The sequence below is a fragment of the Amia ocellicauda genome, chromosome 12 (assembly GCF_036373705.1).
Source record: "Amia ocellicauda isolate fAmiCal2 chromosome 12, fAmiCal2.hap1, whole genome shotgun sequence".
NCBI lineage: Eukaryota > Metazoa > Chordata > Actinopteri > Amiiformes > Amiidae > Amia > Amia ocellicauda.
In genome coordinates, this window is record NC_089861.1 from 6,969,964 (window position 1) to 7,095,975 (window position 126,012).

At 39.5% G+C, this 126,012-nt stretch overlaps 7 protein-coding genes across 17 annotated transcripts; 2 read left to right on the forward strand and 5 right to left on the reverse strand.

Annotated features, from left to right (window-relative positions):
• Positions 1 to 3,887: 3,887 nt before the first annotated feature.
• Positions 3,888 to 9,352, reverse strand: LOC136764285 (caspase-7). Its single transcript, XM_066718183.1, has 6 exons — positions 8,467 to 9,352; positions 7,491 to 7,573; positions 6,509 to 6,637; positions 6,190 to 6,365; positions 4,787 to 4,904; positions 3,888 to 4,377 (listed from the first exon to the last, which is right to left on the reverse strand). The coding sequence occupies exons 1-6, from the start codon at positions 8,499 to 8,501 to the stop codon at positions 4,145 to 4,147; spliced, it is 774 nt and encodes a 257-aa protein (XP_066574280.1). The 5' UTR covers positions 8,502 to 9,352; the 3' UTR covers positions 3,888 to 4,144.
• A 1,360-nt stretch (positions 9,353 to 10,712) lies between these two features.
• Positions 10,713 to 21,767, reverse strand: LOC136764289 (caspase-3). Its single transcript, XM_066718189.1, has 7 exons — positions 21,624 to 21,767; positions 19,149 to 19,233; positions 18,440 to 18,579; positions 17,537 to 17,665; positions 15,062 to 15,237; positions 12,726 to 12,840; positions 10,713 to 11,784 (listed from the first exon to the last, which is right to left on the reverse strand). The coding sequence occupies exons 2-7, from the start codon at positions 19,226 to 19,228 to the stop codon at positions 11,555 to 11,557; spliced, it is 870 nt and encodes a 289-aa protein (XP_066574286.1). The 5' UTR covers positions 19,229 to 19,233; positions 21,624 to 21,767; the 3' UTR covers positions 10,713 to 11,554.
• Positions 21,768 to 21,849: 82 nt separating this feature from the next.
• primpol (primase and polymerase (DNA-directed)) lies at positions 21,850 to 29,749 on the forward strand. 3 transcript variants are annotated; one of them, XM_066718184.1, is made up of 13 exons: positions 21,850 to 22,202; positions 23,328 to 23,548; positions 23,687 to 23,781; positions 23,936 to 24,074; positions 24,770 to 24,917; positions 25,420 to 25,716; positions 25,843 to 26,005; positions 26,655 to 26,749; positions 26,976 to 27,062; positions 27,165 to 27,273; positions 27,869 to 27,951; positions 28,056 to 28,102; positions 28,755 to 29,749. In XM_066718184.1, the coding sequence occupies exons 2-13, from the start codon at positions 23,366 to 23,368 to the stop codon at positions 29,052 to 29,054; spliced, it is 1,746 nt and encodes a 581-aa protein (XP_066574281.1). In that variant the 5' UTR covers positions 21,850 to 22,202; positions 23,328 to 23,365; the 3' UTR covers positions 29,055 to 29,749. The 3 variants fall into 3 exon arrangements, with proteins under 3 accessions (XP_066574281.1, XP_066574283.1, XP_066574282.1); XM_066718186.1 differs by having other exon boundaries at positions 28,056 to 28,137; positions 28,755 to 28,843; XM_066718185.1 differs by lacking the exon at positions 21,850 to 22,202 and adding an exon at positions 22,205 to 22,227.
• cenpu (centromere protein U) lies at positions 29,642 to 37,864 on the reverse strand. 2 transcript variants are annotated; one of them, XM_066718188.1, is made up of 15 exons: positions 37,586 to 37,864; positions 37,266 to 37,300; positions 37,120 to 37,174; positions 36,269 to 36,383; positions 35,624 to 35,945; positions 35,273 to 35,339; positions 34,937 to 35,143; positions 34,471 to 34,632; positions 34,174 to 34,237; positions 33,010 to 33,106; positions 32,545 to 32,620; positions 32,379 to 32,426; positions 31,646 to 31,707; positions 30,242 to 30,398; positions 29,642 to 30,098 (listed from the first exon to the last, which is right to left on the reverse strand). In XM_066718188.1, the coding sequence occupies exons 2-15, from the start codon at positions 37,268 to 37,270 to the stop codon at positions 29,976 to 29,978; spliced, it is 1,560 nt and encodes a 519-aa protein (XP_066574285.1). In that variant the 5' UTR covers positions 37,271 to 37,300; positions 37,586 to 37,864; the 3' UTR covers positions 29,642 to 29,975. The 2 variants fall into 2 exon arrangements, with proteins under 2 accessions (XP_066574285.1, XP_066574284.1); XM_066718187.1 differs by having other exon boundaries at positions 34,471 to 34,638.
• Positions 37,865 to 39,959: 2,095 nt separating this feature from the next.
• On the reverse strand, positions 39,960 to 77,239 carry acsl1a (acyl-CoA synthetase long chain family member 1a). Of its 8 annotated transcripts, XM_066718194.1 has the most exons (22): positions 66,143 to 66,158; positions 65,546 to 65,614; positions 61,762 to 61,978; positions 55,978 to 56,089; positions 54,831 to 54,895; positions 54,133 to 54,234; positions 53,662 to 53,761; positions 52,774 to 52,949; positions 52,317 to 52,349; positions 52,147 to 52,198; positions 51,683 to 51,756; positions 50,924 to 51,001; positions 49,488 to 49,622; positions 48,406 to 48,540; positions 47,367 to 47,462; positions 46,820 to 46,892; positions 43,934 to 44,022; positions 43,566 to 43,682; positions 42,850 to 42,993; positions 42,547 to 42,648; positions 42,275 to 42,346; positions 39,960 to 41,964 (listed from the first exon to the last, which is right to left on the reverse strand). In XM_066718194.1, the coding sequence occupies exons 3-22, from the start codon at positions 61,957 to 61,959 to the stop codon at positions 41,824 to 41,826; spliced, it is 2,094 nt and encodes a 697-aa protein (XP_066574291.1). In that variant the 5' UTR covers positions 61,960 to 61,978; positions 65,546 to 65,614; positions 66,143 to 66,158; the 3' UTR covers positions 39,960 to 41,823. The 8 variants fall into 8 exon arrangements, with proteins under 8 accessions (XP_066574291.1, XP_066574288.1, XP_066574295.1 ...); XM_066718191.1 differs by lacking the exons at positions 65,546 to 65,614; positions 66,143 to 66,158 and adding an exon at positions 77,151 to 77,239; XM_066718198.1 differs by lacking the exons at positions 50,924 to 51,001; positions 65,546 to 65,614; positions 66,143 to 66,158 and adding exons at positions 51,054 to 51,131; positions 77,151 to 77,239.
• An 8,683-nt stretch (positions 77,240 to 85,922) lies between these two features.
• helt (helt bHLH transcription factor) lies at positions 85,923 to 88,904 on the forward strand. Its single transcript, XM_066717818.1, has 4 exons — positions 85,923 to 86,064; positions 86,791 to 86,895; positions 87,889 to 87,985; positions 88,372 to 88,904. The coding sequence occupies exons 1-4, from the start codon at positions 86,038 to 86,040 to the stop codon at positions 88,815 to 88,817; spliced, it is 675 nt and encodes a 224-aa protein (XP_066573915.1). The 5' UTR covers positions 85,923 to 86,037; the 3' UTR covers positions 88,818 to 88,904.
• Positions 88,905 to 93,071: 4,167 nt separating this feature from the next.
• Positions 93,072 to 124,898, reverse strand: LOC136764291 (EF-hand calcium-binding domain-containing protein 6). The gene is made up of 18 exons (XM_066718199.1): positions 124,046 to 124,898; positions 121,711 to 121,820; positions 121,097 to 121,197; positions 120,719 to 120,796; positions 120,231 to 120,404; positions 118,327 to 118,464; positions 117,873 to 118,015; positions 116,525 to 116,667; positions 115,440 to 115,636; positions 114,404 to 114,511; positions 114,035 to 114,100; positions 112,146 to 112,256; positions 100,107 to 100,245; positions 99,127 to 99,251; positions 96,603 to 96,846; positions 94,910 to 95,082; positions 94,643 to 94,814; positions 93,072 to 93,875 (listed from the first exon to the last, which is right to left on the reverse strand). The coding sequence occupies exons 1-18, from the start codon at positions 124,362 to 124,364 to the stop codon at positions 93,636 to 93,638; spliced, it is 2,781 nt and encodes a 926-aa protein (XP_066574296.1). The 5' UTR covers positions 124,365 to 124,898; the 3' UTR covers positions 93,072 to 93,635.
• Between the last annotated feature and the right edge of the window lie 1,114 nt (positions 124,899 to 126,012).

Consider the following 126,012-nt stretch of genomic DNA (forward strand, 5'->3'; position numbering starts at 1 on the left):
TGTGTGTTCTGACACCTTTCTATCAGAACCAGCATTAACTTTTTCAGCAATTTGAGCTACAGTAGCTCGTCTGTTGAATCGGACCACACGGGTCAGCCTTCGCCAATACTTCTTTCCTGTGGCTGTGTATGTGAATAGATGCACTTTCATTCCATGGCCTCTTGATTTCATCTTGTTATCTTCCAGAAGGTCAGTGACACTCAGGCCTCCATGATTCAGGAGCCAAATGAGCAATTAGCATTACCAAATTGGACACATTGGTGTGAATTAATTGTCTCGTTTACTATAGTACAATATATTCATATTTTTGCCACTGATCAACACAGAAAATGCCTATAATATCAAAGTGAAAAATATAATAAAATATAATTGTTCTAAATGAAATACAAATACAAAACAGAAAATAATTGAATGCATAAGTAATCACCCCCTTTGCTAGGATACACCTGATTGAGCTGTGGTGAAACCACAACGAGGGTGAATACTTTTGAGAGCCACTGTACTTTAAAAACTAAATTGACATTTGACATCTAATTGAAGTGTAACACCACTCAGTCTTTTAATATCTTGTACAGCAAAGAGCAACAGCAAACATGTTAAAATACTACAATCAGACAGATGTTCGATGTGTGTAAAATGATATGTTCTAGTTGTGATCACATGATTTCAGGTCTCCAAAGTGTAACTTCAAATTTTCTCATCATGATAATAAAGCATGTTTCATTCCCCATGTTGCTTTGAATGGGTTGTGAATGGAGAGAGGGGAGTTTATTTATTTAAGGATTACTTCTTTGCATTATACGCTGCCAATTGTACTACATTTGGTGATTTATGATTGTGGTTACCTTTGCATATCAGTTTGCAAAATACAGGGGGTTTTCATGCATTTAAAAGGAATCCTAGTGCTATACAACTACTGTGTATAAGCCTCCCTCAATCAGAAAGAGCTGGTTTCAAAAACATCAGGATTTCCTAATTTCACAGCTGCTTGCATTTCTATTCAAAGCAGTTGCAAGATGCCTGTTAAAGGTATGACCCATAATGTTTATTGCAAACTTTCTGCAATGTCATTTTAATCTCATAACCCTGTAGATTCCATTAAAACGAAAGAAAAAACAAGAACTCAGTATTCTGCTGGTAGTTTTCAAAATGTTTTTGATATTGTCTTAGCTATACTGCTGCCCCAGTTTATACAATTATTGAAATACAAAATCCTAAACATTTATTTTACAGCACATGTAGACACATTGCTTTTTGTGCACATAGTTTTCAAATCTGTTGCACGTATTTACAAAGACTTTGAAATATTGTACGTTTTCATAAACAAGTACAAATATACTACATTTTAAGAGATTTCAAGAAAATGTTTACTCTCCGGACGAAAAATAAACATGGGCACTGCTAGTAAGTAATGCTAACATGCAAGCTCAGTCTTAAGTGTTGTTTACATTTAATCCAATCAAACAAAACAAGTGTAGAAAAAAGCTATCTGTTGCCATTGCTTAAACTTTAGTTACTTTAAGGTGTCAGCACAAGTCTACATGATTTGTTTACACTAGAGTGAGGAGTGAAAACAGTGCAGAAATGTTTTTACAGAAAATCAAACAGTCTTCAGCTTTATTGTCTGTTCTACGTGTTTATTGCTCGGCTGGTTTATTCTTCTCTTCTCAGTCAGATGGAAGGTGTCATTTCTGCCAGCACAGGATGTATTTCTGACACAGTGAAATGAGCTTATCAAAGTTCAAGCAGGAAAGAGGGCTATTGTAAAAACAGCACCTACAACAAAGTCAAAAGGGGGGGCTCATACAGTAGAGAAGTACAAGGATAAGAAAACAAATTTGTGGACAGCTCGGGAAATTTGAAAAATCCCCCTGTGATTAATTTTCTCCATTCGCATTTGACACACACATGGAATGTCAACCTTCCGTAAATGTCAACCTGCAGTCTCCAGGAATAAGACATTCATCTCCAGGAAACTGCTGGACATCACCCAGGAGAAGGGTACCCTGTATATCTGTGATAGCAACTGAGAAGTATCCTGTTATTAACGTCTATCTAGTTTCCCACTTAGGTGTTAGAAGTGTAGCATTTGCACCTCTTGTTCACATAAGAGTCATAATAATGGGGTAAGTGTTTTAGGTCAGTTTAGGCTTAAATTTAGCTTTTTTATTAAAGTGATGGATTTAGGCTCTGGTTTAAGTTTGTTTCTTTATTTACATTTAAAATACTTGTTGTACTATTTAGTTACGTTAAGGTTCTGACTAGGGTCACTTTTCCATGTGCCAGAACAATAAACATAACCCAATATTTCTTGAACTACGGCAAATAGTACACTACAACCCAAATGTAATGCTAAAAGCAAGCCCATTTTGTTTTGAAATCGACTCTGACATCATCCCTCGGCACAAATCCAAAGATGACTCAAACTGAGTTGTAGTATCAATTTGAGCATGCAAATGATTTGATAAATATATCAGATATCATAGTCTCAGAGTTTCAGATAACTAATGGTTAGATCATAAGGATATTGGCCATATTCCTAAAATTGCCATGTCCTGTAAAATGTACCACTCTTTTTAAAATATGAAAAAGAAGCCGAGCAAGAAATTTGCTTTTGTTAACTTTTTATCCCTCTCCCCCCCTTTTTTCCTCATTTGGAGAGACAGCAGTTAATTAAGCACCAATGATAGATGTTTTTGGAATATGGTCCATTATGTCATCCAATAAAACTTCCTGTATCCTGTACCAATCTCGCATCCTAATTGGAAACAACACATGACTAAGTGTCTGTCAACATTAAAAAATAAAAAAATAAATAAGAAAAACATCAAGCAGGAGGAAAAAGTAAAGCTTGTACATTCTACCATTCATTAAGAAGACATATCTGTCAATAGGATATGATAATTATCTACTAATATTCTAGAATTATGATAGAAATAAGAAACAAAATGTCCTGTTTCAGCCTTTCCAAACTAGATTTCTCCTAGCAGGGTTTCTGCTTCACTTGCCCTATGTTTAAAAATAATACATCTAAAACAAAAATGCTATTCTAATATCGGGCCATATTCTCTCAAATTTCATTCAGGACAATGAATGCGATGAAGTGATGTTTCTTCACAATACCTTACAATTATATTCGACAGTTGGGACTCTGGTCTTGCTCTTCAAGGGGGCCCTGTCAGACGGACATTTGCCAGCCGGACCAGCGGACAGGGAGTGGGGGAGGTGAATTCAAACACATGGCAGGGGACACAGTTTTGGATTAGTTTAAATAGCCTTGCCTTGCCAATTCACAAGTGTCCTGTTTCTGTTTCAGGCAACAGACTTAGTCTAGTGTAGTCGATGGGTTTATTCCACTAGCCGCTGTGTGTTTCCTGTCTGAACCAATAGCTTTGCTTCATTTCTGGTTGCTAGTCAAAGAAAACATATCATATTTCACTTATTTGTCCCCTAAAGCAATATAAATAATATTTTAATATTTTAATATTTACAGAGCAGTTTCTTTAACATATTGTGTAAACCTTACATGATTCCAGTGTTTTGGACCTTTTTCACTCTCTGTTCAGGGTTAGATACACCTCAAATATCAAGCAAATGTGTACTTTATACCTTCCAAAAAACAATGACCATTTTCTAACCACAGGCTGTCCAGGGTTTTGTGACTTTAGTATTCAAAACAGAAGAGCTGTTGTTAACAAGAGGAGGAGTGTTGAAACTCTCTGCACTTTTATGGGTTACAATGACATCTACTGCCACAAAACAGTATCTCTCCAGTGTCATCTAGTGTAAAGTACTAAACAAAAACCTAAGACAAAAGCACTCCTAGTATGATACTGTAATGCAAATACTGGTGTGTTTTTGGAAGACTGAATAAAATAAAACAAGAAAAATGTACACTTGTGCCTTTAGTTGATGTTACAACATGCTTGCAAAAAGGAAACCCTAAGAAAGAAGACAAGAAATAAGCGGGCTTCTATACAGGTACTTCCGCTAATCACAATTATTGTTGGTCTTTTGAAATGGTGTGCACACTTAATTCAACTTATATTACTTAAACAATAGTACTTAAACATATTACTTCCCAGGCAGTTTCGTTCTGCATGGTGCTGTTGTGAGTACTCAGTGGCAATGGTTTGGTAAAGGTTTATTTGTGGAGGTACAGTTCTTTCGTCAACTTAGAAATGAAACAGGGCATCTGTTTCTTTCTATGGGACGACGGGTCGCTCGGAGTGTTTGATTCAAACTTTAACGCCACCTGGTGGTTCACCCTTGTGAGGATGCTTGCAATCTCCAGGTCTCTCCCATTTTGGTTCAGCATTTCACAAAGCCTCGTGATAAAAACTGAACCGAAGACTGGGCTCCTCCATGCAAAATAACCTTGGAAGTAAAAGCAACTGTCAATCTCTACCAGGTACAGACACATTCAAATGAACAGTATAGTAGTAGTAGTAGTAGTTGTAATAGTAGGGGGCAGTAGTAAATGTTTTGTTAATTTGGCCAATATGCAGATATTTATATCACAGTAGTGAAAAGTAAAATGTGCTTTAAAAATATTAGCAAATTCTAATGCTATAGAATTCTTCAAATCCAATGCAAGTGCTGCTTTGAAGAGAGTTTATAAAACCTGCCCAATGTGAAGAACACGGCACTGTTTTGTGTCTATTTCAGTATCACAACAGGAGAAGACACATTTTATGAACCTGTTTATGATGACAGATGTGTATAGCTGTATATAGCTCTGTCTATTTTGTCCATGTCTGTGTAAAAGTGTAGGAGGCTGCCTCACCTTCAGATGTGGAGTGTGCGCACAGAAAGTCTTCCTCTGGGATCTCAGTGATTTCGAGGCATTCCTCTGTCACCGAGTCTGCTTCAATGCCAGAGTCCAATTCGTCTCCTCTGCAGGCCTAAGACGACCAGATAAAACTGAACAGAGATACCATGCTGCACTGAGAACTGTCTTAATACATTTCACCTTCTGTTGTTTTTGTGGAAATACCACATGGAGAAGGTAAAAGATTGTGCACGTACCCCAAATCAAGATCAATGCATTGTATTATTTTATTTGTGTGTGTATTCTGTACAATAACTTAAATAACCTGGTGTATGAGACAGTGTACTGTTGTAGGCCACAATAAATAAAGCTGGGTATATATGCAGTGCCCTCCAGATTTATTCATACAGCTGCATAAATAGGAATTAAGAAAAGAATATCAAAAGATAGCTTTATGGATTGGATAATGTGTCCTGCAGAAAAAAGTCTAGAAATGTTACACTGTAAACTTATTAGCATTGCACAGAGTAGAGACATATTTGTCATAATTTAAATTAAATTAAATTTCATAAAACAGAAGGGTCACATTTATTTACACTCAAGATGTAAGTATGCTTTGGCTCATTGTCACGCTGGAATGTCCATTTGCAGCCAAGCCTGAGGGAACCAGGTTTTTGGCCAAAGTGTCTGATATGTGTTGGAGTTCATGATTCCCTCCGTCCAGGACAACCCCAAACCATAACAGATCACTTTGGGCATGAGTGATTTCTCAACGTGAGCTTTGACACGAAATATTACGCTGTTGAGAATGTCCAAAAAGATCCAATCTGTCCATTAGACATGGCTCCAACTGTCATTCAAATATAGTTTGGCAAATTCGAGTCACTTCTTTTTCTGGTTTGCCCTCAAAAGAGTTTCTTCCATGCATTCCAGTCATGAAGCCACATTCTTGCAGGCTACGTCAAATGGTAGTTCCTGACTTTGTATCTTGCCTTTGGATTTACGTTTGCCTCCTGAACCACTTGTCTCACAGCCGGTGGTAGCAAAATATATATGCGTCCTCTTCCTGCCAGGGTTACCACTGAACCAGTAGCCTTAAATTTCTTAATAACGGATATTGGAAAGTGGTAGACTCAACTTTTTGTGGATTCTTTCATAGCAACCCCCCACCTTGTGGCGGTCAATGCCATTTTGTCTACAGCTGAATTAATTTGTTTACCCCACAGAACCAGGAAACCGTCCTCTTCCAGAAGCTTCCATTGAACTTCCAAAATAGCAGAATGTTGTTGTAGATTTGTTATGATATTATTTAGAGGTGTGAATAAATGTGACCCTCCTGATTTCTAGAATGAAATTACAAATTTATGACAAATAGAAGATAATTATACTCTTATTGTTATTCTTGACAAATATTTTACCTGAATAAAGAACAGTTTGGGCTTCCCACGTAGAGTTGGACAATTCATGGCTGATATGAGAGTAGTCAGTTCTCTAATCTTAACTTCCCTGTCGGTCCCATAGATCAGGCCCTGTTCACCGTGGCTAAGGATGACACAGACAAAGCTGGCCATCTCACTGTGGTCCTCTCTGGAAACTACAGACACAGACAGGGGGGAGTCCCAGATCTGGGTTAGTCCACTGTAGAGCGAAGTTGTTACTTGTTGTTGTTATTATTATTATTATTATTATTATTATTATTATTATTATTATTATTTGAACACACATGTGGATGGGTACCTGTTTGTAAGATCTGTCGCATGCCATCACTGGAGAGGTCATTTTCCACCTGCACCAAGAATCCCAGTGACCCGAAAGCCTCCTTCAGTTTTCTCTCATCCTTTTCTGTGCCGTACCGGGCGTTCATGTCTTCCGATCAAGAGAAAATCGAAAGCATTGTATGACTTCAGGTTGTTCCCTTTAAAAGCGCAAACTACATTGTAATTCTCGTGTTGCGTTCTGTGCTCTGACATGCCAGTGACCTTCAGGAGCAGGGTCAATTCAATGATCAAGGCTCAGCTGAGTCAACTTGGCACTGGTTGTATTGAATTGATGCAGTAACACGAACTGGAAAGCCAGAGTTGCTTATCTCAACTTCCAAAATAGTAATACAGGTATTCCGTCACACGCTCATTGTGACTTTTGTGGGTTTGGATATTAAAGAGTATTTTGCTGCACTTTAATGGAATTATGTTACATTAAATTAGTCATAGAAGTACAAAATAGGCCTGGCATTATATAATTGTGTTGCACAACTTGCAAATAGTTATCATGGTAACAGAAGTCTCTTTAATGTATCATGTCTGGTCATATTATGATGATTATGAATTGTATTATTATTATACTTATTTGGTTGATGTCCTTGTCTACAGTGACTCAAATTCAACAAGAAACTTGAAGTGAAGGTTGCATTGTGGTAAAAAGGGATGCAATACAATACAAAATTCAACCAGTTAGAAAGAGAATAAAAATACAGGACAAGATAAAACTCTATAGTGAATATAGAACTAATCCCGAACTAAAAATTGATGGAGGGTGCTTGTGATCCAATTATTCGATTTTTATGCAATAACCAAAATATTGACTTCTGGCTGTTTACCATAATGAAGTGGGTAATGATTGTCAGAGTGCTGTTCAACATACCTGTCATCTTGGTTTCAGATCAATATGTAGGTTGAACAAAAGCTGCAGAATTCCTAAGGAAAATGATTCATAAACTCACCTAGGAAATGTTTATTGTTAATGATGAGGCATTTGCCAATGTTCTTATAGCCCATGTTGTACTGGTAATTATCTTCTTGGAAGCTGCCAAGACAATTAATTTCATTATAAATAACATTACTTTTGATTAGCATATAATAACAACAACAAAAACAAACAGCAATGTAATGGTACAGTGATGCTATTATGGCAGTTACAGTATGCTTGATATTATTGTCCAGTCTGGCCTGCATGTAACCACAATTCCAGCCAACAGCAAATTACACATTACTAGATTACGGCCCTGTAATGCTATAGGGTTCGGATCTATCGCTAAAGACCAGAGATTGTCAATTCACATCTGAACCTGGGAGCTCAAAGATGTGTTAAGCATCTTCAGTGTCCATGCTTTCGCGTTGAGCCGAGCTGAGTTATAACTAACAATTCCAAACGATTTCAACATAAAGCCACTAAACCTTGTTGATATATTAATGAGAAGATATTTCTATTTCTATAAGACACACAATGACATTAAGATGATTAATGTATTAATCATTATTATTTGTATGCTCTGCACGCTGTTTGGTTTCAGTTTCAAATGGAAATTACTGTAATTCATGTCATCAATATGGGTAAATATATGTGAAGTGTTTTATGAAGCATCTCATGAGTTGTAAAACTTGATAATAACCCTCTGTGTACAGCTGTTATACTTGTATTGTTACCCCATGACTTCTATATTAACTGGAGAACACTAACTTTGGTCTAACCTTTTAATTCATGAAGAAAAAGTCCTTTGCAATGTAGTGCTGTAGACATAGCTATGACTAAACTTACAACAGTACAAATAATGTTATAATCCATCAGTTTAAAATAATATTAGTCCTGTTGTGCCTTTTAGTATATCTTTATAATATTTAATAATTACATTGTAGCCATTGAAACCAATCTTACTCCAGCTAAGACTTTGTAGAAAATAGCATTAAAGAGAAAATTACCATTGTCCTTCCGCAGATGTTTCTGTCGAAGCCATAATATCAGGAAGCCGAGGACTTTGCTTGAGGATTTTAAATTTGAAAAGGTGCTTCTCGTCTTGTGATGGCGACTCACAGTGTACACTGCTGCTGACGAATGACTGACTGCTTTTACTTTCAAAAGGATAGGTTGATTAATTATAACTTAAATCAATAGTAAGTTGCTGCGTTATATGATGTCTGGTTAATGATTACCAAAGAATGGGAAAAATGTAAAGGTGAAGAGATCCAAGTCCTTCTTTTGAGAGACTTAAAAGAGGTTTCTAATAATTCTAGACATATCCGGGAAATGGTATTGAACATGACTTCAATCAATGCCAAGAATATGATGGATTTAAAAATGATTCCTCCACAAGACGTGACCAAAAAACGATTAAAGCTCAAGCAATCTATGAGTGCCTTCTTTGATCATGTGCTTAAAAGACACAATGTATCAAAGTGGTTAATGTAAATAAGATGGAAATTACTAACAGCCATTATTGCTGCACTTGTAATTCCATTCCAAATGACACTGAATAATAGTATACTCCGTATTAGGATTTTACTCTGTTAAATTATTATAAATACCTACAATTATATCTTAAAGTAATTAGTTCTTAAACAGGAAGAATAAAAAATGTAACTGTAAGACAAAAGTCACTCATCAAAAACAATATTCTAAAAGGTCCATTGTGCATCCAGGAAAGACAAAGTTACGCCAAAATCATCATTCCACTTGGGATGACAGGTCTCTTTCTGAACAATGAGTAACTGACACTGCAATTTGGTCACAGGCAGCTCATATTAAGATCTCCATTCAGCAGGACTCGAGAGTGTGTCCGTCAGCAACCCACATCTAACTGTCAGATTGCTATGATTTGCCGATTCCTGCTTGGACATCAAAAAAGGAATAAAGCTTAAAGTCAAATAAGCTCTGGGTGTGTCCACAGCGCAATTCAGAAGGAGCTGTTATGATGTATGAAATTCAGACTCTCCTTGGTCACAGGTCAAAGTCAGCTTCGTACGACTGCAGTAATCAGTAACTGCTGTGCAAACCCAAACCAAATAAACTGAGTTAACGCCCACATTAGAATGGCAATTAGTATCTTAATTTTTTTAAATGCACAGTAGCGCTTATGAGGGACTTTTAGAAGTACAGTCTATTAAGAAAGGAAAACAGACTGACAATCCTGTTTACACTAACTTCTGGTAGTGTCCCATTACTGTATGACAAGTCATGTTTATTGACATGTTTATTTTAAATCCATTCTCGGTGGTTTCTATTTTGGGAAAATGAGAATTGTGCATTGTACCTCACAGACATCAAACTAAAGGATACACATCTATCTGTGTGTACAGTCTATTATTTAAGAACTCTAACATGTAACAAACACTAAGCTGAAGGAGAAGTTAACTGGGCAGAACCGGATGAGAATAATTAGCAGTGAAAACACTGTTCACTCGACAACTGTCATGACTTTCAAAATGAAAATGAATGGGGACAACACTGCCTACTGCACAAGCAAACTTCAGAAAAACAAACAATGGAATTTTGTTTTATGAGATAGTTTCATATGAAGTTTTTGCTGTTAAAAAGCAATAACTATAAAAGTCTACTTTAATTATGTTACTAATGCAATATCTTTGTGGTTGAAGGGAGGTTTTCAGTTCATTAAAATACAACATATAAGCCACAGACATGTTGCAATTGCATTTGTGGGAAGAGGAAACAGGAGCCTTGAAACAACTATTTAAATATCAGAATGTTATTCTGACTTGAGGCTGGTTGATGTGGAATAAAATGTTATTTAAGAGCAGGCCACTCCAACCATGAAAATGAAACTAATGAATGCAACTGTCCAAACCACAAAAGAACATTGTGATTTCCCTCTGACTGCACTTATAATAATAATAATATATGGTTGTAGATGTTGACTCACAGTATATTATAGCCATCCTGTACCCTGATTAACAATGTGCTTAGAATAGCTTTTCATTTACTTTATCCTGCTCAGATTAGTGTTGAAAAAATTAAAATAAAGGAATAACGCCCATGTAACAGGAATCTAATATAAAGTAAATTAGATTAATGTAAAGTAAGACATGCAATGCCATTTTGGTTGCATCTGCACTCTCTGTAAAAGGCTGAAAAAACAGCATGCACAGCTCTGCACAGGAATTCAGATCAACACATGCAGGGATTAGAGGGAAACTGAAGAACAGCAGGCAGATGAAAGTCAAAGTTCTTTTATTTAAAAAACAAAACACCTACGATTACATGCCATGTTTGGTGAACTGGCTTTTTCAAAACAGCTCGAGATTGTAAAGGTGTTTATTTGTGTACAGCTTTAATTCAGTTGAGAGTGGCACAAAATGATCCCTTGTTCATGACCCAAAGGATGGAATTTCCACAACTGCCTTTCCCTGAACACCTCTGTATGATCTGTACCATCACATTAGCTCATTATTATCCTTTCGCTGGTACAATATAAAAAGCACTTTGAATCAAGGCCATCGACAACAGGATTATTCCTCCCTGACCAGGTGTATATAACAGGAACTCGGCTGCCATCAAGACAGCTTTTTTCAAATGCATATCCTGCTAATGCATAAAATTGTGTCTATTGTCTTAGATTAAGAAATCGAATGACACACTTTTCAGTCACTTGAATGGAAGTTCTAGCTGCACTGTAGAAAGGAGATTAGCTACGCCCCTGTCCTGTACAAAATCGTTAGAAAGATGATGGGATATAAAACAGAGAACGTATAAGAATGATGTGCTACAAAATACATTCAGAAAAGGTTCTCAAATGTCTCCCAATACAAAGGCCAGTGGCACGACTGAAAAAGCAGAAAGATATAAACATCACAAACACGTCAATTATAAACGGAAACGCAGTCCTGCTGAAAACTGCATAACACTCCAGGTGTCAACAGACTCTTCGGTCTTATCTTCATTGCACCTTGACCATCACTATTAACCAGCTACAATTAAAAAAATGCTTAAAAACAGAACCCTAAAGCTTAATGGACCCAGTCAGCTTCCCTTTCTTAATCTTGTTTTAATTCATCATCAGTGGGAAAAGTACAGTTCCTTGGTCAACATGGAAACGATGGAAGGGATCTGCTTCTTCGCATCATAGCCGGGGATGTTGGAGGCCGACTCGAATTCCAGTGCCACCTTGTGGTTGACCCTCGTCAGGATGTGCATGAGCTCCAGCTCCTTGTGGTACTTCTCCAGCATCTCCACCAGGGACTGAATGAACCAGGAGCCGTTCATTGTGTTTCTCCAGGAGTAGTAACCTTTAATGACAAACAGGGCAGGCTGTAGGAGAGCACATTCCCAGACCATTCAAGAAATAAATTGATACATCTCTCTCTCAGTCTTTTCATGTCATTTAGCTGCCTTCGATTTCCCTGCAGCAGAACGGTTCAGTCCTGGCCCTGGTGTTTTCTACCATTTAGTCTGTTTAGGCTTGCTGAACCTTTTAATGAATGTGTTTGCTTGATTAAACCTGTCATGGATGGGGTTGGAAAATCAACATTACCGTGATTGGTGTATTAGTCCAATGCTCATTTATCTGGCACTAAACATGTCTATGCCAAGATTGTTTCACTGAGTCATTCATTGGAAACCCATAAGGATTAAGATAGCTAAGCTGCAACAATTTGGCAACCATACACCTAAAGCAAGGTCTTTCTGACTGAACTGAATGCAGAAAACCGTTAAAAGGATCCCATTATGAAAATTCATTCCCAAGGTTAGGTCTTCAAAGTATAATTTAAAACTATCAAGTCATGCATTCAGATAAGTTAGTTATGTAGTGTAACAGGTTACAAGTACAGGTTAGACAAGAACAAGTTTTACTGTGCAGAGTAAACAGCAACCAGCCACCGGATTGTTAAACAAACTAAAACAATTAAAGACCTGGAGGAGTGTAGAAGAGATGGATCCGACACTGAATGTGTAGACTGACTTGTGACAGATAATTCAGCCTGGTTTCCAGAACTCAAGTGGGAGAGCAATGCACTATAATTGTTACAGTGTAACACCAGCAACTTTAGACTCTCCATATCTGGATTTTTAACAGGTTTTAACTTACCTGCAATTTGTTTTCAAAACGGCTCAAATTGTGACTTCACTGCAGAAACTCTCAAGAACAAACCTTGGCAGAGGTATAATGAGCCCTCCCTCATGTAAACAGATTATCTTTGCTTTTCTGCTGTAGTAACGGATTGCTTACCTGGGGCTGTAGAGTACGCGTACAAGAAGTCCGCCTCCACTGGGATCCTCTCCGTTGAGCCAGCGTCTGAACTGTCGGCCTCAATCCCTGCATCCAGTCCAGTGCCTCTGCAGGCCTGGTCAGTGCACACAGTCATGAACAAAGCACAGTTACAGGGAGATCAGCAAGATTTGCTGCGTCATTTGCTGCATAAATATCACCTAGTCAGTCACTAGGGAATGGCTGCTAGCTACCTTGTTCCCCACATCACATGTAATACAAACACAGTATCAAACAGATGTGTTTAAACACATCTTAGAAATCGACAAGGTATCAAAACTGTTATGAAACAAAGAATAGTACTTCCAGGAGGCTGAAATAATACAGTCTGTCACTAATCTGGACAAAACTAATGTAACACAACTGACAATCATCCTTGCAAGCACCATACATACATTATTATTCAGGGAGGTCAAAGTAGTTTCTTATTCTTATCCAAACATCTGGATTGTTACTATAGAAAGAATAATTAGTTAGCAGTATGATTAACAAATAGCTAAATGTAGTGAGAAGGATCATCAATATGGGAAAGTACAAGGATATACAGTGAGGGGAAAAAAGTATTTGATCCCCTGCTGATTTTGTACGTTTGCCCACTGACAAAGAAATGATCAGTCTATAATTTTAATGGTAGGTGTATTTTAACAGTGAGAGACAGAATAACAACAAAAAAATCCAGAAAAACGCATTTCAAAAAAGTGATGAATTGATTTGCATGTTAATGAGGGAAATAAGTATTTGACCCCTTCGACTTAGTACTTGTTGGCAATCACAGAGGTCAGACGTTTCTTGTAGTTGGCCACCAGGTTTGCACACATCTCAGGAGGGATTTTGTCCCACTCCTCTTTGCAGATCCTCTCCAAGTCATTATGTTTTTGAGGGGGATTTTTGGCAACTCGAACCTTCAGCTCCCTCCACAGATTTTCTATGGGATTAAGGTCTGGAGACTGGCTAGGCCACTCCAGGACCTTAATGTGCTTCTTCTTGAGCCACTCCTTTGTTGCCTTGGCTGTATGTTTTGGGTCATTGTCATGCTGGAATACCCATCCACGACCCATTTTCAATGCCCTGGCTGAGGGAAGGAGGTTCTCACCCAAGATTTGACGGTACATGGCCCCGTCCATCGTCCCTTTGATGCGGTGCAGTTGTCCTGTCCCCTTAGCAGAAAAACACCCCCAAAGCATAATGTTTCCACCTCCATGTTTGACGGTGGGGATGGTGTTCTTGGGGTCATTCCTCCTCCTCCAAACACGGCGAGTTGAGTTGATGCCAAAGAGCTCGATTTTGGTGTCATCTGACCACAACACTTTCACCCAGTTCTCCTCTGAATCATTCAGATGTTCATTGGCAAACTTCAGACGGGCCTGTACATGTGCTTTCTTGAGCAGGGGGACCTTGCGGGCGCTGCAGGATTTCAGTCCTTCACGGCGTAGTGTGTTACCAATTGTTTTCTTGGTGACTATGGTCCCAGCTGCCTTGAGATCATTAACAAGATCCTCCCGTGTAGTTCTGGGCTGATTCCTCACCGTTCTCATGATCATTGAAACTCCACGAGGTGAGATCTTGCATGGAGCCCCAGACCGAGGGAGACTGACAGTTATTTTGTGTTTCTTCCATTTGCGAATAATCTCACCAACTGTTGTCACCTTCTCACCAAGCTGCTTGGCGATGGTCTTGTAGCCCATTCCAGCCTTGTGTAGGTCTACAATCTTGTCCCTGACATCCTTGGACAGCTCTTTGGTCTTGGCCATGGTGGAGAGTTTGGAATCTGATTGATTGATTGCTTCTGTGAACAGGTGTCTTTTATACAGGTAACGAGAGGAGATTAGGAGCACTCCCTTTAAGAGAGTGCTCCTAATCTCAGCTCGTTACCTGTATAAAAGACACCTGGGAGTCAGAAATCTTGCTGATTGATAGGGGATCAAATACTTATTTCCCTCATTAACATGCAAATCAATTTATAATTTTTTGAAATGCGTTTTTCTGGATTTTTTTGTTGTTATTCTGTCTCTCACTGTGAAAATACACCTAACATTAAAATGATAGACTGATCATTTCTTTGTCAGTGGGCAAACGTACAAAATCAGCAGGGGATCAAATACTTTTTTCCCCTCACTGTACTTTATTGACTCTTTAGTGACTCAACTGTTTTTCCTGCTGGATAACAGGTACAAACCAGGATGTCTACACAGACTACTGATTGTGCAGTTGTGATCAATCGTTATAAAATGGTCGGTAGTAATAATTCCTACAGTTAGAGCACACTCCTCCGGGTCTGACAGGAGGCCTTCCGGTACCTGGATGAAGAAGAGCTTGGGTTTGCCGACCAGCGTCTTGCAGTGGTCTCCCCTGAAGTAGCCGGTTAGCCCCTTTAAGGGCATGCTGCCGTCTGTGCCGAACAGCACCCCCTCATCCCCGTGGCTCAGCAGCACACACACGAAGGACGCTGCGTTGCTGTGGTCATCGCTGGCAACTGCAGGACACCACAATGGCAATGGATGGAAAGTGTAAGATGACCGTGCAGTAGGCCAGTGAATACCATTGTACTGGCATTCAACATGCGTTTGTGCACATAGACAAAATCCCCTCCGAGTGTTCCCATTCATTTATTTTTTTATGAAGAACTGTCCTCAACAATTGCAGTATCATTGCAGTCATTGTTTTGAATGTCAGAAACATGAGTCACTTTTCACATGAATTCCTCAAAATTATGTTTCCTTCAGATTTAAAAATGAACCTGAAGGTGGTCAGGAGCATAATAATGCATGTTCAAAGCTTATGATGATATCATAGGCAGTTCTTTAGCCATTGATAATTTTTTGTAATGTAAAAAAGTATGCATTTAAGTGACTCTTAGTTAAGCACTGTAGTCTGACATGACCACATGATCTCAAACCAAATACAGTCACATCAGATTAATTTCTTAGGCAGGCAGAACGATCACACAGGCACTCTTTATTCAAAACGGTTTAAGACATAAAACCAAGCCTTCAATGTAAACACATTAAGTCCTTAAGTAAGAAGAATGATCTAGTGTGAGAAGACTCCATTTCTGTTTGCCTTAATAGGAAATAAGAACCAGAGGGGGAGAAAAATGCTTGATGTTTGTTTCAGGCTTGCCAAAATGATGACTAGAGAAAAATTATTAAAGGGCAACTGCAGTGAAAAGTAATAAAAGACCAGAAAGTTGGAAAAACAGCGAGTAAATACATTTGGCATGTGTGCATTGCCATCAGGTCACACTTAAGGCTGTACTTTCAAATTATTTGATCCACAGTGAAGAATGCAGACTGGCATCTCTTGGCCTGTGCCGGAGACCAGTAGGGTTGCCGAGAAGATTTCTGTGCCCTGCTTCTACCTCGCCGCCATCATCGCTCACAGAGATACATAAATGTGGGTAATCGTCACAGAAGGGTTGCTACAAATGGAAGTCTACATAACCAGCTTCACTTTCTGACGTCGTTATATGTGTAATTTCTGTTAAAACACAAAATGTTTACCAAACAAAGCCCGTTTATAAACTTATCTAAATGGTAAACATGCTAGCAGTATGATAAACAATTAGCTAAAAGTAGTGAAAAGGATCATCAATATGGGAAAGATATACAACAATATGAAATCATGTCAGTCTCTATATGAGAACGTCCTTTTGGAGTTAATGGATAGCTGACTATTCACAATTCTACGAATGTGTAGATTCCTTTCAAATTACTCTGAACAGAATACAATAGACATTATATATAAAACAGTTCAGATCACTACAGTTTCCCTTTAATAGACTAGAAGTCATCTAAAAGAGCGATTCGAATTTAGAAATGAACGGTGGGCTGAAATACGTCTGGAAGATCTGAAATGTTTGTAATTTCAAAATACACCAGTATTTGTTTCGCCACCAGCGTTCCCAGAGAACAGTTTAACTGATGCACAGTCTGTCAGACTATTGAATACAATGGACACTTGATTAAAGTGTTATGGACATCACTTTGTTGACCTCTGTATCAGTGCACGTAACTAGTAGTTGTAGAATGACTCATTTAAATTATTACAGTACTGCAACAGGCTGTGAGGTGAGGCTATATTGGCGTGGCTTGGGGGACTGGAATATGGGCTACAAAGTCCAGTTGAACATAAATGCAACGCCCTGGCAATAAATGATCCTAGTTATTTATTTGCAGCGGTTCAGATTGTTATTCTTTTGCAAGCATACAGGCACTTACTGGACACAGTGTGCCAGAGGATCTAAACAATAGGGCTGCAGAACTATTCAGTTCCAAACAATGGAAGAAAAAAAATGTTGAAGTGAAGAGACTACCACAGTAGATGTTTTAATAGAGGCTGATTCAGTGTTTGTACATCACTTCAATGAAGAGAAAATGCAAGTACAGATGTAAACAAGACATATTCAAGCCGGATGCCATTGCCGTGTTATCCGTAGTGCATCAGTACTGTAATGACATTTTGACCTGCTGCACTATGTACTCATTTGTGGAGCTTCAAAATGTATAACCATTTACCAAGCACTGCAGCATTAGGACTAAATATTGCTACATTATCAAAATCGATAACTAACCCATCATTAGCAATACTACATGTAAGCCACAAACCTCTCTCTTGCCAAGTGATACTTGTGTCACCAAACATACAACTTAATTTAAGATAATAATGAAAAGCCTTTTTCAAATAAATGTGCAGCCTTTAAAGTCTGAAGCACTTTTGTCAGGTTAGGTGGGATGTTTAAATGCATATCTCAATGGCAAAAGGTGAACACTGACCTTTCTTCAAGGTCTTTGAAATCTGGTCACATGTCTGGTCATTGTAAACCGTTGTCTTATAGCCCAGCTTTTTAAACGCTTTCATCATATTCCCAGCATCCACATCAGTTCCATTGCGGATATTCATCCCTAAGAAGAATGCACAAAAAGAAAAACACCAGTCAAGCATTTTCCCTCTGACGCCCATTATAAACATTATAAAAAGTAAAGTAAATATAAAAAGTAATTTAGTAAGAAGACATCCTATTTTAGAAACTAAGCTAAGCAAGGAGCCTAACACTGCACACACACAAAATAAATATCCAAGGCCATACAGTGCTGTATCAGATATCAGACTCTGGGAATATACCATGTGTTGTTTGTGGTTCAGAATGGATATTTGGTAGATTAGTATTAAGAAAACATCACAAAGGACAGAAACTGGTTTAAACAACTGACAAAGCTTAAATGTAACATTTGATTAATTCGGTCATATTAATACATCAGAAAGAAATGTCAGTCATTCACTGGAAGCATTTGAGTCACTTTAAATTATTCTAATATGTTTTGATAGTGTTTTACATTATCTGATAAAAGTGAGAATCAGTTTTGTAAATCCATTAATTAATTAACTGGATCACAAATCAGAAAACCAGGCCCTAGCTGTTTTGTTGGGTTTTTAAGTATGCAAATATGAAACACCATTGACTATTAATGTACACTTGTTTATAGCATTGAACGTCAAGCCCTATTCGTCTGTCTTGAGTTTTTGTTGTTGTATGATAACACTTGAGTTTACAACCCAGCATGGAACAAGAACATTATTACACTTAAAAAGCTGTCAGTCAGTATGGTGTATACAATTTGTTATACAAATACCAAAAACTATGTAATTTTTCTAACTGAAACAGCACAGCACCATACCCGTCTTCTTGTCAAAGTTTTTGTTGTTAATGATGATGCACTGGCCGATGCTTGGATAGTTCATGCTGTATCTATAGGAATGTGACCCATGTGGTTTTGCATCCATTTGCAACGCTCCATCACTGGATTGTTGATTTGATCTAATGGGAGTAAGTGGAAAAACATCTACTATTAAAATGCATTCCTTCAGTATATTTGTTTTAGAGTATTGCTACACTTTTAAAGAAAAAATTATTGCTCACTACATTTTACTCCAAACGCAAGTTAATTAAAACAAAGGAAAAATAATCATTCATGATCTCTTGAGCTTCATACTGTAGGACTGCAGGTGTTGACCTGAGAGCCTCACACAGGTTTTTGCATGGAGTACATCCCCATCATATAGGCTATAGTGTTGACGTTTTCGCTTCCCTCTGGAAAAGTCGTCCAGCATTGAAAAAGTCACAATGATCCGATACCTTTAATGCCAATAGCACATTACTGATAAAACAAGTACCAAAGAGGACCAATATACATATTTATTTCCTGAAACAAATTTCAATTAAATACTCTTGCAGCCAAGAGAGCAGCATTGCAGAAGCTGATGTTTGTAAAATGGTTTCGATAGACTTTTTAATTACTTTGGGTCAGAACTCTTTTGAGGAGTATCAGTGTTTCAGCAGGCCAACAGCATTAACAATAATGAAGAAACAAAGCCAAATCACCTTACCCTTGGTTGTTAACAGGCTTAGCATCCGCAGCATCCCCACCTGAGCCAGCCACCTTTTTGGCGTCCGTAACGTCTGACATTATATCTATAACAAACAAAAGCAATTGATGTGAACCTCCTTTCAGCCAACACTAAGCCTGTGTTCGAGAGGCGGTGGAGACAGCCTGCACATGTCTCCGCATCTTTAGTTGCCAACGCATGGCACAGCCTATAGGAGCTGCACAGACTGGGTGATGTCACTGTCTGTCAGGAGCAGGCAGCAACATGACTCCCCGTGTAGACTGAGGGGTTATCACTTAACACACTGTGGCAGCTCCCTGCGTGACACAGAAATTAGGTCACAAGATTGGTTTCATATCCAAGTACAAAACAATATTGAAAGGTTATTGAAATATACAAAAGGAATTCACCACTACAGCTTATGACTTGACGAATCAACTTTATTCAGACCGTTTGCCAAATTCTCAAGATTAAATGGTTATAATCACGTGGTAAAATGCATCTGCTGACATATGAAACAGTTACAGACAGTCAACTCATCTCCTATTCCTTACTAATTTAATAGGGCTGTTTATTTTATTTATTTATTTTTGGGTGTTAAGGAGATTTAATTTTTCGTCTTTTGAATTCAGAGATTTTTCACATTAGGAAGATAATACAAACCTCTGAGTTTGAAATGCTGTATATGGAAAACCAATCCATTACAATGACTAAAAATGAAAAATTTATCAAAATGGAATTTAAGTACATAAGAGGGGGAATGCATACACAGTATTAAACACAAGACAAGCATTACAGAACTCTTGTATTAATAACTATTTTAATAATCACCAAGCCTCCCTTTTAGTAACTTAAGGAGACCATATTGATCAGTGGGACAATTTGAGACCAAACAGGGTTTTAGGTTTTCCATTAAATTGAAAGACATTAACATGTAGGGCCTCAGTTATTCCACATTTCCCAAGACAGATACTGATGTGTAATTACAGTACAAGACAAACAAGGTAATCAATTCACCTGATCAGCATTCCTCATGTAATCAGGCCAAATGATTTTCTGATTTTGATCTTTGAAATATCTGCAACTGGTCACACTAAATTAGGTGCATAGTGCTCACTGGGTTTGATATCCAAGTTTTTCAAAACAGGAGGTGAAAGCAATAAATAGTACATTTCGATTTTATAGGCTAATAAAGGAGTGAGCGCACTTTAAAACAAAGATACATGCTGCCCTGCATGGTTTCATCATTCTCCTCAATGCTGATTTAATATGCACTAAGGGTTTCTGACTAGCACACACAGGGTAACAGTCACATGACCCACCCACACTATAACTGCAATACAAATTATTCAAGCAGGACATGAATAATTTAACTCATTATGTGCTAACAACTGACAAATGATCGCAGGACTCAAATTTGAATTTAAAATCAATTAAAATAGGTATTTACTTAAATAGCTTAACATATTGTTTTTCCTCTGTATTGTTTCTCTTACATATTACATCAACTTATATGTTGTACTCTATGGTATGTGCTTAAGTGTACAGCTAGCTGCTCAACTACAAGAGCAGAAAATAAAAAGCATGTTGGTTCTGGTTGTTGTTTTGATAACTAGATGGTTCATTTCAAATATCCCAATTTTGCAAAGCACCAGGTTATTCACCTCATACTGATCTACAGATACATTACAATTATCAACAGAGCAACAGTCTTACCAGTTAGGACGAGTTGCATCATGGTGTCACCTGTACTAGTCTTATACAATTGTATTAAAAATTAAGAATAACCTACATGGGTATCAATAGAGAAAGGATTTGCACAACTTCAGATCACATAAGTTATACAGGAACAGACTGCTGGTCATTGGTTGTAGCTATCTGGGGAACCTGTCTGTGTATGTTGCAGCTTGCAAATAATGATTTGGCTTTCTAAGTCTCGTTTTCATACACTGATATGTATTTGAGCTATGGTTTCTCCTCTAGCAGAGCTCCTAATGTGTGTTTTTCAAGAATAGTAACGTAATGTGCGTGTTAGCAGAAGTGAAACACGTTCAAAGTGCTGTGCCACAGTGTACTTCCTGGAAGAAAGAGAAAGTACCTGAATCATCCGGCCGAGAGGTCAACCCAACACAAGGAAACTCGTCGTTAAATCAATAACCACACACATTTCTGATCTTGCTTTGTGAAATACTATCAAACGGTTGTGTCCATCACTGGAAATAACTGTGCACACCTTTCTAATAACGAAAGAAGACATGCCATATATTGGGTACACCACACTAACCACATCTAAACCGAAAATGGAAAACAAGATTAGTCTCCAACCTCAAATACATTATTTCTGACTATTTTCAGTAAGTTTAAACTAGGAACATCAAGTGACTCCACTCCATTTACACACCACACCACAGCAAGCGAGGAAAACACATGCGATATCCTGTGCCAGTAGTGCGTGAACAAAGACTGAGTACTTACTACGACGCTGCTCCGTTCAGACGTGTCGAGCTGCTGTGTTTTTCAGCTCACTTGTACAAGTCCAGCCTGTGAGTAAACTCCCCCTCATGTGAAACAAAAGACCGTCGTCCACACGATGCTCAAAGGCTTGTTTACGCCAGAGTCCTGCCCTGCGCCTTGACGTCACCACGCCAGATGACGCAAACCGAAACACAGCAGCTGCAACTCCTGCGCCATGGCTGAGCTGGGCTGTGAGTGCATCTGCGCATCTGTGCATCTTTCAGCATGGGTTTGGCTTGCTATTAATGTATACATGTCATTGAATATATTGCTTATACCACACAAACGTCTTTTCCCAGCTGTAGTGTCATGATTAATACCTAGTCTCTGCTAAAAGGGTAGTGTTTCATGCTCTACAGGTGGATGTTTGAATTTTTTCCACTGGCGTAGACAATTTCCCACAGCAACTTCTCTCTTGTTCTGCTGCTGTGAGTGTGCAGTCTGCATTTAGTGGGTGGAGCAAAGTCTGGAGAGCGTAGTTTTGAGTGTGGGATAAACTACAGTTCCCATGATGCTTTGGGGTGGCGTTTCCCTTTCGCGGTAAGTTTGAGAAGTTCGATGTCCGGTATGTTTTATATGTATTTGTTAAATAATACTAAATACATGTTTAGACTTAAAATTAGGCTTACATTTGTATTAATACGACGTTCACACACTCGACAGGCTTACAAATACATGCAGTAAAATGTGCTGTAATTAGCAGTGATCTGAGCTAGCAGCAGCGTCTGTCACTGCCATCAGCACAGTCAAGTGTGCACAGGAAAAACATAATGATCTTCCTCTGTATGATTTGTCAACAGTTACTGCCAAATGTATTTGTTACATTTTGTCTTGGGAAAAAGTTTAAAGTTAAGATATAAACTTAAAGTTAGAAAATAAATAACGTTAAATAATCTGGGAATAATAATAATAATAATAAAACCATTTGAATGTTCATGCTATTCTCAAAATGGATGAGTAGTTTACAGTTACACAACAAACAACACATACATACCTTGTCAAAAAGAGCAAAAAGGACTAGTGACCTACATATAAAGCTGACATCAGTTTGTATAGGATAATTAACCAACATAGCTTTCATGAAATAATTGAAGGGGTGATCACTGGCCTCCACTGGCTTTCATGACAGTTAATATGATGAAATCAGCTCTTTGCTCAGTTGAGACTGCAACACTAGCGTTTGCATTTCTATACATTTCTCTTTTTTAAATGCATAACTGGCAGAAACAAGCATTGACCGCGCTTACACTCCATTAACTGTGAAAAAGTTTAAGTGTGTGGATCATTACGTTAACTTGTAGGCAAGATTTGGTACAGTTTTGTGGCCACTATTAATTCACTGGCACACGAATATAAATACATAAATACTAATTGGTGCTTCCGGTTAACTAATTAATTAATCAGTGCCCACAAGTGTATCTTGTATTATTTTTTCATCTATGGCCTAACCTGAACTTACCCCAAACTACAAACTAGCCCAGTGCAAGTGTAAATACAAATGAAAAAAACAATGGTATAGGGTAAACGTTTGTTATTCGCAGTTTTAATTGGGACTAGGCCTGTGTCACCTGGGGCTCCATAGTTTTTTCACTGTAACAACAAAATGTTCCCAGTGACGCACTCTGAAGGAATTCACATGTGATTGCCTCCCTCCTTCTTTTCTAGGCTAAGTCAATGGCTTTTGGAGCCCCTGTCGATGAAAGATGATTAGGACCAAGTGGGCAGAGAAAGTGAAGCGGGTCGAGCACTTGGCACAGTGGTACCAGCAGTGGCCCCTGTCCTCGCTATATAAACCCAGGCTTTCAATGCCATGGCAGCCCTCCTCAGTGTGGAGAGTCTTTCCGCGTCAAACTTTGGCTTTCAGTTTCACCAAAAGCTGTAAGGAGGTAAGCTGCTAAGGATGGGCTTGATATATATATATATACACAAATACACAAACACACACATACTTTTATACATGTATTTTCTAAATGTTATTCTGTGAATAGAAAAATAAATTTTCTGTGTTCCTCTCCCCCCAAAAGGATGTTCGTGTGTTTGCTCTCGAGATCGACCCGGCTGAAATGGGGCAGAGAATCTATCTCGTGACAACTTACACTGAGCTCTGGCACTACTACAGGTGGGTACGCTGCACAGTCTTCAAACAAAACGGATGAGACAGGGCACCGGATATACCGTACTATTTGTGATTTGATTGTTTTATTGCATTGTTAGTGCCAACCTATACACTGAGATGTGTTTTTATGCATTGCACTTTTTTTGAATTGAAACAGGACTTACAGACAGTCTTTAATGCACTGCTATGAAGTAATCCCTGAAGGTGCAGTGTGTAAACTGTACTTTGATTTAGAGTTTCACAAGCCATCTAATAAAGGACTGGATGGAAAACAGATGGTAGCCTCCTTAACTCAGGTATGGGAACACTGATTATATTTGTGCAGAAACAGCAGAGCTTAGAAAGGAAAGCAGCATATTGAGTCAAGAAATTGTCACAGTAAGGGTTTTAAACCAGTGGTTCCCAACCCTGGGTCACCCCATTAAAAAGGGGGTCACAAATTCATATGATTTATGCTTATTATGGTTTTTTTTTGTTTTTATAAATAGAAAATGTGTTTGTTTTTCTACAAGTAGTAGACAGTGACCTGTGCCAATAATAAATTGCCATTGGGGCAACAATTTGTAATTTGCACTTTACTTGCACTTTAAATATCTTATCTTGACTATGGCCAGGATTATAGTTTGTTGATTTTACTTTCTTCCCATGATGCATCATTAAATGCTGTACAAGAGAGCACATCATTGGTCAGTCTCCTACCAATTAGCGAGAAGCTTCTCTTCTCTTTGTGGCTAAGGAAATAATACCTTCACCCAAAAATCAGATACTTTGCACATTTTTCTGCAACTACCTGCATCAGATGCAAATATTTGTGATACTTAATATGGTTAGATTATAATTTGAGAGTCTGTTAAGTGATCTTAATTATATAAACCATAAATGTGCTTTGCTATACAGGCTGTGTATATTGAAATACATAACTGGCAGAACATAATATCGTTTTTTAATTGACTTTCTGCTAAACTGTCTTTATTTTTTTTATACTTTATAGTATGTGCGTCAGAAACTGCAAGAGGATTATGGGATTCAGTGCTCGGATAAGGATGTTCTGAATTTGGATTCCAGTACTGATGAAAAGTTCAGTCGACATCTAATATTCCTGCTTCCGAATGCAGCTTTTAAAGACAACGTGCAGGCTGGTATGTGTGTGATTGGACGGTGTGCTTTCACTTCACTATAGCACCTATGAATTCATACCAAAGACACGTGGGAAATTACCTTGGATTTTTTGTAACAAAATAGAGAGCCCAAATAATGTTACTCTGCATATAAATTGACACAATCCAACCTTCAACATAGGGAACGTATTAATAATAGTTGTATTATAAATGACTGTCGAAAAAAGCAAGTTCTGTCCTTACTTTACTTGTAGATCTCGTACAGTGCTTTGAATTAATCTATGGCAAGCTTTAGTTAACACTTCCACTAATTTTCTTCACTGAAACCATAACTAAATTCCCCTTCTTTGTTGTCCATGCAACCGGTCTCAGCTGATGTCAGTCTGCCACACACAATCATGGGAAGTACCAGTAATAACGTCTTGATTGCAGATTTAATATGCCCCCTTAGAAATGATCACACTCCATTGTGGTGGCACTGGATCAAATATGTTGATGTGAACAGCTTTGCTTTCAATTGAAGGTCATTTTATCAACAAGATCTTACAACCTGCACTTGAGGAACTGCAGAGGAGAAGAAACCATGAGTTGACAGATGGCGCCCCAAAGCAGAAGGATTGTCCTATAAATTCTACAAATGACCGGCCTCCTCTTTCACCTGTTGAAAATGTGCAGAAACCTGACGCAGATATACAGAAGAGCCCTCAACCAAAAAGAAAGAGAAATGGCGATCTTCAGGCCACGTCGTCCAATCAAGCTGACTTGGCATTCCTGTTTGTGAAAGATAAAAATGGGAGGGATCAGCTGTTCATTGATCTTGGTATGTCCCCAAAGCCATGGAACCCATTTTCTCTGACTGTACTACATTCTAGTCAGATGTGACTGAATTTCAGAGACTTCACTTTGAAAAGTTTGTAATTTATTATCAGTCTTCTTTACCCAACAGGAGTCTACACAAAGAACCGAAATTTCCGGCTGTACAAGTCCTCCAAAGCTGGGAAGAATGTGGCGTTCACCGTGGCAGAAGACAACAGATTTGTCCCCAAGGCTCACCAGCGTGTCTCAGAAGAACAACAAGTATTTCTGTCCTCAATCGTCAGCAACGTTAGGTAGTTTTTGAAACCCCTCGCGACTATTGTGGTGGTGGTGTTAGATCTGCCAGAGCAAGCTACATTAGTCTTCCCAAAAATGAGCTCTAATGTTGGCCCTGTAGAATGTAGGAAAGATGCAGATGGGTTACCATTTCAAAAATAGTGTTACAAAACAAGGAAGGAAATGTGTCAATCACACCACAGGTCTGTGACTGAGTGTAAGAAAGTACACCAGTCATTTCAGTTGTGGTGGGAAACAGACAAACAGGAAACAGACACCTTGGGACATACAGTGGAATAGCTGTTCGTATAACTCAAGACTAGCATAAGCAGGTGCTTTCAAACCACATGGGTGCTTACACAAGCAGTCTGTGTATGACTCGACACTTTTAAACTTCTGTGGATTTAGCCAAAGTCATGCTAATGTTGTTTGTTTATTTTGTGACTAAATGTTTTTATTGAGTGAAATCAGCACAACCAACAACTGAATTGTTGAAAACTGGTATATCATATTTCCACATCAGATACTTAGGCATTAAAACTAAATCATTATCCTGTCTCCCTTGCCATTAGATTAAATATGAAAACAGGTAAAACAGGAACTGCACGGTACAGCCCTCTGTTTCACACGCTTGTCGACGACACAGTGTTTGTTGTCGTCGTGTAGGTTCTCGGAGAATCTGAGGATCCTAACATGTGACACTGCAGAGGCGAAGAAAGCACAGAACCCCCCCTCATCTCTGCTTCCCGCCTGCAAATCAGGTCATTTCATCTGGCGATGTTTTACCTGGAAGTGGTTACATTCACATTTTGTAATGTGATAAGACATTTTATTTCCTTTTTATTCTTAATGTTATGGTTAATGTTTTTTAAATGAATGTAAAAGTGTTTAATTGCATTTTAATACAAAATAAAATAGCAGAGGGCAGTCGTGTCTGCAGCTTTGTGCTGTATGCCCGTGTAGCTGAACGCTGTCCTGTGTGTTCAGCATTGGTTACAGGAGCTCTGAACTCCCCGTACACAGAAGTGGATAACTTTGTCCTGTCTCTGGTGAAGAAAGACGGCATTCAAGGAAGTAAGGCACTGTTATTTCAAAATATTTGTATTATTTGACCCTGCTGTGGGTGTACACAGAATTCCACCTGAACTAGTATGTTTTGTTTGTTTTCTCCCCCAGGCATTAGGCAGTGGAACTATTTTTCTTCCGAAGAGCTTCTCGTCTATGACATTGTGAAGTTCCGCTGGTGTCACAATGTGGACAGGTTCCACAAAAGCAACAATATCATGTGAGTGGGACGTCTTTCCTTTAAATTAAAACATGCATTTTTCATTCCTGAGCGTAGACTATGATAGTTCAGTATATATGGGTATGTATAGGTTCCTGTTTTTAAGGATTGAGTGGCAGAAACAAGTCCACATCAACAGGAAGACTGCTGCTGCTAATGAAATACATTTTGGTTTAAAGTGTGAGGCATTTCTTTGTTGAAGTGAGAATCCTATACAGCACGCAAAGCTTTTGCATTTTGTTGTACAGTGTAACAGAGTCACTGAAACACAATCACAAAGGCCTGTCTTCATTGAGTTGAAGAATTACTCCTAATTACTTAATTGATTTGCATTATGCAAATTAAATAGGTTATTAACTTATTACTAACTGAAACTATCAAACTCTGTTCAAATGACACATTTGTTGAGGTTATATGGTCTAGTGGGGTAAACTATTGGACAAAATGAACCCATATTTAGTTATTTGCTGTGGGACGTCTGACTGCTTTACATACAGCGCTGTAGTAGTCAGTTTACTGCCATAACATAACTGAACACACTTGAAAAGAGGTCTACAGAGTGTCACTTTATTTAATCAATGTAATGTATTCTTAGGTTTGTGGTGGATCTTAAACAAGAGCTTTGGTATCAGAAGTGTCACGATCCTGTCTGCAGAGCTGAAAATTACAGATCTCCAAGTATGTGTTTTTCCCCCATCCGTAAAGTAACGCACATTTTCTGGCTTGTATCATTGTGGGAGTTCAGTTTTAAATATGCATTTATTTATTTTGTGTCCCTCCAGGTTTCCCGTTACCTCGTGAAGTGTGTCTTAGCTACCTCATGCAGGAGGTATGTTGTGGTCACTCCCTGTGAAGTATGCTGCGGTCAGTGTTGACTTCCTATGTCTCATAAGCACAGCGGTCAGTTCCCCACCCTTATGTCATTAACAGGAAAGCTATAGTTTCATTTGTGCATTGCTGGCAGTGAAACGGATACAGATCACAAGCAAGGCAACATTCAAATGCAGTGGTGTGCCCTGCAAATATAAATAGAGACTGGTTTAAAGATCAGATGAGGACCTCTCTGTGGTAATACGAGCAGATTTGCATACTGGCTGTGGTTAGTAAGCACACCCATATATAAAACTTCAAAATGGTGGAACCGCAGATGTAAGAATAATGAGACAGTTTTAAAGCTTAACGTAGTTGAATACAGTATACACAAGTGCAATGTAATCGAAACACTATGACATTAGAAGCAAACCACTTATCTTCTCATTACCAAGACAGAAATTAAAATCACACAACTAAACATCTTGCATGTTGAGCTTCCCATACAAATCTCAGTTCCCTCAGCGGCTAGCTTTTTAAAATAAGCCTAAAAGGTTAAAATAGATGCATTAAGAATTTGTATCTAATAATTAAAGATTGGGGATCTTTTAGATGCACACTATACAGTAAAACAACTTGAAGTGCTTACCCTGAGTTTCGGTTTCTTACAGGAGGAAGGGGACTTTGCGTACGCTATGGATGAGGCTGGGACGATTGAACCAAGCCAGGGGTTCCAGTCTCAGGACAGCGAGACCCAAGCAGCCCACGTACAGTGTCCTCCGTCTGGGGCTCGTTCTGAAGACGGGGTGGACTGGCCTGACGACCAGGCTTATATTGAGGCTCTGGAGGACGTGGAGCAGAGAGTCTCTCTGTACAGAACACACGCACGCCGTGACAGTACACAGGCGGAGGAAATCCCAGATGAACTTTTACTAACAACGCTGACTGAGTATGAGTCTTTGACAAAGTGAAACTGTATCTGGGGCTTTAACAGCTCAAGCGTTTGGTCCTATTATAGTTATGTAAATGCTTGGATACTGGATTCGTCTTTTAGCCACTGCTCAGTTTTTAATGTTCACATTGTTTATATTCCCTTATCTATTATCTAAGCGTATGTTAATGATTACCTTTTTTAACCCATTTCTCAGTATTGTCTTAAAGTAAGAAGTGTATCAAAAAGGAATTTGTACTCATGGGCACCTAGTTAGCCTTTGGAGTATGATTTGTGTTTGAAAAGGTAAAAGATGGGTATAACACTAAATATTCACATTTCGGATCAATCATAAATGTATATTTCCAGTGAACAAGCCTTAAAACCATTAGTTCCTGAAATATATATATATATATTTATATGCAAGGCTAAACTTAAACATGTTCAAATGTGCATCATAAGTTAATGTACTTGATGTATTCCAGTTTTCATAACGGGCTTGAATCTCACCTTAAAATTCATTCTGTGATCTTCTATTGCATTTTTCATTTTCAAAACATCTGTGCCTAAGATTGTCTTGCTGTAAATCAAAGACTATACTTGCACACAAAAATAATCACAAAGCTATTAGCAAAACCACAAATAATCATTATTTATTAATATATCTGTGTGGTGTACAGAAGTGCAATAAGTTTTAATAAAGTACATATTGTTTTTATTATGTTTTTAAAAGGATGAGGCCAACATTCTACCTTTTACAGTTATTCTACATCCTAATTTGTGAAGTTAATGCGAATAAATACATTAGTTCATTCTCAATAGCCCCCTCACCCTCCGTGGCTGCCTGGACACATACAGAAATGTGAGCAAGAAGATGTACAGGCTGCTAGGGAAATTATCTTAAGCCGTGGCAAACAATGAATAACCAGAGTCCAAGTTACTACCTGCGATATGCGAGAGTTTATTTCACGTTGGATTGGTTGAGCGCCTGCTGCAGATTGTTATTGATATTCTTCAGCTGCCCTTCAGCACCCAGTACAGTCCGGGATGCCAAGAGCAGAGACGGGAGGCTGGAAGCACCGTACTGTGGGAACAGAAGCATTTCAATATCAGTCCTCCTACACCAAACAAAGTGTTTCAATCATAAGAATAACCCTGCAGTGTTTTATTAGTACTTGGCTTAAGTTTTTTTCCTAGCTACTTGCAGTGCGTCTCCCACTTCCTCACCACTTCTCTCTCCTGGGGATGACTCGTCCTGTGCTGCAGGTATTTAGTCTGCAGGGCCTTCAGGTCTGTGAGCAACGCGGTGCCCTTGTGTAGGTGGGTCTCTCTCTCGGTCAGCTGATCCGATTCTTTCTGCAGTTTCCGCAGCTCTGCTTTCTTCCTGCAACAGTTTAAGTTTCCAGGTCAGTGGGGGAAAATCGGCTGAGAAACACTGGCACCAGCACAGCATTAAATCCCAAATCCGCACATGCTGCTGCGCTGTGGGTCAATTACTTCATTCCAATGAAATGCAATGTGGGAAAGCAGACATTTAGGTTTTAGCTGCTCTATGACAATACGATTCATGATTTTAGCATTACTTTTTTTTTTCTTGAATCCTAACAACATAAGAGGGCATATGGAGTAATTTAGAAACTGATAGTTCTCCTTTGAGGTACATTATATGGAAAGTTATGTATTTCACAAGAAGTAAATATGAGATGATAGATTCACTTTTCAATTTTAAGAAAAGTGTAGATCTCCAGCAAGACAGTACAGTTAAGCGTTTGAGCTTCTCAGAAGAGGTTAATTTGAAGCACAAAAAGGTGATGAGTTATTTATGATCTATCTTCAAGTGCTCTGGGAAAGGCTGACAAAGCCCAAAGATAAGCAAAGCCCAAACCAAAAGACTAATACAAGGTCAGCATTGAAACTGGAAAGGTCACCAGAGGAAATTAAGAATTTGTGCAGTTGACTGAATGTAGGCAACACGCCTTTACACAAAGAGTTGTGGAGGTATGGAACATATTTCTTAAACATGTAGTTGAAGCGGACTAGTTTCCATCAAGAAATGACTGGATAAAAAACAGGGTTGAATTAGCTACTAGAAGCCAAGTGAACAAGATGAGCTGAATGACCTCTCATCTATAACTTCTCCTAGGGCATTATGGGGAACAAAGGGACAAGACATACCACATATGGTGCTTGGAATATTGCTCATCTCATTCTACAAACATGCTTGACATGAATAATCCATGACTGGGATTCTGACTAATAATGGAATGACCGTCATCGCAGTGGGTTCAGAATTTATTTTAATGTGGTACAGCTGGATTACATTTGTCAGTTCATACTGGATTCACTTAACAATGCCTGCTTTGAACCTGTATGTTTTGTCATGAATTTTGATTAGTGTTTTTCAAACATAAACCAAAATGATTTAAAACGGCAACCAGCCATAAATAAGTCAAGCACCTTAATTGTCATTACTTATTTACCAGCATGCAAACCCAGACATTGTTAACCTGGCACAGCTTTATGCTGGTTTTACAGCTAGATATTGGTTAAAACATAAGTAAAAGGATGTCATTATTAATCAGTGTATATATATATTTAATTAGCCAGTGAGTGCTCTGCACATTTGCTTACCTTATTAATTCATTTTTTACCTCTAGAAGTCGTGTTCGTTTACGATTAATAGCAATGTTAACCTGGAAGAAAATTGAGAAATGCTTCATTAACAGTAAACACAAGCCCCTGAACATAAGACAATAGCCATATCTTTCCTGAAAGAATTCACCAATTGAAAAACAACAACTTTGTGGCAATTTCAGTTTTATTTTCAAAGGCATCAAATCATTTTATATTTTTCTAATGTGGCCCAGACAGTCTCATGTTGTTACAATTGTGGAAACACACCAGAGTAAAATGAGGTTTTTGCTTTATATGTATCTTTTTCTCCACTCTATAATACATTCATAAAATAGCTTGAATGCTGATGTGCCACTGGATCAAAATATATGTAGTATTGGAAAAGGACATTTCAAGAGGGGAGGAAAACCAGGAAAAAAGTTTTGTAAGATAGTTATTTTGAAAACAAGGTATATCAGAATAGAAAGCTACTACAGTTTATATTGTCCACCTTTGATTTAAATTGCACTCTCAGACAAGTCCCAGACAGCCATGGGATCACATGTATTTAAATGCAAATGACTGCACAGAAGGGTCTATACCAAAACAAAATGACCATTAAAAAAAAACAAATCTACTTTACAAATTTGACAGGATGCTCCTGCTGCACAGAATGGGTCTTGACAACTGATAATGCTTCAAAATGTTTGTAAAAAAAAAACCTTCCCACTGGATTATAAATTAACTTTACCTTGCGCTTTTCCCGTTCCATGTAATTGAGCTCCTTTGTCATAGTTATCTGAAGAATAGAGATGTTTAATACAGAATTAAGATATGTAACTATGCAACTAACACTGTGCCAAACCAGACTGAGTTCAATGCTGGAGAACGGATGTCAGTGATCGATATACACTCACCATTTCAGTCAGCTCTGCCTCAACCCTGCGGGAAAAGGATTCAGCTGCATGTTTGGCACTCGTGGGAATGGTCTCCCTACACAGAACGGGAGAGTTAGAGGAAACGAATACATTAAATTCATCTATTTGCCCGATATAATAGTGATTTAATTGTATCCAGTTGCATGTGCTAAGGATGTACTTCAATTCATCCAACTTCTGAAGTCTCCAGGTGTAGTTTTCTTTCATGTCAATTGAAACCTTACCCCTGCCTCACAAACACCCTGCATGGCCCTGCAGTTATGATTTTATACCAAACCCTACCTCTCACTGCTGATGCCAAACATTTAGCACAATTCGGTACCAACAAGTTTCCTTAAACAGTAACGTAGAGTTTAAATGACTGGATACTTAATAATAATTACCAGCAGGAAAACCTAAAGTGTGAATCAATCACGAGGAGAGAGGCATGATAAACCCACTTACGTATACTCCGAGACACACTCTCGGAACGCTTCCAGCACCACGTCCATCTCCGAGAGAGCTTTGGGATTTTTCTTCACTCTGGAGGGACTGGCAGTTTCTGGGGAAAAAACAAAAAAACAAAATATAAAACCTATAGAGTTTCCATTATCCATTATCTCTTGATCAGGACCTCAGGGATAGCTTTTTAATTTCTTTGTGTTCTTAACAAGCCGCTACAATACAGCAAGAACTGAGCTCCAGTGATTTTCTATACTCTCTTATTGATGCTGTCTTATCCTTGGTGCAAATTCCAGATTTTGATTTCAACAGCAGGGAGGGAGATAAGATCACCATTGCATAGCCATTTGATCCGTTTTAGATTTACAAGCAGAGTTCTCCTTTATAATCAAACTGATGAAACATTTTAAACAATACCATGCTAACTCAACCTGTAAGTCTGTGCAATACTTCTCAAAATCAGGTAGTAAGAACAAAGTATGCAACATCTGATAAGATAATAAATAGGATCTCGCACACAAAGGCAATTTCTCATTGTGAAATCTGGAACGAAAATATATTTTTTGGGGGGGCAGGACATGTGTGTCTGTCTGCATCTCTCCCGGGTTCATAAGAGGACAATTTCTGTTAGTCAAGCTGCTTTAAATTTGCAGATTTGAAGACAATATACAAAGAAAGATATGATTAGGCCATTTCAAAATAATAACTATCCTGTCCCATCCACTAAACATGAAAGTATAGAATAAGAACCAGTCCCATCAGAGCTTGAGCAAGTCCTATAATTATAAACCGGTTCCAACAAGGGAAGTGTGAGTAATGCATTTGTTCGAGCTCAGCTAGAAGGTATCACTGCTTTGGGGAAAGTTCAAAGGAGAGCAACCAGACTCATTACTGGACGAAAGAAACTATCGTACACAGACAGAGTAAAGGATTTTTCTTTTTTTTTTTTTAGCCTGGACCAGAGATTATAACATGGGGACTTGATTTGGGTATTTTTAAACCATGAGTGGTGCTGACAATATCAATCCAAAGAACTTCTTCAAGATCCATAATGTAAATACAAATGTAAACAGAGTTTGAAGGATTTCAGAACAGAAACCCAGAGACTGGAAATCCCCAGCCTTCCACGAATTTGTAAAATTTCTCATGACACCATCTTCAAAATACCTGTGGGTGTGACTGAAGACTTCCTTCTCTGGGGTTTTGCCCTCTTCTTATGAGGCTTGGTCTCCTGCAGAAAGGGGCAGAGCGTCACGATTCATCACAGAAGCAGGAACAGAAGGAAGGATTCAATACATTAAGTTTCATTAAGTGTACAGAACTGAGAATTAAACCACTGATTAGGACTTGAACCTCTGACACAGTCAATGACTCTCAGCCAGACTTGATGAATTTCAAAGCAGAGAGATTAATTAAAATCCACAGAGGTGTGGGAGTTACTGAGTTGGGACGGTATCTTCATACCAAGTTATGGTCATCTTGAGTGTTGGGCTCTGAAGGCAGCCGGCTTCTCTGTCTCTCTCTCTGCGTGGAAGGCTTGGTGCTCACGCGTCTCTTAGCAGGAGACGCTTCACTCTGCTGTCCACTGCCACTTCCCCAGCGGCTGCCCTCCGCAGTCTGGCTGTCCTGGGACTCGGATCAAGCACAAAACGTAGCACTTAGGATTTTACCAGGCCTGGGAGTCTAAAGCCATCTGTTAACAGCCGATAAGTGGAATTAAATGTATGGTTCCACATATTAAAATGCAAATAAGGCTAGCATAGTGTCAAAGTCCTTGCGTTATTTTATTTTCTCCGTTTTCTGGTTCATTTGTAAATTTATCTTTAACCCGGAGGAGAGGAAAGCACAGAAAACACAATAATCATCGACCAAAGTGCTTAATAATAATGTCAATGTCATTCCGCAGTACGACAGAGACCATGAGAAATACCTCCGGGCTGTCTGACGCAGAGGAGTCCTCGACTGGAGAAGGCGCTCGTCCCCTTTTGCGCAGTGCCAGTGTTGTGGATTTCTTCCCAGCAGCCTTTGTGCCTGGAGTGAGCAGTGGCCCTTTGCCCTTCGCAGGCCCGGACTGCCGGCTGTGGCCTGGCCGTCTCTGGGACGCTATCGGTGCAGCAGCATCTCGCCTCTCTGTAGCCTGTAAAGAAGAGACAATTTCATCACAAGCAGCAAAGGCAGCCAGGGCCATAATATGCAAGAACACCACTGCAGGGATATCCCGGGTTTGACGAGTTTGATGCAGCCAATAGGGAGTGAGGATAATTACTTTGTGCACATTTTCCAAATCAGTCGCTTCGTCTCTTTCAGACTCCTCAGAAACATCACGCAGTGGCCTGAGAATGATACGAAAACAATAATCACAAGCAAAATCAATCTATGTTTGAGGCTAATAACACTTAAATCCCAATCTTACCAATACTGTAGAGATCATAACTAAAATAAGTAACAAAAAAATAGACTTGGTTTTATCATGATGAACTATACACAAACTTTGTCAGACTTTTTCTCTTTTGGATAACAATCTCTGACTAAATGTCCCACTCTTCCCTCCCATGAATCACGGTTTCATTCCACACAGGTGAGATCCTGCCCGGCGGTCCACAGATGGCAATTTTACCGGGTTCGCTTTGGATTTCTTGGGGTCTTCGATTGTGTGGTCTCCCGACGTGTCGCCACATTTCTCTTTACTGGAGCTGCTTCTCTTTTACTTTCCGGCTCCTTCGAAACTTTCTCACTTTTCTTCGAGGACCTCGGTGCCAATACTTTGGCTCTCCTCGGTGTCGTAAGAGGATTCGCTTGGCTCTTCCTTTGCGTCTTCGGCCCCGGTGCCTGCCCTTTCCTCTGTGTCACTGCCACCTTATTGGGCACCCGCTGTCCCTTCGCTTCTTCCTTCTGCGTATTTAACTCCTCCTCGAGCGCAGTGCTGTGGAGCGGGACATCTAGAGAATATGGGCACACAAGACAACTATTACGTGTACAGCTAAATGTTTTTGTACATACCTAATACCTAGATCATATATATTAAAGAAGTAAAGAAGTAAAGGACAGTGGCATGGATTACTACCTCTACTTCCCCAAATAAAGCAGAGGGAAATCAAAGGTTTATCCTCACAAATGCATTTTGTGTGTGAAAATCCTTAAAGAATATTGTTCATCATTGTTCATCTGAGTTCTGTGCAAAGCATAGAGACAGGCCACACTTCAGAAAGTCAGTCTTGTTCTGTAGTTCCTGCAACCAAAGCCATTTAATGAGAGCACATACCGTAGCTTTCAATTTCATCCAGAAAACTGCTTTTCGGGATTGCCGATACATTTGGGGATGAGGGGGACACATACTTCTGTGTGGGGACCAAGTCCTGATCCATGCTTTGCTCACTCTGCAAAACAAGCATTGTGAAGATACATTAGTAATCAGCAAGGCTTATAAATCATAATATTGAATATACAACATATTTACATACATACATACATTTAGTTTTTGAAGATATAGTTGTTGCTTTATTATTTTGTTTTTTTAAGTATTTTGAGAACTCATACTTTGACTGATAGGAAAGAGAAAATGATTATGCTATAAAATACAACTAATGGCCTTTTCAGCCTGGTGGAAATTAAAGTATAAGAAATTAGCAATACAGTGTACATTGGTTTCCTTGCTACAGCACTAGAAGCTACAGTCTCACACAACAGGTTGCAGATTTATTGTATAGGTCAGTGGTTCTCAACCACTTATTTGAACCCTTTCAAATTAAGTAATTTGATTACATGGTTATTTACATTGTGTAACTGAAAAAATGTTGGTCCCTTAATAATATCCTTATTCAATTTTACACTTAACTTACAATCCCTACTGTTACAAATAATGAAAAGGCTCTGATTATTAGTTCAATTAAGGGTTCAATTAAGTAATTGAGAGCTCGGTCACACTGTAGGTGAACCACTGATGTATGTTAACATGGTTAGTTAACTGGTGCAATGAATACAGCGCTTATACTAACCACCACCACCAACTTAGTCAAAAATACATTTGTTTATAAAACTGCAAAGCGATGACAAAATGTCGGGCATTTCCATGACCTTTTATTAGACCACTAAATAAATAACAAAACTCCTTACCCTCATCTCATTTTGAAGGCCTTTTAGTATGCGGCCCATTTTGTTTTTCTTGACACTGGTTAGAAAAATAATACAAATACATGAATAAAAAGGCTCAGTTTCGAGTATTTGAAGATGGTTAATAATTAAAATATTTAATTACACACCTCATTGTGGCTCCAGACAGGCCGTTGATTATGACCTAGTCGAAGAAATAGTTGGAAAACGTCACTAACTTTAAACACTGAGAACATTTCCCCTTACTGATATAGTGGGAAGATGTACTTTAAATATCGTGTGTATATGTTTGTACACTGTTGTTGTTTCCAGTTTCTGTTGGGTCTATAAAGCATGAGTTTGTATTCACTCCATTCTGAGCAGCACCAATGAACACATCACGACAGAAGACATGTCAAATTACTAAAATACTTCTCTTTAACGTTGATACTTTATTATTATGATTAGCACAATCTGATGCGTTACTCACCGCCAGTTGTGTATTTACTGCAGTTTATCACTCCAGTCTCTCTCAGGCTGCTGTTCATATTTTTCTCCCGCGAACAATTCCAAACCCTCCGGGTCGACTCACTCTTCGGCGCTCAAAACGTGGGGGTGGACGCCGCACAAATGCAGTTTAAGTTGACCATATCTACCACAACACAATACTGTAAAACACGCAGTCATTACTGAAAAGAGATGTATAACACATACGGTTTCTCAATAGTCCTCCTTGTCCAGAAGCAAATGAGAAATTGTGCTGTTTCGAACTGCCTCCTCCCCATTAAAAGCAATAGATTCTTCCATTTCGAGAGCGAGGGTTTTACAAAGGCGTTTTAAAAAGCTACACCGCCGCCTTGTGGAGTGGAGCAGCAAAGGACACAAACTACTAATCAGCAATGGCAGATCAGCGATTAAAAGAATAGATGTTTGTTTCTACGGTGTTGAAAAGATAAGTGACTCTAATTACATTGATTTCGGTCTTGCATGCCAAATTTGATGGTATCATTTTTTGTTACACTGACAAATACATACATTTCTTATTCAATTTTTGGTTTCATAAGGAACACACACACACACACACTCAGACACATGTATTTATAATTGTTTATCCATTATCTGTCTGTTGTTCCAAGACAAGTGGTGGGAAAATATGCTCAGATATATAGGTTTTAAATTCAGCATGGCATGGTATTCAACAGGGATTTGTATCCATACAAAGTTTTATACAGCTAAACAAGATTTCAGGATCCTCTCATCAAGCTGCTTGACTGACAGCTGACAGAACATTTGCAGGAGGGATAAAAATGCTCTTAAGACATTCATTTATACTTAGTTTTACTGCTCATAACTGATGGAGGAAGGGAAACTATTGAAGAGGAACTGAATAAGGTAAATCTCGAACAGAGAATACAATCAAATGTGAATAAGATATTCAAGGGAAGGCCAGTCAATCCCAAACAGACTAGTTCAACTTCCCCAGCCTCACAATATAAATGGCCTCATAGGTCTCAGTCGTGGGAGGCGCAGTGGTTAGCGCTGCTACGTCTCGGTTTCTGGGACCCGGGCTCAGCTGCATCTTTGGGGAACCTGTGTGGAGTTTGCATGTTCTCGCAGTGGTCACGTGGGTTTTTCACTGGGTGCTTCAGTTTCCTGCCACATCCTGAAGACATGTTGCTTAGGCTGATTGGCTTCTATAAATTGGCAAATCTAAATAGGTAATGTTTAATTATATTAATGACATTACATAATCAGGTCCTTCAGTGTTGTGCTCGTGGGTGTAGTGTGTTCATAAGAGACTGTGGTGCACTCCAAGCTTTGGGTGGGTTGTTTTTAATAGCAGCAAGAGATGCTTCAAGCAGTGTGATTAAAATGTCATTACAAAACCAGGTACAGTTAGGTCCATAAATATTTGGATAGTGGCACAATTGTAATCATTTTGTCTGTGTACGCCATCACAATAGATTTGAAAGGAAACAATCAATATGTGCTTTAAGTGTAGACTTCCATCTTTAATTTGAGGGTAGTTACATCCAAATTGGGTGAACGATGTAGGAATTACACCCATTTATATATGTGGTCCCCCCAATTTTAGGGCTCAAAATTATTAAATTGTGAGTTTCAATACTTGGTTGCAAATCCTTTGCAGTCACTGACTGCCTGAAGTCTGAACCCATAGACATCACCAGATGCTGGGTTTCTTGCCTGGTGATGCTCTACCAGGCCTGCACTGCAGCCGTCTTTAGTTCCTGCTTGTTCTTGGGCCGTTTTGCCTTCAGTTTTGCCTTAGAAATCAAAACAAAATAATCACTTAAAGCACATCTTGATTGTTTCCTTTCAAATCCATTGTGGTGGTGTACAGAGCCAAAATGATGACAATTGTGTCACTGTCCAAATATTTATGGTTATTTAACTGTAAAACAAAACTGCACTACACACAGGCACTAAAGGACATTAAGAGAAATCTGATACTTTATTGTAATGTTTTTATACCATGTATTCAAATGTAATCGTGTATTTGGGCAGCACTAGACTTGGGTTTCCACTCTATATTACACTGCGCAGTATGGAAAACCCCCCAGGACAAAAATGGTAGGGACTTGGCAAGGCAAAATTTCAACAGACAATTGAATTCAATGCACGACCTTCTGCAAGACAAACTTGTAGAGCTACACATCTGTTCTTGCTTTTTCACAATGAACCCCCTTGGATCAAAGCATAGAACAATGACCGCCAGGTGCTACGGCATCCAGAAGCGATCCTGACCCCTATAGTGAGAGCGGACACGCATTAGATATTCACCTCCTTTATACTGAAATTCCCAAGAGATTGAATTCAACACAAACAAAAAGATGACAAAGTAATACACACAAAATAATGTTTATTTGGTATTGTTTTTTCTTTTTGTAGGTTTGTTTTGGAAATATATGCATCTGTTATCTTTACAAAACATGTACAAAGCCAAGACATTAAAGCAAGCATTCTGAATGAACAAAGGTATAAATTACGGTTTGGCTTCCATCACAATGGTTTAGTGTTGCATCTTCATTTGCACCATTCAACAAACGAGTACATATCAGTCCTGTACAATTACAAAACCACAGTCGTTAGTGCATTGACCCAACACTGCACACATTTACTCCAAGTGCAAGTTGCATTGTGCTTCATTATATATATACACATTATATATATATATATATATATAACAAAATTCCCTAATTTCACATGAATGTATAAAGGACAATTCCCATCAATTCATATTATCTTATTACAACAATGCTTGAAGTTGGAAATTACTCCCTGTGACAGTTGGGCAAGAACATTTTTATAAATGACTTTGGAATACATTAAAAATCAGAGTCCACAATTGTCCCTGATCTGGATCATACAGCCTTACGGTGTCCCCTCCTCACCCCCATGCAGTTGCTTAACTTTACATCAGCTCCTGGACCAACGTAACGAGGATACATTGCTCCGATTGGTTCATTTTATAATTGATATGACCTTACAAACAGATAAGGTAGTGCAATAAGTACCTTAACAGAGTGTACCCAAAATGAAAGGCGGCTGCTTTTACCAAGAATGTCACACACATAGTACTTGAGGTCTTTGAGTGTCCTGAAGAGTAGGGACAGTCCAGACCCTAATCTAGCAAGAGACGCCTTACAGCGAGAACAAACGTATCGAAATCCAGCGTGATGCAGATTTACAGTACGACTGCGAAGAGACACGAAACAAAGCAAGTAGAAGTGCGATCGCAAACAGCAGGACGAAATCTTGACAGTTTCCTTGCCAACAGAGCCGTATGTATATGCGTATGTACAGTAAGGCTAGATTAGGGGTACACAGGTCACCACAAGCTATATAATGCAGCTGCTTATTTTGTTTCGCACAGAATGCCAAGGGTTTGAGGAAAAATGAACCCTCTGGTCTTCGATAAACACCATAAGAGTGGCCATGTCTGGCTGATTTGGTTCTAAAACATTACAAACACTTTACTGTACTGTACGAAAGCCCTTTTTATGCCAACAGTGGTGTAGGTGTAACACACACACACACCCCCAAACAAACAGGGAATGCATTTCCGATACTTTGACTTGAGTTTTTCCTCTTCCACTTAAAATACAGCTACACTGCAGTTATAATTTAGTCAAAGATGTAATTAAATATTCTTAATTCATTAAAATCACATTTAAATATATACCTATATACACTGCATTTTATAAACTGAATGACTTAAAAATGGATTTAGAAGCTGAATCTCATTCCCCACCCAACACCCCTTCCCAGAAACCAATCTATATACGCTGACATGACATCAAGTGTTGTGCTTTAAATACAGAATGCAGTGGCTTTGAGACATTTCTTAAAAGAACATGAGCTTTCGACAGAGTGGCACATCACTGTGGGCTGACTTAACAGGAAACGGCCTTTTTAAAATTGTACAACTGGCGAGATAAGGCAACATTTTGACAAACTAGAAAATTATCTGGAAGTTGAAATAAGGCAGCTTTTTTCCTCCTCTTCTCTCCTTCGGTTCCTATTCTCATAGACGTGAAATCCCCGGGCCGAACATTGCAAAAAATGTCCAGTAAAAAGCAGAAAAGGCTTGGTTTATGTTTGATTTTTCCAGTCACTCTGAGGATCTGTATGAAGGCTTTTGTTTTATTTGTTTCTTTCCTCAATTCCTGCAGATTTCCCTTTTTTCCCCCCCCACCCAATCTCTGGTTACATTTTGATCTTGGAGTACAACTCATCGATCTGTTCCCTGAAATAGTTTCTCAGATCAGCTCTCTTAGCCTTCAGTGTGGGAGTGAGAAGGCCGTTTTGCACAGAAAACATCTCTGGATAAAGAGCGATGTCCTTCACCTGCACAAAACAAACGACAGGAAGATTTTTTTATTAAAGTAAAATACAAGAAAACACTTCTGAAGAACTGAAATTTAAAAGCAGAAATTAGGTAAAAAATTAAGTGAAATAAAGTGTTTCCACACTATAAACAAAACATTTAATCCAAACAGCCCTACACACAAGTGAAGGTTTCCAAATGTACAGCAGTTCCCACAATTTTATTAAATTCAATGTGCTGTCAATTGTGATTTTGCAAAGCTGACAATACACAGACAAACAGATGCACAACACTGTGCTGTTTGTGTGACCACACATCTACCATGTTTACCTGCTCAAAAGACTTCAGACCAGCCTCCTTGCCCAGTTTCAGAAGGTCTTCCAATATCATCTTCTTCACTTCCTGCAAGATAATTTCTACCAGTTTAGACTGATGTATGCTGGTAAATAATCTTCGTTTCAGAATTAGGTCGTACTACAAAAGACATTCACCTCACGTATGCCTTTAGACAAATCCTTGCAAATGCAATTAGAGCAGATTTTACCAACATCTACGAAATCACAAGGTCTTAATAGAAAATGGAAATAAACCAAAACACCCACCTTGCTTTTGCACAGCTCTGCGTAGAAGCCCTCCACACCCCTCTTCTTCGCCCAGCCCGGCAAGAAATCAGGATCCGGCACTATTATTGCCACCAGACAGGCCTACAAAAGACACGCAGCCTGTTTACCATGAAACAAGATGCCTAAGTTGCAGACAAAATGGATTCAGTGTGGGATATTCCGGATCCTCCACACTACATTAGTCCCATTGTCGAGGACTTACTACCTTAATCACACTGGTAATCGAAACCGCGTCTGTGCTTGAGCTGCGGTCAGCGAGTACAGCAGGAATCCTCTCCTCACCTGCAAACTGTCTCCATGGACAAACACCTGAGCGACTGGGTCACTGCGCGTGTAAATATTCTCAATCTTCTCCGGTGCAATGTATTCTCCCTGAGCCAGTTTAAATATGTGCTTCTTCCGGTCGATGATCTTCAGAGTGCCATTCTGCAGACAGACGCAAGCAAAAGGGGAAATTAATAAGCTTGCACCTTTCAAGAAGTCTTCATTGTTTCAGACAGACAGGATTGTTCATTATGTAACGCTTGCAGTTTCAATTAAAATGTTCCTCTGAAGTCGTTCATTTGAATCTTTTCACACATCTGACAGCCTGACAATTTACAACCCATTTTCCAGAACGAACTGTACCACAGTGATGAGAGAAAACTCAAATTACACACATACTGTCAGGAAAGGCCAGATTAAGTAATCGTTTCCATTTTCTATTAAAGTCAGAACAGAAACTCTTGAAGGCCTGGACCCCATCAGAAGTTTGACCTCCCCATGGATTGCAGATTACAAATCTGTACCCAATCGAGCTTCAATTTCTTGTCAGAAGCCAATTACCACTACGTATAAATAAAAAGTGAATGTCGATTTCTCCCCCTTTTCACTCAATGTGGTCTAGGATCAGCTGTAATGGGCCCACAGTATTTTTTAATTATCCAAAATACTATGAACCAGGTGGCACTTATACACAAGATAGTTACAAAATGAATAAAAGGCCGATTGGTGCTTACGGGTAACCACTTGCCGATGTCCCCAGTGTGAACCCAGCCATCTTTGTCCAGGGCCTCGGCAGTCTTCTCTGGGTCCTTCAAGTACCCTCTGAACACGTTGGGTCCCTTCACACAGACCTGGCCAGACCAGAGAAGCCCACACACAGCAACAGAGAACGTCAGGAGGAAATTCATTTGAGCAGGAATGCAAAGTCTGAATCAAAATGCCTCTCCCCCCCCCCCCCCTTCAATGTTATTCATTCTTTTACATTTGAAATGGCCATTTATTATTTATTAAGAACTTGAAATAATATGCAAGGCTGATATAAGAAGTGCAAGCTACAGCAAGTAAAATATAAAATATACTTTTTTCAGATTTCAGCACTCACCTCACCCTCTCCATTGGCGGCAAAATAATTCATATCTGCCACATCTACAAGCTTTATAATATTGCAGGGCAGGGGTGGTCCAACGTGACCTGCAAAAGGAGGAACACGAACCTTTATTGCAAGAAGTCTGGGAAAGAGGTATACGTTTAGCATTTCATTTTTTTATTCTCCCGTTTTGGAACCTACAGCGGTTGCATCGACTCGGCTCACAGCTACTGCTTTTGTATGAACACAGCAGAGACGGACAGCCCACACTGCACAATTCAAGCTGAAACATCTAGAGACCATATACAGCACAGAAGGGTTGAAAGCTCACTATAAACCTATAGATATAATATGAAATACCCTTGCTTACTCGCCAGTGCACATTCACATTGATATCAGTGTAATGGAGGGTAGTTTGAAACGGTTATGGGGAAAAGGATTGAATCATGTGGAGATCCTGAGGGGTAAATAAAGTGATTTTTTTAATAGTATGTTGATAGATTCACACCAGTCCTTTAAGGGGCTGTACTGCATTGCTCACTACTCTTACTGAAGATCTTGTTTGTGGAATACGATTACATAAAGCTGCCGAGAACCTTCGCCTCTCGCCTATTGTCTAGAAACGAACACCCACGACCCACAAGGAAGCAAATCTTGCAATACAGCATTGCAGCAGCCTGCAGTTTCCTCTTTCCAAAAAGAAAGTGGAACAGCTCAGAAGGGGGTGGGAGTTTCCTGATGAATGTAGTTCTTATAAATATGATTATCCCTTCCTTTAACCTTGCAAAAGACCTTAATGAGATCCAATTCCCCGCAGATCGACACTGCCAAGACGTCAGCCCTGCTCTGAGAACAGCTGGTCCAGACTATTTTTCTTTGCTTTATTGGCAACCACAAGTTTCCTGCTTAAGATGCCGAGTAATAGTATGACAATTCATGCTTTGTTGTCAATTGGCAGCGTTTGCCTTGCAATTCTTGAGCAGAACTGTATGCTATACATATCAAAATGGGGCACATAAGTAAAGTTATGGAGCAGTTATGCAATTCTAAGCTTTTACAGTTTCTTAAAAGGAAACATTTACCTGTTCAGAATTTAACAACTTCGACTTAATTATACAGGCCCGACTTACGACCCCCTGCATTTACAATGATTTTTAAATGTGAGAATGTGCCCCTAATATCTCCCATTTTCTGCAGCTTGCATCTGCAACAGTGTATGACCCAGACTCAAAACATCCCAAAACAGCAAACACTGACTCATATCCATGCTAAATGTTCCATGCCATATTCCTGAAACTTCAACCTCATGATACATTTACGGAACATTTTAGAAAAAAAAAAAAAAAAAAAAAAAAAAAAAGCAGCTCCCAGTATTACAAAATGAAAGAAGAAACATTTTGCTTTGGTAGACTCCTACATAAGTGCCCTGAAAGATTCATATGCCAGGTCTTGTTTTTTCTCATTAGAAAAAAAAAAAGTTACGGTTTAGTGGGATGGTAAAGTTTTATCAATAAAACTCAGTGTCTTAGAACTCCAATAAACTTTCAAAATAGATATTCAGGGATTTGCATATTACTCTTTTTTTTCATTAAACGATTGATCAACCTGCAGACAGACATCCGTTGGGGCTGGTTTTGTCACTCGTATTTCCCCTACGAACTCATTCTCCTTCAGTACGAAAACTAAACCAAGCACTTAGGTAAACCGGATAAACTGCCAGACTCAAGCAAACAGGATTTTCAGGATGAAAAGCAGTCCTCAGCTTACAGAACATGGCACCAGAATCAGTACAAAGATCTATTTTCCAAAACTGAATGGAATCATGCAGTATAACCATAATTACACACAGCCCATGGCAGTGAGGAACAATACACAAAAGGAACTTTATTATAATCAATGAAACAGAAGGAGGAGAAGGGGGCGGAGGTGGCTATGCATCAGAAATACCTCCTGTAAGATAGCACTTTACGTTTGATCATGCTTCTTGCCTTACAGCTTGATTTCCCCTTTACTCCCTTTCCTGTAGTCCTCGACTGTGACCTAACATCTTGTCTGCACTCAGCTTATACTTTCCAGGATGTACCTCACTTATTGTATTCACTTGTGTAAGTTTGTGTAAACTTGTGGAATTTGTACAATGTATTATGCTTTGAATTGCTTTGTATTATGTAAATCTGAATTTGTAAAGTTTGATGCCTTGTACTGAACTGTATTTTTATGCACTTTGTATTGCGCTTGTATTTTGTAAGTCACCCTGGCTAAGGGTGTCTGCCAAGAAATAAATAATACCTGATCTATAATTATGGGTATAAACGGTCTCATCCTGCAAATCAAGTCTGAAGCCATGCGGGACAAGTTTTTGAATATTTATGAATCACCCAAAACAGGGCTTAAGAATGCAAACCAAAAGGCATGACTCACTTCATGGGTTCTGCAGAAAGGGTAACGAATTACAGGAAGACAGCAGTGCCAGTTCATAAAGTCATCAAAACTGAAATGAAAGGCTTTAAACTCTAAGGCTGTGCTTCATTCCTCCCTGCACAAGGTGGCCATGTAATCTGCTTAATTAAATCACTGATTAATACTCTCAGGACTAGTTTAATTATCTCAATTAGTATTTTTATTAAGGTGCATTGACATAATTATTTAAAAGGGACAAGCATCCCTTTATTACTAATACGTCTTTCAATATTTCTTACAGTGTATATAAATAATTTAATTACTGGTAGGATTACATTTGTACCAGGTGTATACTGTTGCGTGAGTGAGCTCAATTAAATTCATTTAGATTGAGTGCAATCCTCCTAACCTGGAAACAATAAAAGTTGTTTGTTGATCTCTGATTATACTTAAAGAAATTAACTGGAAAATCTATTCTATACGTAGATGTGTGGGACGTACCTGCAGTCCAGTCTCCGGGCATCGACATGGTGCAGCCTGCTGTGCATTCAGTCTGTCCATAGCCTTCATAAAACTGTCCAGGAGGCAGAGAAGAGAAGGCACTTGACACTTTTTTTTTTTTTTTTTTTTTCTCCTCACGGCACGTCTCTAAAGAAGGTCCACTGACATGCAATTAACTGAGTTTTCATTGGTGGCTCAAGAAATGCTAGTTTGACACTAGTCATTTCCGCTTGCTCTGGACTGAGAAAATATTAAATGTTTTGCAGGCAAATTGTTGGAGGAAAGCCACAAATGTACAACAGTAGGGCCAGTTTTCACTAGTTTCCTCTAAAACTTAAACAGCTCATTTTGACATATTAAAACTATTTCTACAACAGCTTTACATATCTGCTCAGCAGCTATAAGTACGTAATAGGGAAAATATGCGTTGACTAAGCACTGCTAGGCACACAGAAATGTGAGCCGCTGCATGACACCACCAGGATGTGCACAAATGTAATCCATCACTAGCTGCACTTCCAATTATAACCCCCTGTGCCGTACTCACCTGGCACCCCAGGGCAGCTCTGAGGAAAGTCAGGACAATGGGAGACACGGGGGCAGCTCCAGTCACCATCAGACGCACACGGCCTCCCAGACTGGCCTACACAAGCAACACAATGCAGGCTCAGCACAGGAGAACAGCACTACCCTTATGAGAGTTTGCCAATGCAAAATTTACCATAGGATCTCTGCACTGCAAACATGGTTTTCCTATGGTTGAACCATAATTTCAGTAGTTTCCTGCAGTTTAAACTTATGTTTTCTCTAGCATAATAATGTCGAATACAGAGGAAACTATTTTCCAGAGCACACACCCCTCTCTTTCAACCAAGTGAACATAGTAACCACTTTATATTAAGTTGCTTCTTTACATTAAAGTTTATGATGTCATTGGGTAAGCTGTGAAACAGGAAATATCTTGTAGTAAAATACTATACACCCCCCCCCCCCCTTGTCCCCTTTACTATATACACATGTATTTTTTATTTACAGTTTTCAGAAATATGAATGCTAAGGAAGAAAATGAATTGATGCTATAATTTGTTACAGTTATTATGATTAGGTTTTTAATCTCAGTTCAAAACCTCCAAAGTTAGTGTGTGCAGTGAATTCTCACTAACACGGCAGACTGATAGTGTGTCTGGATTTGGGCTTGTATGCTTAGGATGTTGACCTCTGAACGATGTTAAAAAACATTTCAAGTAAAGGATGTGGTATAATCATTTTCCCTCCATTAGGAGAGATTAGATACTGCCACACCCAAACACACTTCTTTAGAGGGCACAGCTTTCATGGTTTGTCTTCCATGCATTCTTCAGTTTGTTTCAAGTGATCAAAGAGCTTTCTTCAACTAAAGGGTGCCAGGAGAAAATATTCCATATTCAATTCCAAACATGAACCGGGAACAGATCCGACCATTTTACGCAGATTTTCCTTCCCGTTGAAATCTATCCAATTCATGCCCTGATAAAGAATTAAAGTGTGGAAACAAAGCAAACCGGTGTTTCAGGTAAATAAAATTATTCGCAGGTTTGGGCTCCTACCTGCACTTTACTGAAGATCAGTTTGTCCCACAAGCTGTCCTTCCTCACAATCCCGCTCCTCAGCTCTGCTTCTTTCCGCTTGGTGGCGAAGTCCAGCAGCCACCTCTTCAAGGGTGTGTTGGCCTGTCCAAAGATCTGAACACAAACCGCGAAGGATTAAAAACTTGTTTTCCTAGATGTATTAATCAATCCAAACATTAAAAAAAGGCTTTGTTGAAATGATGCTTAGGTTACCTTTGTGCACAGGATTTTAAAAGCACTGCTATACAGTATCTAGTACTGCACCAACCAATTATTGTACTATCCATATAGCGTTTACTGGGAGGGGTATAGAACGAAGCTGACTAAGCCAATTTACACCTACAATTGAAGAAGTAGGAAGTGGTTCTGATTAATCAACGCTGTAGATACAGATTGTGGAAGCGGATTCACCTGGGCGAGAGAGGAGAGGAATTGTGCAGCACTAACATCATTAACACAAACAGTCCGTGTTCGCTTTTCTGTGCGAGCGTCTCTGCCGGCTTTGAGATGAAAATATTGGAGACTTAAGTTGTGTGGGAGGGGAGGAGGTGCTGGGCAAAAGTAAGTAGGTCATTCCAACAAATCTTGCCTGTAACATTCACTGGTTGAACTTTCATGCGTGCCTGGCTTTCCCCTGTTTAACATCACCTGCAGGGTCCTAAAAACCAACACATGACGTTATTGGACTGAGGGTATAAGGGTATATTTTGTGTTTTGTTCGAAATTCTCGAAATAACTGGATTAGCCAAAACACCTGCTTCAACTGCCGGAGTGGAATCTTTCCAAACCTTTATAAAATCAGTGATTTTAGGAATGACCTATAATACTCACAGGATTGGGGGTTCCCCGGGTTCAAGGTTTGGAGACCGCTGAAGATGTACAGCATGTATCAATGGTGTTGATGTGGAAATGTTTAAATTTAAATCATGTTAGTTCCTAGGCAAATGGCTTATCACTGGGGCATTATATAAGAGGGTGGTGCAGTCAATGTTTTTTATTAGGAAACTGAGGTCTTTCCATGTCTCCAATAAGATGTTGTACCAGACCTAGTCATCGCTCACCTTATCGAACATCCGGTTGAGCAGACGGGGAACCACAGGGAACACAGTGGGCTGCAGCGTCTTCAGGTCGTCCATGAGAAGGCGGATATCTCCCTGGAAAAACCCGATCCGAGCCCCGTGGCACATGATCACCCCCTGAGAACACAAGATGGGTCTGTTATTGCCCGTCTCTCTGCTCTGCAGCCTCTCTTAGCTTTACATTCCCAGTGTCTGTTCTTCGTGAGTAAAGAACAGTTAGTTCAAAACACAAATTCGAGTCAACACTGATTTACATACAGGCATGGAGCCATTAGGTGTCAGGAATAAGCAGTGGGGTGCGTATAAATCTACCAATATACCCAGAAATTACTGAACACTACCTTGGGATGTCCATCACAAATAAACAATGGCACAGACTAGAATATCTAACTGTTTGAATTTCCTTCAACATTCATTATTATAATATTATTAATTATGTATATTTCCCTCAAGATTTGCTCATCTGTGAAAGAGGTAACAGGGTCACATTTCATGATGCTTTTGGTACTTCTGGGTATAGCATGTTTTGAGAACCCTCAAAATGACACACACATACTGCCATTTAAAAATCTGTTAAATTAAGGAACATAGGAAAAAAAAAAAAAGGTTGGGATCCTGACGAGTAATCTAAAGTATTGAATATATAGATAAACTCTAAACACAATTGGCTTCAAAAACAAAAATTCAAGCAGTTTAATTATAAGACGTAACAATGAGATGGGTAGGAATGCTTTAGTTATTATCTTAAGAGGATGATTACTGGTTCAACCCAGTTGCGAGACACCGCTTTCATGGCCTCAGCATTTGCAATTACATTGAAACGTCCGAACCACATTTAAGAGTCTACAGTGGAAAGTGGTGCATTATCCAAAAATGACCCTGCAACAGCCTAAAAAGCACTACAGAAGGCAGGTGACCTCAAAGGAAGGTCAGTTTCTCAACTCTTCGTATCAGAAACCATACCTGAATTTCACAGAATGACAATTTAAGACCTTCTGAAGACTGCTATACTTTAAAGGCCGTGCGGTGATCTAAAAGTCCTTCAAAATCAAGGCTAACTCTTCACCTTCAGCCGAGTGTATATTCAACTGGTGTATATTATAAGGTGTTCCCCTTTATTAGGTGAAATACACAGGGCTTGACAAAAGCATAGACACCTCATAGGAATGTCATGGGCAATAATTGACTGCTTGACAGACATGTGTTCTACCTTGAAGTCCAGGTAGAGAGCACAGAAAGTCTGTACAGCACAAAGGATGTTCAAGCAATGCAATCGACTGAAATAAGGGGCACAGAGTCAATGAGGTTGAGCTAGAACCCAATAAGAGAACCCAATAAGTTTTTCCTTATAATAAAAAAAAGAGGCAGGATCTTGCATGTCAAACCTGTGTATTGGTCAATTTCTTTCAAATACATACCTGCACCACCCTCTCAAACATATGGGCAAGAGGTAAGTAGGATACATGAACGTCATTGTAGTTTAATTGGCAATTCATCTGGGGAAAAAAAACAATACACAGGCAGGGAAGGATGAAAATTAGATCCTACCTCCACAATTCTCTCAAACATGTGAGCCAGTGGCAAGAAGGAAATCACAACATCTTCAGACGAGATGCAGAAGACATTCTGGAGGTGAACAGGAAAAAGAACAGGAGGAAGACAGGAAGAAGGCAGAGAGAGGAAAGCAAAGCACGAAGCCAGAAATCAGAATGAAAAGTCTCAGAAGACAGAAATGAAGACCACTCCCAAAATCAAGAAGAGACAGAGAAATGAACATACATACATAAAAAGAAAGAGGAACATGGAAGAGTGTGGCACTGTTTCTGCATAGTCTTCATTAAGATTCAGTGGTCATGTAACAAAATGTCTTTTTTTTTTTTTTAAGCAGATAAAATGTATTTTTGTAGATGCATTAAGAAAATAGTTACTAATCAGAATTATAGTTTATTTTGCCCTTATGACCTAAAGAATAGATAGGCTTTTATTAAAATACCTAATTGACCGATCCTAGCAAAGCAAACAGTACACATCCATTTCCATTTTTTGATTAAACAGAAATAAACAGACCAAAATTATAATATGAATACTGATGATGCACAGGTTGATCAAGTGACTTTAAAACATCATCAGGCAGTGCTTATACACATTTGTGCAACATCACGTGTAAATAGGTTTACCTGCGTGATTTTAATAAATGCAGAACAATTGGACACAATATTGCCATGGGTAAGCATGGCTCCTTTAGGGTTTCCTGGAGAGAGAGGAAAATAGTTAGGAATGATCTTTTATGGTCTCAGATCCTGACAAACTACTGCAGTGGGGACAGCTCAGGAAATAAACCCGGTTAAGTGTGCCAGCCTGCTTTGGTAACATTGGGCTAAGGTTGCATAAAGGATCAGATTATAAACCATGAAGAAACATCCAGAGAACTAAGCTATGTCATATTTGAAAAAGAGGAGGCCGGTACATTTCTCACGCATGTAATTAAATGCTGGACTTCTACATTCGGTATGATCCAAGCTATAGAACCCATTCAGCACTTTGTTACTGTGTGGCAGTAGTTTGCCACACCGTGCCACCCAATTAAGCTCATATTTTAAGAAAAGGTGTCATGCATAACCAATAACAGATGCCTCCTCACCTGTAGTCCCGCTGGTGAAACAAATGATTGCCAGGTCATCAGGCTTTGGGGGCTACAGAAAAACACGAAATACAAACAGCAACATTATTTTCTTGCCAATGTGCCATGTTGTGTTGCTGCTGCTTCCATTCTGAAAAGCTTTCATGGATACGTTTTCAAACACTACTTACCATTGGCCGTTTCCGGTTTGCCCTTCCAAGAGCCTACAAAGACACACAGAGTAAAACATTACTGTGACGCTGTGCCTGAGGTGACCTGCAACGTCAGCGCAGAAATGGATGTGCCTCATGACTTAGCAGTTGCAATTCATAGCTTACTTATTCAACTTGAAACAATAAAACACTAGATATAATATTAGAGAGCACAAAAATAAGAAGTAACTAATGTGTGAAAATGCAATTTGGTGACGCATTTGTTCTTCACCAACTAGTGAGCTTGCGGTCGTGAAAATCATGGAACGAAAAGAAAGACTCAATAGTTAATCTAAAACAAAACAAAATTTGATCAGATCAAATTTTAACGGTTGAAATGTTGAAAAATACCACACTTAAGCCTAAATACAAGGAGAAGGGCTGCTTGTCTAGCGGAGGTATGCGGTTTAAGTGACTTTTCTTGAAAGGAACTCACCTCGACATCCTTCAGACTGAGGATTTCAATGCCACACTTCCGCCCTCTGGCCACCAAGTCAGCATCATAAGGCTCCATGAGGATGATGGTCTTGACACGATGCTCCCCGCTGGACACGCAGTCCAGGAGAAGCCGGGCCTTTTCCACTACGTCACAGATCACCGTGGAGATGCACGCTGAAAAATTGGAAGTTATCATTAAAGGTCAGTTTGGCCAAACAAACAGGAAATCGACCTAGTGATCAAGGACTTCTGTACTCGGGCACATATCTAGCCATCTATGAGTGTCATGGGCATGCAAGCATCCTTTCCCCTTTTCCTTCTGCAGTATCTAGGCCATTTCTTTCTCAATATTTATCAGTTGCCTTCCTGATAGCAGAAGCAAACACAAAAGTTATATTCAACCCAAAAAACCTGGCCCAGATACAATTCTATGATAAGAACATAAAGTTTAGAAAGGAGAGGAGGCCATTTGCCCCATCGTGCTCGTTTGGTGTCCATTAGGATCTAAGTGATCCAAGGATCCTATCCAGTCTCTTTTTAAATGTTCCCAAATTTTCAGCTTCAACCACAATCGCTGGGGAGTTTGTTCCAGATGACGTACAAGCTGTGGCAAGCATGGCAGCTTAGCTTCACTGGCACAAAAATGGGCATCACTGGTCTAGACTGAGAATGTCCAACTCAAGTCCTTGCGGGGGAGGCAGCTGGTAAGACCAACCAATGAATAAATAAACAACTGGGTCACTTCAGAAGGAGAAACGTGCGTCGATTCCAAATTGTGCACAAACACTCAGGCTAAAAATGTGTCACCCGCCACTAGAGGTTAGGAGAATTTGTAATTTGGTAGAAACCCATTACATGTTTTTTTCCCTAAGCACGCTATACATACCTTGGTTAATAATGTAGGTAATGGCTTCATTTCCCAGTGTGTCATAGAGGGGCACACACACCATTGAATATGTGTAGCAGGCCAGTTCAGCAATTGTCCACTGTGTACAGGCAAGAACAAACAGATTTGTCAAACAGAAGAGATACAGTATACCCAAGGCTTTGAAATGTACAGTGACTCAAAGAACAGATTTCTGTTGCCAATCAGAGACAAGCTTCATAGAACCTTTTTTGATTTTTAAATCAAATCCAAGTTAAATTCCAGACAAGCCCGTATGATAGTGTACTGTAGTATACTACGGTTTGTCGTATAGGAAAGCAAAGTGACATCATGGTCAAGAATGGAGAGCTATAGAAAACCCAGATGCAAACTTGGTTTAAACATGGCAAAGCAAAGAATATGCATGCTGAAAACCCCCTGTGTTGTGAAAGTAGCAACTGGTGCGATCAATAATATAAAAAAATAATTTACCTCGGGTCTGTTTTGTGCAAAGATTCCAATGAACTGGTCGGACGAAGCGGTGTGGCCTCTATGGATTAAACCCGATCCCAGATATTCTGCTCTGTCTGATACCTAAAGACATGAAACCACAGCAAAAAATACAGAATTAACAAACATACATCCTCAGATCAATACTTGGTGACATTAAAGGTGCCGCGTGTACAAACTGAAGAGCTCCAGTAAACATCCCGTTCCCAAAACACAGGAGTCCCTGAGTTCGGACACTAGGATGGACCGTGCCAACTGGTTATCCGGTAGCAGATGACATTGTTTGTTCTTTGTGCTTGTGTCATGTTGCAAGTGATGATTGCTGATTTGTGAATTAGATTAGAATTAAATTTGTGAATGAGTATTTTATGGATTCTGAATTACAGTGCATCTTGCTTTAAGATGGGTTTGGGAGTCTGTCGATGGCATTTCCAAGCTTAAACATTGTTCTGGTCATTGAAATCTCTATAGTGAGTTGTGGTTCACAGTCTTACTTTTCACCTTAGTCCTATCAAACACAAACAGAACGATTAGATTATTTTCAAGGAAAATAATCTAGCTAGAGCAACTATTTTTTAATAAACAATACCCAACATGTGCCAATGGAATTATTCTGAACAGATTAAATGGGTCAAAGGAGGCAATTCTGGCATTCCTGGTGTAGTAAGGATGCGTCTTACCTCTTGGTAGGATTGCCACTCATAAGGCTGGTTGGGCTTTCTTGATCCAAGGCATGGTCCATTGTCTTTAAAACAAAATAAGTTTGGTCATTAAATACTATTAACAGACATACATTATATATATATACACACACACACACACACAAATTATATATATTACATACATACATACATACATACATATGAAGCACATTATATATATGTATGCATGTATGTATATAATCACACACACACACACACACACACACACACACACACACACACACACACACACACACACACACACACACACACACACACACACATTCCAAATCCCACCAATATTGAGATTAAACTTTCCAAATCAGATTAACTCTACTTTCCCTCCTCCTCTTCTAACATCCTAACCTCTCACTTACTACTCGACTCGGCTCAACTGTTCGTCCAGACCCTGGTTTACTCCTGATTGGATGACCGCAACTCCCCCCTGGCTGGCCTGCTTGCCTGCCCGATTCACACCCGCTACTCCACCAATCCACTCTCCACTGGCTCCCCATCTCAGCTCGCATCAAGTTCAAGACTCTCTTGACCATACTGCACCTTCCTGTGCCAGAAGGCTCGCTGTACCCCCTCTCCCCTCCCCTACCTCTATAAATAAATAAAAGTTGAAATGCCAAAGCTCAACTGTGTCCTTCACTTAAAACACAGGGCTGAACTTTATACTTCACGCATGAAAATGAAGTAAAGAATCCTCAATTTCCATTTTTTTTTTAATCAGTCAAATTTCATTGCCAAAACCTTTTTTTATAAATACAGGAGAGTAGAGAATTTTAGAGAATTATACCACTCCCCCAGTGGCAGGATGCAAATAGCTTATTCCCACTGCCAGGGTTCCTCTGGTTGCAACGCCAACAGCAACTCCTAGTCAGTGAAAGACATGACGCTCCTCCCATTGGCATTAGCACTCGTGTAGAACTCAGTTTGAACAACAGCGATGGGTTCTCACCTCCTTCAATGCCTGCTCATGTGAGCGGGGGTTGCAATGATGAGTCTGAGCAGATAATTGTCAATTCCAAATCAGGGCAAAAACAAATTGTAAAATAACTGACGATTTTAAAATTAATTAAATTTTGAATATTTAAACAAAACAAACAAAAAAACGACTTACCTGATACCCGGATGCCCCTCTGAAAGACCTCGTACATCGTCTTGGTGTCATTGTAAAGATGAGTCATGAACTCACTGTCAGACAGGACGGACCTCCGCGCGTATTCAAGTCCCTTAAAGACAAAATTAAAGACTTATTTCAATACTGCCTGCTTAACACAGACCGCTTGCAGAAAGCCACGATTTTCAGCAGAGCAATAGAAACCAGCCTGCTCCAAGACATCCTATACATAAATTGCCAACCAACTTAAGAACGGCATATGCAAAAAGGGAATTCATTTTTCACACATTCATATCAGAACCAGCAATACTTCTGTGCCAGTATCTGCAGATTTGATACCCGTCTGTTCCCATACATATACTAAGCAGCATGGCCAATAGGGGGAGTCATAGCCATTTTCCCCAAAGCTGAAAAATTCTGAAGACCTTCTTCCAGCAGTTGTCTGACAATGGGTGGCAATCAATCCATACCGTATTTAAAATCTCATACAAACACACTCATTTCACTAATTTGGCTCCTGATACATGCAAGTCTGAGTTTCACTGCTCGAACACCAGGAGTCCCCTTGAAATGATACAGCTACTTTTGGGGCCAAAAATGCTGAAGCAAAACAAGAGAACTTAGGGGCAAAAGATAAGGCTGGCACAATCAAAATGGTTCAGCTGGTTTTATCATCACTATGGCATTGTCTGCCAAGTAGGAGCTGCAAACGTCAAACATGGGAGATAACAGAGCGGAGAAACAACCATCCCCTAAGGGAGGAAAAAAAAAAACGCTAAGCCACAAAGCGGAATGTTTTTGAGTACACTGTACAACAAACCCCATCAGGGCCCATTAAGATTCAACTGGGAACCAGAGATGGGTGTTGTTGAGCACTGGCCCACTCTAGTGCCGTGGTTACGGAGCCGGCTGTTTCCACAACACTGACACAAACCTTTTCCACACCCAGCGGCTCCAACAACCCAGGCTTTCAGACGTTTGTGAAGGAAACCCGAGCTGGAATGTACTAAAATTGCCTTCCTCTCACTGAGCGATGGAAGAGGCTGCAATAGGAATAATGTAAACCTTTAAAAAGCCCTTCAGCACTAACCATTGCACAAGCAAGCCTTTAATGAATGGATATTAGCTTGGCTTACGAGTCTGCGGTCTGCTAGAAGTCATCCTCTAACTGCTGTAGGAGTAGTAAATCTCGTGCATCACGTTCCTATTATTTCGGTTCTAATTCTTTGCTGTAGGGTGACCTTGCATTTCAATAGACACCTTTAAAACAGAAAGAATGTTGAAATGAAGCCTTACACCGTTGATGCATTTAATATTCTTGTTTAATTAAAAGGTATCCAAGGTACTAACTGCAATTTATGCACAAAAAACTAGGGAACTAGGGAAATTATGCAAGACTAGAGATTACTTAACACTAGGTTTTCCAGAATGCCTCCAATCTGATTAGGTCAACTGCATTAAATATTCCTTAATGAAGTAATCACACTTACATTTTGTGTTCTTCCCTTTCCAGACACTATGTCATCAGTCCTGAAGTGTTGCTAGGCTACAAACATAAAATTCTTATCCTTTCATCACAACAGAAAAATGTCAGCATCCTTTTATTATCACCAAGCAGAGCTCATACATTCGGTCACTTTGGAATCTAATCGGGGAGGAATCTGGAGCAGTGAAAGGAAGAATAAAAGAGGAATCTTTAAAATGTGCTGTCTAGGTTATGCTGAACTTAAGAACCACAACAATAAATGCATAGTGTCAAGCATTCACAGAGCCAACCACTATGAAGGACAAGCAATGCTGGTCACAAATAAACAGATACGACAAATATATACAATACCCTGGCGGAATAAAATGTGCACCAGTGACAACACAAAAGAATCACTTTTCAATATTTGCGTTTCTAAATCTATTTTTGGCAGGTCTGGACTTCGGGGTGAACATTAGAGTAGTTTTATACTGCAGCACTGTCCTGTGTTGACAAACCACTACTGTACGGTCTCCTGAATAGACTTCACGATATTTCTTATTGGTAATAAAGGCTAAAGCTTAATTAACATTGTGGTTATATAAACAAACACTAATGAGCAGAAACTATTTTGCACAGTACTGTACGTTGTCAGGGTGATGCACTTGCTGCGACACCCTATGTCACAACAGTATCGCCAGTCAAAAGGAAAGAGGAACAACTTTCTTCCCTATGAAATCAGACCACCCTTCCCAAACAAAAGGCAGAGCAGGCGTGCGCTCGCCGGTTTGTGGAGGCTGGCAGCGACCCTCAATCGGAGAACTGTGCACTGCTCAAACACGCTTTGTTTCACTGCCCGGGGGCGTCCAGACAGCTGCTGTGGCGTTGCGTCCGTTGTGAAACGAGAAGACTGGCACTGCTTTGATTTGCTCTGGACTAGGATGGGGCATTCAAAACGTGGGCAGAGACCAGTGATGCGATTCCCTGTTGAAGCAAGCTAAAACAAACACACAAACAAACAGAAAACTGCCACAGGGCAATTCTGCATTAAAAAAAATACAACAAAAGAGCATTACCTTCCTTTTATTTTTTTCCCAAAGAAGTTTTATTTTTCAGAACTAACGTAACACACAACTTGCAGTTCCCGTCATATTATCATTTGTATACATTGAAACAAACAAAAGTCGTGTAGTTTTTTAATACAGGGTGAAAATGAGTAATTTCTACCTCTTTCTGAGTGAATCTACATTAAGGTCATTTTTGTCTTGTGTTTATGTATGGAAAATAAAGTCTGCTGATTTTGTTTACTGCAGGATACAGATAAAGGAGTAGGTAATACGCACTAATGTTAATGAGGGCATTTAACTGTGAAGCATTTAGTGGTTAGTGCGGCTTTCTGTAGACGGGTCAGGATGTGTATGCAACAGAACAGCGAGATGCAAGCTTCTGAAAGTGTTGTGAATTTGGTTAATCATAATTTGGTTCCCAAGTTGACGTTGCCAAGTGACCCAGTTGCAGGGTCTTTGTAGCTTTAAGCTGCAACAGGGAAATGCAACAAAGGAGCTCAGCCAAAACAAACAATATGAAAAGTATGATCATGCCAACAACAATTATAGAACAATGCAGACTGAAAATAAATACCCCCACACCTTCCCGACACTGGTGTCTCATAAGCCAGGCATCAAATATCAGAACTGCAAATTGAAGGTTTGAAAGATGATCCAAACCACTAGTCTTAAATGTGTAATGAGCACTCCCCGCCCCCCATGTAACTTTTGTTGTCGTTTTACTTATGGTTTTCACAAATACCACCCACTAGAGAAATCCCCAGAGCCAAATTTGTAAACTTTCCCAGTCATATAAATGGCGAACATTTGACAGTCGAAAGATTAAAATTGTAATTGAAACCCTGCACCTTAGATACATTATTTTTTATAGCTCTATTACAAACCACGGATTTCTTTTGCAAGAACGGGCAAGCAGGAAGGAGGAACCGAGGATCTGTACAGGACTGCCTGCTCCGGTTATTAAACTAGGCCAGACTCATTTCACAGAGATGCTATCAACAGCTGTAACTAGCTGATGCCAAACCCCCCCCCCCAAACTATAGTCAGACCACTCTGCACTCATTCACCCCTCTGTGAATCACATGCTTGTTCTGCAGAAAGAAATAGCAAACCACAACCACATGACTTCCACATCTAAACAACTGGATCAGAGCTTCACTTTTCTCTGGTTTCAAAACCACGCAAGACAACCGTCAGCTCAATGCTGCTCTTAAGAAAGCAGGACTCTTTGCTTTAAACACACCATGATGAAATGCCAGCATAAACAGAAGAAACGTTTTCTCTCATGGTGCGACAGGACTGTTGTAGGTTCCGTTGGTGTTCCTGTAAACTAGAACTCCAGAAAGTCTATTTTCGATTTGGTTTTAAAGTATAGCAGGGTAGAGGAGCAGTCATTTCTCCATTTTATCCCGAGCAGTTGTTCAGTTTAACCCTCTAACTTCACACAGTACCTAAAGCTGTATACATGTACATGAAACCTGTACTTGCGGTGCAATGCATATGACACATACAACACAGCTGATCTGAATGTAGGCTTGGTATGCACACACCCATGTTTTTTCATGCCTGATCTGATAGGTAGGAAGAGTAAATGGTGTCATCTCTGTGCATTGGTACAGCTCTTGGTATGCTATATATTGTAGTGCTCTAGTGGTGTCCCACGGTGGTTTCTATAGTTGGGATTGCAACATATTCCCAAAATCCCCCAAAACCTGCAATTTAAATAATCCTACATTATGATTACCCATTTACAGAAATATCCAAGGCCTCATCTACATACACAGACACATACTACAACTGAGTAAATCAGTGGAATGCCAACAAACCAGTTTATAATCTCATATTAAATAAAACAGGTCTCCACTTTTAGGTTGAGCTTTCTCTGGAAACACAATGGCAGACATCCCTAAACCCCCTGGTTCCTTCCGCCCAATTCCCAAAAGCTAACAAACAAGTAAAAAGCAGAGGTATCCGAGTGCACCTCTGTTTGAATATACAGAATTGTTTTCTTTATATAACAAAAACAACACCAGCATTGCTTGTCCTTCTTAAATCAATCTCGCAGTGACTCACTTCTGCGTTGTGTTGGAAACAGGGCAGAACAAACAACAGCTCTTTCAAAGCACAAATGGAGGTCTTCATTACAAACAGGTAAGGCCAGTCCTGAAGGCTCTCCCCTTTGAACTTCAAAGCTCACATGCAAATTATATTCAGATCTAAACAGCAAGATGGGTTATTGTGTTGCCGTGTTTCAAAAAACAAGCAGACCATGTATTTATGCATAGCAAAAATCCTCTTGCTGTGTTTTGGTGTTCCTAAGATGCCAATTTAGAAATTGACAACTTGAGTATTTCATTAGTATTAAAGGAATTTCGCCAAATTTATTCTGGGGCATTACTCGCATCAGTTATCTGAGGGGTCAAAACACTAGGAGATTAAACTGTACATCAGAGTCTATTGACCCTGTTTGTTGGCCACATCAAGTTACAGGAACGTCTGGTTTAAATTCCAACCAAGATCTCAATTGATTAATTATAAAAGGTAACATTCTATTGGCTTAAATGAGTAAAAATTAACTAATTAAATCAGTGCAACATACATGCCACCTACAGAGGCCTGGTAAATTGAGAAATCATTTTTGCCAAGCCTGTGAAATGTCTGACACTTGCATCATGTTTTATTTGAAATGGTCAACCTAATTTAAATCACTTATTGAAGACACCTTTAATCCATGGGGCCATGTAGGATCAAGGTTGGAGACCAGTGCTGTGATTCTTCACACAAGGGCTATTTGTCTTGGGTTTCTTTTCTTGAGAAGTGCTCTTCCTATTTTTTTAATTTTGAGAAACCCTTTAAAGAGCTTAGAAAGTAAAATCACCAGACTTGGGGTGAAATACATTTGTTCTCCAAATACTTTATGATTTACTTCTAATCATAGCTCTCCCAGTTCAATCCAACAAAACTCGCCTGTTCCTGATCGTCTCAGCTTTCGAAGAGGATACTTCTAAAATGGTTGAGGAGATTTTGGTGAAGGGAGGGTGAGTGGTACATTAGTGAGAAGATGTATAGGAGAGATCACAATCTGAGAGGTAAATTTGTAGACCAAGCAAACACATTAGACCCCAATTCTTATCACCATGGGTGGCGGAGAGACAAAATAAAAAGTGGAACAAAAATCAAGATGGATGTGGATAGATCAGGTTGAACAAGAAATCCAAAACCAGTTCACAGATTGCGTTGAGGAGCTCTCACCTCTACTTCCACAGACTGCATGGTGAGGTCGCAGGCTGGTTTCAGGGCCTTGGGTCGGGTGGCATACCAGTACGTGGTCACAGCTGCAAATGCCCCAAAGCCCATTAGCGTGTTGGTGGGAAGGCTGCGGACATACTGCCTGAACTCATCCATCTCCGGGAGTCGTAGTTGCCTCAGTATCTCATGTGCTTGCATCATGGGGACTTTACTTCACAATCTGCACAGAGAGAGACAGAGAAAACCAAACTTGTTCAGTCAAGGTCTTTTCACAGAACCTAAACAACAAGCTTGTTCTTGGTTTCTTCAATGTAGTGATTATTATAATTATGATTTCTTAGCAGATGCACTTACCAAGGGCTACTTTTTCATGTAATGATTTTCATAGCATTACAACACAGAAAATGTGGTAAGGATAATGCATTATGTTAATTAAACCACTTATTTAATCAATGCTGTCTTATCAGAGTTTAACACTAACATAGCCTTGTGCAATACTTGAAAGGGTTTTGGCTGACCCAAGTTAAGACAAGGGGTGGCTAAAACGTTGAATGCCATTCTGTACTATTTGAGGTCTTGAATCCATTGTTCAGTCAAATGGACCTGTGCAGTTTTTTGTTCTATGCTCTATCCATGTGCTACATCCACAGAACAGAAATAATTAATAAATAACTTCATAAGAATAGCCAGGGATGTGATCAGGGGGAAGATTCCGCTTTACCTACTGAGCTACAGCCTGAACATCAGAGCAATAAATAAAACAGCCAGCCTTTATGTATTGTTAATCAGAAGGCTTAGCATATCAGAAGAGGAGAAATTATGTTACTGCTGTTGTACCTTGGTAGAATCAATAAACCGATTGATTTTTCTCAGTAGAACATATCTTAAGCTCAGCCGGAATTGATATTTTCTCTTACAGGTTGTTGAAAGTGGATTGCTCTGCAGTTGATTTAACAATTAGAAGGCCACATCCACCGAACAAAAACTCCAATTCAAATCTTTAGTGTCATTCTGTATTTGTCATGTGAAACAAAGAAAGTGAATGCATATGGCCCCCAAAAGGTCAGACTGAATGATTTAACACAGTTGTACCTGCCCAGTGATATTTCATTCACCCACTGAACATTGCATTTCTGTTTTCATGGACTTCTGAAGTGAATGGAAAGGAAAGGAAAGGAAAGGAAAGGAAAGCTTTGGCAATTTAGTATTGTAAATGAATCCCTAGCAAACTAATCTCTAGGAATTGAACAACAGAGAGATGTGCTGATCTCAGATCTTCTTTGGCATCACTTTCTCTTTTGAAGGACTCCTTATCAAACTGTTAGGAGATAAACACATCTGTCCATGTAAAACTTTGATCAATGGCATCATGACCAGTATATGATGACATTATAGACAGGGTGAACTTTGGATTTTGGACAGAAAGGGTTTACAAATATGCTCAAATCAGTAGGAGTCGATTTAAAAGTACAATGTTCAAGTGAACAACATACAATTTGTCCACAAACTCTGGTTAATTATTATGACCACAAGCTGAAAGTAATTTTTGTGGCGTTTGGTGGCTGCTACACCATACTGATCAGATTACAAAAGGACACAGACCTTGTAGACCATTTCTGCAAACCACTTTCAACATAGCAGGGCAGGAGATTAATTGTATGAGATGTTGATCAAATTAAAAAGAAATTAGCACAATAAAATGAATACTTCCTCACTGTTCTAAAGGAGAAATTGTGAGAGCTGCAAGGTTAGTAAGGATTCCCCTGAAAGGACCAACTTTAGTGCTGAAAATTGACCAGCTTTTGGAGTGTAGCCTGGATGCCCAAGACTTTCTTAGGCAAGGATTAAAAAGCACTGGCCTAAATGGTACTCCAGATTATTGCCACATCCTTTCAGTTTCTTTATTATTAAAATGTGACATATTGCACTAAAGTATACCTAATAGTTCAGTAGTTTCCCTTTTGTTCCAGGGAATTCATGAAATTTAAACCTTTTACAATAATTTCACATCGAAATACTGATAATCATTTTACACAAGAGTGCTACCTGCAATACAACTAAAGGGATGCCAAAGCTGCAAAATAGCCTATACAATTCTCCTTTCATTTATTATATTTTTTTCAAGAAACTGGAAACAATCACTGCAACCAAAAGTATAACTGTATAGACAATTGTGGCACCCTTCCTTTGAAACAGATATTCACATTTAAACTATATTTGTCAGTGGATTAATGGCATTTCAGATGCACATATTTAGCACCTACATTCTTAACTCAGTTTATGCCACTGAAAATCTTAGATACTATTTTCTAACCTTTAAAAAGATTCAGTTCACCGAACAACAATAAAACATGCAGTGTTCAGACTTTACAAGGCTTGAAGGTTAGCAAGGTAGTTCTAATTCACCTGCGAATTTCCACTGACAACCGTAACAATCAAATACCATTTGCAAACATTTACCCCCAAATCACTGCTGCTTCGGTTCACAGTAGCAATAACAGCCCTGATAGAACATTTCTGTACACCTCAAGATAACATTTTCATGCCTTTGAAACTCATGAAAAGTATTGTTTTTGACAAGGAAGGGCACAAGGGAAAGGACCTGAGTGCAATTTAAGACCCTCTCCCCTCCACTGCCCCACTCAAATAGCCTTCAGCAGTACTGCAGGATCACAAGTGAAAAGGACAAATTCTCTTTGCTAAATTATATACAAAGTCAAACAAAATTGGACATAGGAGAGCAGCCAAAACTCAGGAGATAGAAGAGTAACTGGTTATAAGTTTCACTTTCTGTGTCTTACCCTTGGTGGCGTACAGCTGAAATCAATCCCTGGGAACTGTAAATAAAGTATTAAGAAGGATTCATAAAATGCCCTGTTACACCAAGACAGGTAGTCAGATTTCAGTTATTACTCCACACCTCTGAGGCAAACCTATTATATAGCTCACCCTGCACCACACGCCACCCCCCACTCCCACACAGGGTTTGACTTCTCACCTACTTTTATTTCAGTTCCAAGCTGCTATATTTACAGTAGCACTAGCACTCGATTTTTTTTTCCCTCCTCCTACTGATGCAGGTACAACAAACAGGATTAACCTTTCACTAAGGTCTGGGTCTGAAACCTTGATTATGCCCTTTCCAGATTTTCACTGCAGTGACAGAATAAATACTTGTATAGTTGTTATAGTCTTACTTAATACTGTAGATACATAGGAATGGGGGCATGTATGCATTAAAACAGTTGCATGTTTCAGTTATTTTTCCTTCATACTAATAATACCGAAATGAAAGCGAATCAGGAAATCCTTGAGATTTGCAATTATCTCAAAGCAAAGTTGTGAAGATGCCTCCAACTTGACTTAACCGGTACAGCTGCGAAGCACTGGGAGCAGACGGACTTCAACAAGCCTACAACGGAGCAAGAGACCTATTTTTAATTTGAGGTTGAAATTTAGGATCGAGCAGAGGAGAGGATTTCAGTCCGTAAGCCTGCAACATTGTACGTTTACTTATCTTAGCACTTTGCAAAACACCATCCTAGACATGCATGAGGGTAAAAAATATTTTTTACAGGACAGCTCAGCCACATTATAGCAACCAATATTCTGATAAAAAAAAAAAAAAACTACATTAAATATAATAGAGTTAAACAGCAACAGTAAAATAAAGCGTCCATGCTTTGATAAATTGACAGAGCAAGGCGTGCAGCCCCTCCAGAAATCAACACAAATGCACCCGAAAAGCAGCACCCAAACTCACAATGATCCACACGAACGTCCTCACCTCCACTCTCCTGTCCTTTGCCTTTTCTTGGACGTTCTGCACCCAAACTTATCCTTCACCTGAATTAATCTGCTTTAAAAAAACACAAAACAAAAAAAAAACTGCAGATGCGCTTTTCAAGACCCCCACCCCCCCGCACGAACCAACCCCTTTCCGCCACACTACCCTCCCCATGATGTCAATCACGGCGTTGGTTTGTGAAAGGTCAGACAGAACACAGCAACTCAGGTATTGTCCTACACCATATTCCAAAACCAACAGCGTGGAGTCAAGTTAATGTACAACCCGAATAATCTTGGGCAAACAGCTGGCAGAGTCCCATCTCTGGCACCATTCCCATCGCTTCACCTTAATAGCCCCTCGCAAGCTCTCCCCCACAAAAACATTCCACAGAATCAGAGGAATGCAGGATCATGCTAACGCAGACAAGAGGGGAAACAGGCCAAGGAAGCCAAAGCAAATGAAAGCAGGTTTTTAAAATACCATTCAGCCTAACGACAATGACCATGCCAACTACACTAGGAGCTGTAAAATATATATATATATATAGGCAATGTCTATAAACACACATCTCACTGAAAACAAACAGCCACATACTCAGAGAACCTTGTACTAGCAACTCTTCATGTTGGTCTTTCTGTCAGCCAGATAACTCTCACCAGCATGTGCGAGCGAGAGCGTGTGAGCATGTGCGTGTGCGTTCGTGACCCTCCAGTTTAACAGTGCCTCCGTTTAAGCAGGGAAAACCGATTCCTATCAGCTGCCATTTCCTCACCAGCCAAGGTCTTGAAGGGCATTCGGTCACATGGCCTGGTCTCCCAGACCTCTCTGCCATCCAGGCTAAAGGTAACTTGACAGCAGAGCTCAATCCATACTTGGCTTCCCTCTTGAACAAGCCAATGACAGAGGCTGCCACTGAGTCACCCCATGCCTCTCTCGAGCCAGGAGGGGGTGACAGGACAGCTCAGCTATATAAATCCACAATGTCGCTCGAATTGAAAGCACAGGCGAGAAAAGGGGAGGAGAGAATATTTTGTGCGGGTTGTCAGTTTGTTAAAATCCGTCACGCTTTTTTCCTCGACTTGTTTAGGTCACTGGTAGACCATAAACAAAAGGAGCTTAAATGTCACTGTGAAGTGGCTTTTCGTTTGGGAAAACTAGATCATAAAATGGCCCACCAAAGAGAACAAAAATGTAACAAAAGATTCAGTCCGAAAGAATAAGAAAATGTTTGCAAGGTTCTCTTTTTGTTATTCTTTGCCCCTTTAATTCTACCTGGTTAGGGCAAGTGTCATTTTTGCTGAAAGGGTGAATTAATTTCTTATTTGAGGAAGCAAATCAGTTGCATTATGGTACAAACTACTTCATATTTAGTCTTTTGTGAATCTATTGCAGAATTATTGAGATGCATATTCCTGTTGCACGGAAGTCCGTTATCTTTACTTGAATCTACTGCAGAACACTGATGACTTATCTTGCAAGCAGTTGTGGTGCGGAGATACCGGTTGCCCCCACTCTGAACTGGACCTTGCTCCTAGACTATTACTGGTTGTGAAATTAAACTACATATTTATCAGCGTTCACACGAGCTGCAGTCACACGGACTCCTTCACTGCTGCTACAGTGACAATGCCTTTGACAGATCTACAGTGTGACAAAAGACAGAGGCTACGAGAGGCACGGAGAACTTGCCAAAGATTTAAAATGAAATAAATAAAGCTTATTTAGTACTGCAGGACGCAAGATGCGAAATGTTTACAAGAATGATTGATCCGTCCTCTTTAATAAAACCACTGTGCCTGCTGCCATTTTCTACATCTGAATTATTGTCCCTTAAACATAAAGGACTGAACCTAACCTTTCACCTACTTAGAAGAGTGGGAATAAAAATCATCACACGGTTATTCTTGTCCACATTATTTTTAGATTAGAGAAGCTGGAAAAACATTTACCCAGTGAGAGACAACCAGTAACTAACTCTCGAAAAAAAAAAAAAAAAGGTACAGTAAGGAAATGTACAGTAATTTCCCAGTGAATAATATAATTAACTATTCGTTTTCAATCATTCAGCAGAACACCAGTCTGCTGTCTGCAGTTACTCTTTGTATTACAAAAGCTTTTTGTAAGGATACAGCACAATGTTTAAAATATTATATATAGATTATATTAGTTATTCAAGTTATTTAGCAGACTGCTTTTATCCAAGGTGTCTTACATGGTCCAACAATCACGAACACTAACGTTCTACAGACACAATACTACAGAATTCGTAACAACACTATACAAATAAATGTACTAAATTGCAGTGAATAAAAATCAAGGTGGAAGGTGGATTGTACTCTTACAAGTCTTCTATAAAAGCATCTGCAAAACTATAAATAACTATGTACTTTTCGGCTGAAAATAATATTGCGTTCCGAGTCTGACCAACAAAGAGTGGTAAGACCGATACACTACTGGTTACACAGACAGAAGTGAACTACACAACCCTCAACAAAAATGACAACATATGAACAATGCAACACTAACTCTGACTAACTGGTTGGTATAAAGTGGAGTCATCTTGTCACATGCATCAGGAGTGAGGACAGTTTTACAGTACAAAAAAGCGTGTCAAAAAAGTGGGTTTACTTTAGAGAACACTTTGAACACCTGAAAAAAGCCAGAATGTATAAAAACAACAAGATTGAAATTTAATATCAAGGCTGTTTAATTATCCGGTTGAGTTCTTGTCCTTGAGAGTCCCAGTCTCTCAAGATTGTTGTAGGGGCTTTCAATCTGCATCTAAACATTACATTTATAATGACGAATTAAACCAGCTATTAGTTCAATTCAGTGATGAAAACCAAAAAGACCCTGTGGCTTTCTAGGACCAAGGCTGCAGAAACACCACTCTGGTATAAAAGTACACTACATGGCCAAACGTATGTGAACACCTCTTCTAATTAGTAGATTCGCTATTACAGCCACACCCATTGCAGACAGGTGTATAAAATCAAGCACACAGCCATGCAATCTCCTTAGACAAACACTGGCAGTAGAATGGGCCGCACTGAAGAGCTCAGTGACTTTCAATGAGGCACCGTAATAGGATGCCACCTTCCCAACATCACATTTCTGCCCTGCTAGAGCTGCCCCGGTCAACTGTAAGTGCAGTTATTGCGAAGTGGAAATGTCTATGAGCACCAGCTCAGCCGCGAAGTGGATGGCAAGCTTACAGAACGGGACGAGTAAAAATTGCCTGTCCTCAGTTGCAACATTCAACTGTAAAGTTTGGTGGAGGAGGAATGATGGTCTGGGGCGGTTTTTCATGGTTCGGGCTCGGCCCCTCAGTTCCACTGAAGGGAAATCTTAACGCTACAGCATGCAATGACATTGTAGACGATTTTATGCTTCCAAATTCATGGCAGCAATTTGGGGAGGCCCTTTCCCATTTCCATGATAATGCCCCCATGCACAAAGCAAAGTCTATACTGAAATTGTTGTCGAGATCGGTGTGATAGAACTTGACTGGCCTGCACAGAGCCTTGACCTCAACCTCATCGAACACCTGTGGGATGAACTGGAAGGCTGACTGTGAGCCAGGCCTGATCGCCCAACATCAGTGCACGACCTCATTAATGCAGCAATGTTCCAACATCTAGTGGAAAGCCTTCCCAGAAGAGTGGAGGCTGTTATAGCAGCAAAGGGGGGACCAACTCCATATTAATGCCCACGATTCTGGAATGAGATGTTCGACAAGCAGGTGTGCACATATTTTTGTTAATCTAACCTACATGGCCAAAACTGTGTATTGTACAATTATCCAGTGTATAAACTTAGCTTTTTCTAATCATGGCTTAAACATCACCTATCACTTTACTATGGCTTTTATATGGCATGCCATTGTAAATATTTTGCAGGCCTGGTAAATGGGCACACTAGCTTTCGCATAACAAGGTACTCACTCCTGTCTCTCTCATCACCTCTTTAATAATGCCAGTCCTACATACTGCCAATTTCAATTCCTGCTAGTATAATGATGGACAAGAATGCACATTCCCTTGTACACTCCCTGGATCTTAGGTCTAAGGTAACAACAAGCAGAAGATCAGAGAACATACAGTCTTTGCATGTTTAATGTATAATTTTCTTCATTTTCATTTAATAGTAAAGCTATCCCTTTCCAGATCGACACCGTTGCTTCTATTTGGGAGCTAATTCTGTGAAAAAGCAGGTACTTTGACCTTCACATAATTCAAATGTACTGCAATTATACTGAACAAATCCACACATTTACTGCTTTGAAAACACTGCAGCTGTTGAACTGTGTACATATTGGCAACTGCCTGACAAGCAATGCACATACAAAGGCAAATCCTCTCAGTGGGAGCAAAGGTACAGTTCGGTGTGAACGAGTCTGCACCATGGTTTCAGCGACCCGTCCTCAGAGTTCAATCACCACGTAGCTAGGGTGATGACTTTGAAAACATAGTAAGTCAGGTAAGTCTGGCAAACCCACTGAACTCTGAGGGGAAACAAACAGGTTCACATCTCTACTTTTAGATGTACTGTAAGGGGTCTGCATTGTAAAGCAAAGGTCATCTTTGCTGACGAGCTTAACTCAGGGAGACTAACAGAAAGGCCAGTTACAACACAGCAAAACACTGCCATTAACCAGGTCAGGTGTCAAGTAATGAGTCCAATTTATGAAAACCTTAGAATAAAAGTAGGCATTTATCCAAATGCACGAGCAGACTCCAGAACCAAGTAAAGCCTGTGCCTCCTGGCCAAACAAGTGCATGAATGGCAAAAATAAACAAATGTAAAAGCACAAGCACACATACCCCACCCTGCCCCTCAACAATTCAGTAACACTACCATGCCTATGCTAAATTTCTGGGGGGACCCTGCAATGCATATTTTGTAGAATTTGCTTATCATATTTAAAGAGGCTAATACTCTCTCTCCAAATTATTAGCTTTTTATTGTTGTGAAATAGTTAGTAGGCAATAAACTAAAGGTTATAGGCATTATTTAAATCCTGATTAATCTAAAAACTAAAAAAAAGTTATAAGTGGTTGAAGACTGCACTCTGTCTGGCATCACTCATGACTGCTTGAGAAACATATTTCACCAAACCACAAGGAAACAGAAACAGGATCTTAGATAGTTTAAGAAATATCTAGGGCCATTTTGTCTAGGAATAAACATCACTCAAAAAGAAAGTTCAAGGCCACCAATGACTTTTAAGCTGGCATTGAGAGGAAGTGAAAAATGTAAAAGTAAAACGATGTCACATAAACCCCTGTACCAACACAATGCTACATAACACCTGAATGTTCAAGTATTTCTGATCTAGCTGGAGTAAGCAATTCATCCTAACCAATATTTCAGTTAGGGCCACAGGTTCAAAGTTCAAAATAAATCTATTAATAGCTAAAGAAGAAAGCTAGCTTAGGCCTAGTATACACAGGTTCAGCACTACTGTGTCAGGTGAACCCACAGAGCCATAGACTAGAAGATTAGTGACTCCTTTTTAAGACAATGACTCACACTGGAATGACAACAAAAGGGCGATGCAATCTACATTAAAGCAGTCCACAGTTCAAGTATCCAAATGCATCATTTTTCAAAGACAAGCCAGTGTAGCAAACAATGCAAGGATTTGTCTACTGTAAATATACATTTTAAAGAGAGCCTTCCACTGTATTCCATGGTTAAGATTGATTTAGCGATATACTCAGTTCCTTTTCGTCAAGTAACTTTCAGTTTCCGAGTCTTTATACACAAATAAAACACTGACAAGGAAAGGATTACCCATATTAAACCTCTTATAACAAAGCTCAATTAGACGTTGTTAAATACGGTTTATAGCACCGGGGTTTAATCTACAGTACTACAAACAACCAGCCAGATTTGATTCCATCTTTAAGACGAAGCCCGCAATTAATTAACCATTAATTCTCTATTTGCTGCACTGTTGCTGATGCAGTCCTTATTAACTTGCACGCTTTGAAGTCAGGAGAGTGAGGGATCACAAGCCGAGCTCCACTACAGTACAGGGAACTCACAAGGGGCCTCTCGCAGAGACCCAGGCATTTGCCCTGTAGTAACCCGACAGAGACGCAGAGAGAGTCCGTCCTCGGGCTTGGCAGGCCTCCAGCTCTGGAGTGTGGTGAGGCCACGCTCCTCCTACCTTCCCCGGCTCCACATACAAAGGGCTGGGCGCTGCGGGCGGAGAGCCGGTTCTCACAGGACGCGTGCTGATCGGACCCATAGGAGCGAGACAGTTTGTGGGGAGGACACCACGTCAAAAAGACAACAACCGTACGGCACCGATTGCCCCCGCCTCCCTCTAGTAGCTGACAAGAAGAAGGGAGAACCCCCCCCACCTCTTCCCCTTGATGCTCACCCGTCTCCACACACAGGACTCCTTACGTCTCACACAATTGGTTCAGCAACCGCCATCAAAACACAAAAAGAAACCCCCAAAAAAACAACTAAACTTTCACAATTCTAAGCAGTCGATCTAAGACTGCTTCGAATAGGGTAAGCCCCGTGATCTGCAGTCAGACAGTCACAGCCCACACGGTATTATGACTAGAGTAAAGACCAAAAAGAGCAAAGAAGGAAGTCTTAAAAGCAGGAAGATGCTCAAATCAACTTTCCACACATTAAAATAAAAAGCTGCCACAGACCCATGGCAGCATGGGTCACGGGTGTTAGTAAGAGACAAATTGACCAAATCCGGAACATTTGTGTGAAGATTTCGTTAATTAACCTTAAAGAAGAGAAAAAAAAAAACTATTTTAGATGTGAATTTGGTTGTACAGGGCTGTCCCATCATTTTACAAATTGGGAAGCCTCCTGGAAGATGCCAATCCTAACATTTGTTGCAGATAACGGAAATCAGATTTAAAACTGAACAGACACCAAAAAAAAGTGCGACGATATTTTGCCCCTCCTAGAAATAACTTGTTACCATCTTTGATGTTTTTTTTCTAATGGTTTAGATTTTATATATAGAAATATATTATACAGTTCCTTACAGATCTGTGGATAGTACGCCAGTCTTACAAAATCAGACTGAAATACAGAACTAACTGCACTGAATCACATCATATTTCACCCTGATGGGCCATATAGCTTTAACCTCTCCTCATGGGCTTTACACAAAACACTGGGAGACGAAAATCCATCAGATTCCCATCCCTCTCACTCAGCACACTGCTAAAGACTGCAGTCTGCCGCTGATGGGACATTAACAGGATTTCTGTAGTAAAGCCCTCTATCTAATGTTTGCAGAAGCACTGCGCACACCTCATTGATTATATGGGGAAGATTATGGCATTAAATGGATAAACTTGGATTACGGTCAACTCAGTGAACTGTGATTTCCTCACAGCACCGCACCGCTCCGCGCCGGCTGGTGTGTTATGGCATGTGTGGACTGATTTTCCACCCCCTTTATATGTTTTTTCTTCTGCCAACACATGACACCATCATTATACCTTATCTTTAACAGTGCTCTTCACGATAAATGACAATACATTCAACAGGTACCAGTCAAGATACAAGGGACATTTTAAAGCCTCCATACGGAAGAAAAGCACACGTTTCGCAGCACATTAATGCAATATTCAACACCCACCCAGCCTCCAGATCTTAAATAGCACAATGATTTTCCAGTCACACTGGCTTGTGCAGTTATACAATTGACACATTCAATCTCTTTAGTCAGCCATTGAATACAACAAATCTGATCACATGACAAACAAGTCCTTCCTGACAGAACTAATCTCTGGGAGAGTAAAGTCTTACAGCTTCTGCTCAATGTACTACAGCGGTTTGCACTTCCTTCAGCTTCCACTCATCCAGGCATGTCTACGCCACTTTATGTAGATCTAGGTAGTTTTCTTGCGAGAACACTCTAGATCTCTGCATCCGAAATGGTTTAATGTTCTCCCTAAATTCTCCAAATAGTTTTTAAATTAATAAGCTGTAACAGTCACCAGAAAGACACTGAAGGACCTTTGTTCAATAATTGCCCAAACCCACTGCTAGGAATCGAATGCATCTGCAGACAGCCTGAACAAATAAATGCATGCATAAATAACAGGCCACTTCTTAGATCCAGAACTCACAATTTTTTTAAATAAATTACATGCTTTTAGTACTCAAGAAAAGTAAACAATTAGGCTACATTCTGAAATACGGTTAAAACATATACACATAGATGAATTCTTAATTATGAAAATGAAGTGGCAATTTGCATTTAATTTTACAAGTATGAACTTAATCTTCCATTCAAGATTATACATTTAGTTATTCATTATTTTCTGTCATTGTTCAGGTGCTGACCCCAAAACTAGGCAACAGTGATCGGATGAATATTTAACTCACCAATGAGTCAGAAATGTTACCCATAAAACTGTCAACACTGGGAGGCATGTTTTGTTAGTTTTTCTCTTTTCTTCCAGGAAAATAAAACAATGTTGGACAAAGCTTATGTTTCATGAGGTTTTAAAAAAACAAAAACAATTTAAAACAGAACTTAAAACTTGAAATCTTCCTCCCAGATTCTTGCAGTACCTAGTATTCATCCCAGCACAACCTGGCAATTATGTACAATAATAATAGAACAACAATAAATCTCATAAGCAACGCTGCACAAAACAACCAGTCCACAATTTGGGAGGCGTTTGGCGAGAGTGGAACAGTATGACAGGGATCGACACCAGATTGAACGGAGCTGTAAGACCATATTGATCAAAGCAGCGCTGTTGGATGAAATTAGGGAAACCAATTCACCTGTTGGGAGAGGAGAGGAATTCTTCACATGGTTCCCTTTCCAAGGTTTATTCATTCATCCCAGTAGACTACAAAGATCTTTATAATTAATGTTATCATCACTTGAGCATACGATGGCTGTAACCTGGCAGCTAACAAACTGTACAACCGCCCCTGCCCTTCCGTCTTTAAGCCTCTCCTAGTGAAACAAATGCAAATACAACTATACTGAAGATTTTAACAACTGAAGAAAAAAAAAAAACTTTCAAATCATGAAAATGAAGTCAAGGTGCTATATTACGGGCAATGAGCTCACTTCATTACACGGTCACACTGCCGGCATTCTTCACATTCCCGACAAGACGAGAACTGCCTTCAAGGTGAACTCATCAGTATGCAGCAGATATGCATATATTCAAAACCCTGACCAGACATGAGTCTTAAAAATGTAGTCCCTTAAGTGCTGGCTGTGAAGCAACATCTTACAAAGTAGAGTGCGCAAGTGTTTGAGCAATGAACACTTCCACGCTTCAGGAAAGAGTGTCCGTTGGTTTTGGGGAGCTGTGATTTACACGAACAATGTTCAATGACAAGTTCAATATGCCCTTGTGTACAACGGTTTCTATTCAACACTGTTAAGCTCGAACTCTAATCTTCCACTGGCCGAGTATAAAACAAAAGAAACATCAGCTTCAGGCAGCATGAAAATATCCTGGGCTTTTTTTGCTGCTGTGTGTAGGTGCAGGAAAACAGTTTGAGGAGTGCAAAAATTATTCTCTCACCTATTGTCAAGGTCACATTCACTCGATTGTCTTTATTGATATAGTTTGGTAGTGAGTCTGCCTTTTCTAGAATAATTTAAAGTATTTCAACAGCCTTTTGTATTGAACTGTAACAAAAGAAATCTGCACTGCATTTCTCAATTAGCCTGGAAACAATTACAAAACACACGCATATTTTACAAATGTGAAAGTGAGGTTTCCGACTTTACCAACTGTTCCAAAAAGTGTAGAATAAATAATATTGACAAGACAGATCAAACATTTTGCAGAATATTTGCAAACCACTTTTAGGACGTTTTCTTCTGCAAAGTGTACTCGATATACACAGTTAATTAAAAGGGAAGTCTGTGGTTAACAGGTTTAAACCAAGATGCAGCTACTGAATCTATCCTCCAAGGGGTTTGAGATGCATTCACATGACCCTGGCAAGACTAAAGACTGGCGTGTGAAATTCCCATTTAAGTTCACCTATACATGGCAGCGATTTTCACAGCAGCCCGCAACGGTGCTGCCCACAATACTGCCTCGGAGAAGTGCTGGTTTTATATTCTATTTTCTCCCCTATCTTAAATGTGCGGACATGTCTAATTATAGACACGTGATGATTCACTGAGAACCTGTCATCTCTCTGAAGCATTCACTGTACAATAGTAAACAAAGACAATGATTCATAATTCTAAAACACTGCAACATCACACCATGGGATTCGGGGGTCCTACTACATTTCTGTCCTTTTTTTGCCATAATCTCACATGCATTTTCCACTTCTTCCAGCTATGTAGTTCACCTTTCCTCCTTCACTGATCCTGTAAAGCTCTCTGCTGCAAATTAATTTGCAAACACAGCTTTCCAAAACACAAATGGTCTGGTTCATTGATATGGTTTGATACATATCATGTTCTATTGGCTCTAGGTAACTCTAGATCTCCACTAATTGCAGGAAATGAATTTGAAATTAACTATACTATATATTTACTATATATTTATCGCTTGTGATATTCCATTTGCTACAGACTAATGAGAAACTGATTTTGAAGTGATTAACAGCACAGGAAGTTAAAGTACAAAGTGTGTGAAATGCAATGCTAATCTACAGTACAGACTACTTTAAATAGCATGCATTTCTCTAAAAAGATCTGTACATGCATTATTACCAGGAGTAGGGTTACTGGATGGAGTGGGATTAAATGTTTATGGATACAAAATGCACATTAAGATAATGACATCTCATGAATGCTGGAGGAAAATCCACTGCAAACACTGCTTTTGAAAATGGTCAGTCCATTGAGGAAACTGTGCAATACTTGATCACACAACCCCTTGCCTTGCTGTTCTCCCTATTCATCGACCGGTGGCCCTTCCTTTCTTCTTTTTAATCTCAATTAGCAGTGGTTTACACCCTCGATCACAGCACGACACCAGCCCTGCCAGACAACGCACAGGAAAGCTTGCTGGTCCATTCAGTACAAAAACCGTCCCTGGGCTTTGTCTGGAAGCACCCGTCTGCTCCAATCAATATTTCACTGTGCACTAAGAATGAAGGACTGCAATATTTGAAAAAGGGAAAGAAAAGAGACGTCACCGCTCGTTACAGCACGTTATATATCCGCAGACGGACTGTGCAGCCACAACGCCATGCTTCCCTCAGCCACGTCAGGCGATCACTGAAAACAGGAAGACAAAACCCTGCGGCGTCGCATCTATAGGGCTGAGCAGCCTTTCATCGTGTCAAATGTGCTTTGCAACCAGCGACACGTTGTATGAACACTTACATACGCACGCCAGCCTTTGAAGACATGCATATTCATCTGCATTGGCATTTTCCAAACTGCAGATGTATATGCTTTGCAAAAACCAAAGATCTTGTCCAGGGCGGATTCGTTTTAAGCCAGAGAGCTATAGCTGTCGAGTCATGTACTCCCAATGTAGGGTTTCGGTATAACCTCGAGAATGTGCACATTAAATCATAAAGCCTATACATGACACACTTCACTGTGCATTATATATATAAAAAAATACTCTTTGCATTTAAGCATTGTCTCCGTACCAACCTGTCCAACTGCAGCTGCTTGGGAAGGGACCATGTGTGTCTGTGAGGGCGAACGCGTTTTGCTGTCTTGTGCTCGTAGACCGGCTGCTTGGCCAATCGCAGGCCGGCTCTCATTTGTCTCCCTTCGCCGGCGATGTGAGGCGTGCTGCGATTGGTCGAGAACTCGTTCTAGAAGACTTGCAGGCGTTCGTGACCTTTGTACACACATCCATGCAGGTCTTTGTACTGCGCGGCTCGGTCATTGAAGAAATGACTTTACCCGCCATGTGTGCAAGTATGAAGTATTGCATGTCTGTAAGAAATATCAATGACAATATTAATATTAATGACTTTATTTAAATAGACTACACATGCACACTATCGCTGCGGGCTTCTCGATGTGGACTATTCCTTCAAAACTATATTCACGTTCCATTAACCTGATTCATTTAGCAAATAAATACATTTAATGGCATGTTGTTGTTTTTTATTTCCATTACAGTTTCAAATAAGTCTTGTCCTCGACATTTAGGGTTCATGCAAGACAGGTTATTAAAGTTGCAGCTAAACAAAGTGAGGCATAAACTGAGACTACTAAAGTCATATTGCATTAGGCAAATGTACAATATAAACACAGTATGTTTGTAATTGTAATATATATATATATATATATATATATATATATATATATATATATATATATTACACATTTACAATTTGCTGTTTAAATGAATCACCTTCAAATCTAATCGTCTCTCATATGATTGGAGGAAGAAATGAAATTATTAATTATTTGGTTCTGTGCAAATTTGGGAGATGTATGTACAGAGGAACCACACAATTTTGGCTCAGCCAGAATGATAGACAGATACATAGACAAACAGACAGACAGAGTTTGATAAGGAATGCCACCAATGTCAACTTACCAGTGGTTGAACATTAATTTCTCCAAGTTAAAGTTCAAAATTGAAAACATGTTATTTAATAATTTTGTATTGTTATTTTTAATTTTAGTTTCTGAGATGCAAGCGTTCTGAGCTGAGCTGCCTGAACTCTAACATGGTTGTTTTAAAGATCATCATTCTCTATCACTGAACTTGTTTTAAACAAATAAATACAATGTTTTGGGGGGAAAAGTGAATTATTAATTATTTTCAAAATTAGATATTGTAGATAAATAACGTTATTTCAGAACTTTGACACACTTTTTTGTCACAAATTACACTCCTAGTTCTAGACAGGAATTTTCCATTTAATACAGCAAGGCTTGAATCTGTAATTGGTGAGTGGGTCCAACTTGTTTTATCTGGCCACTTTTCCTCTTTACAAGGCAAATTTACTGGGAAAAGATCATAAAAAGGGAGATTGCAACCAGAACTGGTTAAATCTGCAACATGTGCAGAGTGTTTCCATTTAATGTGGAAGTCTGCAAGAACGGTGTGAAAGTCATATATTTGGAGCACATTGCACACTTATCATAATATTTCTTAGCAGGCAACTTACAATATATCACATAATTTTTTTACCATACAATTACCTATTTATACAGTCATTCACTGCATGTTTTACCTGTATGAATGTGATCCCATGCATTTCTAAACACATATGACTTGCAAACAACATGTAATATTATTAGAACTAGGATGTATGACTTAACTGTATATTTTACCTATGCTGTTCTGTAACTTTAAAACTGTAATTGTATTATGCTTGATTTGTAATTTTGTACTGTATTAAAGCACTTTTGTATTGCTCCTGAATCTTGAAAGTCTGCCAGTAAGTAAATAATGATAATTAAAAAATAAAGCAGAGTGAGCAATATAGAGAAATCCTGAGGGATAACATTAACAATAACAGTACACTAACTGCCCACTAGAAATCTACATTGACAATATATGTGTATATTACACTCTGCAGTGGTTTTATACTTCAACATTTATATCTGAATTCCAGAGAACTGAAAACCTTAAATGCATACTGCTTGAGATGTTCTAAACAATTATCTAGGAAAGCTAAGTGGCTAAAGGGACAGATTATCCATGTAAGCCTAACATTTCATTTTAAAGAAGATCTCAAGCAGTGGCTTGGCTCAGGATCATTAATGCATGCAAGAGGAAATACTGACCCTATAGCAAGGTGCTATATCTGTAGTGTACATGGTTCTCAACTCTGGAGCTGGAGGCACGCTGTCCTGCAAATGTTGTTCAAACCAAGATTAATTACTTAATTGAACCATTAATTGAACTCAGAATTGACTCACAATCAGAGCTTTAAAAAAAAATTAAGCAGTTGGAGACAAAGTTAAATATAAAATTATATTATGTACATGAATTATCCAATATTTTGTAAACTAAGCATTTTAAAAAGTAATATTAAGCAAATTATTAGTTACATTAAGCTTTCCATTAAGCAACAGAGCTCAATTTGAACCACTGTGCTTTATTAACCTACTCAAGCTGAAATCATTGCTGTAAATCAACAAGCAAGTCAAGTTTTTTTTTAACGGATAAAGAAATTATATGTTTTAGCAGAAGACATCATAAACTAAACTCCATATTTATGAAAATGACAGTCTTCTAACCACAGATATGCGACGTGCAGATTGTTACTGCAGCTCCCTCTACCGGTCAATTGCATTTAATTGTAAAACTTTTGTATTTTAATGTGATGTGGTAGTGGAACGTTTTACTGGAGTTGGTGTCTCTGAATATGTATATTGACAGATTATTCTGATTACATAATTGAAATTAAAACAATACAAATGATCCTGAATGGTTCTGAATCTATACCCACAAGTGTAACACTGATTTTTTAGGGTTTTTTTAAGCAGCATAAATTGTTCAGTAAAAGGTTGTGTGAACCTATCATCTATCCTGAAGACTTCCCCTATATAATTGGTATAACCATGTGCTTATAATAAAAGCGATTTACAAAATACAAGTTAAGTGACATTGGAAAATAATACAGATCATATAATGATATTGTTATATAGACACCACCAGTCTAGAAAATTGTATTAAAAAGCGTCTCGTCTCATTTAACTCGAGCCTATACATATCAAGGTTTTTACGACAACTTTATCTTTCTGAACGCTTTCTCTTTTTTCGAATGCAGGTTTAAGTTTATTTCTAAATTACTTAATTGGGATTAAACTGCCTAATTGGACCGTTAGATTACTGTGATTGGATATTTGTAATTGAGTAATTAAGAAATCAGCTGTATCATAAAAGAGAAAACGAATAGATCCTTCTGGACCAGGGTGGAGAAGAATTGGTTTAAATAAATTAGAGCAATAAAAACGTCACAATTAAGGCTTTTGTAAAGGTGTGCGAGCCGGACTCAGGGTGGCGCTCACAGCTAGCTAAATAAAGTATCCCTACCCCATCTACTAACGTGGCTGGAGTTATTTTTCAGATGACCATGCCAACTGAATTCACCCAACTATAGTAAATTACAGACAATTAAGCAATTACAAAACAAAGTCTGATTTTAATTGACATGTTTTAAAAATGTATGTATTTTTTCAACTGTAATAGTACGCTCTTAGAAAAGAGTTAATGAGTTCTTTGCAACATTCAATTGTTTCATATAGAACCGTTTTCATTGTCAAGTCAAGAAAGAGTTCTTTATACAACAAACGGTTATTTATGTAACTCTAAACACTCTTAAAACTAATTGTATTCATTTTAACACATTCTGGGTTTGTTCAAGGAAAATACCACTTTGTGTTAAAATTCACCAAACACAATAATGTGTCTTTTTAAATCTGTGAGGGAAAACACATTATTGTGTTAAAAAGACACATTACTGCATTGTAATTTAGTGAATGTATACAATTTCTTGTAAAATATAATCGATTCATTGAAGAATATGGAGCTCTGAGAGCACAATGGTGTCTCAGGTTTGAAGCTAAGCATCTTTATTTTAAAAAACTTGCTTCAGAGATCATCATCTTCATCTTCCTGCCAAAAGGTATCAGATGCGCCAATGTTGGGAGGGCAAACAATAAACAATATTGGTAGTGAGGTCGTCTTACCACCACCTTCTCAGCTGTCCTTTGGAAAACTGCCATCAGAGCTGAAAGAGTTCATGGCCACTACCTTGTCCACTCCTGGAGATTTAGAGCAAGAAGCAGTTTGGAAGATGAACCAGAAGTCTGTTGACTCTGTGAAGTATATGGTGGGTTACTTTTTAATTCTTGACATCCTTCACAAAGAGGAAATCCCTCAATTTGTCAAACTTCAAAAAGTTCTGCTGTGAGTGGTGGCTGTGTGGAAGGCTTTATTCAACTATCAACTTCACAGAGCATCTCCGCGATAGCATTTAAGCCAGGAGATGAAGCAGACTATCACACACTGGGCTACTACAATGACTTCACCACTGGCCTGCCAATACGTAAGTACACCCCTTTGGCCCTTTGTATCAATTTTGTTTTTATATTTTTGTAATAATTAATTGTCTGTGAAATGAAGATTGCCTTTAACACAATCACCTGCATTGGTGACACTTGCCTTTAGCAGTTTAGTAAAATGATTGATATATCAAAATGAATGTCAGTATGCAACCACTAGAAACAATGTATTGCAGTTTACAACAGCACTATATATACATTTCTGTTCTACTAACTGTTCTGTATAAAACCCTTTATTGTAACCCATTTGAAAGGGTTCTACACAGAAGCATGAAGGGGTGCACCAGTGCGGTTACTGAAAGACCCCTCATGGTTGTGTAGAATGTTTTTTCCTGACTTGCAAACGAGGATGCTTCTTTTATACTTTCGGCCTACATACTTGCCACATGGTGGCGCAAAAACAATACATTCATATCAGAAAATGAGTCAATCCTCAGGAATCGACTTTCATGATTTAGGGCAATTAGGTATAATGTATTCAGAAACAGGAAGACAAGTGCATCAGTTCTCAACAAGAAGGGTGGTTTTATTGATAATGGTTGTCCAGATAAAAGGACTTAATTGGCCAGACTCGAGATTGCATTTTTCTTCTAGAACCATTGATGGAAGAAACTTAAAAATAAGAATTGGAAAATGAACACGTGGTGATTACCACGAACCACATGCATAAAACTTAGGGTGTGTGTGAAAAACTGTCATTAAAAATAAGAAACTCCAGGAAATCAGATATTCGGTGCTAATGTGATGTAGTTCTGTAATCTATTGGACCCTTCTGGTTAACCAAATCTCCTAAATTCTATGGTGATGCTCAAGTATAAATATTTTTTCTAAAACAATATACATTTATAAATAGAAAAATACTATTTTCATCAAACAGAAAAGCATTTGGAAAAAATATTTAAAATATATATATAGTAAAAGGTAGGGGCGTTGGTTTATGAAACAATGCACATTGAAAAACACCTTGCAAAATGAACATTGTGCGTCCCTTGTTTGCAAGATGTGGTAGGTCCGAGCCTCGGCTGTGTGGTTCGTTATTAAACGCATCTTCACCGAGTCCGTCAGAGGCTGTGTGAACTGATGAATAATCATACAAAGCTCCTGTCCACAGATCCTATAGAGGCACATGTAGGCGACTCTGTTCTCCTGGGTTGTCCTGCAACGTGTCTATGTACAATGTAGAGCAATCTGTGCGTCCTCTAATCAAGGTGACACGCATGACAGCATTGTCATTATTATGTCCATTCCCATAGACTCTTTTCTTTACAGTCTGTCTTCGTGTCCCAGGTAGGCTGGCCACTGTTTTGTCCCGTCTTATAACGCAACGATTCTCATACATGGGTCTTAACTGAAGCACCACCCGCCGTCTCTCCAAATAGTGCAGGTCGAGGCAAATCGGGGTTACTTTCATATTCGTTTTTCTTTTACGTCGGAGTTCTGTCACATTTAGTTAATGCAAAGTTTTTCTTTGTTTTGCTTTTTTATTTTTATTTTTATATTATTATTTTTGTCTCTGGGTAGCAAAACAAATATGCAGTCTAATTTATTAGGTTTAAATGGGGGTATCACTACAACGCCTGATTTAACTGTTCAGATCTATTTAAATAGGTAGTAAAATAAATATTGCAAAATTCTAAACAAGTAATTAAGGTTAAGGCAAATAAATACTGAAATGTCCCATTAGTATTACTTTCAGTTTCGTCTTATTCGGGTTACTAATACTTAAATATATGATGTATATATATACAATATAAGTAATTGCGCCCAACGTTTTAAAATATCGGAATGAAGAAATGAATTAAATGTGTAGAGTTCAACTGGCGTCTTTCATTGCATAGCAAACCCATTTAAGATAAAATTATGTATGTCTCTATGTTTATACAATTAAATGTTTATATTTATTCATCTTCCTGATTTGAAGCCACACTAACAGTCAACTTTAGTAGGCAAAAATTGTATTAGATAGAAATATTTATTTTATTTTTGTTGTGCTTTTAATTTTTATATTTTTTATTTTCTGGTTAAACAACGACACTAACTTAATTATACACACACCCACAGATAAAGACCCACACAAAAAGGTTAACAAGACTGGAAATTACGTTGCATAATACTGACTATAGATGCAGTTGGCAATGATAAAACTTGATCCATTTTTTATTATTATTATTATTATTATTATATAGTTAATACAATTTAAGAAATAATCATCACAAAATACAGCGTTTTCAAATACATGTCATACAGTGCATTAAACAACCTGATTTGTCTGATAATCCAAGTTACCATTGCATTATCCAGCTTTATGTCGTTTTAGTGTCTGTCAAGTGGATTTTAAAAACCGACCGGTTTATTCATTTTACTTAATTGTTATAAAGAGGAAAAACGGTTTAAGAATGATTTATAATACATATTTCGAAATCTATAATATAGGTACTATATATAATATAGACGTGTACTAAATGCAAGTTCAACGCTGTGTGCAACTTAATGCCAAATTTAAAAACCAACCCAAACATATCCCACAATAAAAGCAGCATAAAAACCCCACAACAATGAACAAAAGCCTTTATTGTTTACTGAGGGTGAAGCAGCACTGCAGTTATAAACGTGTAAGTTGCACAATTTGTCAAAAGTTTAACTTTTAGCAGCAACACGATACAATGGTTGAATTATATTTACTGGCGCACACAACACATTCCTGTTTAAATGGTAGCTTTTAAAAAAGGCAAGGATAAATAATAGTCACACTTTCCAACTTGAGAAGATGGAAAACGTTACAGAAAGTTTGTTGTTCACTTTCAAAGGCTGTTTGTAGTGAAACATGTGGTAAAATGCAACAATAAAAGTAATGGGATTCAAAGCTTTTGTCCCGGGCGCACTGGCTTGCTTTCTGTAATGTTCCCAAACGCTCCATCGCCTTAGAAGTTGCGAGAGCCTTTATGTTGCCCAAAATCTGCACGTCTTTTATTTCTTTTCTTTAACATCACACACACGATCTCTTATTTTTAAACACGGCGGATCTTTAAAGCTTAAAACGGTTCCAGTAGGGAAAAAGAGAAAGAGAGAAAAAAGCAGACGAGCAAACCGTTTTGGCGCATGAAACCAAGTTTGAAACTGTGAGAGGGAGCACACACAATAAACCTGTTGTTAACCTTGCTGTGAAAATATGTTTGAAGAAAATAGGCGATTGTTGTATGAAATGTATTCAAGTATAAAATAATGCCCTTTGTTGGGAAAACTTGAGCAATGTGAGGGTACAAAAGTCCCCTGTGGCATTTACTTGCTCCTTTTGTGAAGTTTGCGCTTTGGCGTCTCCACTTGGCGCATTACCCAGACCCTTTAAACGCGATTGTTTCTTTCTTTCTAATGACATTTACCGGATCAAAACATGCTGTTAATTCGATCAGAAAGCTTTACCCTTCCTAACAATACCAGAATAATTTCGCCCAAAGTTTGTTAAGTTGACCAAAATTAGGCAAATGAATAGGGGTCTCCAGGCTACCCTTCTCGCAGGTGACAGCGGATAATGGCACGTTAGGACCAGCTGCATTCCTCTTTATTTCTGCCTTTCTTTCACCGCATTATGAAAATTTAGGCCGATGAAACTATTCATTCATTTCAATGGACATTTTCTTATAGGATAATAGGCTACAAATTGAGCCTCTCCAAGAAGAATCCAGTGGTGGGTATCTCTCGTGTGCCAAAGACTGCTGGAGCCGCTGGCTTGGAAAAAAAAGGCAAAGCTCGTGTGCCAGGCCCAGTCCCACACCTGCCGAGGTCTCTCACAAATAGAGAATGTAAACAAAAAGCTTGCCATCTCTCATAAAAGATGGACGTGTCACCAAGTCGTGTGAGAAACCCTGAGAACAAACGGGGGGACTCCATCTCCAAAAGATCTCCCTTGAACTTGGCGGAACAGCCTATTAAAGGCTTACTTAATTACTTTAATGACTCTGGACAGGCCTTAAAACTCAGACAGGGCTTGGATGGAAGTTAAGATCGCTTGCTGGGATTTGTAAACAGGCGATCGTGTGAGAAGAAAGAGAGGGGGGTTGTGTTGTGCTTTGTGCTCTTGTGCGCACTGCGCTCCGGAGGATCAGGGCGGCTCACGGCTCAGTTCGCATTTCCCGCCTGGGTTGTTACTATGCAAATAATATTCCTAAAGTGATCACGTGTCTTTTGAAGAGCCACGTGGATTAACAAAGCAGTCCTGCCCCCCTGCGAGCCCGTGGCTTCAGGTTTTTTTTCTTCCCTTTTTTACTATTTCTTTAACTGATCCTAAATGCCCACATTTCCCAAAAGCCCCTCTCTAATCCTACGGAATAATTTAGGCTATGAATGCACTAGTGCCCTAAATGATCGCTTTATAAGGGCCCACGTTCAGCCAGAGGCACTCAGTCCACCTTGTGCACTTGGGGGTAAAACACGGAGCTGACAGTGCGTCTTCCAACACAGACCTTATTTTCACTCTTTTATTTGATCTCTTCACCAAACGATGGCCTCCAAGATGAAAGAGCGCAAGGTAACTACAAAGTCTACATCCTCTGTACTGCGGGTAGGAGTATGCTCAGGGGTTAGGGTGTAGAGAAGCTTTTTTTCCCTGTAAAATAATAAAAATTGCACGCAGAATCTGTACTGTGTTTATTGGATTGCATAGTTACACACAGAGGAAACGCCAGTGCAAAGTGACAGACAAGATATTGTGTGCTAGCGTTCATGTACTGCATAAATGGGCGAGCATTTTTAAATCTGTCTGGATTAGGGCAGATACGCTGTCAGAAAGAATAAGAATGTCTGTGAATATATACTTATAAATATGTATAAGCATGCACAAGTTTTCTGTATTGAAAACACTGTACCTCGCGTCTTTGGCGTTTGAGGATCGCCTATAGCAGGGATTCCCACAACGGTCCTGGAGGACCCCATGCACTGCTGTTTTTTTCTCCAACTGATCTCTTAATTTCTTAATTGAGCCATATATAGCATTGTTAGTTCAATTAAGGATTCAATTAAACAATTATGATCTCAGTTGGAACAAAAAACAACAGGACAGGGGGTCCTCCTGGACCGGAATCCCAGGCCTATAAGGGTTTGCGTGGCTCGTTCAGAAACACCATAACTGTACAATCTCAAAGGAGATTTCAAATGTTATATTTATATTTATATATATATATTTATTTAGGCTTACACTTTTTTCTAATGTTTAGAAAGCACATTACTTACGTAATCGTATTGGTTTGTTCCACAGAAAACCCCAGTGTCTCACAAGGTGATCGAGAAAAGAAGAAGAGATCGTATTAACCGGTGTCTAAACGAGCTGGGGAAAACGGTGCCAATGGCTCTAGCAAAACAGGTGAGGAGAAGGGCTTTTAATCTTTTTTTCAGCGCTTCAAATATGTTTGCTTGTTTCTCAGTGTTTTTTTAAATATGTCAGTGTATTATAATATTAATTCGTTATCTATACTACTACTATTAATGCTAATACTAATAAAAATAATATTCCTGCGCTAAATCTCTTTAAGTGTGACGTTCATGATTTAGTCTGTAAATCAGTCAGTGCCCTGTGTTGCTGTGGTGTAACGCAGATGTGCCGTCTGTGCCCGGGGTGACACTGTGCCCGGGGTGACACTGTGCCGGGGTGACACTGTGCCGGGGTGACACTGTGCCCGGGGTGACACTGTGCCGGGGGTGACAATGTGCCGGGGTGACACTGTGCCCGGGGTGACACTGTGCCGGGGTGACACTGTGCCCCGGGTGACACTGTGCCGGGGTGACACTGTGCCGGGGTGACACTGTGCCCGGGGTGACACTGTGCCGGGGGTGACAATGTGCCGGGGTGACACTGTGCCGGGGGTGACAATGTGCCGGGGTGACACTGTGCCCCGGGTGACACTGTGCCGGGGTGACACTGTGCCCCGGGTGACACTGTGCCGGGGTGACACTGTGCCCGGGGTGACACTGTGCCGGGGTGACACTGTGCCCGGGGTGACACTGTGCCGGGGTGACACTGTGCCCGGGGTGACACTGTGCCCGGGGTGACACTGTGCCGGGGTGACACTGTGCCCCGGGTGACACTGTGCCGGGGTGACACTGTGCCGGGGTGACAATGTTCCGGGGTGACACTGTGCCCCGGGTGACACTGTGCCGGGGTGACACTGTGCCGGGGTGACACTGTGCCCGGGGTGACACTGTGCCGGGGTGACACTGTGCCCGGGGTGACACTGTGCCGGGGTGACACTGTGCCCGGGGTGACACTGTGCCGGGGTGACACTGTGCCCGGGGTGACACTGTGCCGGGGTGACACTGTGCCGGGGGTGACACTGTGCCTGCATGTCTTTACCCACAGAGCTCTGGGAAGCTGGAGAAAGCGGAGATCCTGGAGATGACGGTCCAGTATTTGAGGGCGCTGCACTCCGCCGATTTCCCCAGGGGCAGAGAAAAAGGTGTGCATGTCGTCCTGTATATCACCCGGCCTTTACAACCTGCTTTTGGCACGAAACTGCGCGCTGGGGACCGTCTTCCCATTGACCGAGCTACAGCGCGCCGCGTCTCCGTTACGCACTGGTTATGGGTGGAGGGAGTTGGGTATTTGAATTACATGTATTTGGGACATATGAGTGCGCTTTTTACATTGTTAATACATGTCACGCACATGTTACACCTGAAAAAGGCCTACTTTTGGTCATTAGTATTTTTTGGAAGACACGAAAACCACCTAGATGCCAAGTTTGTTTTTGTGGCGAGCTGTAGTAAATATTACGTTTGTCTTAGTGTTTCCCACAATAGTCCAGTACTTCAACTGAGGTCTGTTCCGCCTGTTTCCCTGCAGGAGAGCTGTTAGCCGAGTTTGCCAACTACTTCCACTACGGCTACCACGAATGCATGAAGAACCTGGTGCACTACCTGACCACGGTGGAGAGGATGGAGACCAAAGACACCAAGTACGCCCGCATCCTGGCCTTCCTGCAGTCCAAGTCCCGCGTCGTCACAGAGCCCGTGTTCGGCTCCATGGGCGCCCTGCCGGAGCCGGCCGACTACCTGTGCCAACTGCACTCCGCAGCGGACTACCAAAGCCACAGCCCCGGCGACTCCGTCTTCCCGCAGAGCCCGGGCCATTTCCCCTGGCCTGCGCGGAGCCCCGCCATCCCCTACCCGTCCGGGCCTCTGTCCGCGCCGGCGCAGCAGCACGGCGGCTACCTGGCCCCGGTGCAGGGACTGGAGCAGCACTACCTCAACCTGCTGGGCCACTCGCACGCAAACACGTTCAGTTTGTAAATGAGCCCACAGATAAAAGACTGATATTTAAATTTATATACAGTATATACAGAAGACATAAATTATCTTTTCCATGGTGTAGATGTGTACAGGTGAATAAATACAGAAAACCAATGACGTGCCTTGTTGCGTTTTCTTTTCCCAGCAACATGTTGTTTCCATTGAGGTCGTTTTTTTGCAAACTTCACAGAAATCAACATATTGAAAAATAGCTTTTCTTTAAGCATTTGCCTACTGAAGGGGTAGCATCTAAATGATTATGGTGGTTTATTAATTATGATGTCCACGAACTTGGCAGGGAAACGAGAATTATCGACGGCAACCCATTATTGCAAAACAATAAAGTTAATGTAAGTTTTAAGAAAATTGTGAGATTCGTAGGATATACTTGAATTGAATGAATAGCTCGCAAACAGCGTATACAGTTGTTATCGTTTATTACGTTTTGAACGAATTTAAACCTTTAAGGGAAGACAACGGAGAATACGTTTTCATTTTCAATAACGACGTGGCGCCCAAAAATTCTGCACAACAGCTAGCAAGTTAGAAAATACAACACATACAAAACAATGAAATACAGCACAAATACAGATCACACACACATATCTCTGTTAAGAAATACACATTGCGGAGAGAGAGAGATGGGGAGGTGTGGAGGGCGCTATATTGGAGATAAGAGCCCCTCCCCAGGTGAGTGACCGCACTGAAGCATCTCCTCTATAGTCACTCGATGGTGTCTGTGTGGACACTGTGTTTCCCAGAGCTGCTGACGTTCAATACCGGCCTCTAACACAGATGCGCACGGACACGTTTCCCGGTGCGCAGGAGCGGCCGTGCTGGCGCTCAGATGCAGTTGTTTTTACGCACAGCTTTGCTGGAGGTTTTGCAGTGTGTGCGCAGTGTGTGCGCAATGTGTGGACTCTCTCTGTCGTGTAAAACAGTACTGTGTAGTTCGTCAGACCTCATCGATGTTGTTGGTTTAATAATTGTATCGTGGAGCGGGTCAGAGCCCAGGATTGGAGACGCAGAGTCCGCGTCTTTATTTGTGTGTGTTTTTCCCCAATTGGTCTTGTATGAAACACTTTTTTAAATTATATTTTATTTAATAATAGGCCTATAGTATATAATTTAGTATATACCAGGTGCCAAGTTGACGCTTATAGCTTTTTAGTAATAATAGGATAATATGCTGCTACTACTACTACCACCACCACTACTACTACTACTTCTGCTACTATTATTATTATTATTATTATTATTATTATTATTATTAATCATCATCATCATCTTCATCATCATCATCATCATAATGGTATAGAGCACTACTAAAGTAATAACATTTATCATATGAATGAAATATTGCTCCAGTTTTGAAAATCTAAGTATTACATTTATATTTTATATTAAAAATTTCTTCAGATCATTGGACATAATAATAATAATATGAACGTGTGCTAATTAGATTACATTTGGCAGTTACTTATGTTATTTATCTCTGGATTAAGTGTTTCTACTCGTAAACGTTTTTTTCCGAGGAAGTGCACAGTAACCTCACTCCGTGCCAGCACCTATATTTAAATGCAATGCAAATAACAAATAAGTTTGGTAAATACTTTCACACAGAGGAGGATCGACAGTAAGGGTTAATCCCTGTGTTTCCGCATAAAAGAGGTCTGACACATTGTTTACCAGGGTCACAGCCACAGTGACCCCCAATTTGTTATCTTAAACCACTTTTCTTTTCCAACCCAAGGAGCCAGTTAGCGCACAGTCCACTTTCTCTTTCTTCAATTACCCCGTTTGCATGTCTTTATTTTTAGACTTTAACCAAAGTCCATGCTGAAGAAGTGGTCTTTTCTATACACCTAAAAATAATAATTTATACATCTAATGAAGTGAAAATAATCTATCCAGATAACAGTCAATGCCGACGTTTTATATTTGGATGGGATTCGTGGGGATTAAGAAATAAGTATATGAGTGAAAGAAAATATATTTCATCTTGCAGGCTAAAACGTTTTTTCCTCTACTCTAATGTTTGGCAGGCGGCGCAATTTCCATATATTTAGGCAAATTAGGCAGACTATTCTTTATTGTAGCCGGGATTAAAGTTTTAAATGCAAAGGGCCACCTTGGTTAAAACTTAGGTCATTTACATCTGATTTTGCCAGCTATCACTGATCCATGACAGCCTTTGTTTATCAAATGTTTGAAATGTTTGTCTTTTAACTGTATAGGATAAACTGAATCTACAATAGGACTACAGAACGATTCTTTCCTCTTCTTCTCCTCCTTCTTCTACCTCTTCTTCTGTCTCCTGACCCCACCCTTTGCATCCTTGCACCCAAAGTCCCCCCAATTTTCCAATGACGTGCCTTGTTGCAAACTATGGCCAAAAGTCGGACCTGCAGATAGTTTGACTTTCCAAAAGATTAAAAATGTCAGTTTAAACCAAGAGGGAATTGATTCAATCCAGCTTGTGCCTTAAATGTGTTTTCCCTCTCCCACAATGAATGAATTCATTTCTCCCCTCTTCCCTTCACTCTTTCTTTAAGTAAGTTGTATAGCATTGGTTTCCAAGAGAGCACCAACAAAAACAGAAAAACTCATAGTGGTTTTTGCTGGGGGTGCCCTATTGTAATGGCCCTGAAAGGGGACAATCTCTGGTTCCTTGGGCTTCATCCTTGAGTGGGCAAGAATAAAAATAATCACCCCCATGAAATCAAAGATTCTCTGTAGAAGGAGAGGAACAAAGCCGCTGGTTGCAACGCCGGGGCGCACTAGCTCTTCTAGCCGGGTTAAGGAGCCCTCAGTCGGGTCTGCCTGCGCTGGGGCTTTCCTTAATACAGAGCTCACTTGTGCTACCAAGCGTTATTGAGCAAACAGATCATCGCTTTTGCAGACACAAACACGCAAATCGCCAGAAAAGCCCATGCAACAGGGATTGTAAAGGGGACATGCAGGTGTCCGTAACAGACCGGTGGAGGGACACGTTAAGCGGATCGCCAGACACTAACACAACCCGTACAGAAGAAAAGGGAAGCAAAGACAAAGGAAAGCGTGCATGCAGATGGAAAAGTGATAAGAAGCTAAAAGCAGCACACTGTGAACGAATCCCGTGGTGGCAACAGCCTAATATTTGTTTAAATCACTAGTGTGACCGGGGTGTTGCATCAGATGGGGTATAAAAGGAGCAGGGTTTAGAAAGTGTCCTGGACATGAATAATTCCTTAAAAATTCAAAACCATGCATTGTAATGTAAAATGTTTTTTCTAACCATGGCGCGCCCACAGCCGAAGCACAATTTGGATGATGAGGGTATAGCCCAATAAATCGCAATGACATTTGGTGAACACCTCATACTGTTCTGAGATCCGATGTTTATTAACTTAAGCACTAATAACTTTATGAATTGGGGCCACTGTATGAGTTTGTTTCATTATAATAACTGAAAATATGGAGAGACCGCCCGCTTGAAAAGTTGCTGTAGAGCTTAAACAAACCCATTTCAAACACGAAATAAACAAATAGATTTGTAACTATATAAACAGTATATATTTTTCCATTTCCATATTGAGGATTGCAAATTATATTAATTGTGAAGCAGTCACATAGACACATGTGCAACAAACTACTACTTAGATCTCATCCCTTTGACTTGCGTTATGTAGGCTATACTGAAAAATGTATTATTTCACAATGATATACCTAAACTATGTGACCAAAGGTGTTAAGTGGATGGGCTAAATGCACAGGTGTTCCACATTCAACATGCAGACAGTGGTGACTGACAGTGCAGTAAAGCACCTTATCGTGCAGTTAATCCAAAGTCACTCCCAAACTACATGAACACAAAGAGTGCATTCTTAAGACGACCTGCATCCATCGGCCCTTTCCAAACCTTAACAGAATATACATCCTTGTGTAGCAAGTTTAAGACTAGTAAGATAGGCCCTAGAATCACCGTGAATGTTGAGTTTTTTCATGAAAGGGTTTATAAAAGCCTGGCAGGTTCCTTTTGTTTCCATGTTTCTGCATTATCCCAGACCACTTCTTTCTGCGTACTTACTTTTCCCTATTCAATTATATTCAGGCCACCCTGATAAATGTTTGTGTCTGATGGCAATGAACAAGTTCCAGGCATGATTTTGGTTATTGATATTGGTTGATATTGCTCCTGCAAACAGGGAGCAACTCACTGCATGGGACATATTGTTATATGATCAAAATGAAAACCAAAGCAGCACAAAGGGGGATATTAGACAGAATTTATTTACCAATCTACAGAAACTTGGCATTATTACATGATTGTGCATGTCCATGATTTTGTTGATTTATTTAGTGTAATTTCTCTGTCAACAAACGGATTAAAGTCTACCTTAATTCTCACAGCCTGTTCATACCCTTTTATTCTGTATTTGAATGTATTAGTCAGTTGTAACAGCAAATCAACAGACAGAACTGCCTTTTCTGATACACACCTGTGAGGGTTAGCATTTCATTTCACTGTAAACTAGACTGAGGGGTTTAACTAAATCAAGACTAAACAATCGCATTTCAGAAAGGACCAATTAGTATAACTAGATTAAAGCTATGACGTATTATATCAGCAAGAGCAGTAAACTAGGTGATATCTGCGTTTTCTGACCTCAAAAACATTTCAAACAAAGAAAGCAGTCAGGTAATTGCTCAGGCTTTAATCGATTGAATTGCTTTCTCTCTGGATTAAGATACACTGGGAACACAAGTTTACTCTCAGTGCCCCGAGTCAGTTAGTGAGAATATGTCGCTACAGGAGCGGCTGGGCGTGCTGATGTGTTAAATGTTGCCTGGCTTAGGGGTCTGCCTCTTGCAGGTCTCGTCCAGGAATTTCTTGTAGTCGATGTGCCCGTCCATATTCTGATCGAACTTCGACAGGATGTGGTACACCTCGTCCTCGTCCAGGAGGAGGTTACAGAGCTTCAGGACTGATTTGAACTCCGCGAGGGAGAGGTATCCCCTCCCAGCACTGTCCAGCTTCTTAAACGCCCTGCGCAGCGTCTTCCCATCGCCGTGGAGCTGTGCAAAGAAACAGAGCCGTTACCGAACACAGCACCCGCACCGGACAGTCCGGCTCATTTGTCTCCAGGAATATCAGGACACAATGTCATGATGTTGCTCTGAATTTGTTAAATGACATTGGGAGACTATACATCTACAATACTTAAGTATTTCAAATCTTAAATGTTGTTAAATAATGTGGAAAACGTTTGATTGGTTATTTAATGACTGTTACAGACAGGTATTTATTATAGATATGTTGGACATGATTTAAAATGCTGACTTTCATATGGTGTGCATAAAACATTCTACTAGTAATATAATTTAATAAACATACACAGGAGTAAACTCTCTGCAGCATTTTTGTTATTTTTCATTACTTTTTTGTTTGTTTATCAACCTCTAAAGCGCTCTGTGGCTGCCCTGCGAGGGGCGATATATATATAAAAAAGGGGCGAGGGGTGATCTATATATATAAAAGATTGATTATCTCTGACATTTTTCTTTCTTATTAAAACTTTTTTTTTTTTTTACGGTTGTCACTTGCTAGCCAAGTTCATTAAGTTAGTCATTTCTCAAGACTTCAACTGAATAATCCTGTTCTTTGTCTTGTAAATTAAACCTAAGGTAAACATTTTTTTCTACAAATGTGCCACGGGGTGTTAAGGAAGTCATTCGGCCTATTGTACAAGGCACTCTAATGGCTCAGCAACTACTTCTGAGCTGTAGTTCCTTAGGAGAGATTTTAAGTAAGTATTCTGGGTGATCTGTGTGTTCTTCTCTACCTTATTCCTCAGCCTGGCTGTCAGCGTCCCCAGACCTGTTCCCCCGTTCTCCGTGTCTAGCAGGGCTGAGTCTCCGCGCACATGGTGTAACACGGCGGCCATGTTGCCATTCCCATATCTCATCATCTGCCTTTGAAATGCGAATGGCTTAAGGAACTCCAGATACGACACCCTGAAACACAGAGCAGTTGATCGTAAACCTTCAATCCATGATGCTTGATGTTCTTGTGGCTGGAATGGCAGGCTAGTCTGTGATACACGACCCACCTCCCATCCCCATTGATTTCAAACTTCTTCTCCAGGAGGTCGCACTCGTATTCGTTGAGGTGCACACAGAGCTCTGTGAGAATGTCTTTAAACTCCTCCTTGCTCACAAACCCCGTTTGGTATGGATCCAGGTCTTCAAACTCCTTCTGCAGGTCTTCAAACAGGAATTCAGTCTGGAATGGAAGGAGAGCTAATGTAAAGAACTGCAAGAGGTCTAGGGGAAGTGGAGGTGAAAGTCAGTGTTAAAATCTTCTTTAAAACTTGGCTGAAACCTTCAATTAGACAGTAATTCAGTATTTCAGGGTGTTTTCACATTTAAATTGTGTGTACTGATTATACATATTATACAAATGGAACTCATAATTCAAATACAAGCTCTTCAAAGCAATTTCATAATGGAACAATGGGAATGAACCTGTTGGATAAATGGACAACAGTTTCTCTATCCCATGAAGGGCATAGTGTTTGAAGGCACCAATCAATCAGGAACAATTGGACATTAATTATTAATAATGCAATTGCCAGGACTAGCAGTGAGTTTCTAAACCATATATAAACATTTCAATCACCTGTGACAACAGTTTTCTAACAAGCTATTACTGCTTCTTAAAAGTTATTAAATAGCACCTCTCTAATACAAAATTTGAATGAATTATCGTGGTAACTTCATTGCTAACCCAGTACAGTATTTGCTAAAACTAATCAAAATCAGAAGACCAAATCCTGTAAGAAATAAGGTTGCATTTTGTACTTAAGTTTTGTGCTGTGGTAGTTAGCCAATGATATAGCTCACTATATAAAGCTTGGGGATTCATATCCTTTTTTTGGGGGTCAGGACCAAACCAAAGCTTTGAGTCACCTGTCAATCACAAATTACAGTACAATTATATAATGTGAGCTTATTTGACAAGAGTATTAATCCTTCTACCTAACACAAGCAGGCCATGAATAAATGGGTTTAAATCATGCTTAATTTGGTCACAATTTGGTCTCTGTCCACACTGGCCGTTTGGTAACTGATCATGACTGCCCTCCTTCCCCTTTCACTATGTTACAATAATGATAAATGTCCAGATGTTTTATAGCCAATTCACTTGTCGTCTTTGTTTAAAACCGAGGTACTGACAGTATCCTGAATGAGGCAATGGAGTGAGATATATAAAAATGGTTTATAGCTATCAAAACATGTATAAGCTTTCACAGAATTCATGGACTAAGATCCCACTTTCGACAAACCCAACTTAGAATTTGTGGACAACTGAAAATAACAGATTTGAAAATGACTGTGTAGAATATACACCAAAGCCATTAAATGTGACTTACTTTTAAAGTAATGCTAATAGTAGTTCTGCCACCACTGATCCTCCTACTGTGTGTGTCAGTGTATTGAGGGAGGGATTTTACTGGTCACAATAAGGAACCACTGTCATTAGACCTAACAGGCTTTTTTTTTGCACACAGATAAAATAAGTTACCTAATTTTAGAGCTGTGATCCCTAGAGAGAGTGGGGATATTTAAGCATAGAAGATCAATGGAATCTCTCTGGGTAAATAAGAGGGCTTCAGTCCCCACGGCTGTCACTGTGCCACCTTTAACAAGCACTTAATTAATCCAAAAGACAAAAAACCTCAACAAAAGGGGCCGGCGCACAAAAGCTGTGAAATGCACTGTTTTTTTTATGAGCAGCCTTACCTTGGCACGCACACTATCAACAAGTATATCCGAGGCACAGTTGAGCTTCTTGGATCGCAGCCTGAAATTATCATCCCCTTTCTTTGGGGGACTGATCTTGGCATTGGGAAAACAGGCCGATTTGGGAGAGTAGCCAAAATGTCTCACAAACTCGAAGAAATCGAGTGTTTTGTCTTGGTTCGTAATCAAAGTTGCCCAAAGTCTTCGGATCTCGCCCCGGCTAACTTCTGGGTCAATGTCAAATCTGTAACGGAGGAAAAAAAAAAAAAAAAAAAAAAAGGAGGTGCATTAGGCTGTAGACAGTTGAATATGGGGATCTCACAGCAAAGAGGGAGCCGAGAATGCACCCCCCTTCCCCCTTTAAGAAGTACAATGGCAAAACTTGGCAGGCAAACGACAATAATCAGCAAGAGTTTCCCATCAGAACGTAATAGTGGCACAGACAGGGGCCAAAGAAGCAGCGAGCGTAATGTAAAAGACAGTAGAAAGGAAGATTTGCAGAAGTTTTTCTTTTATGGATTTCAAAAGACCACGGATTGCTGTAAAGCAAATGGGCTTTCAGAAAAAAATAAATCAAACCGATATAGGTTTCATTTTAAAAGAAAAAACGCCAGGCAAGGGAGAGAAGAAACGTTCATTGCAAAAAGAAGTCGTGGTAAGAATGAGACCACCTTACTATCGTGGCTTTTCTTCTCAGTCACAGCAGGAAACTGTTTGGAGATGAGTCTCTAAGCGTTATCTTTTAACTGAACATGTGCCCCCAATCCCCATTACATATTTAAGAAATAAGTACTAGATTTGTGTTTTTTTGTATTGCTAATGGTAAGCAGTTACTCAAAGTGGATACACACCTTAAATATCAACAAATCCCCACTTCATAACTTCAATTTAAGCATAGGAAATATGAATACATCCATTAGAATCCGCCACCACAACCTTTCAATTAATATAAAGGTTCATTCTTATTTCACATTTCTTTCTAAGCTGAGCTGTAATACAAATCTAAAATCATTACATCAATTCTACTACATAATAATATGAATTCATTGGTTGTGGTGGTGCTATCTAATGGATATCACATGTACATTGTACGTGTGAGAACCGTAATCGGGATTGAAGGCTAATAGGCATGGATAGGGCAGATAAATTGGGCAACCTCGATGCACTATGATTAGGCCTGTTAGTGTCACTAATCTTTTGGACGATTTTCCTCCAGGGGCTTACCTTTCTGTAGTTGGCACAATCCTGGTTGTGCTCACTAGCCTGAAAACTAGTGGCACAGCCTTGATTATGCAAATAGCCAGAGATGTCCTATTCATCTCTTACTCTATTTAGGGCAGCAACCAAAATATTCAAGCCAGAAAAAAAATGAATAGAGCGATAAAAGGGAAAATCAAAAGAAAAGAGATGGAGAGAAAAAGAGAAACAAGGGTCAAAGAAAGACAGTGGTCCAGAGGAATGAAGGGAAAGAAGTTACATTTATAGTTCCAATTGACTATTCTGAGCATTTTTTTCCTTCATCGATGCAGCATTTTAAAACTACAACCTTATTGTACTGACATGCCTACTACAGTATAATGTGATACATGGACGGCTAATAGCGGGGCAGCACAGTGAAAGTTTGGGAAACACAAATAGGCATGTAGGAGCACAGCGTTGCAAAGCCGAGTGGAAGAAGTTGACGGAGCACAGTGACTGCTTTGTTAAAAAATCTGGGAGAACAAAAGCTGGTTAACACGCGCAATCAAGGCCTCGTTCTGGAGATACACACAGCTCGGGAGATGTATTGTCTGGGGACAAAAACCTGGGTTTATCGGGTGTCTCAGATCTTTTAAAACACAGTGGGTCCTAGTGAACTTTATGAGGGTGCCTTGGCTGGGTTTTCGCATCGATATAAGGGCGGCTTCGGTCACCATTGAGCCAAAAATGCTGCTTGAGATGTTTGGCTATATAACATAAGCAGAAGAAGGAGAACCTTAAAGGTCTCATAAGTGAATTATTTTTCAGGCGTGGGGGGACTGCAGACATTATAGAAAGTGTAACCATTAACTGTCTGAACAGCAGACACCTGTATTTTAATTCTAGATGCTGCATTCATCAGAAAAAGAAGCAGCAAAATTAGATAGATCTGACGTTTAGCACCTTCTGAGAAATTAGGGGGTAACTAGTGCAACGTTGCTCTTTTTGTATTTTTGATTGATAATTTGCTCTTTTGTAAGCCTCAGATGTATTCTGTAAAAGTTTTAAGAAAAAGATTGTTTAAACAAAGATGTCACCTTAATAATGTCTTATATTATTTACATAAAACATGCACTGAGTGTACTTGTGTGTGCCTTAAATTGCCACCTAGTCATATGATATATAACAAAAGTAATTTCTCCTTTAAATCTGATTTGAGAATAAGAATTACAAAAAATGTTGGTGGGGTTCTGTCAACTTCCATGAAAATGTGAAATTTCTCCTGTGCTTTCAACAGACCATGGTAACATTTTTATATTTTTTTTTTCTGGAAAAGAAAAAGTACCGTTTCAAAAGCTGATACATGGTCTCCTGAGTCAGGCGCTTTGTATTTTTTTCATCCATCTCCTCAAATGCCTTCTCAACTGTTAGGTATTGTTTATTCAGGAGGGTTTTAATAATCCCGAAAAGCTGCAAGAAGAGACATAAATGGCAGCAAGTTCAGCATTCAGCAATTCAAATCTACAGCAACCAACACATCTAATATAAACCATACATCCTAACATAAATGTTTCATAACAAAACATGTATAAATTCAGTTTAGATCATTTTTGCTTTGAATGTTATTTTCAAAAGCAACAAAAAATACTTTACCAAAGTGCAATCAGTAAGACTCACCACCACCCACCAATATCAAATTGTACTAGAAGGCAGGTTTGCATTAGGTAGGAGAAATAATCTTTTGTCGAACAGTAATCAAGCCATTCAACTAATGAATTTGGGATTTGCTATTGGCTATTACTATCTGTGGTGGTGTGTGGTGAACCAGGACCTAAATCTGAACATTAACACTGTACATTGAGAAGTAAATCAGTGAAATGGTTTCTAAATATTGCTGCAGATATACATACAGGGGCCATGATTATGGGGAATCTGGCAATACAAAAGACAGCAGAAGAATCTTATTGTACTTGTGATATGAAGGAAAAAGGCATATACCTTTAATGTAAATGTTTCTAATCAATATATCATACCACTGTCTTTCATTGGTTAGGCAATGGGCTATCAATTTGTCTTTCTTTCTATGTTACAAGCCACTTTTTACTGTACACAATAACATTTATCTGGGGATCTGGATATTACAAGCTGCTTCCCCATGAACTTAGATAATGTCATGTAATTAGATCCTGAGATAATTTGTCATCATGAGATCACAGAAGGGTAATCTTGTGATCCCAACATAGTGAGATCTTTTGTTTATGTTGTGGTCTTGGCCTCAATGAGCCACCACCCCTCTACCCAGGAGGCACTAGTGTTGGTCTTTACCTGGCCGGGGGTTCTGCCATGCCTGGGCCCTGTCTTCTCCTCTGCCAGCGTCTGTGTTCTCCGTCTCTCATCCAGGCTGCTCGCTATAGATTCACCAGGAGCTTCCGAATTCCTTTCAAAAAGGCTGGGGGCTCCTTTCCTTTGATGAGACAAATCAAACCAATAGAAAAAAAGATAAAGAAATACCACATAATGAGCCAGAAACTCAATACCAAATAACAAACAATGATATGAATTCTCCATTTCGTGTGGAACATTTACGACATGATCGTAACATATCCCATGACTTTTAAAAATCATGTCGTTACTAAAGCAAGAAATATGTGGACATAATCTTGTGCAGTTTTAGTCTCAGTAATGTTATATTTCTCCCATATTGTCAAAATGTATTTGTTAAAGGTAAAAATCCATACCCTGTGTGTTTTCTTCAGATATTATATCTTATAAAATATACAGTTGTAAAGAAAATGTGACTAGCTCTTGATCTATACAGCTACTGCACTAATCAGAATATTTTCTGAAAAACTAGTAATTCCATGTTCTTTTCAACAAAATAATTATATATCTAACTCTTTATTTGAAAAACCTTTGGGGTTAGACAAAATAGAACCAAACTTGGGATCTGCTGCAGCTTGGCACTATTTTACCCACTATTTTACACATGCAAGTGTAAGCATTTGTTTTGATCTAATATGGATTTGATTTTAACAAATTACCCAATGTGTTACAGTCACACTATTTGGTTAAGGAAACGCTAAGCCGGGAAATGTCTTTCTAAAATATGGCAAAATACAAAAGAGTGCACTGAATGATCTCAATAGTCTTCTTAAGACAATCTGAATAAAAGGACACATTCTCTACTTCATTACACAGGGTGTACAGCTGCAGAGTGGGGCCGAAACGGAGACGTATATACAGATTGTGCCATGAGCTTCACCACCGCTCGTATAAGATGCATGCCTCGGTGGCGATTGACACAGTTACAGGAGCTGACAGCAAAGATAATGAAAAAACGATAAATACTTTGGCAGCTTCAAAAAAGTGGAATAGTCAAATAGCTGAAGCACCTGACAAACTTGACATGGCAGTCAACCCGAAAGATGGGAAGAAAAAAGCCCAGACAAAAAAGGTGTCCTTAATGTGTTCTTGGTTCGCTTGGGTGAACGGGCAGGGCTGATCTTGGGAGGGCCGGGGGTGGAGGGGCGGGATGGGGACTATTACTTGGAAACCTGGGAGCTTTTGTTCCTGAAAAAATGCTGGCCACTTTCCTTTCCTTTGGAAGTGAGGGCCATTTGGGGTCTTAAGAGAGATGTGTGTTTTTCAGGTTGCCCCCGGGGTCATACAGAACTAATGAAGCACAAACAATCTGAAAATTAGCCTGACAGCGGGCGAGCACTTGAGCACTTCATCCCAACCTCTCTAGGAAGCGGTCAAATTCACTGACCACGGCCAAAGAGGATAAAGCATGCCAAAAGGTGCAGGAGTAAAAAGAATAGACGAATCTAGCGTTTTGTCATTGTCCGAGTGATTCTATGATATTGTGTGTGTGTGTGTGTACAAATGACCGGCCTTTCTGCCCAAGCTCTCTGCTCGCAGGTGCTAAAGAGTTCGCTCCATTTAACTTAGACTTTTTCCTTTTCGAACCCCCCTCCCAAACAAAAAAAAAGCCCAAAAGGGGGAAAGTGTGCATTCAATTAGTGAAAGTCATAGACATTGGTCGGTCCAAGTGTTTAAAATTCACCAGAGAGACTTAAAAAAAGAAAAACAGTAAAATGAAAGCTAATGGAAACGTGAATAATCCCTGATTAGTTGAAACAGAAAAGAAAGCTTTTTTTTTTTTTTTGGGGGGGGGGGGGGGGTACACAGCAAATCAGACCCGTGTTATTCTTCCCCTGAGAGCTCTTCCCCTCTTTCTACCACAGGCACATAATCGGTCTTCAGCGTCTGCTCCTACAAGTTATCGGTGCTGTGCTGTGTATAAACAGTGCTATTGTAGATACTGTGATCCATAAAGTGGCAAAGGCTTGTGTAAAGTCACATCAGAAACCCTTGCCTTTTTGGATTTTAATATTTATTTATATATAGGTTTTGCAATGTAATGAGTCAATCCTTAGCTGATTTAGGGTACTGGTTATCTGAGAGCTATACTTTTTCAAGTTTCACTATTTAAAAAACAAACAAAAAACACGAAGACTACAATGCATGCTTAAGAGTGTAATCACATGGACAGTAATAAGTCAAACTGGAGACTGAAATTACTGACATGTAGAATAATGTAGTATTTCATTTCAATTAAACAATAAAATCAGATTTTTGTACACACACACACACACACATATATATGAGGGAGATGGACGGGTGGAAGGGTAGAAAATCTAGGCCCATGTTTCAGCTGACCCAAGATTGGACATCTCAGTGGGGCTTCTGTGTCTGACATGACCGGAAAATACAGCTGCACAGCAGGACGAGAGAAGGCCACAAGTCACTGCGGACAACCCTCGGATGACTTCAATGAAAAACTCACCCCCAGCGCTGCTTTGGCAGGGTAAACTTACATAAGGAATGTTAAATCTGAATCTTCTGTGTAGGTTGTCCTCCCTTTTATGCACTGTGATTTATTTTTGCAAAATTCGTTCAGTCACATTTCATTTGAAACATCTTTGTAAAATTAACTTTTTGCCTGTTTGTGTAGTTGTGACACTACACTTCCTCAAGAAGAGAAAACCATACGAGGCCCTTTAAATGTATTATGCTCATTCCCAAGCCGTCCAATTAATCTAATTCATACAGTGATTCAATTCAATTCAATTCATAATTGTGCGTGTTCCTGCATTTTGCATAGATTGTTGTTGCAGTCTTGCAGGTGTTAAATGCTAGTCACTAAAATCATGCCTAATAAGTGCCTATAGGAGATAAATAGAAGATGGATAGACTGAAATAAATGCTTAACATGACTAAAAATGGGTTACCTTTCTCCCTCCTGCAGATATAGGGGTTCTCTATAAATCTGATATATACCCTTCCCACTCATTAGTAACGCTTTCTGTCATATCTCACTCGCTCCCCTGACACAATCTACATTGCATGCCAAGACGGAGTTTATTTGTTGGCATCCCAGTCCATCAGATCAATGTGCAAAGAATGTGTAATAAAAAAGTGCCACAGCTGGCATAGATGGACAGACAGACAGAAATATCAATGTTTAATTGGTATCTGTGTTTAACAGTAGATTTTCATAAACTAGGAAATCATCCCAGGGCTCTCTCAGGATATAGGACTCATAGGACTCAGGACTCATTACCAACAGACTGCTGCGTCCCAATTACAATTTCTCTATATATATGATTAATTTATCATTGTAGGTTACAATTGCTCTTTCATAGCCCTTTGTCAGTTAATTGAAAGTGCAAATGCTACAGAACATTATAATGTTCTATAATGTGCTCATTCAATGAGTACGTCTTGCAGCCGAGACTGAAAACCTACAGGGAGGTTTTGTTAGTTTTTGTGTTCTTTAATACGTGATGCTATTAATTGCTCTCTATGCTCGTCCTATGTGCTCTAGCTTTTTGCAAAGGGCACTGGCTCTTAAGCTCTCACACATGAGCACAGTGGAGTGCTTTTAAAGCCCCCTCCACCAGAGTCTGGAGCCAACACTGTCAGTAACGCCAGGCAGTGTGATCTGATTTGGCACAAGTGCTACTTTTTGGTCTTAAGAAACTGGTCTGAATGAGAAAAGTCTTCCCTCCCAAATAATAAAAAAAAGAATGAAAGGGAGGTGGTGCTGGAGAGATCGGGGGGGGGGGGGGTGGGGGGGGACTTCAACTCCTTTTCCTTCTTAACCAGAAACGCCTCACTGGAGCTGCAAGAAAAGGATCTAACAGAGCAGATTTGAGATGGAATGACAACACTATCATAGAGATTGTTGGATTTGGCCTCTTTAAAATCACCAAATGGGGCATAAGACTCTTTCACAAGAGGTGTGGTGCTTTCAATCAAATATTACTCATTAGAGGCATATGACAATATATCGAGGCAGTGACTCAGCCTGTAGCCATTTTGTTTTACCCAAATATATAAGAATCACACAGTTGTGCGAGAATATCCTTAGCCACTGATAAGTATCCAAATTGTTTAAGTGATCATTTCGAAGACCAATGTTCAGTGGAAAAGCTATTTCAGTGCTAGGCACAAGTTATCCTAAATTAAATCCTTTGAGTTTCATGTTTTTCTGGAATTTTGAAATTAGTTTGTATCTGACAACGGTTCAAGAAGCCATGTATGACAAATTGTGAAAAACAAAATGTAAAAAACAATGTGTAACAAAAGAGTCTCCTGGATTATGTTAAAATCATCAAATTTCTACTTGATTCAAATGAGCTCCCATGCAGATACATTTTGTATTCATTTATATTATAAAAAATATGTTTATAAATATATTGCAATACAAAATAAAAAATACTAGAATACATTTTTGGATAATATGAAGATTTTAAAAATATATATATATTAATATATTTCAGCTTTAACTACTGTATATAAATTGTAACTATATAAATTGTAACTGTATAAATGTCAGCTACATTGCATGGCAAATATAGGATGACCTTCCCTTTTGTGTAAGAGACACTACTTCAGTTTCTATTTTTTTTTAATTAAAAACATGCTTTTTTAGCCCAGTAGCACATCAAAAACAAACACAACATACATGTGGAGGGAGGGAGAGAGAGAGAAAATGACAGAGCGACGAGATGTATTGCGGCAGGATTTGCGTCCTGCATGTGATAAAAAAAAAGAGAGAGAAGCAAGTCTTCCAGTTAAAAAAGAGCTCCAGAACGTGATAAAGCCAGCAAAGACTACTTTATCTTAGTACTAATAAGGGAACAAGTGTGTCTTGCTGTACCTGGGCATTGATTTGGAAGTTCTGGCCAAGAGGAAATAGTGCCACCTACTGGTTAACTCGATACCACATCCTGCAGCACTCAGTGGGTTTCTTTTGGTTCTGACCATTCCTAGCCTGACTGAGCTTCTGACAGACCGTGCTTCAGTAGAATATCTGCTGCCTAAATATAGATATATGTGAAAGAGTGGCAGGGGGAAGAATGCACTTCCATTCTATGTATTTGCTTGGTATCTTAAAGACTTTAACTGCATTTAATAGTAAAGCCCAATGGATCTCACAAACAGGTGTGTAAATCAATAGGTTGCAAATGCAATGCAATTATCTGAAAAAGAGAATACTACCCAAAGGGAAGGGGCATTACACATTGCAATGGCAACTCATGAATGATCTGGACGTGGCTTGAAAGATAACTATGTGTTATAAACAAGGTTCCCACAGCTCTCAACTTTCCACAACGCTAATGCGTGAGAGTTGTCACATTAAAAAGATGCAGTGACGGATACTGCTCCCACCTGTGAAAGCAGGATCCTGGGGGGGGTGCGCATATTTGTAGAGAAAATGTGGGGGGCAAATGCGTGAGATTTTAGCGAAAATGCGTGAGAGCGGGGGGTGGGGTGGTGGTGCACATCAGCCGAATGAAAAAAACAAGACAGAAAAACACAAGCATTATTTAAATATTTCAGTAAAACATCAAAACATTCTATATCATCCTTTGAAAAAAAAGTGCAATGTTTTATGTACAAACAGAAATGGAAGTGAGAATGGTTGCTATTGAAGTACAGCTGCAGAATTACAGCCACATTGTCGATTACCACGAGGGCCCGGCCGACGGCCCACGCTGGAAGTAAGTCAATCAATGTTCTTATTAAGTCTTCTTAAAAATGAGGCACCCCATTTGTAACAAAACTCCACGTGCTCTGCACAGGCTCCCCAAATACCAGACCTCTGAGACTTAACCAAAACCTCAGCTCCCTTCAAGACGCAACGCAAGCCTGTTTTTCATGCTGCTCGAATTGCAGAACAGACTCTGAACCCAGACAGCAGCCCAGCCGTGGAGACCGTGCCAAGCATTTTGCGCAAAGTCATCGAACGTTGTGGATAACTTGTTCCTCAAGCTAGCATTCTCGACTGATCACCGGGATAGTGCCTCATTTGAAAATGTATGACTGTCAAGCCGAATTTGAATAATTCAGTCCAGTAGCACTCTGTGCTAAAGACAGTCTGACCTCACCACACCAGGGGAACACTCATTTTTCCTAAATAACTGTCTCCTGATCCCCCCCCCAGAGACCATGTACACCCCAAGGAAGAGCCGCCACTTCAGTGGAATATCAAAGTGACTGAGCCTGCTTATTTGCACAATCTTTCAGATTTACATTCGAAGGACCGCAGGAACCTGACATCACCAGACTGCCGTTTCACTGCTTGAGTATCTGCCTACATCCTTATCAGCCCTTGACTAGGGTGGCCAAACTAATACGAATTCTGATGAGTATCTGCGTCTGATCTATACTAATGAATCTTAAAATGTTATAATGTTCTTAAAAATTGGGGTGAAAAACACTTACAATAAAAAGCTCTACAACATATATTTAAACACTGATCTAAACAAGGGGACAATCTTTCATACTATGCACAAGTTACAATCGGTGGTAAATTAAACATTCAAAATACATTTAATCAGCCTAGTTCACAGATTTAAAAAACAAATCTAACAAAATAATAATAATAATAATAATAATAATAATAATAATAATAATAATAATAATAAAAAACGATAGTCTGCCAACCTCCAAATTATGATTTCTAGGAATTTGGTTATAAAAAAAAGGATCCACAAACTGCAAGATAAAGAGTGGCTTAAAAACCACTATAGAGACGTAGCAATTTGAACTCTAACATTTTTAAATTTGTCTTACCTTATAAGTTAACAACATTGTTTTTGCAGAGAACAGGTTGACACATCACTGCTGTGTATTAAAATTATGTTTGTTGAAATGCTGTAGGACTTTTATTGAACATTAGACAGTATTGAAAAGGTACCTGCTAACAAAACCTACTTCTCTGATATTGAAAGTCGATATTTACCGATACATACAACAATCCATAGCTCACAAATGTCTGATTAACTAATTATGACTACCAAGGTATATTGCATAGTCTTGCTCTTATTGTGTTATTGTTTGTGAAATGTGTATATGTTGCGACAACAGTAAGTTTGGGTAAGGACATCTGCTAATAAATATATATAAAAAAACAATACTTACAGAAAACAGACAACAGTACTCTAGTTTCAGGGACACAAAATACACAATTTTCAAGCCAGTGCGGTTGTTACAAAATTTGAGAAATTCTATTGAACCTACAATATCCATGAAAATATTACCTATCTTATCAAATTCAATTGTAAATGTACTTTTAAAATTAACAATAGTATAAATGAGACATTGTTCTTTGATAACATCCACCTAATACCCATTTAGTGTTCTCCACTTCATATATCTTTATATATATTTCCCCTGCACTATCTAACACTATGCAATGCATTACGATTACCACTGCTAACAGTGTTTTGCAGGGAGAAAGACACAGGTTTGAAATGAACTGAACTGGACACCCAAAAACTAAATTCACACTTCAGTAAAGCCAGGAAGAAATGTCTACCTGCTTACATGTATTGTGAAGCTTAATGAAGATCAATCTAGCTTGTGTGTGGATGACAAATACAGAACGGCAGCTCAGTGAAATTTCACTACAGACCTAAATACCCATAACTCCAACGCCATAGTCAGTGACCTGGTCCCGTACTAACTACCTTCCAAGTACAGAGGTGAAAGTTACACGAATATTGGCATTTTACAAATAATGTTTCTTCTGGAAGGATTTTCTCAGGGTTTCATTTTTTACTTTTGATTTTGGAATGACACTTCTCCCAAGGTCCTACCACTCTCTGCTTGGTAAACACATTGGCATCTCATCAGGGTTGAAATTGCATCCTGTACTTGTTTTAGTGCATATCAACTAGGGCTTTAAAGCTTAGTGTCCTATATTGTATTTTGCACTTACTGCATTCCCAGTATTATGCAATGCTTTTGAGTAGATTTTCTTGTGATGTCTGGAAGGAGCCAATAAGGAAAGGGTAAGGAAGTCTGCTAAGGAATAAATATGAATAACTTCCAATTCTGACTTCATGTTTAATAGGACTCATTAATCATTAGTTAGACAAAGGGGTGGGACTGACTCAGCTATGACTAATTCAATTAACCAATTAGGAGGTGGAATGCAAAAAAAGAAGTACACTGACCCTTGACGACCCTTGCTGCACAATTGTTTTCATTCCACAATGGTACAAACTGTATATATACCACTGCCTTTGTCTGAAATGAGATCAAACTCTATAATAATCCTATTTTCGCTATGCTTTTCAACCATACACAGGGACATTTTAAAAATGTAATGTAACCATTTAAACCTCTAATAATTTCACTGTTTCGCATCTGTCTATTCTGTTTGAGCAGCTCAGCAGTTTTTTGATACAGATTTATTCCCTTTTAGTTGTGCAGTGATCAAATCTATACTTTGGTATGTCTAGAGTGCCTTAGCACGTGAACCATTGATTATCCCTGCCAAGAAATGCGATCCACAGTGAGATAGGGTTAGAGACAAGATGCTTAACCTAGTGACCTTCGATAAAAAAAAAAAAAAAAAAAATCATAAACACACAGACAAGACACCCAGAGAGACAACTTGTAAAAGGCGTCTCCATCCCTCTCCCACCCTCTCTTTTTCTCATGCTTTAGAGGGAGTCTGGGTGGGGGAAAAGACAAAAATTAAATAGATGCACATTTTTACATTTTCAAACTGTTATTGTTCCTCCTTTAATCTCGCCCACCATCTGAGTGTGGATCTGAATGTTAGAAATGGTGGCGGATGAATGGGGGCCCATTGGCAAGGACTGCAGCTCAGGGATAACTGTGGAAGTGTAGAATGGATGTTTTTTTTTTTTTTTATTCTCCCCGAGTCGAGGCTTTTGAGTTGACTGTTGTTTCTATCTGTTTTTCAGACTTGATCCGGAGGGACTGGGGAAGTCAGTGTGGGCGGTGCATGGAATCCCCCTTCTTTACAGCTGCAGCTCACCGGATTAGGCTGTTTCATCCACAAGGCAACATTACACAAGTAGCCTTTGAACAAAAGTCATGGATACTATTAATGATATGGTAATCCTAAATCGAGCTACCTCCCAGTAGTGATTATACTGACATGGGAAGAATATCTAAGTCCTGGATGCAGCCTTCAACAACACTGTGCTATTGTTGTGCTCAGGTTTGACCAGCACTAACTTTTACCAGTATCTCCCAAAAAACGTCACCTTTTCTTCTCTCCCCACCCAATGAATAAAAATACAAAACAAAAATAAAGGAAAAAAATCTTTGGCTAAACCAGCTTGGGATTCCTTTCCCTTCAGTTCCCACACACATTTAAATGCCCACGCCCCCCCATTCCCCCTCCCGGAAAAATAGACCCATCGGCACAACCCCCTTTACTATTGCCCAACAGTCTCGGGCAGGACCACACAAACTCTTGCGTTTTGCTGCAGAAGATGATTTAATTGATGGACAAAACTTTTGCACCCCGCGGATCAGAACATGCCCTGTCTGTCAGATTCGGCTTTCCTAATACGGGCCATATTGTAGAGAGACCCAGGGAAAGAAAACCACGACAAAAGTCTTCAGTTGCTGCTATCAATAATGCAGTTTGGCTAAGCTTGTCTTTTCACAGCAGCAGCTTTTGTAACCTGACCAAAAAGATATGATGATTCTTTGGGAACTGTGAGAATAATTTGATTATTCGCCTGTATTCTTCCCCCACTCTAATTTGGGATACAATCTTGGTCTTGATTGCATTTGATTGGTCCCTTAATATTAATGACGGCGCCTGGTTTGCATAATGTTCATATTTCACGTTTTATTGGTTCAAAACAAATCTTGCTTGAATTGTCTTCTATAGCTTTAATTTCCGACTTCTTTTTTCAGCGGATTTAATCAGTTTTGTAAGGCGCCGTTTGTAATTATTTGCAGCTCCCTCTATTGCATTTAATAAAGCCTCTTCAATATTCAAAAACCAATGCTTTAAACTTTACCAGATCTCTCACTATTGCATGTATGCACATTGTTTTATTTATTGTCACACGTCTAAGAAAGTATAACAATGATTTGATGAGACATTTGATCTAATTCAGTTAAAATAATGTAGCTCCCTTGTTATATGGGACTAACACCTTTGAAAATGTGTCCATCAACAAATCCAAGGGAAAGAAACGCATTCTTTAAATGTAACAGTGCAACAGATGAAGTGATGAGTTACTTATGTAGAAGTCTTTGGAAATCAAGTGAAATCAGCTGCAAATAATTAACTTTCCCAGGAAAATCTTCCAACAGAAAAAGAACAAGCTACGAAATGCAACTCTTTCTTGTTGCTTCTATCAAAACAGTTCAGTAACGAGAAAAAACCACAAATACCCAAGCATCACATTTACGTCGCACAATGGGGATCTAACGCTCACAATTTAACCTTTCAAACATAAAACACAGGCAACTGAATAGTTTGATTTACAAAATGTAAACTCTTCTGTCTTTTTTTTTCCCAGTATTCCACTATTCTGTTTCTCCTTTCAGAGCCTGGCTTTCCTTCCCTGTAGCTATTACAAAATCCCCATTCAGAGTAACTCTTGTCACCTGTCAACTAAGCCCAGGCTGGTTTTATAGGTCTTTATCCCATACACACACACACACACACACACACACATCCAACCACACAAATACCACATGTCTGGAATATGTTACTGAAGCAGTTTAAAATTCATTACCCTGTGCCATTTAAGAAACATTTACACTACACTTGTTTTGTTGGCAATTTGTATAATAGTTCAGATGTGCCCTCCCGGGTCACCATTGTGATTTAACCCTGATCCCCAGTGATGTCATCAAGGTAGGAAACAACTCAGGTCTAATATTTATATACTGGGATATTGTAAACACATTAAAGTGCATAGAAAATAAACATATGTATTTTATTCATCTTTCCGATTGTTTTATAAAAATGTGAAATCCTTCAGAAAGAAAAGGGGAAAAACGTGTGGAAAAGTCAACTGCAAAAGTATATGACAGTACAGCGAAATCCCTGTAAAGCAGAAAGAAAGCATGAATCAAAGAGAGGGAAAAAAATACGGTGCAAAATTGACCTCGGTGAGCCTTACTATATAGTTCAAAATACAATTATAATTTTACATTTATAAAGAATAAGTCACTACCTTTCAATTTATGCGGAAATTATTCATGTTAGATACATGGAAAATGTATACCAGAAAGAATATACAGTTGCATTAGATGATTAAAACGCTGAGATTTGTGGAAAATTAGGCTATTGTTATGAGGTGGGTGTGGCAGTCCGGCCCAAAAAGCTTAGAAAATGTCTCCGACACACACTTCACTAGACCGCAGGGTTAGCCAGCTCATTCTGAGACAGCCTAGTTGAGGAGCGATCTAAGACACTTTGGTCAGTGGAAAGCATAGTGCAATTTCAATGGATCGAGGACATTTAACACAAATACCAATTAAGTGTTTCCTATTATCAAAACCAACTAATTCTGAAAAACATGGAAGATGGGCAAATATTACAAGGGGCCGTTGTCCGGTCATAGTTTTGTCCAGAGGCTATAGATTTCCCAGGTGTTAATACATGCACGGTTTTCAAGTAACACCATACAAAATGATTCACAAACAATAGTTTCCATAGTTAGCAGCCCCATCTGAGTTTACAACACGTTTGTACTGTATTTGCTGCGATTTAATCTAGGCAAAACTACACAATACTAGTTTTCCTATTAGTTTACTGACAGGTTCAGAACAATTTTGGTTCAAGCAATCTCTATACTTTTTACAAACAAAAATAGGAAAGACTAATGCTTTTCTGTTTTTTCTGGAAACTATATTTTCCTTTTGGGGCGAAAATCCGAAGGCAATGCAAAAGTTCTGAGACGGTCGTGGTTACCGGACAGCCTGTGGTATTAAGAGATCGGAACTTGACAGACAGAGGAGACGAGGGAATGGGTAAGTGGTGCAAGGCTTTGTCTGTACCGAGAATCAAAAGTGGCCATGAACTGGGGGTATCGGACTTGTCCGTCTTCATCCAGAGGCAGTCGGTCCAGCAGCTGTTCAAACTCGTCGTCGTCGATCTCCACGCTGAACCTGAGGGGAGGTGGGAAAGGCAGGCGGCAGTTAGCTCAGCCTGGTCACCGCTGGGGTCAGTGTGGCCCACAGAGCCATCAGCATATGCTGGTCATTAACTCTTTTGTCAGGGACTCCCAGCTTAAGGGCAAACGCCCCACACATGAATGTCAGAGGTTAATCAGGGGCTCGTCTGGCTGTAGCGTCTCTGTGGGCAGAGGGAGTACCTCTCAATCAAGGGATTTAACACATACACAAACATGCACTCACACACACACACACACACACACACACACACGAGGAGAGTAAAACAAGCTGCCCGACTCCTGCAGATTGAATCGCCACACTTGTCAACAAAAAAGACGGGCTAAAACCATAATTAACCCACACTGCTCCTGTTCTCTGGTGCTTAAGGGGACACCTGTACTGCTCAGAAATTGTACTAGGAAAGGAAAAGTATATGTAACCCCTTCATAGACAAAAAAACTCATGTAAATCTCATGGGAATGCTTAAAGAGGGATAGAAGAGGAAAGCGGAGTTAGCTCAGCTACCAGGAGGTGACGTTCTGGTATTCTGCTTTATTTCTTTGATCACTGACTGAAAGCAGCAGATACAGTAAAGCTGGTAGGCATGCAAACAAAAGAGGCCGAGGTGGAACATAGACATAAACAAAGTGAAATGGTTTCCTATCCTTTGCAATCGAGTGAAGAGTACAGAGATATCTTTGAAAGGTGGTATGAAGGGTCAGGACTGCAGCTTTACAACATTTATCAGAAGAAGGACAATTGTATCACAGTTACAAGATGATAGCACATATGGGAACTGTCCAAACTTTGTAATGCACCTGTAGAGGGTATTATTTGTTGAAATACATGTAATAAAGTATATGTATTTTTAGTGATATACTCATCCTCAATGTTGATATTTAGTAAAGGCACAATCTGAATATATCCATATTTAAACAATATCTTTGTGAAAAGTGATTAACTGGTAGGTGAAGAGTTTATTTAATTTATTTTTTAACATCATTATGACCCTAAAACACAGGGTCAGAGTGAACCTAAATGATGAAACTCATGATTTTGACATTCAATAAACAGCGGTAGCTTTATTTGAAACTGTTAATTCGGTGATAAGTAACTACAGATTTCTTTAGGTGCAATCTATGTGCTGAAAACTGAAAAGATAATCAAAAATAAGAACAGTGGAACACAAAATGTTTATCAAACGAAATGAGCCACCAAATGTTTTTTTTTTTTTTCTCCAAATAAATTGATTAAATAATGAAGGCTGCAAGTGTATAATTTGAAAATGTTTTCACGTTAGCTTGGGAAAAGATATTAAGGATTTTGTTTTTTATTGGGGTTTAAATTCACTTAAAGGAAATAAATCAAGAATGCGTCTGAGTGAACAGACACAGCTTATGTATTTGATAAGAGCCCTGAATGAGCAGGGAAAGAAGACAGTTCCATCGTTTCAGTTATAGAAAGCATATTTGATGCAATTCCAACTCTGATATTCTGCAAGAATGACAAGAAATTAGATTGACTTTAGGGTGAGGAGTACTTATAATGGCAGAAAATCTGATTACGCTTTTCAGTTAAACTATAGTGTTGTCAACCGGTCAACCTCTGGAACTAGTCCCCATTGTGCTTTGTGCTTTGAATCGTTTTAGCTGTTTATCTCCCTGCTGCTTTCAAAATAATGGAGGTTTAGCAAGTGATGATTCATACCTCACACAAACATAGCAGTTTTTAAGAATGAAACAATACAGAGAAGACGGACCCACAAACCCTACCTGCTTTCGATTGCAGCTCGAAACTCCTGCTGACTAATTATCTTCCTGTCAAATTTGTCAATTTTACTGAAAAAGAAAGAGAAAGAAATACATTAAATGTGGATGCATTTGCAAAAAAATGAATAAACATAGATTTTGGAGAAATGCATTGGATAACAAAATCAGTGTAAACCAAAATCAAGAAAAAAAAAAAAAAAAGTTGCAAGTGTGTGTTAGTGTGCCATTCCCTAGTATCTCTACACCTAGTGCTTTCATCTCTCTCTCATCTATTACCTCTGAGGTTGCGAGCAGCTTTAATGGTTTACAAATCTCGGGTACAGCAACAACAACCACCACCACATGAATGAAAGGAGCCGGGGGGGTACTTACTGAAAGGTATCAAGAAGAGTGAGGAAATCAGACTGAAACATGTGGGCCAGTTTGGCCTCTATTGCAGTAACAGTGGAGGCCAGGCTGATGTTTTCATCCTGATTGAATCTGCAGTGTCAGAAATGAAATGTCACTTCACAGCACTGAACTCTGTCACGAGCTCATGCACAACAGTGACCCCTGTGGCTCTTACCAGTCACAGCAGCCCTATTGCGGTTTATAATGTGAGAGTTAAGGGAAACTGGTTGAAATAATTGATTTTGCTTACAGTGTTTGATTCCCGTACAACTACAACTCTCAGCCTTAGGTTGACGAGATGTATCTCCAGAACTGCCCTGCCTCCGTTCACACATATTGTGCTGTATTTTCGGTCTGCTGCGCTTTGTATTTTTTTTCAGTAGGCAGCTGAGAAATCCTCACATACAGAATTAATGTGTCTTCTTTGGATGTGAATACAGAGAGGGCTGCTTTTTGGTATTGTCCGGGAGGCTGGGTACACAGTCAGGCCTGGTGTTAAGCCCCCTGTCCTCTGGGACTCACTGTACACTGCCCTTGTTTTCTCAGCCTCTTAGGATGATTAACAAAGCTTAAGCTCCTGCTCTTCACAGTACCACCATTTCCATTACACGACTATTAACAATTCAAAGCGTGTTGCAGAGGAGAAATCTGAAGATGTTTACAGCAGTGCAGCCTGGCTAAAGCAGGCCGTATGATCCCATGTGCAATTCACAGGCTGCCGTAATGTGCTGACGGGTTTCTGTGCGGAAAAGACGGCGTTTTGATGCTCAATGCGGTTACAAAATGGTAATGGTGACTGTTGGATTACTTTAAAATGCGGCAATCTAAGTCTGTTGGAAGTGTAATTCGGGTTATTTAATTAATCACTAATTGAACAATCTGTTGATTTTACAATAAAGTATAAGTTGAACTTGGTGCAAGATCAGAAGGGATTTAACTCTAAAACTAAGCACAGGAGATGTCTTTGAACAGAGATATGAGTGTCTGGATTTTTTTAATGAAGATTAATAACACTGACTTGTGCTGTGGATTGGACAGGATTTTATGTGTAATTCCTTCTTCACTGCGATCCTGGTATCTCCTCAGGAACTCAACATAGTCGATGCCGGGCTTGGATTTTTCCAGACCACATCTCGCCAGGAAAAGGGTCACATGTTCCTTCTTTAGGTGCAAGTCACATTTCTCCAAAACACACAAGAAGGCATCGAGTTGAACCTTTAGTTCAGTATAAAAACAATAAAGGAGATTAACCACAAATCTAAATATTTTAAATACAGACGCACACTAAAGGAGATAAACAGAAAGTAATGTAATCTTTTCAGTTCAGTCCTGCCCTTCCATTTGTATGAAAGGTAAATACAAATGTCCCTAGTGGAACATCAAGTAGGAATAAAGTTATGATAATGTTGAATATGCACCCCTCCTCCCCCCCGCTAGCGTGAAAGAAGCACCGTCAGCACTGCCCCCACTAGCGTGAATGACACTTCGTCAGAGCATTGATGACAGGATGCCCCCCCTCAATTTGCCCTTTGCCCCAACTTCGACACCGCATAGAACATTTTCTGGACAAGCCACTGGATGCAAGGTGAGCCCATTTTGCAGTTTCTCCCCACTGTAGTGAAGGCGGAAACACACAGTACCTTTATCAGTCCTGCTCCCCCAAACAGTCTTGTCTGGTCAGTTATCTGTCAGTTTCAGCCTCTCCAATGAACAGCCTCACCCAGTTTTGTGACTCACTCTACAAACTGCTAAACGGGCTCTTCTTGAACAGTAATACAAGAAAACTAGAAAGTATTTTCCAATTTTAACCACTGGAACTTCTTAGGTGTCAGTGCCAGTGAGCAGATTTGCTTTCAGTAAGTTTTCTATAACTAGGTTAATACAAAAATTTATTGAAAAATGAAAGGTGGTGGGGGGGGGCAATAAATGAATGCTTTATGATGCAAAAACCCTTTGGCCTACTCTCAAAACTAGACATATTTGGACTCCACACTTGTTGAGAACAGTGTCATCAATTCCAAATCGTTATGCTTTTCAGTTGTCTTTGATTGTACCAAGACACTTTGTGACACACCAAGCTTGTATTTTAAAACATGTCCATACCTTGCCTGTTTTCTCTGGATCGTATTTCTCAAACTCACTCCTCATCTTCTGGAAACCTTCTCTGAACTTGTCCTTCAGCCATCTCTCTATAGTTATGGATGCTCGGCGGTCCTCCTCAGCTTTTGAAAGGGTCCTTGATTGTTCTAAGCACAAGACACAGAAAATGATATTAAAATGTTTTCCATTATTTTCCAGGACTCTTATAGGTCACATTCTAGAGCCGGGTCCGAAGGCACAAATATTCTTTTACTAGCCAGGTATTTAAAGACAGTCCTGAACTTTCAAAGATGTGTCCAGGGACCATATATAGACATTATTTTTCATTCCCTCTCGTAAATAGAAATAGTCTCAATGTTTCAAAATATCAGTTGGCTCAAAACCCGACAGCCTTTAACCCAATCTCAGACCAAGTGACACACCTCACACGTTTGGAAGGATCAACATAGGCTTCCTATGACTAACTGAGGATCGATCTCTTGCTAACATACAAAGCACTGCATGGGTGGGTTCTGTCTTTCTGACTACCCGAGAAAAGTGCAATACTGTTCTTAGTGGTGGCTTCATTTCTTGTAAGATGATACTTGATCTAAATCGATTTCAACTGTATTTTATCTATGGAAAATGTAGTTTGGATTAATACAATTGACTGATAACATTTAATCAGACGTCCATTTTATTTAACCAAGTTAACATTTTACTGGTGCTGGTCTGTAGCACATTTGGCGCCGGTCCACCACATATTTCATCCTGCACCTTATCACATCAACCCCAAATCCATAAGTAAAAATCCATCAAACTATAAGAAAATAATTGTAAGTGTTCTGTATTGGTATTGCACTTTTTCCCTTTGTGCAATTTGTGCAGGTGCCCCTGTGTATGTTTTATATGCAGTAAAATGAATGTGGGCTGTACAGCTCATACAGTATTGCGGCGGTCTGCGCTAGTTCAATAACACTCACAGATAGCGGGACTAAAGTGTGACAATGTCTAGGAACAGTGGCTCTATAGTATAAGAGTGCCCTCTGTCAGAGATTTGCAGTAATTACAGTTTTAGAGATTTCCATCAGAGATCTCTGAGTAAAAAAGAAAAGAAAAAAAAACATACACTTAAGAAGCCAAAGCCAGGATAAAACATTTGCAAGTTCATTTCTTGTTCTGTTGAATAGATTATTGCTGGGAATATAACTTGATGAAGCAGAAGAATAAGGGCATTGATACAAAATATATATAAAATAATATATAGGAGAAATATAATCATAAATCATAATCAAATCAGGCAACATCTACTTGTAACCCTGTTAATTTCCTTTACACTGAACATCAGTCATATACAGATCAGTCCACTTACTATGTGACTCTTGTGAGTTGACTTGATCCGTGGATTGTTGATCTACATTTTCACCATAATTACAAGAGTCCTTCAGATGGTCAACGCCAACTCTCCTCAGAAGAGCGTCTGCTTTGATGGCCCCAAGTCCGTCCGTATCGTACCTGTTGAAGAGAACAATAAACACCCTACTAAACCTATCAGCTACAGTAAATTCCATTTTGAAATGACACTGAAGTTCATCATAACTAATACAATTAGATTAAATTATCCAGGAATAATAACCAGACACTCTGTAAACAAAGGGATCCCATAAACAACTTAATTCTCATTCAAACACACAAAATAAAACTGTCAACTTCATAACTTCTGTTTAATGGCCAGCATGCCATTATTTCTGGGTAATTGTCTCAATGCTAACCTTCTTTATTAAATGAAACAGTAAATGTATGTATATTTTCAGATGTGATCTCACCTCTTCCATAGCTTATCAAACTCCTCTTCTTCCATGTGAAAGCCAATGCCCTCTAGCAGAGACCTGAATTCTGGGGCAACAATCCTGCTGGCTCCCTCTGGGGTCTTCTTAGGAAGATGTTCCAACGCATCCAGGAACCTTGGGAAGGGAAGACCCCATAATCCATTAATCATAATCCTCGGACTGAAAGAAAAGCTATATTGACTGTGCTGAACAAGCGATCTTTAAAGTGTAATGGCAAATCAGTGTGTTCCCCGTTTCCTATCAAAGCTATATACTTGCATTAGACTAAATGTGGAAGTATAAAGCCTCCTTCATAACAGTTTAACTCCTTATTTAAGTATACACAAGAACTGACATCCTGACATTCATAATTCAGATCAATCGACACATCTTACTAGGCCACATTTATCATTGATATCTGAACAAATTCATCTCAGCGAGTTTTATGTCTGCATCTTCTTAGACTATGTCTATGTCTTAATGCAAATAATGTATCTGCAATTTTTACTTGCACTCACTTGGATGAACCAGTGATCGATAACCTCAAACAGATATCTTTGATAAATAATTACTGTACAGAAAACAATATTGGTTTAAATCCAATATTGGAAAAACATTGTTCCAATGAGGGGAGATCAATCTTTTGTTTGTATGAATGCACATATTTGTGTTATTAACTGTAAAAAAAAAACCTTTATTTATTTATTTAACAGTATGTTTACACGTATACAAACAGAAAAATAAAAAATAATTGTCCGTTTATTGAAGAGGACATGCAGAATATTAATTAATCTTAGTTAAAACTGACCTTATATTATTATTATTAATAATGATATATATTAGTTTCTTTAAAAAAAGTAAACAGATAAAAACTAACACAATTTAGACTTTCCTCATTTGATATTCCTCTTAAGATCATTGAAATTCATTTGAGTTGTTTTTCTAAGTGAGCACCATCAATAAAACAAATATTCTATTGCCGTTGCAGAAACCTCTGCTTTTCTGAAAAGCACACCCACCCTTGAAGAAACAAGGAGCTGCCGATTTAAAAGAAAACAGCTCTCTCTTTCTTCAATAAACCTGCTGCTTCAAGACTCTTAAAGAAAGCACATCTCAATACCCTCCAAACTTAAAAAAACATCTCTGGGGGATAATAAGATTAAATCAGAATTCAAAATCATTGGGGATTTTTGGGGGGCCGGCTTGGTTTCTTTGACTCTCTTACTGAGTTTCTCCAGGTCTTCCAAATTAGTCAAGGGGATTTCAATCTGGCTGCTGGGATTGAACTTGGGCTGTTAAGGGCATCAACTCCCCTACCGTTTCAACCCTGTCCACGGCGGCGCAGGGTGTTTGCCACAGTCCTTGCTTTTGAGATACAGTTAGTGCATTTGAATGTTCTTTGTCTGGTATCATTTTAACAACTCTGCTGGAAAAGAACCAGTAACTTGTTCCTTTCCAACTCGAAAATGACAAAACGTATACACTGTTTTTGTCAACAAATGCTCAGCAGCGATGTCAAAGAAAAACTGGCAACTAAACAGCCATGCCTGCAAGGAACAAAGGATGAGAAGAAAAGGAGTTTTAATAATTAAAAAAAAACTGAGATTTCATGGCTTGGCTACCTTGTCCATTATGGATTCATAGCAAACGGGTAAAGAAAAAAGCTCAGATAACTCAGATTACCTGATGGTTTGGTTTTTAAAAGGGAAAAATGCTTTTTTAATTGTGAGGAATGCTTCCATTCCACACTACGATGTGTGTTGTGTACAAATCAACAACAAACAAGCCCTAAATGAAATGAACAGATTTCCTGAAGAAGGAATATAACTGTTTTTGCTCGCTCTTCTTTTCGATAATGCTCGTGTCACCTCGGTGTAGGAAAAGCAGAGCTCTGTGTGTACCGTTGCTTAGCCTTCCCTCTGAGCTGTGTGTGGACCTGGCTGGCTGTCATCGACGGTCTATCGCTGGGAGGGTGAACTGGGCTGAACCAAACCGGGGCTCCGGAGGAGATGGGCTCTCTGACAGCGGCATACAGCTCCTCGAACCTAATGATGCTCTTCTCACTCAGCTGTAGCCTGCAGGAGGAGAGAGGACAGACTGCTTTTAATCTCAGCCTCCCCCCTTATATCTGACACTCAGATAGATATGCACTCTAATTTGTGCTTCTCTCCACCATGGCACTGATTTTCACATTTGAATTCTGCCTACTGTCACTGCATCTCTCCTGGTGGTCATTATGCCAGCTGTGACCCCACTGCACAAAAGTAAAGCTGGAATGATTACATTTCTGCTTTTCCTGGGGGTAAGTCAGCCTGGGTAAGGGTGTCTGCTAAAAAAAGAAAGACAGTCATTGGGATCACAGCCCGACTTACACAGATTTAATGTTTACCTTAACAGAAGCTTCTGGTATTGCTTGGAGCTGATGAATCTGCCCAAGAACTTTGTCAGTATCATAAGGAGGACATCTCTGAAGAAACAAAGAGAAATGTGAACTGTGTGGGAGTGTATTCTCCTAATTTGCAGGTAAACAATGTTGCTGTTCTCTCACAGCCCATCAAACTTAATCCCAGAGAGGCTTACAGGGTGTTCATTTACAAGCTACAGCTTCTCCATTGATGTATTTACTTAAAAATATAAGTTATCATATTATTTTCAGTACTTAAATGTTAAGTATTTTTTTCACATGGTACTAGACAGAAACAGAAAAAAGTTATTGTTTTTGCATTGCTGTGTTTTAGTGGATATAGTCATTATTGTCCATGTGTACCTGTTGACCTGGCCTTTTCCCTCAGGATCGTTGTTCTTGAAGAGCTGCCTCATGGTGAAATACCCCCCACCTCGTATTTTCTCACGCAGCACATGTTCCAACTGCCGTTTGCAAGAAGAACAGATCTTTGAACATTGTAACGACATTGCTGCAATTTCCTGCTTATGTTAAATTACATTTTGGACAAGATAAGCTTGTAGGCTAAACATAAACATATGTAAGTGCCTTGCCACAATGAAAAAGTTGCTGCAAAGTAACACTGACAAAAAGGTCTGCAATTGATTATAATGTTGTGAAATTACATAGTTTATAGCTTATATATACAAGTAACAAAACTATGAAATTGCAGACCTCTACAATAACAATGATAAGTAGTGTTTTAGAGAAACGACTGTCACAGATGGTCACAAATTTCCATTACTGGTTAAGGCTGTGGCAATTTGTGATTTAATCCAGGCCTTTGTCATTCTTATCTTTCATTTAAAAATCCCTTGACGATAAAAGGCCACTAACAGAATAAGGCTCACAACAGCTTTGTTCTCATCCTTGGCCATCGCCTTTATGAAGCCAGCGCAGACAGTCTACAGGTCCTGGCCCAGTAGTTCACCTCGTACCTCGTCCACCTCTATCCTCAGCTGTGTCCCTGGGCGGGAGACAGTGCTGGCCCGGCTGCTGCTTTGACTCCCTCTGCTCTCTGCGCGGCTCCCAAAGTCTGCCCTCTGTCCTGCAGGACAAGGGAACAGTGTCAGCCAAGCGGCAGCCTTGGGACAGCATCATCATCCTTGTGCCTTTTGACTTCTAAGCAGTCACAGAGTTGCCACTATGTAACCTTAACTTTACATACATGTAAAAGGTGTCTGTAAGCGAAAGGATAGTTGTTTCTTGTTGTTGTTGATTTTAATCTCTACAAACATTTAGTTGGATGTCAGTTTTAACAGTCCACATCTCTCTAGGTCTCAAGTCTACATATAAAAGGGATCCTTACAGTAAAAACAGCTACAATATTAATTTTAAGAACTGTTTTTAATTAATCGCACTGAATTATTCATGTTTATTGTTTAGGATTGGAACACACAGAAGGAATACTATATCATTTCCTATTCTGTATGAATGTATTTGCTTATTAAATATATGTGTCAATAAATGTAACACTGGTATCAATACATGTTTTCGGGTTTTAATAGCTGATTTCAGTATTTAATAATATTAATAAGCATGGATTCAAATTTAGAAACTTACTCCTTAAGGCACTTTGTTCATTTAATATGTTAAAACACTGACATCTAGTGGCTTTCAGAAGGTGTTTCCGCAGTAAAACAGCTGTGAGAGCAAACCTAACCTATTATACTGATAAATATTGAGAATGATCTGAAGAAATAAAGCCAGGGTACCACGAATTTACGCACAGGATGATTAAATAATCTTCGGGTATTTTTAAGTAACAATATTTATCTTACGTTTGGTATGTAACCAAAGGAAAACATGAGGTCTGTCCTGCGTCTGTAGACAAATATTTAATGAATACATGTTTACATAGCTTATTTAAGTACACTTATGCATTTTCTGAAAATAAATGTATTATCTTTCATTAGATTAAATTAAGATGTTCTCCATTTATTAGGATGCACTTGAAACGCAGTGTAGCTCAGTATCTCAAAGTAACTGTACAATAATGCTGTGATAGCTTTCTATGTGCAGAAAATGTTAACTGGATCAAACATGCATTATTACTACACAGAGGAGGGTTAACCTTTTTAGTTTCCAAAATAAATGATTGTACTGAATGTAATTGAGCTGTCCCTTGCAAATAAACTTAGGACACTGAAGGACAGAGGAAATAAATGAGGCAATTGCAAAATCTAGGAACAACGCTTCTTGTGTTTTGAATGTTGAAATGTGTGCATTGTCCATGACAAATAAATAATACATTTGTTTGTCATTTAATAGCGTGTATAACTTCAGTAACTTCGTAAATTAAGGCGATGTCCGAGTGTGCAATCATTAGTAGCAAGTGTGATATATCAATGTTTTCAACATGTCTGGCATACATTAACAGCTCTAGCTCTAAGAAACTAGTCATATTCATAAATGCATCATAATCATCATGACTGATATATGATTCATATCCAAAAGCTACGATCATTTGCGTATCGATTGTCCAGTTTCAACACAATGTTACTCTTCGTCTATTCAAGTCTTACTGGGGATCGGACACAGCTATTTCTTTTTCGTCGATAGGTGGCGCAATCCTACACATCAGAGTGCGCGGTATCAGCGCCAGTAAAGACGCAGGTTCAAGGGAAGTGCGCAGGACGGCAAAGAATAGAGGATTATTAATTATTAAAAGATCATCAACTGTGCTTTTTTTTACATTTTGATAGTGTACACATCGAAATTTGCCTAAATGCTCACTTTATTTATATATATATATATATATATTAATTAAAAAGGCCGTGCAATGTTTTCCCATTCGGTTGCCAAGTGATCGTTAATAAACTGACAATAAAAGGACCCCTGCGGCCCTGCGGCCCTGCGTGAAGGGCCCCATACCACCGCTGAAGGGCTAGTGAAAATGACATGCAAAACGAGCAGGCTGGCTTTCTGAGGCACTGCTATACATCTGGAAGAATCACGACTTCTTTCTTTAACCAGAGAAGTCACTTTGAGATATATACATACTTTACTGTGAGGCCTGGCCACAAGGGCAGCAGAAACACAACATATATCAATGTAATGATGAACAACTTAAAAGTGCTTCTCGCCTGATGCCAATAGACACACACATGTGCACCCATTCGTCAAGTGTCAGTCCTTCTGCAAGCTGTGACACTACAACTGTCCATAACACAAATACTCATTTTTATTTAATACTTGCTATTAAAAACGGCAAAACAGTCAATAGACGCCTAACCGGTTTAGATGGAGGTGTCTTAAACAGCAGATACTCACCAAACACGGGCAGTCGGGGCTTTTCTGGATCCGCCCCGGCAGTCGCCTCCACTCCCCCGGGGATGGGACGGGTGGGAAGCGGGCTGTCCGGGGCCCTGGAGCTTCTCGCCGTCTGGTTTCTGAAGAGGGTGTCCAGCCTGTCCTCCTGGGCCAGCGGTCTTCCTCGCTCCTCGGCGTTTCCTTTCGGGGTTGAGCCGCGGTCCGTGGAGAAACCTCGGAGAGAGATGCTCTCGGGGTCTCCCAGTCTAGACAGCGGGTGCTGGAGGGCCGGGAGGCGGCCTGGCGCGGCCGAGTGAGGGGCAGCAGGCATGGCGGTCATCGCTCGCAGACACCCTTGATGGTCGCCTCCAGGATCTGCAGAAGTCGCTGAGAAAACTTTGGTGTTGAGTGTCAGAAGTTAACATCGAAGTGACTTTATGCAAAGTTATGTGCGTTGTTGCTGAAGATAGTTGGTGTCTCTGCGTGCAAAAATCAATCAATCAATCAATCAATCAATAATGCATCAAAATGCAGTCGTGTAAAGTTAATGTACATCCGAGTTTCATGATCTGGAAAGCTATAGAAAGCCTGCCTCCATGTCTTTAATCTCTTCCTCCTTGTGCGGTTTCTTTCTATTGAACAGAGAGGTTGCTACTGGCGACAGAAAGCACCCCAGGCCCCTCCACTGTGCTTGTTAAGCCCGAGACAGACAGCACAACCAGCACAATATGGACCTGTCCCGTCCTTAAACATGATCTTATGTGCGCAGGTCCAGGGTTATAGGTTCTTGCTGTGTAGCTACCCTATGCACCAATGCCATTTCTTTTTACAATCAGACTATTTGTTTGTACAGTCACAGTTATTGTGCAAAACAAACTAATGAAGTAGTCTAACACTCTGACCCTTAACGCTTAGCAAACACAAGGGGAACAATAGTTGAATCTCAAATATCTTGATAATCCCTCGACATATGATATCTGTAACTATAGCTTTTGACACCTTCGATTGCCTAGGCAGAGACTGGTACAATATGGTGCTGCTTTTAAACCATGCATAATTGTGACTGACTTTTAAACCAAAGTCAAGAGGACTAGTGTAGGATTCCTGTGCTTTTTGTTCCAACCAAGCTCTTAATTGATTAAATGATTCCTAACTGAACTAACAATGCAATATAAGGTGCGATGATATAATTAAGATCTCGGTTGGAACAAAAACCAGCAGGACAGGGGGTCCTCCAGAACCAGTTTGAGACTTAGAACAGTGGTACTCAATTCCTGGTCCTGGAGGAACATCTACCCTGCTGGTTTTTGTTCCAACCGAACTCTTAATTACTTAATTGAACCCTTAATTGAACTAATAATTTCCTAAATCAGAGCCTTTTAATTATTTTTAACTGTAGGGGGTTAACTCAAGTATACAATGGTATAAAGACATGATCTTATTATGGAATCAACTTTGTATCAGTAACATGATTTAAAGAGTCAAATGTAATCAAATGACTTCAATTAAGGGTTCAATAAAGTAATTGAGAGCTCACTTGGAACAAAAACCAGCAGGGTAGGGGGTACTCCAGGACAGGATTGAGAACCTCTGATTTAGAAGATGGACATTTATGGTGCAAATACATTTTTATAATAGATCGGAATTGATCTGCAATTAAACAAAATACACAGAATGTGTTGTGATGTGTCAGACGCCTACGTAAGGAAGACATCGTTGTATTCAGTTTTTTTTTTTGACAAATGTTTAATTCATTGCCACACTTTGATAGGGCCACAGCCAATCAACTTTGATTATAAAATATGTTCAATATTACATTACTTTCGTCCTGAAGTGCTGTGGTTACTATGCAGCCCTTGTGTCCATTTGATACACAAACAGCTGCTAAAATGAGTGTGCTGCAGTACCAGGGAAATCTGAGAAATGCACTCTGCTGTGTAGGGTATTCTAACCCTCCCTCTTTCTAATCCCCACTCATATATACAAGT

What these genes read in the sequence shown, in the direction of transcription:
- LOC136764291 (XM_066718199.1), bottom strand. Translation starts at nt 124,364, where the DNA reads ATGACCGCCATGCCTGCTGCCCCTCACTCGGCCGCGCCAGGCCGCCTC. An exon ending in GCCCCGACTGCCCGTGTTTG is followed by an intron (nt 121,821 to 124,045) that starts GTGAGTATCTGC and finishes CTTGTCCTGCAG; the next exon opens with GACAGAGGGCAGACTTTGGG. An exon ending in ATGGCAGAACCCCCGGCCAG is followed by an intron (nt 99,252 to 100,106) that starts GTAAAGACCAAC and finishes CTCTTCTTGCAG; the next exon opens with CTTTTCGGGATTATTAAAAC.
- acsl1a (XM_066718191.1), bottom strand. Translation starts at nt 61,959, where the DNA reads ATGATGCAAGCACATGAGATACTGAGGCAACTACGACTCCCGGAGATG. An exon ending in TGCAGTCTGTGGAAGTAGAG is followed by an intron (nt 56,090 to 61,761) that starts GTGAGAGCTCCT and finishes TTTGTCTTTAAG; the next exon opens with GGACTTGAATACGCGCGGAG. An exon ending in TGTTTGAGAGGGTGGTGCAG is followed by an intron (nt 49,623 to 50,923) that starts GTATGTATTTGA and finishes TTGTGTTCTCAG; the next exon opens with GGGGTGATCATGTGCCACGG.
- LOC136764285 (XM_066718183.1), bottom strand. Translation starts at nt 8,501, where the DNA reads ATGGCTTCGACAGAAACATCTGCGGAAGGACAATG. An exon ending in ACATCTGCGGAAGGACAATG is followed by an intron (nt 7,574 to 8,466) that starts GTAATTTTCTCT and finishes TTGTCTTGGCAG; the next exon opens with CTTCCAAGAAGATAATTACC. An exon ending in CGCACACTCCACATCTGAAG is followed by an intron (nt 4,378 to 4,786) that starts GTGAGGCAGCCT and finishes TTTACTTCCAAG; the next exon opens with GTTATTTTGCATGGAGGAGC.
- primpol (XM_066718184.1), top strand. Translation starts at nt 23,366, where the DNA reads ATGATTAGGACCAAGTGGGCAGAGAAAGTGAAGCGGGTCGAGCACTTG. An exon ending in TCAGCTGTTCATTGATCTTG is followed by an intron (nt 25,717 to 25,842) that starts GTATGTCCCCAA and finishes TTTACCCAACAG; the next exon opens with GAGTCTACACAAAGAACCGA. An exon ending in TCAATCGTCAGCAACGTTAG is followed by an intron (nt 26,006 to 26,654) that starts GTAGTTTTTGAA and finishes GTCGTCGTGTAG; the next exon opens with GTTCTCGGAGAATCTGAGGA.
- LOC136764289 (XM_066718189.1), bottom strand. Translation starts at nt 19,228, where the DNA reads ATGTCAGACGTTACGGACGCCAAAAAGGTGGCTGGCTCAGGTGGGGAT. An exon ending in AAGCCTGTTAACAACCAAGG is followed by an intron (nt 18,580 to 19,148) that starts GTAAGGTGATTT and finishes TACTCCCATTAG; the next exon opens with ATCAAATCAACAATCCAGTG. An exon ending in CCAAGCTCTTCTTCATCCAG is followed by an intron (nt 12,841 to 15,061) that starts GTACCGGAAGGC and finishes TGCACTGACCAG; the next exon opens with GCCTGCAGAGGCACTGGACT.
- helt (XM_066717818.1), top strand. Translation starts at nt 86,038, where the DNA reads ATGGCCTCCAAGATGAAAGAGCGCAAG. An exon ending in CAATGGCTCTAGCAAAACAG is followed by an intron (nt 86,896 to 87,888) that starts GTGAGGAGAAGG and finishes CTTTACCCACAG; the next exon opens with AGCTCTGGGAAGCTGGAGAA. An exon ending in CCCCAGGGGCAGAGAAAAAG is followed by an intron (nt 87,986 to 88,371) that starts GTGTGCATGTCG and finishes GTTTCCCTGCAG; the next exon opens with GAGAGCTGTTAGCCGAGTTT.
- cenpu (XM_066718187.1), bottom strand. An exon ending in ATTTGGAAAATGTGCACAAA is followed by an intron (nt 35,144 to 35,272) that starts GTAATTATCCTC and finishes TCTTCTTTACAG; the next exon opens with GCTACAGAGAGGCGAGATGC. An exon ending in CTGCGTCAGACAGCCCGGAG is followed by an intron (nt 34,639 to 34,936) that starts GTATTTCTCATG and finishes GCTTGATCCGAG; the next exon opens with TCCCAGGACAGCCAGACTGC.